Below are 144179 nucleotides of genomic sequence, written 5' to 3' on the forward strand. Positions count from 1 at the left end.
CCCCAGATGGTGAAAAGATGCCCTTGAGCACCTACCTGTCTTCATCTTCCAGACCTTGGGTTATGGTTTTCCTCCTTCCTAAGAGCAACTTCTCGTAAGAACCAAGAACCATGTACTACCATTCAGTATTTATAGGCTGAAAATCTTCCAGATGAAGAGTGGGATAAGACATGCTCTGAATCCATTTTCGAAGGGTAGAGAAAATCCTTTTAGCTCTTCCTGGACTACACAGAACATTTGATGAACATGCCTTTATCCCACATGGCAGGTAACCAGCTTAGTGTTAACTGCTCATGGCAGTGGGGCTGGAACTAGATGATCTTAAGGTCTTTTCCAACCCTAGCTATTTTTTGATTCTATGATACCAGATAGAGTAGTTTAGATGAAGAAAACAACCAATCATAACAACATATGGTTGCAAAACTCTGGACAATCACCATGCAACCTCTCCCCTCAAAGAGGAGCAACTCACTTGGGGATGCCTTTCAGGGAAGCCAGACTAGCAGCCAAGAAATACAGTCAGACCCAACCACTTCTGGCTCTCAATGCCACGGCAGTTGGAAGAGGAAACTGGATTAGACCCTTTTCTTTCAGTTGTGAAAGCCTGAGGAGTAGGAAGGAGGGGAAGACGGAGCCCAGACTTCTCTAGACTAACCCAGAGATACTGCTCTGTAATTCAGATGAAATTCAAATTGAATTTGTAATTCAAAGAAAAAACATCAGCTTAAACAAAAGAAAAAAAAAGAAACAGAAAAAAACACAAACCCACATGGAAAACCATTTATTTCATCTCTATTGTCTCCATGCAGAGCAGACCAATACAGATGAAGGGGGAAAAATGCATAAGAGCAGCTGAAAAAATAGAGCTAGAAAATACGATTCTCTCTGCATTCCCAAAAGTGACAAATGTGGTGGAGTGATGCTCCATTTCCTCCCAAGGCTCCCAATCCTCAGCCCTAAGGCTGATGTAGTGGAAAACTAAGGAGTCCCTCCCTCCCACAAGCCCTGTGCTATGCAGGAATCTTCCCAAGAACCGCAGACTGTCCAGGTCTGTTGTGGCAGCCAAGAAAAACAACTCGGAAATCCTTTCTTCAGTGTCATCCACTTCACATTCCTGAACGCTGAGCACTGACTGTGGTTTTCAATCCTGGCAAGGCTGGGTGCTGATGCAACACCACCAACTCATGGGCACTCACCTGGCGATGCCTCAACTTAAATGCCAGCCTCATCTTGGGAAACAGAGCCACGTCTTTCCATGCAAACCTCCTTCCTCCAGACCCTACTACAGGGTCCATTTAGCTCAGCTGGAGGGACACCCCCAAAGCTAAAACTATAGGGTTAGCATATTCCCCCAGTCCCTGCAGGCTAACCAGATTAATCCTTCCAGGAAAGCAGGAAGTGGATGCTACCTTCAGACTGGAGGGAGTAGTTGGCAAAGGAAGGCAACTTTTAAAAGAGGAGTAATAAAATTACACTAATCCTCCCTCACTGTTGCAGTGAAACAAGGTACTGGTATAAGCTCGGGGTAAGGAAAGGTGAAAGCATTTTAGACAGCAGCTTTTGGGCAGAGCACTGCGAGCATGAGCTCTCCAGCGCTCGCTGGAAACTAGGACAGGAGCTGTCATAAAAAAAGAACTGTGTCAACAGTTCAGGAATCGCTTCAGGAAGTAAATGCCTCTGCTGTGGGCAGCATACCTGCCTTGCTGCTCTGACCCAAATCGCCCTCTCAAGGCACGATCCCCCTTGATAAGACTCTGTGCAGACTGGAGGGCTGTGCTGATTTACAGGAGCTGTTTAAGGACAGAGCTGAGTTGGTGCAATTCCCATTTTGGCACCTGTTCTGTGTGCAATGACTCTGCTAGTTCAATTAGACCTGTTTTTAAATAGACTTAAGCAAAGATAAGCTCTGCAGAAGGGATGGTCTATTAATTGTGCACATCTCTGTGGCAACAAAACAGCCTGTGGAATGATGGCCTGGTCAACCCTGTGAGCTGGAATGCAGGAAAGCACTAGAAATGTCATTTATTTTTATTGGTCTCAAATTGCCCAAAAATTTATCCCAAGTGTCATACAATAGAAAACTCCTCTTAAAGCACACGTATTGTAACGCTTTCTCTCCTCCTTAGCACAAAGCTTTTTCTAGACCCATTTTTTTAGCACAAAGCTCTTCCAGACCCATTTTTAAAATCTTTTCCCCAGCAGTTTCACCCTTCCCAGTTCACCTCCCTTCAGCATTCTTCACTGCTGTGCCCCTTCCTTTAAGGGCTGTCAGTATTATTTCTTATCCATTCATTCCCAACATACTAACTCCACTGTGAGGTAAAAAGCCCAGAAATAGGCTACCATCTATATTTTTGGTGATAGCATGCTCTTAAATAGGCTACACTGAACAGAAGAAAAGCTATTGGCTGCTGACCAGGCTGTAGGGTTCAGCTATTGCCCCCGATGCCCAGACCTCTGCCATGTAGCATGCCAGGCAGGCCTAACATGCCACACTGCAAGAGAGCTCTGAAACTTGGTGTAGGGCAGATGGTGGGTGACAGCAAGCTCAGCCATGTTCAGCTAATGGTTATGAGAAGAGGGAGCTCAGTCACAACAGCTTCCTTCCAGCTGTAGGGGAGCTGGTAGCATGGCAACAGAAGAAACATTTACTGACCATTTTTCAGATAAACAGGCTGTGCTGGTATTGGAGTGGTTAGGGCTGAGGCAAGTAATCACAAAGCTGAGCCATTTAATTATAGTGACCTATCCTAAAGTGCCTCAAGCTTTTGGCTTGATTTTAACATAAACAAATACAAAACAGACCAAAGATGTGGACTGCTGAGGCTAAAACTACCTTTAGGAACAAGTGATATCAATGAAAAGCTGAAGATCAAGTTGGAAAAGGGTTCTTTCCCCTCTGTCTTGTAGCACCATGAACTCCTCATGGGGAGGGAGTTCTGGCTAAAGCTGTTGGTTTATTGTTGCTTTGCCATCTCTCTTCTGCCTCCAGCCCTTAAAAGTGGTAGGAAAAGTCCTTCCTCTTCATCAGCTACAGGAATGACCTCTGTTGTTTTCACACAAGAGCTTGGGAGGTGCTGTTCCATTAGACTGAACCAAACGAAACATTGTCCATTTGCTGTGGAGCAGTTTTCAGTTCATTTCTGCTCACTGCATCTTTTGCTCCATCAAAATAATAAAAAGGAGAAAATAAAAGGAAGCCCTGATGTGTGGATTTTAGCAGAACAGGGATAGGAGAGCCAGAGAATGAGGTCCTACACACCCAGAACTCTTTCTCACCTGCTTCTCATACTAGCAGCCAGATCTGCATACACACACACATAGGAAGTAACATTAGTGTTCCTTATTGCTTTGTAACAGCTCAGAGTCACTGTGGTGGCTCTGGGAGGCATCATGAGGTCTTCGCAGAGGTCACTCAGTTGTGAACGAGAGTAGCACCATGACTGTAATGCCTGTACACAGGAGCAGGATTTGCTGCAGGGAGTTCCTGGTAAAGAAACAGCAAAATTAGGAGGAGCCATTGACAGTCCCAGTAGGCAGCAGTGTAAAGGCTCACGAATGTTCTTTGCCCTTCCATATCTACAACAAGAACAACAGCTACATGAAGCCACTGACACAGCTGAGAAGACTCTTTCCCAGCACCTTAAGCAAAGCTGTCGTCTATAAACTGACGTGGTTTTGTTCTGCTCAGCTGGAAGGCCCAGATTCAAGTTTCAAAAATCAATCTAAGCTGTTCATGCAGCTACCCAGGTGTGTATTTCTGTCCTTTCTCTGGCAAGAGAGCCAGCACTTCTGCAGCATGTTCACAGGTACTTTAGGGACCTCATCCAGCTGACAACTAGTTATGAAAAATGGAAACAAAAGCTGATGAATTTTGCCCTTCTTTTAGCACCATCTCAGGTGTTATGCTGGACTGAAGTGACTGTGTACCCCCCGCCTCTGTGTACTCTGCCAACAGCTCTGCCAGCTGTTACCAAAGGTTACCAACCCAAAAGCAAGCTCCCAGCTTGTCATGAACATTCCTCCACTACCACTCCTCTGTGCCAGCGTATCTTAGAGTGCCTTTACTATGGTACAGCTGGATTTGGACCTACTAAAGCCTTAATCAGACCGCAAGAAACTGTGATAACACAGATAAGGGGAGGCCAGATACATCAGAATATATACCAGGTTAGAAGAGAGATGACTGAGGTGGGATACAGTAACAGACTACGAAATGCTGAATGATAAAGAGAACTACGATTTTCTACTCACACAGCAACATCTAATCAAAATTAATAAGCAAGAGGCTAAAAAACAATTAAGAAGCATCATATAACACTGTGCAGTCCAACTATGCAAACTTGCTGCCAAAGAGAGATCACAGAAGCCCAAAGTAATGGATAGGATCAAAAGGGGATGAAAGCATGTGAAGGGTAGGTTCATGTGTGGTTATCAGACACACACAGCTCTATGAGGCCCTAGTTCAGATAGCCCCTAAGTCAGTACAAGCCAGAAGCTAAGACAGACTGGGGAATGGGTCACCTTGCTGGATGTTTGTGAGTAAGCTGCTACATGCTGTGCCAGCACAGTCTTTGGCACTGACCCAGTTGAAGATTCTCATGTTTAATAGGGTCTCTGTAGTCCCATATAAAGGCAATACCACCCAGCACTGCAGCCTATCTAAATTCCAGCCTCACCCATGAGATTTGGAAAACTGGCACTCATGTGCTCCCAGAGCAGGCATGGGGAAGGACTGAAACCCCAATTCCCTGTCAGCAACAACTGCTGCAGCAGAACAGGAGGGAGCACTTACCAAGGATTCTTTTCCTCCAAGAGATCAGGCACAACATTTACCAAGGCAATATACAGAAATCCTCCAGAAGTGAAAGGGAGGATCCAGGCTACTGTTTCCCCTGCACAAATACAGAAAGCTTTGGTTATTACTGAGACAAAGCCATGGGAGAAAACACAGACGAGAAGGAAAAAAGACACACGGGGACTAAAGCATTCCTACAGAGGTCCCATCAGGGAGCCCTACCTGCTCCTTTTGGCGACTGAGCACATATTGCAAAACAGGCTCCTAGAATCCCTCCCAAAGCTGTGGAAAGCTGCATCTTGGCTGCACTCCAGCGGTCAAAGCCAGCCCGAAGTAGGATTGCAAAGTCTCCAACCTAAGAAAACCAAGAGCTGACAGTTAATGAATATAAATAGGAATGGCTGCCCTATCCCTGGAAGAGTTCAAAACCGGGCTGGACAGGGGTTGGAGCAACCTGGTCTAGTGGAAGGTGTCTCTGCCCATGGCAGGGGGTTGGAACTAGAGCATCCCTAAGGTCCCTTCCAACAGAAACCATCCCATGATTCTCAGTCACAAAGGTCATCCATAACAAGACCAGTGCTTCAAGACTGTTTCTAGTTTTCCATGTCACCAGTCTTCCAGAGGAAGCAGCTTTTAAAGGGACAAGAAAATGTTAACCAGACCCAGCCCTTCTCTTAGTAGATGAAACACCCCTTTAACCCCTCATGACAGCAGAATACAAAGCCCTCTCACCTCATGTGGGATTTCATGCAGGAGAATGGCCATTGTGGTTAGGAATCCAACCTGTAGCAGAGGAGAGAAGGTGATAAGGAAACAGCCCCCCAGCTCTGAGAGATGAGGCTTTCATCAGCATGTCAAGGCCCCTTTCTCCAAGTTAAGACTTGTTACAGTGCAAATGACTAACACGACCCAAATCAGAAGAAGCTCTCCATCAGAAGGGCTGCTTTTAACTTTAGTCTCTATTTCTCAGAAAATTTCCTTCCATTTCTCCAGAAAATAGGAGAAAACTCCACACATCTTTGGGATTTTTGCATGTTGTATCACATGTGAGAACACACCTCTCCAGTTTAGTACACAACTGGTGACAGAAACCTTACCTTTCTGCTAACCAGGAAGCTGGCTGCTACTGCCAGGCCATGTGTAAAGTTATCAATGGTGTTGGCCAGCAGATTGAGGTATCCGCTAATCTGCAAAGAGAAGGAAGAGCCCCTGATAAAGGAAGAGACATAACAAGATAAAAGAAAGCACATGGCTTAGACACAAGTTACATAGAGGCATGATCCCCTGGGAAAGGTCAGGACATGGTTCTTCTGGTGAAGATCTTAAGCTATGTCAGTGCTCAAGTATAAATTCAGTATTATGTTCATTTTGACAGTAAGCTAAGTTTTAGGGTAGGCAAGTATTGTCTGAGATGAGGATAATCATCTTATGCACATGACAGAGCTCTAGAAACAGAGACAGGAATGTGAGGAAAGCCAAAATACAAGAATGTGCCTGATTCCAAGTTGAAAACCTTGTAGGTAACCCTGACTAATTTACACAGGTGACTGGCTTCAGGTATGACCTGACCTTGCTTTCTAGTCACGTATCTGTTAAATACCTCCACTTTAAAAAGCTGGCAAGAACAATTCAACAGAACAAATGCTGCTGAAATGGCTTTTTATAACTAAACAAATCTTCAAACAACGTTCTAAAAAAGCTTGTGCTTGTGGGTTTGCTTTACCCTTAACAAAGAATAAAAAGAGAAGACAGTGATGACAGTCACCAAAAAAACACCTACTAGAGGGCTGGACAGCATGTCTCTGCATTTGCATACAAACACATTCTTAAAATTGTAAGTATAAAGCAGTTGCCATCCTCACAAGGCCGTCCCCATGTTGAGACTTCCCTATCATGCTATGGTCATCTCCAGAGAAATTCTGAGTGTTTGACCTGAAGTGATTTTCTGAGTGATTTGATCTGAAGCTCTTCTGCTCACAGGTTTCTGGGCCCTTTTTCCCCATCAGGTTTAACAAAAACTACTCTGTGTGGGTCTTGAGACACTGCAGTTTGAATTGTTATCAAATCAGGTGTTGGCCCATACATCAGACTCTCTCTGCACTGCAAGAACTAAGCTGGCATATACTAACTCCAGTTACATGGCAGCATCCAGTGAGTGGAGAGACTGTCTAGAAACTGTGTTATTGACCTCTTATTTCACCATAGCACAAGATGCCAAAGTTCAGCCAGGAAAAAACACAAGTGCCGATAGGTTTCATGAGCCCCTTCTGGTCTTCTGCTCTTCCTTGTCTCTATCAAACTCTGCTTGGGGCATCTTTTCTTCCTGCCATATGGGGCTTTCTGTCAAGTCTTTCTCTCCAACGCGCCACTTTTCTGCAGGGCACTTGTACTGCAGGATCTCAGGACATCTTTAGAAGCTGTAAACTTCACAAAACTGCATTGACAACTAAACTGATGACCAAATATGAAAACAAAGAACTAAGCAAAGAAGCCTACCTGCAAATCATGTTAAGTAAATAATGTAAGTAACGTCTCCACAATGGATGCTGAAGTTCCCTGCATGCTTTGGTAAGAAAGGGAACACAAAGGGATGCATGCAGGCAGACTCACAAACACAGCAGCTTTACTTCTCCCTCCTCATTTTAGTCAAATACGACTGTAATATTCCTGCTTTTCATGTTGCGAATTTATGTGATTGCTTTTTCCCCATAAGCTAGTAATAATTATTCACAGAAGTTTTACACAAAAATCTTTTCCCATACCACTGTCGAGGGAAAAAATAGACCTCATGATTAAAACATGATGACTTTTTTTTTTGTCAGTGGCTTGGGCAAAAGCTGTCACTGAAAGAAGCAAAGCCTTGGAGAGCTCAGAAATAAATTGGGTTGATGTGACAGTTATGAGTCTCTGACATTTACATTCTGTGAATCCCTAATAGGATGTTCTCATTGCTCATAAAGAGCACAGCCAGATGAAGTGTTTATGTTCATGCTTCAGAATTAATGTCACTGTGCAATAAAACACACTTCTACAAACCAGCAAGGACCTCATGTGCCATAGGAAAAAAGAAAGAATATGCAATGCAGAAGTACTGTACAATATTTTTACTTGCTAAGGGAATGAAGGCTGCAATGCAGGGCAGAACTGATCTATGTTTGGGTGCAAAGGAAGCCTCCCACCTGCAGTTTTCAAGCTAGGACAAATTATTACAGCAGCAGCCGTAGAGCAGAAGATCTAATATAAATGGACAAAGGATGACCAACAGCTTACTGGTCATTAAGCCCTGAAAGGCAACTATTTTTGTTTAAATATTATATTGCCTTTTTTGTTTCCTGAACACAAAAAAGGGGGTTATAGAGCAAACAGCAGAACCCAAGAAGCCTGGCGTGCCACAGCTTCTTTTATTTGTAAGCACCTACTTTGCTCACTTCCAGCAATGCTGTTCCCTGTCTGTCCCTTCCCCACCCTGCACTGCATGAGAGTCACTTCCCCAAACCACAGGGGCAGTGAGACCTACCTGCTGCTCTGCCAACCAGCGGGACCTACCAAGCAGCACCTAAGTTCTGCCCCAGTCTGTCAGTAGGACATTAGTTTGCATTCCTCCTCTACCACCATGCTGATTTTTATGGAGCTTGCAGGAATTTGATTACCCTCAAGACTTCTCTCCTCTCTTGAACTCGAGCAAAATTAATTATGGGTTCAAAAGTTATTGAAAATGAAGGGCAGAACAGATGGACAGACAGATGGAATGACTGCTTATGTTGTTGCCTAAGGAAACGGGCTAACAACGGAGGAAGATCTCGGTGGTTTTGGTAATTTCCGCCCTGCCAGAAAGGCTATTAAAATATTGAGGTGATATGCTCTGAAAGCACAAAGTTAAAACTGCATGTTAACTCGTTGGTTTCTGTTTCATGCACATTGATAAGAGCCAGTAGACTGAGAAGGGCTCTCCATGGTTATCTAGACCTTCTACATAACATAGCTGAAAGAATCTCATTCAATTTATGCACGAAGCCCATCGTTTCTTAAGCTATAGCATACTTTGTAGGAAGTGGCTTAAATCACAGCTTAATGCCCGCAAGCGACAAAGAATCTACTATGTCTCTAAAGTAAGCTGGTCCACTGGGAAGTTACCCTCAGTTACAGTTGTCTTTGATTTCTAGTCTGCTACTGTTTGGTATAGTTTTAACTACTGAAATTTAGTCATACCTCTTACATGGGTGTTAGTATCCTTTAAGTCAGCCCTGATCTGTTACATTTACAGAGCTAAAGTCTAAAGAAAGCCACTTCTTATCACATACAGCAAACCTAAAATAATTATTTCAGCTCCTTCCTGACCCCTTTAGTAGTATTTTGGATATTGTGAATAACACTACTGGAAAAAGACAGATAGCTGTTTCATTACTGCTATACAGAAAGAGGAACACTTGCCTCTTCTCTTAGATACTATTTCCTACTCACCCATCCTCCTGGTTATAGCATCATAATGGAAGAATGTGTTCAGTTTCCTACTGTGATTCTCATACCTTTTTCCAAGGCATTGACTTGCTAGAAACTGTCCCTCACTTGTAAGTATGATCTGCATTCTTTCTAATCTATTCCTTAATATTTGCATGGATCAAAACATGCTAAAAATCCAGCTCTTTTGGTAAGTTACTCTGTTTAGCCAATATCACTGACCTCATGCAGCCACAATGTGCCACTGATGTAGTAGAGGTTTTATAAACAATCACTTAGAAGAATCATAAACCACCAGTAAGCAAATGTAAGGGAGGCTGCATTAATCCAGTCTTTGATATTACACAATCACTGATTTTTAATGGAGCTAATATTAGCAAAGTTGATTTCATGCAGTACTAGTTTTATTAGAATGTGGGAGAAAGTTATGTTTTCTATTCATTTCTCAGCATCATTACCTTCATCAAACAATCTCACAACTGAATAAAAGGCAGGGAAAAAATGTTTGGTTGACAAGAATTTATCTTCCATAAAATCTTATCAATCAATATTAATTTCATTATATTTTTAAAATGAGGACCAATCCCTGAGCAATTGTATCCCCCATCAGTGTTTCCTTCTACTTGCAATCACTGGTAAACTAATCAACCTCCAAGTCTCTGGTTCCTTATATAGACCTTTCTAAAATCATGGCACGGTGTTTCATAACTCAGTAATACTGGTTTCTTTTTCTCTATCACCTCTAGAACACAGCACCCTGCAGCCTGTGCAGTGTCTGTATAGGTTATATGAATGTGACAGACTCAAAGATTCCCGGTGATCTCAGTGTATCTTCCACATCGTGTAGTTATGAAGAGCTATGAAGTTACAGCAAAATAGATTTAAAATAGAAAGACTGAGGAGCCTCTGACCAACCACATATCCAGGTCTGGGCTAGTTCATGCAACCATACTTTCTGTTCATAGTCACTCTCCTTCAATCCTGAGCATTTTTAATGGGCTTTCCAACTCAAATTATAGGCCCTACTTCACCAAAGCAGTCATTTATTCTCTCGCTTGTAATGTTCACCCAGACAAGGGTTTCCACAGTGCAAAGGTAGTACCATAAAACTGAAAGCAAAACCAAGCTAAAGGTTAGCCCAATGGCACAATACTCATTTTGAAGAGTACTCATTTATGAAGACAGGTTGAGGAAGTTGGGGCTGTTCAGCCTGGAGAAGAGAAGGCTGCGGGGAGACCTCATAGCAGCCTTCCAGTATCTGAAGGGGGCCTATAGGGATGCTGGGGAGGGACTCTTCATTAGGGACTGTAGTGATAGGACAAGGGGTAACAGGTTCAAACTTAAACAGGGGAAGTTTAGGTTGGATATAAGGAGGAAATTCTTTCCTGTTAGGGTGGTGAGGCACTGGAATGGGTTGCCCAGGGAGGTTGTGAATGCTCCATCCCTGGCAGTGTTCAAGACCAGGTTGGACGAGGCCTTGGGTGATATGATTTAGCGTAAGGTGTCCCTGCCCATGGCAGGGGGGTTGGAACTAGATCTTAAGGTCCTTTCTAACCCTAACGATTCTATGATTCTATGATTTTCCCTTCTCCACCTGCTAAGCTGATGCAAAGAAGTTAAGTTAGGAGAGAAATAAACCTAGGGAGAGGAAGGGAAGCACTAACTCTTTGCCAGTGACATTCAGTGCAAAGGAATTGATGGGAAATAAAGATTTGGAAGCAGAAGTGGACAAGAAGCTTTTTCTGACTGCAAATAAACTGGTAAGAGAAACAGAACTTCTAAGTTTTACAGTGGATAGCTTCAACTGTCAAAATGCTTCCAAAAGGTGCCTTAGAAGGAAACGTGCAGCTCACAATTGGTACAATGGAGGCAAGAGAGAAATCACAGCACAAAAAATTAAGCAAATAAAGATATAATGACTGTAAGACATAGAGTAACCAAATATGAAAGTACTGCACTTTGGGCTCAGGATTCAGCCAAAACACACAGTATCAGACATATGCCTTCACAAGAGGGATTTGCCTCTTTGGCATAAACTGCAGTGCAGATTTCTCCCAAATCCTCCATTTCCTTCCTGCTGTGACCCACACAGACACTTTGACAGGAAGTTAAGCACAACTCACTCAAGCGTGGAATTCCTCACTCAAGCACAGTTTTTTTCCACAGACAACTCCTGAATTTTAAAACAGGTGCCCCAATAACATAAGATGTGAAGGTGAGTTTGTGGGTCCCTTACCTTGATTCTGTTGTCTGTTGGACAGGACCAGCGAGAAGAGCCATTACACTGAGCTAAATCTGTTCCTGTTCTTTGGGACTGGCCTGCCACCTTTGGCACTGCGTAGCCACTTCCATTTGGAATCTTTCCAGTTGGTGCTTTGGAATCACAGACCTGAATCAGGGGAAAACAAGTTGTCACTCCCTTTTTGTCAGTGACAAATAAGCAGGACTCAGGGTCAGAAATCCAGTCTTCACCCTTAAGCCTTTTGTCCTTCCAATGCAAATCAGCAGCTTTGGCACTCTACGTTAATAACAACTGTCAGAAACGAGACAGATTTCAGAGCGCATTGTGACACCTGCACTGTGAGGCAAGAATAAAGACTTCCCAATCACACAGAGAAGGAAAGTAGAAAGAGAAGAGGAACTGGAATCACATCCCCTTGGCATAAGGCAGGTTCCTTTGGAAAGATGAGGGACTGAGCCTGACTCTTCTGCTGGAAGCTGCTGCCCAGAGAAATACACCTCCACCTGGGCAGGGGATGGAGCAAAAAGAGTTTTGGTCTCCCCAGTGTATCAGAGTAACTAAGTCAAGAGAATTACTCTATAGCTGGGATTTGTCAGCTTCCAAATAACAAAATGTTCCCTTCAGACATCAGTCTTTCTGTAAATGAAAAGATTAAGTTCCTTTCAGATATTAAAGTCTCATGTCAAGTCAAAGCAATGCCTAATTGCTCTTATGCAGTGACTGACCTGCAGTCTCACCTCTCAAAAGTCACGGCACAGGAAGGACTGAACAGTCTGCAGGAGCTGCTGTTAGGTGTTGTGCAGATGTCTGAGGACTGACTGTTTTCTCCTTCTGATACCTCTGCCTATACTGCCCCTTTGCAGCTGGGTGACCTTCCTCTGAACCATTACTTACTATTACCTGGCCAACCATAAACATGTTTTACCTACACAAATGCCTGGTCCAGGCCATGCCCAATACGGGCCATACCCATACTCATGGCAGTGAGGAAGGCTTCCAGAGAAGGCTGGTCTTTGTCCCGACTGAGGACCCAGAAGGTGAATGAGTCACGATGGCTCAGTGGAACATGCATCAGCAAGCTGTCATCCCTCAAACCTTGGCTGAGCAACAGTCTCATCTGCAAAGCGCTCCAGCTCCCAGTCCACATAACAAGGGAGCTCTCTTTCACACATACCACATCAAGAACAAAACCAGCCCTGAAGTGAGAAATCTCAGCTAAAACCACAAAACCAAAGCCCAGAGATAAACCCCCTTCTTCTAAAGCCCAGTGTCAAAAAAAGTGGCAAAAAGCAACCAAAGGGCATTGACAAGATACTCACAGCTCCAGAATCATTTGCTGTGCCTGTCAGATAGGGCAGATGAGGTGTTTAGTACAGTGCTCCAAACACAGCAGCACTCCCTCCCCTCCGGCTGCAAACTTACCACACCAGGGCACTCCTCTTCTTCCTCTAGGAAGATCTTCTCTAGCACCAGGAAGGTCAGGAAACCAATGATCACCCAGAGACCCAGTAGCTTCTGCTGCTGAAAGCTCTGCTCTTCTGCGGGACAAGAGAGAAATCTTCATGACACTATCAAGTGCACAGCATCTCCCACGTGTGAGCCCATCCTGCCCCAGACAGTTTAACCAGCACTTCCAAGACATAAACAACAATGGAAAGACCTCCTGTGAGGAATAATGAGCCAACATATCTCAAAGCAAATTAGTTTAACTTGCTCATTCTTGACCTAATAGATATCCTCATCTTGGAAACAGAGCGAGAGCCCCCTTTTGCTTCAATTGTGCAATCCAGAGCATTGCCTGACAACACTGGGAATTTCACTGAGCTCCAGAGGCAAGTGAAGGTTACATCAACAAAAATCCTGCAGCTGCAGCTATTGAACAGCAAGCCTTGACATGAAATCTGCCATTAGTGGAGCTACAGACCCACCTTCCCCTTTCTGCCACACCTGCACAAGTTATGAAGCCCAAAGCTATAAACTTTCGTTTCAATTACAGCCAAGCTTGTGAGATAATCACCCATTCAGCCTGGCTGCAGAAATGGAGACTGTACGGCAGTGGAAGAACAGAACGACTCTGTAATGGGGCTTACATGGGTCAAGGAAACCTTTATGCTTTGGGACAGCCTGGCAGAAGCAAACAAGCTAGAGCAGAAAAACAGAGTAATTTGGGAACCACTGTAGAAAGGGGGGGGAAAAAAGCACAGCAAGTTCTGCTGGCAGTGCTAGAGCCGAGGAAGAAAGGGACCAAAGGCCCAGCAGATTTGAAATCCCAGGACACAGGAGCAAGAAAGCCTGGGAAACCCGGCGTATCCTCATCCCCTCTCTCATGTTCTCAGTGGGGAAATGATTCCTCAGTGTCTCAACAGCTGGGATGCAGCAGCACTTGCCTTCTATGCCATTGGTTTGCTGAAGCGGACAGATACAATCATTACAGGTTTCAACAACCCTTCTGACGGGTGAAGGAGATACACAGACACCACAAGCTATGTCCCAGCCCAAACAGTGTTCAGCTCATTGGCAGACAGAGGTTTCCATCACCTGCATTTCCTTTTTTCTGCATTTCCATTTTCCTTTTTACCATGGTTTTGTAAACTATTTTCCATGAATTCTCCTTGAGCAAAGACTGGGAGGGCAACACATTTGGGCTTCCATAGATGGAAGTATCCAGTGGAGAGGCCCCAGTTAGTCCCAAGAAACAGGCTCCAGAAGCAACACTGTTATAGGGACAGATTTATAGACAAGATGGACCTGATGGGGCAGAACCTTGGGTGCACGTGTTCATGTACCAGACCACTCACACATTTATAACTTCCCATCAGGTTAAAGAAGCATCCCCTTTCTTTACAGTAAGGACCAAGGAAAACCAACAGAGATTTACAGGTGTCTAAAACAAGATAGGAAAAGTTGATAGACAAGAAATCCATCTCAAGGACAGAAACAAAAAGAAACCGTGGCCAATCTCAGAATTTTCAGAGGACTGCAGAGTACAAAGATGAAGTATCACATGTGTTTTCAAGATGGAATGTAGCAGTAGGCATAGCACAGACTGCTTCTAGGCACATAAAGCTTTCATACCTGTCGTTGTACTGCACGTGTAGGCCCAGGCTTCAGGAAGCAGGTGCAGAAACACATTCCCCAATAGCCCACCAATTGCAAAACTCAGCAACTGCTTCAAACGGTGTGATCCAGCTAAAAAAAAAACCAAACCAAACACTGATCACAACTCAGCAGGAGCCAAAACATCTCCAGCTGAGATTTTGCACAGAGGGACCTATATTAGAAGCATCTGCAAAGCAAGCTTTCAAAGGAGAGAGCACGGAACAAACAGCTGGAGTCCCTGCACCACTTGGCTAGGACATCACTGAGTGGGAGGTTCTGAACCAAGCAGGGTGCAAAACAAACAATACCCTTTGTACAAGCTTCGTCCTGGGCTTGCATTTGTCCAAGGACTCCCTATCAAATTTGTAGGTATGGACTAAAGCATCAGAAAAGGACTGTCTGTTTTAGAGGACAGTATTTCTGTGACAAGGTCCTGTTCATCACCGTGTCATTTAGTAACAACCCAGGACTTGTGGCTTCAGAAAGGCTAAGGCGTGTAGCAGGCTTACCTTCTGACCGCAGAGCAGCTCCTGTCTCAAACGGGATCACCAGCAAGGGGAAGACCCCACTCAGCCCCACCATGAACGAACCGATGAGGGAACAGATCCAGGCATCCAGGCGCTCGACGCTGAAAAGGTTCCCCAAGGATGGTGTCTCCTTCTCACACAGAGGACCAGAACTTGCAGCAGCATGACCTGCCGGGATCTGCTGAGCTTCACAGGCCACGATCAGGAACAAGGAGAGCGTCCCGTCAAGCAGAAGCTTTTGCTTTGTCATCGCTAAGAGGTCTCAGCCGGGCTGGCCAATCTCTAAAGAGAGCAGAGGAGAGCAGTCCTGACAGAGTCCTGGAGATTCCCTCCCAGCATCCCAGAGGAAAGGCCTTGGTCACACCATCCCCTCCCTCAGCATCCTAGCACAGGTAACAAACATCTGAAACTCTTTCTGATTTCAACACAGCACTAAAGAACAGAGAGGCTGCTTAGGTGTATGAAACTGCACATGAAACATCTTTTAAGTCTGGCTTTCAGCATCTCCCCTCAGTGAGCTGGAATAAGGACTTCCTTATGTGTCCTGAGGCTTCAGTGAAAGGTATTGTCCAGAGATGCTACCCAGGTAAATCTTCTCTTTGCCACGGAACAGCATCCATGTAACAAATGAGGATGCAAGGCAGGCAACCTAACAGAGGTCTGTGAAAGCACGAGTGGTGTAAAGATGGTGAACAGGGGTCAGTTATTCACCATCTCTTCAGTTGTTCAGTACTACCAGCCACCACGTGAAGCCAATGAGGCTTCAAACAAATGTGACTCTTCATCAGCACGTAGCTTGTGTGGTAGCTTCTCCAATGTGGAAAATTTTACATGGGCTACACAGAAACAGGACAAGTACTAAAGACAAATCTCTTGATTGCTTATGGTTAGACAGCTCACATCAGACTCAGGAAATACCCTTATCTGAAAGGAGCTGCATGAGTAGCTGGAAAATATCATATATACTTGTCCTATCTTTATTCTTTTGTGGAAGGGCATGGGTTAGATGGTCTCTTAGTCAAGACCAGCACAGCTGTTACTAAGAACTCTTCAGTCACAAGAAAACTGGAGAGAAGTGGGCATGTTAGAAGAGGTAAATAAGGATAATTACACTCTCACGGGCAATCAGGAAGGAAAAGCAAATGATGCAAAGGCTGAAATGCAAACACTCCTTCAGTCTCCAGAAGAAAGAATGAAATGTGACAAGCAAGATTAATTTGGAAATGGGAGAAAAGAGCAGGTTAGAAAAGAATGGCTTAAAAATGTTCACAGAACAGCTTTAGATTGAGAGGGAATAATGGCATTCACCTGAAGGCATGTAAGAAACCAGTCAAAGTAATCTCTGAAGCGTTAGTGACCATCTTTGAATAGGGAAGGCTACAGGAGGCTGGAGAGCATCATGCCTCACCTACCTTTATAAAAAGAAAAAAAAAGGTGGCAGAAGACTTAAGAAGTTACAGACCAGTAACTTCAATCCTCTGACAGACTCTTGATCAAGTTAAATGATCAGTTTGTAGTTACCTATAAGATAAGAAAGTAATAAAGGTAGCAAAGCATTAAGTAACAGCCAGACAGAAAGGGGGCTGACACTATCAGGACAAAATTCAAGGTGCTGGAACCAACCTAAGGGCTCACTGCAGCCCAAAAGGGCAGCATTGCCCCTTGTCCCCCGCTCCCTCATGAAGCATCAAAGCATCCCCTCCCCATGCTCACACCTGGCTCCATGAGCACAACAAACTAGCAGGAAAAAACTATGTATTTTTAAAGGCTTCAACTTTTCCCAGTTTCAGTCCCTGAACTAAATCACTGCAGGAGGAAGGCCCAGCTGCAGTGAGTAATCAAATATTAAAGGACAGGGCCCTGTGGCTCCTGTGGAGGAGAACAATGAGCTCCAAGCACAGTGAGCAGAGACATCAGGAGCAGGGAGGATGCAAAAAGGAACCACATTTGGTGGCAAGATAATGTCTGATCAAGTGCAAACTCTACTGACCCATACAAACCTCATCACTTTTCTTAACTGTTACTGTTTCACAAGGAAAAAATACTCTCAACATAGCAAGTTCATGGGTTTGTAGCATCTTGTTGCAGTGCTTTGATGTGGCTGCAGGAAACCAACTACATATAGCATACCATGAAACAAGCTCAGCAAAGATCATACAGTACAGTATACTAAGCGAGAGAAAAAACAGGAACACCAATGTGCCACCAAAAAATGCACACATGCATTACATCGATTCAGAAATTAATTCCAAGGCAGTACAGCAGGCAAATGACATCCTGGAACATGTTATTCTCCCTGCATTGTACGTGTGACGCAGAAGCAGTGATTCCATTCCACTCCACAGACGTGAGACTTCAGCCAACAGCCTTTACCCACCCTCACTTACTCCTCTTTATAAAATAGATGAAAAAGATCAGAGACACTGCAGTGGAAAGAAAAAATCCGAGTGTAAAAAGCATGACCTGGGAAAAACAACTGAAGGACATGGGTATGTTTAGTCTTAAAAAGATAACACTGAAGAGAACAGAATGGTCTGCATACAATAGAAATCACAAGAAAGGGGGAAAGTGCTCAACTCTTCCACGTTGTAGCATCAGCTCAAATAGTAAACGAGGTTCAGCCTGGATATGAAGAAACAAATTTACATGGTGCCAAAGTGGTGATACACTGAAACAGATTATCTGCGATACAGAACTTCCAGCACCCGGATGGATTTTGTTCCTTCTTTTGAGGAAAAGGGTAAATACCTGATGCAGATGCTATTTCATTGCAAAGACTAAATCCTTTCCTGAAGTCCCTCCAGCCCTACACCTATAATTTGATGTAGACTGGTGGGATCCTTGTTCCACTGGCAGGACCCTAGGAAAGGAGGCAGGTTTTCAGCTGTCAAGCACTATCAGTACAACCACTCCAGGCTCTGAGCACTGATAATGACTATGAGGAGAGCCCTATGAGCTGCCCTGTGCCCAGTGTCACCCTATGAATGTACTTGGGAAGCTGCCAGGCCCTCTCACTCCCCTTACAGGGATGCAGGCTACCCCCAAAGCTACGCAGACACACACAACTGTGGTAATAACTATGCCATAGAATCCTGCACTGGAAGCTCTTAAAATGTTACCTGTCCCCTACCATGGTACCTAATGGGTAGTTCTGTCCCAAGTACCAATGCAAGCTGAAGCTGTCAGCTACACAGGCATCTGTACAGGGAGGTGATGGGACTCTTCAAGCACATTACACCAGCCACAGCCTTCTCTCTGCTTACTCGCTGCTGCATAACAACCTGCAATTAGAGAATTTCCTGCTTTAAAAAAAGACAGGCACCCCTTCCAACTCCAGAGCAGGCCTGATGGACACCCTCTTCCTTTATGACTGTTTTAGACCTGGAAAATGACTGAGGACAGCTTCTTTGTAAGGAACAGAGAGAAAAGGATATTTAAAAATCAGGATTTATACAACCATGCCTGTGAAGAGGCAACAAACACACGCAGCAAAATGACTGCTCTCTGCAGCTTGGCAATGATGGGAAGTGGCACAAACTGGCCTCTTCCACAACCCTGTTGTCACAGCTTTTGAGACTCAGTCTGGAAAAGTAATCACTGCAATTGACTCAACAAGTCTGTTCCTTTCATCTCCTTCTCCACCCCCAGCCCACATCTGCCCCAGGGGACACCTGACAGGGTCTTTAAGACCAAAATCCTGGAGAGAGAGGCAGTAGCACACAGGACATGGGGCAAGCCCAGGGCTTCAAAACCAGGCTGCATACCTGGATCATGTCCTTCTCCCAGCAGTGAAACAGACCAGATTCCTCCAAAAAGGGGCAATAAATGAGCATAAAGGGGTAGAAAAACAATTCCCCCAATCACATTTGTGTTGGTCAACCTTCTGTGGCCCACAGGTTTGTCTTCTCCTGTTATTCAAGGGAAAACCAGTACATTTCTTGACACCTGTGCTGCCTGACTGTCATTACCTCATGGCTCAAGAACATTCTCATATCTCATGTAATAAATTCCTGATGCTCATAAAACATCTACAAGGAACTTGGGGCATCACCCAGGACACACTGATCTGATCTTTACACCCAGCTAATTATTTAGAGCATTATCCCAGCATTTGCTTTTTTCCTAATATATCGTAATCACTTGCTCAACAAAATGCACTTCTGATCTCTATAACCCCTTTGCTTCCCTATCACATTAGTACACACTCCTCATGAGATACTAACTTGACCTAACGGTTGTGAAGTCTCTCAATTCAAACCAGCTGCTCCTAAGACAAATATTTAAAAGGAAGAAAAGGAGCAGTTGGGATGTAGTCCTAGGACAAAAAAAGCTCAAGGGAGACAATAATACCCTGCCACTAAAGTGCAGAGGGTGGAAGAAGCCTTTACCTACGCCTGATTTTAGACAACAGCTTCTGGTTTAGGAACTCAGAGAAGGTCTGGAGAAATTTCTAGAGAAAGTACCTGCAGGTTCTCAAAGATGTCTGTGGTCACTGAGGCAGAGACACAGCCAGGTTTATAGAGATACATCCTTCTCAAGAAGAGTATAGGATCTATTTAAGGACATGCATAGGAGAGAAAACAGCCAGTGCATCATTTACTCGTTGGTTTTGACACCACCATTTGGGACCACAGCTCTCAGCCGGGTCAGATCACAAGCCTGGCACCATTAGGTTAGATTTAGGTTAGACATTAGGAAGAAATCCTTCCCTGTGAGGGTGCTGAGGCGCTGGCACAGGGTGCCCAGAGAAGCTGTGGCTGCCCCATCCCTGGCAGTGTTCAAGGACAGGTTGGACAAGGCTTGGAGCAACCTCCTCTAGTGGAAGGTGTCCCTGCCCCATGGCAGGGGGTTGGAACTGGATGAGCTTTAAGGTTCCTTCCAACCCAAACCATGCTTTGATTCTACAATTCAGGAGTCAGATCTGCTCAGCTCCTTCAGCAACAGCCTCAGCACTGGAATAACCATGAGGTCTTCCCAGCTCAGGAAAAACAAACAAATGAGATCTGCCATTTACACGCTCCTGTGTAGGGGCAGCCTGCACACCAAGGCAGAGGAGCTCCTGTCCTCCTCCCTGGTGGCTCTGTAGCAGGCAGTGCCTGAGAGAGCACGGACGAAGCTCAAAATGCCAAAGGAAAAACCTACTGGAAAAGAGAAAATAAAACATTGACACGACGACGATTCCTGCAGCCACCCACCTCCTCCCCTCCGAGACACTGCCTTTCCAGACCACACAGCTTCGTCAGTCTCAGCACAATTGCTCATTGCCACACAACGACATTTTAGATGTTGTTGGGGGGGGGAACATGAAAAAGAAAAGGCTTTTTTACAAGTGTTTTCCCTGGAAGCCTGATTTTACAGTTGCAAAAGAGCACTGCATGGAATGGAAAAAAGTTATTTTCCAGGGAGGAAGCATACTTTTCAGCCAAAAATTTCTCCACGAGCCACCTCCCTCCATTAGCCTTGTGGAGAGCTTTGTATTCCTCCTGGAAGCCCTGACCTCGGCTGAGGCACACGAGGTCTCCAGCTCCTCCCCGAGCATTCCTCCCTTAATCACTGCCCACCTTTAGGACCGCACTGCTCCGCTGGGACCCTTTCCCCTTTCCCTCGTCTCTCTCATCAAAACCACTCTGCAGAGACACTCGACTACTGGAAATCATGCACATCGCAGCGGGCACTGCCAAAGGCTGGAGATGCACAGGATTAAGAACGATGGGGTGTCCAGATCACAACAGAATACAGACCCCGCGCAAACCTAAGAGCTGGCAAGGCAGGCAGTTAAAACGCTGTTCAAACACTGTTCAAAAGTAGTTTGCGAGACAGCGACGCCTTCCCCATTCTTCCCAGCACGAAAGAGGGAAAATCTCCGATCGGGCAATGGCGTTCACCCCAGGGCTGGGTGGGATTTCTCCTCCCAACCCATCAACCGCGGCAGCCTGGGGCAGAGGCCCCAGCACACCCGGGCCCGGCTCCGGTCCGCAGGGGGTTAACGGCGGCCCCGCTCCTGTCACTGTTCCGACACCACGGCAGTGCTGAGGCCGTGATTTACCCCGGGCCGCTATTTCAGCCTCCCCCCAAGGCCCAGGTGCGGTCCCAGCGCCGAGACCCCCCCGCGATTTCCAAAGCAAACACTTCCCAAACTTTCTCCGCTGGGGGGCTGAGCTCCCGGCCCCGGCGCGCCTGCCGCGGAACCCACACGGCAAAGGCGGCTGCACCGGGGGGGAAGATGCCGGTCCCGGAGCCGAAGAGGAGCCGGGAGCGGGCGGCGGGGAGCCCGCGGCTCCCGGCAGGAGCAGCCAGGCCAGGCACCGCGCTTCTCAAACTTCCCCCGCGCTCGGCCGGGCCGAGCCCCACCGTTACGGGACTCTGCTCCCTGCGGGCACCGCTGCCGGCCCTGCTCACCCCGTCCCACCTCAGCCCGGGGCTGAGCTGCGCGGCCAAACCCGGCCCCCACCGTTCCCCCTTCCCCGCCGCAACAGCGGAGCGGAGGGCAGCCCGGTGACCCCCGGCTCCCGCTCCGCCAGCCCCCGTTACCGTGCCCCGGTCCGCCGCTGCCATCCAGCCGCGGCTCGGCGCGGGCCTACCCCGCCCGGCGGCCCCTCGGCTCCGCCCCCCCGCCCCGGCCGGCCACGTCGGTCCCGGCCTCCCCGGCACCAGCGTCGCCGCCCCGGCGGGGACCCGCTGCCGAACGCGCTTCCGGCCACCGCCGCCGGGGGGCGGGCGCCGGCCGCGCTTCCTGCCGGACCCCCCCTGCCGCCCGCTGCGCTCCCCAGCGGCACGGGGAGGGAGGAGCGGCCCGAGCCCCGCGGTGTCCCGGGGCTCCCGGCCCGCAGGAGTCACCTCCCTCACGCTCCGCAGTGAGATCCCCAGCAGGAGCATGCGGACAGCGGGACACAGACGCGCGCTGTGGGATCCCGGCCGCCCAGAACGCGCCTGTTTTCACTTTGCCCTTTTACTTCGATGTTGACTGCCTGGACCTGAATTGTGTGGCAGCCTGCGCTGAGGTTTAGCCTTCAGGTGTTTTTACATAGTGGAGCAACTCTTAAAACATACTCGCCTGCTCCTTACAGGTTCAGTACAACCTTCGTGATGACACGTGTGTAACCCCGGAGCTCCACAAGCACCAATATACTGTTAGTGGTGAAAAACATCCACGGTTCTGACAGAGGTTTGCGGAAACCTCGGACTAGGTCAGAGAAGAGCAGAGATTTACTTTACATCCAGGCTGAGCAAGGTTAGAGCTACCTGGTTTCCAGTACAGGCACTTTCCAAAACATACCGAAGGACTTCTTGGTTCCATCTCTTACCATTCTCCCTGCAACACAGAACTTGTTTCTCGCTCCAGTTTTCGGAATGAATCCTATTCCCCAGGGAGGCGCTGCTGATGCTGACGCTTTTTTCCTACGGTTTTGCCCTGGCCTCATTACATCATAACAATGTCATGCCCTGGAGCATGGGAATTCAGTCGGCTGCAGTCGCCTGCACTGGTTTAGCTGCTCTTTCTGCACTTGAGTAACAGGAACACAACCCTATCTACGACCACACTGCAAATGCAGCTAAAGAGAAGCTCTGCCTTTCTCCCTTGCAAGCAGAACATTTATATAGAACCTGAATTCTGAAAGGGAACTTTTAAAGAGAAAGTATTTTGTATTTCTGTTCTCAAATTGTAAGGGTCTTGTGTTCCACAGGGTCATATCCTGATTACCACGACTACAACAGGCTCCTCCTCAGGTATACCAAGCCACGCTGAGCATTTCAGACTGGTGCAATCAATGGTGGTAACACAGTCTCAGAGAAATCAGTGGGAGTTTGCTTCTGACTTCAGTGCTTCAGGGTTTCAAGTTTTATGGCATCCCACCATAAGCCAGCACAAGAAGAACTCATGATGTAATGGGCACTCAGCAGCTCATGTCCCCAGATGGCAGCTGCTAACGCACCAATGGAGCTTTCCCATAGCTGGTGGCTGCACAGTGAATTTGCAGTGGTAGTTGAGAGATCAGTATGGCAAGATCAAGAGTTCAGCAGGATGGATCCATGAGCCAGTAGTTAGATGACTGGAGCCTTCTCCCACAGAGCTGCTTCAGCTTGATTGCCCTCTGGAGGGTTCTGTATTCTTTACTGAATTATTTCCTCAACAGATCAGATTTAAAGGCAGACAGACAAAACCAGACACCACATATCCAGTTTGCTTTGACTTGCAACGGATGTTCTCGCCTCTCTAACATCTTTACTTGGGTATCTCCAGTGCTTACCCTTGCTTACAATCTTTGTGGTGCCTTGGGAGTTTCTTGCCAGAGTAATGGCAATGATGGAATGGAAGCAGCTCCCCAGAAGAAAATGTAAACCCATTAACACATTGTGGTTCAGTGGCACCCATGAAGACAGAGGTGGGTTCAGCCACAAAAGCCCAGAGATACCAGTGAAGTTTGGCACATTTTGGGATAAATAATTTGTTTACTGATAAAAAATTCACTCAAAATTATCAGCTAAGGAATGACAAATGCTGCAAACAGATTGATTTTGATCTTTAAATTGTTATTAGTATTTTTTAAAGTCCTACCTTGACAAAGTAGCAGCTATTGGCTGCATCTGCTCTCCGACAAATCTGTTCATAGCATTCAAGCTGAAGACAAAAGGATGGAATGAATGTGAAAGGATGAATGGGAAATGAGTTGTTCTCACTCGCTTGCGGCGCTCTGGAGGTCTCTCGAGTTCGTGGCTCTCAGAGCAGCAGAAGCTGCATTTCTGCAGCGGCACCGCCCGGGGGTGCCCCCCTCCCGCAAAACGCGATGCCCGGGCCCGGAGCTGCTCCCCCGTCTCTGCCGGGGCTGAGCTAAAGCGGGTGGCAGTGGGGAAACGGAACTTCACCAGCGGCAGGAGATACAGATTAACCCGATAGGTTAGATCTGATCTCTCTCACAGCTACTGGACACAAGCAGCTAAACCCACGGGTGACACTACGTGAGAGCTTGGTCTTGCCATCGCAGCTCCTGCTCAGCCTGATGCCTGGGCTCTGTGTGCAGTCAGGCGTGGGGAATGAGAATGGTACGGCTGCACCGGTGGTCGCCTCTCCCCACTGAGGCGAGGCAGGACGGGAACATCCCAAACTCAGGGATGGTGCCAAACCGTCTCCTGGTCACTGTGGAGCTGTGGGAGGCTTTCCCTTAGCCGGGCACAGCCTCAATGGGGTTTAAGCCCTGCGTGTCCATGAAAGCCTGTCGAACATCTGCTTTGGCGGAAGGAAGGGACCATTCCGAGCAGTCTGGCTCCCAAGCCACTGCAGGGGGAGCTGGACTCTTTCCTAAGAAGACATTTTGGCAGCTGAATTTCCACCATAGAACTTGTTAATAAAGGGATCAAGGTGGCTTATGGAATGGGATGGAATGGAATGGAAGTAAAATCATGCTTCCTCACACCTAATAGTGCTCTCTGCACTCCATCTCCAGGACATTCTTGAACATATTTCTTCTTGTTGTGCGGTCAGAAGCTTGCTTCTGAAAAAGGGATGGGACATGAATTGTGCCCTAAAAGTGCACTAACTCCAAAGGGAAGGTACCAGAACAAACTCTCTGGCGAGAGCACATAAAAACATCCCTGGAGGGCCCACATATGTAAGAGTAAATGTTAAGCACTGACAGGTAGAACACTGGCAAGCAGAGAAATAGGGGCAGGCAGAATGTGGATAGGATGGGAAGGTTTAAAAAAGTTCTTCCCAGTAAAGGTGGAAGAGATGTCCAGGGTTACTGGGGAGATTCTCAGAAGTTCAACTGGCCTTGACCTCAAACAACCTGATCTAATTGTGAAACTCTGAGCAGGAGAATGGACTAAGTGCCCCCAGGAGGTCCTTTCCAGCTTAATGTTTTCTATGAGCCCAGGATTCAGAAATAAACAGTACCAAGGGGTATCAAGTGAATCAGAGCGAGACCCCTCCAAGTGTTTGAAAGGAGCTACCCCAGCAGTAGGCACTTTTGCCTGCTGTGTGGTGGGAGCCGAATGCAGTAATGGTACTGCCTGGAAGTCCTGCTCTGACTCATCCCAGGACGCATTTCTGCAAGGCAAAGCAGAAAAGGAGAAGTGACTGCTGAGCCCTGAATGGGGGGGAGGGGAGCTGGCCCCATGGATGCTCAGAACAGGGAATTTTAGTCTTACTCATCATATTATTTTTATATTTGGGTTTTCAGATGTAAACCTCAGTGTTTCTGTCAGCATATTAACTCTGTGTGCACCACAAGTTTGTCTGCTAAGCCCCAGTGACTCCTTTATCCCTGCCTCCATGCACAACTTCCAGCTGTGAGCTTGGTCTGGCCCACTGCACTTCACCAGTGTTTGCAAGGAATAAATGGATTGTTTGGCGAGTGCTAGTTAATCTGGGCAGATTTCAGTGTCATGTTGGAGAAAGAAGATGGGCCTGGTTTGGGAAAGACATAGCCAGAGAGTAGGTATGGGCAGGTGAGTGAAATGTGGCAGATGAGCCATACAAGATATAGAGAAGTTAGAACTGAGATTCATCCTGAAGAGCTGCTCTACCTAATCTTACCAAATGTAAGCAGGAAAAGGAAGGGAAATCTATATGACTGTGTGCACAAGTAGTGCTAAAGGTCTAGGAGAATCTAAATCTCTAGCATGGGTTTGTTCTTTGCTGAGGTTTCAGACATAAACAATGAGGCCACAGTATTACCCAGAAAGCTGGGTATAAGTATTAGTGATGTGTTTGATATATGGTCTTTATCTTGTATCTAAATGTAGTTAATACTGGGTTCTGACCATGAAAGAGGGTTTTCTTATGTTCTTTAGTGCTCAGTAATGAAACCCCTGGCTTCTGTAACCTAACACATCTTCTTCATGTCTCCAGGATAGAGCCCAAACAATGGTTCCTGCCCTTCAGTTGTCAGAAGACAGGCTGCAGTTCAGTATGGATGTTTTGATGTCAGTGTTGCAGACATACAAATACTTTATAACCCACATTCACACTTTCATTCTCTGCACAGAGTGAGATCTACATCTGTCCCTCTTGAGATCATGTTCTGAACGCTGGTGCCAAGATTCACACTCTCGGCTACTGCAAGTAGTGAGACCTGTGCTGCCACTCACCCTTGAGTGCTTCAAGCTCCAGACTGCACAGTGCTGCAGACACTGGAAGTAGAGTAGCCGTCACTTGGCAGAGATGTAATATTAGTGTTTACACTCTAAGGCATGGTGTGCAGAAAGGGTTAAATAGAAGGGGTTAATGGAGTGCAAAACAATCTCCAAAACAGTAATACTGTGATTCAGAACAATGTCCCCCTCAAGCCAAAAAAGACAGAATTTAAGTTCTCCATCTTCTTAAAAGCAGGAGGATCCATTATTCATATTCACCACTCAAATTCTCAGTCCAGGTATTACAGCCTTGTCTAGTTTTCTTCTTATAAGAAGACCACAGCAGTGTAGAGCTCAGCAGTTTACAGTCTCCTTCCAGATCCAATGAATCTGTGCAGTCTCCGTTTGGGTAAAATACAAAGCTATTCAGTAGGTTGGTACAAACAGTTCTGTAAGAAGACTCGGGAGAACATCTTCTGTTCTGTTTCAGTCTGACATTCTGGAATGCTGTCTCAAAGACGGAAGAAATCTATGAGATCAGGGTTTTTCCACTTCTGTTTGTCTAAGGTGACAGAAGTTGTATACAGCTGGCACTAAAAAAAAGTGCAATTGATAGCAAAGTTCATCAGAGGTACTTCAAAGTAGGTGGGGGAAGCCCTTTTTTTTTCTTTTCTAGTTGACAAAGGAGCCCAGGACTGGAGCAATAGTGGGAGTGCCACAGGCAACACTGAAACCGAGTGGCAGACATTATTATGGGGGAGGAATCAGAACATGAATAGCAAAGAGAATTGCCACTGAAGCTCAACTAACATTCACTGTTAGCAGTAATCCCAGTTGTTGGTTAAATAGAGCAATTCACACGCAACACCCAAGATGAGCAATCCAGCACATAGCAATGGTTTCCTGGTGCTATGATCAATGATGAAAAGGTGCAGGCAGAAGTAAATTTAGTAGAGACATCAAGAGGACTGATTAGAAGAAAGAAAGATGCAGCCTGGGGCAAGAAAGTTTGTGTGGAGACCAACTCAAACTAAGTCTTAGGAGGAGAAAACTGGGATGCAGGCATAGCATCTCAAAGATGAGGTCTAGAAAGGTGATCTTAGTTGAATCTGTACAGTATCAGATGCAATAGCGATGGAGAAAGATAGGTGGGAGAAATTCTGAGGTAGAGTACAGCAGTGAGTACTGCCAAATCCTTTTATCGCCCCCCCCCCCCCCCCCAACTCTGCACTAAGTGTTTTGCATTTTATCTTTTGTTTTGTGTTCTCAGAAGCCACTATCAGAAATGCTTTGAATAGCACACAGCACATTTTTTCCAGCATGGGCATTTACTTACATTGAGCAAATACATCTGCTGGTTGGCAAAGCCAGTGGCCCCACATAGATCACAAATCCTGAGTTTGAAAGCTTATCTACCTCCCTCATTCCTTGCTATTGCCACAGACCTCTTCTCAGCAGTCTGGGGCTTTGCTCCCCTAATGCTGGGCTTCTCCTCCACATCTGCCCACCCCTGATAACACAGCTGAGGAGCCCAGAGGAAGTTATACAAGATGCTTTTGTCAACACTCCTTCCCCCACAGACCATCTCCCACCTCCTCTGTTACTGTTACTGTAAATCGACATCAGAGCTGCTGAATCATGATACAGGAGTCACAAAATGTTATTTATGCTGTAGAAACAAGGCCCCCTCCCTCTCATTGTTTCCTGCCTGTGTCAAAATGGAGTCACTGATTTTCTGTCCTAGCTCCTCTTGCACTGGCACTTCAGGTGAAGCAGGCTGAGTTCTCACCATTCAAGCTACAAGCACAACCAAGATTCTATTCTGACCTGCTAAAAGGCAGCCTTACTGAGCAGGCACCGTCTGGACAGTTCAAAAAGCCATTCGGAACCAATGTCTAAGAGATTTGCCTATAAGGTCAGAGCCCCAAGGGAAATTTTCAAGTGATAGAATGCACATTTAAAAAGTTGGCCTCCCACACACAGCACTTATTTGCACTGCAAAAATATTTTGTTAGGGTGCTTAGTTACAATGGGCTTTATTCCTAAACCTGTCAATGGAGCTGAACTATGGTTTGTAACTGGATTCCTAACAAACCAGAGTGTTAAGGAAAGAAAATGGTGCGGTACCTGGAAGGGTTGCATGGATTGACTATGATTAAAGGCAATGGGAATGACTTGGAAAGCATTAGGCAACATAGAAAAAGACAAGGAGGACACAGAAAAGAGAACAAAGAGACAGGAGGAGCCATGGTTGTAGTCAGGGAGACGCTGATGCCCAGAGACAAGAAGTTACAGAGAAATGAAATCTTAAAGATTTACAGGGTATGAGGGTGAGTGATGTCAAAGAGGAAGTCTGAGAGGCCTGGCGAAACACAAGGAAAGGGAGAGATTATAATCAAGCCATCCAGAAAACTTCATGATGATCAACATTTTCTTTGTCATAAGCATTTACAACTTTTATGTGCAGATAAATGCTTTTCAAAGCTGCATTTTCATAGCTTACTATGAGATTTAACCTTCCTACTCTAAACTAGTACATAGACTCCATATAGATTTGCTAAAGTATGCAGGGAAAGTTTCAGCCTTTGACTGTCTAAATAAATGTACCAGGAAAGCACACTTAGAGATCTCTTGCAGAAATCCGATTCAAAACTCTGCCATCACTTAGAGAAATCTAGGAAAATTCACAAATGAATCATAGAATGGTTTGGGTTGGAAAGGACCTTAAGATCATTTAGTTCCAACCCCCATGGGCAGGGACACCTCACACTAGACCATGTTACCCAAGGCTCTGTCCAACCTGGCCTTGAGCACCACCAGGGATGGAGCATTCACAACTTCTTTGGGCAACCTGTTCCAGTGCCTCACCACCCTCACAAGGAAGAACTTCTTTATATCTAACCTGAACTTCCCCTGTTTAAGTTTGAACCCATCATTCCTTGTCTTATTGCTACAATAGAACTGAAAAAAATGACTAATTTCATTCACAAACAAAAAGCAAGTTGTAATTTCTCTCACTTGAATGCTGTTCCTCTGCTGTTCTCTTCCAACTTCTTACTCTACAAGCAGCTTACAAACAGACAAATCTATCCTCAAAAAGAAAATATGAAAAAGCAATAAAGATTTTAGTTCTCTATTTCCTGGCAGTCTTCCCCAGTAACTATGACTCACCTTAAGATTATCAAAATACAGAATAACTTCAAAATAACAAACCAGCCAGGAGTTATGAAATAGTGATTGAAACCATTGATTTTGAACACATTACAGAATTGTTATGGTTGCTATTAGTACTGTAGCAGTAGGTGAGAACAACATTTGGATGAAATGAAACATGTGCAAGAACCTAATTTGAATTCAAAGGAAACAAGAGAATGACAGAACCTATAGGAGAAGTTACTGGAGAGAAAAGAAGACAAATTAAAAACCCAGCTGGTGGCTTGCATTAAACGTGTGATTTAGGTCATGTGAAAAGTTTCCTTTTTAACAGCAAATGACATCATCTCCCTTGCTCCGTTCAACTATTGTTTGGCTCATGGCACACTAAAACACAGGACAAAATTAAAAGTACTAACACTGTCATGACTAAGTTGTAAGTTAAAAACAGACTTTAAAACTCTGCTTACACTTCCCTGTCATGTCCTTTATGTTTCTCATGGTTTCAAACATATTCATCCCAATTCTATTAAGGAAAACATCCTGTTGTACCACTATTACATTAAGGTTTATATGCTATAATGTCATAGGCTATTCTCTCAACAGATCTCAAAAGGTTTTGCTCTTCTTTAGACACAGCATTTTACTTCAAACAGGGCACTGAACATGTACCCCCTCCATGACCAACAGGTAAAATAAAGGCATAAAGAGTGCAAGTGGCCAGGTAATGACTCAAGGAGCAAAAATCTAACCCAGTATCCCAGGTTACAAGCCAGACCCCAAACCACTGTGGACCATACACTTGTATGTTGAAGGCTGGGTTGGACAGAGTCTTGGGTGGCATGTCAAGTGTGAGGTGTCACTGCCCATACCAGGGGGGTTGGAACTAGATGATCTTAAGGTCCTTTCCAACCCAAACCATTCTATCATTCTATGATTCTATGTTGGAACTGGCAGTTCCATTTTCTCTATGAAATCCACCTTTCCACTGAAGTGATTTGGAGGTTACAGGTAACTGAAGTGACATTTTTGCAAGTACATGAGGATTGAAAGAGCACACCAGATGTAGTAGGATGGGAGCTCAAGACGTAGGTGATCAGAAAAAGGAGCACAGCAGTGTGGCTTTAACACAAGGACAGGTAAAGGCAAAGGAAAAATTTGGGAGTTTAGACTGTGATATTATTGGAAGCTGCAGATTAGTCACCTTTCATGTTGGGGAGGAGTTATTTATAGCTCTTTGTTTTCCACATGGTTTGCTGTGGGACTTTGACAGAAAACACATGGTCTTCTATGTTTGGCAATATGGGGAAGAGGATAGACTGGGCTTAAGAGCCAGGCAAGACTTCAGAGCTCTTATTTTGCCAATGCAATTAGTTTATCAGCTGTGGCTCTTTGAAAAACTTCCATTGAGTATCTTTAGTAATTTGTGACAGGATATAATAAAAGGTTTTAATTTGGGATAGAATATTCCTTGGCACGAAATGGCCATGAAATTAACTCAGTTACGCATGGAACATTTACTTTGGATTTAGTTCCTCAGGATTAATTTGACATTTGTCAGATTATCACCAGGAAATCAGGATGACCCAAGTACAGACTCCTCACCAAGTCTCTAAAATTCAAACTTGTGTTTATCAACTGTTTAATGCTCTCCATTCCTGAGGGACCGAGAGGATAAGCAGATGGTCTGCAAAGCAAAACTAATATTTGAGGCTTGATGCAAGATATTCATTTTGGCCAAGAGGCATGTACAGTCTTGCCTGCTGTTTATTTCCATCACTCAACAAACGGGCTGCAAAATAGCTGTTCCTGGTCTCATCATGTGCCTATCCTAGGATGGGCTTTGTTGAACTTGCTGTAGAACAATAAAGGAACGGTCATTATTTGGATAATACAGAGCAAAATGGTAGTTTGACAGGTCTTTCAACTACAGAGGTTAGGCCTATTTCTGCTACAAGTTCAGATTAGGATAGGTGAGACAGAGACTGATTATCTGAAAAGGCTTTTTCCCTGAGAGGTTATTTAAGCACAAAATCTTCAAGTCCCCCCCATCTGTCATGAAGGAGCTGCTTCTTCAAAGCCTGCTAAAAGGGGGCTGGCCCTGCTAACAGGCGAGGAGATGGTCTCAATGCACTAATGGTTCTTTCCATCCAAATTTCCTGTGTGTGTCACAGCTGCTGGTCTGTGCAGCTGTCTCTGGTTTGTGTTTTTTTTTGCCTACCCCATCTCATGTTTATAGATGGCTTATCATTTTATGCTGCAGATGAGGGTGATGAAGAGTAAGAAATACTACTCTGATTTCTGATCTCAAAGCCTTCCCTCAACAAATATCTCTCCTGTTTGTTTGTAATAGTAAATACCAACACATTCTTACTGAGACAGACTTTTACCCTCGGGCTTTAGGTTTTCTTTTTGCTCTCCAGGCACATATGGTCAGGGATTTATCCCTTGCCAAAGGCTTTAGAAGGCCTCACTCCTTGTGAACTCCAGTAAGCCTCACTCTTCCCTCTGTAGTGATGATTTACAGGAAATGCATAAAAGAGTACAATCAGTTTCCATATTTATTCAAGGGGTCCAACAAATTTCGAAGCAGATGTGGAACGATAAGACCTTTTAGTGATGGAGCCTTATGGAAGCTGCCACCAGCCTCTGGGTACAATGAATATATCCCCCTGGGGCATGGTGGGGGGCACTGGTTTTAGTCATGGCAGGTGCTATCACCCTCTGATTCCTTCAACTTTCTCTCATTTCATTCAGCAGTTCTGAGTCAAATTCCCTTCTCGTCACCTAGAGGTTGAGATAACGGCTTGAGACAAAAAGAAATGATTGATGAAAAGACCATCGCAGCCACTCCAACGCTCACACACTGTGGCAGGTAGTAGATTTGCACTGGTTTGTAAGAGCATTGCTCCATAATTTTCACTCCTCATGCTGCCCACCCATCTTGTGTTCATGTCATCCTCCTTTTCCCTTTTCATTCTTTGGGCAGATAGACCTCAGTTGCTGAGTGTTGCTTCAGTGTAAAATAACACATGGTGCTTGTGGTGTGGGAAGGAAGCTGGCTGTGAGAGATAAAGGTTGAGGTTTAGAGCAGACCGACTGTTACACTCTGGGGCTTTGCTGCTCTGTGTATAACCTTGGTGTGGCTGGGTGATACAAATCAGCACTACCTTTTCTGATAAAATCCATCTACCAGAGGCAAGCAGCAGCCATACCTCCACAGCTTTTTTGTAGTTCCAAAGGGGATGGGTCAAAGGTTAGTTTTCCATTATATTATTGAAAAAGAAAAGAGACCAACCAAGTTTGGCTGGGGCTCAGAGACTTATGAGAGAAACTGAAGGGGAAAAAAAAGATATCAGAGGACCTGCAAGAAACAAAAGCCTTGGGGGAAATTCCAAGATTGTCAAAGAAAAGAACAGTCACTGCAAATGTTTGTGCAAAACCATCATCTTCTCCTTCCGTCCCGCAAAGACTAGTGCAACTCACTTTGAAAGAGAAAGAAAGAATCAAGAGAACAAGCAGAACTTCACCCAGATACCCCAGGCAGCAAAGCCCCACTGCTTTACTTCACCCAAACCAGCAGGCAGGCAGAAATGCAAAATCATGCCATTTGTGACCTGCAGAAACAAAGCCTAATGTTTGCATGGGTGGGGAGACATAGAGTCAAACTTATCACCAACTGTAAAAAATGCCAAGTAGAAACATGCTGGTTGCTTTAGTTAGTTAATTAGTTAGTTATCCCTTCTCCTTCATGCAAGCCTTCATTATTTTAGGAAATGCAAATCCTAAATGAAGCCCAGCTTCATTGCACATAATCATAGAGACTGAGACTAATAGTTTCAAAGGCTAGAGACTAAGCATGATGGTTTTGGAAGATGCTGCACCAAAATCATTCTTTAACTCTTTAGAGCTAAATTGAAATTAAGACAGGAAGCTTTGAAAAAACAGAAAAGATCTCAGTTGATCTCCTCAAAGTGGCCCTTAACATATCTTAAGGGAAAATTCCTGATCTTCTGCAGTGTTAAGCAGTAAGGAAAGTTCTTACATTCCAGAGGGCTACGGAGTAAGCAAGTGTGGATTTACCAGGCAGATCTATGGCAGCTGCAGTCCCGCACTTTCCTATGTCTAGAGCAGAACATACATTGTCCAACCATTCTGCCATCTGATTCAGACTCAAGCTGCCTGCTCAAAGGGAAAAAAGTACTGTGAGCACAAGCACAATGTTAAACAAGGCTAAAACTGCTAAAACATTTCACAAAGAAGGGAAACAAAAATCTGCTCTTTCTCAGAGGTCAGCTCTATCCTGAACATAGCTCTGGCTCCGTCACTCACGTAATCCTGACATAAGGAAGTTATTCCCTCTAAGAAAATTGGGTGGAACAGAATGGAATTGGCATGTAGAAATCCTCTGTCATTTAAAAATACATAATTTGCATGTTTTAGATACTGATTTTATTCAAGCAAACCTAAAGTGTTTGCTTTAAGCAAAAGTAAAGCTAAATGACGTTTTTTTTTTCCTTAAGCTCTATTACATCAAGAAAAGCTGAAAGTATTTTACTGCACTGGTTTAACTTCAGAAGTATTACTGATCCTATAAAATACTTTAGAGATCATACACAACTCTGAAGAGGACTGGGCTATTTATTGGCAAAATATCTAGTAGTCTAAGTGCTCCAGCAACTGCAGTTGAAATCAGGAAAGCTCAGGGGCTATGAAAGGCAAATCTTAAGTGTGAAAGAGAAGAATATTCTGTTTCCCTTTTACACTGTAGAAACTGTAAACAGAGTCAGAGTTTGGATTCAATAAAATTATTCTTCAATTAATGCAATAAAAATATGTTTTGACCTAATGCAGAATTAAGAAACTTATGGACTGAAATATATGTTAGTCTGAAAGTGAGGAAACTGTGTTTTGCTCTTTCAGCCTTCCTTTCATTGTTCTCTTTCTGCATTGCTCCAATTCTTTGTCAGTTTTTTTCAGCTAAGAAAAAATAATCAAATAAACCTGACCCATATTTCACAAAATCAGTTCTAAAGAATTCTAGCTTAGCAAAATTAATGCGCAGAATAATTTTCAATTTTAAGAAAAAATCAGAAGAGATGGTTTTGAAATAAGAACCATATGTTATAGAATGGCTACTGGGAAAATGACCCCAGTAAATAAACCAGTAAGTGATCTTGCTCCCGGTGAAGGTCTATAAAGCTACGCATTTATGGGCTTTACCTGTGGCTTTCTGTGCTCTGGGTAACAAGAGCTGAAAGGAAAACTAGAGGAGCCAGGTCAGAGCCTGCTCAAGCAGAGTCATAGGCAGGAGGGATATCAGCAGCTTGGCACTTTGAAAGTGTTCTCTCTGAAAAAATAGTAAGAAATAATTGATTGAAGTGAAATCAAACTTAATTAACTTAGTAGGACAGGTTTCATTCTTCAAACCACTGATCCTGTCCATGTTTTAAAGTCTGTTTTCCATTTTCTAATCTGCACCCACATGATGGAGCTTAACAGAAGTTATACCTTTGTTCGGAGAGGGAGGGTTTTTCTAGTTTAAAGGGCAATTTTGTACCTACTTGACTTGAAAAAGGCTAATTCAAAATCCAGCCAATCAGTGCTTTCTCCACCGAGAGGCACGGAAAAAGTCTGACTACAAGACAGCTTCCTAAGCACCTAAAAGTCACCAGTCCTGAACACTTTCTGAGTTCATTTGCATAAAATGTACCCCTCTCCTTCTATTTCTTGCCTCACACATTACATTATTTTCATACTGCGTATTAGACCACTAATAAGGTACAAATTTCAGACAGCGTGATCTAGTCTAATAAGCACACAAAATTTAAGAGGACTGAAAACTCCTGGCTTCTGCACTCATATTCCTTGGCTCTGTGATTTAGTGCAATGAAAATCAATGATAATGTGTGATTTTTCAGCTCAGAACATAAATCTGTATCTGCAGAAGTTAGTAACACTCATTTTGGATAGGTCATAAGGAAAAAAATCAATCTCAATCAATGTTAAGCTAGAAACAGGCTGAGACAAATCATCAGATCTCTGGAAAATGTCTGGAAGCAAATTGTGATTTGTAGTCAAAGCTGAACAAAGTAAACGAGGAAGAACTGGTGGAATAGTTTGTTTCTGAATGTTTGGTTTCTAGGGTGGCTTTTCACAGTAACAGGCACGAAAAGGATCTCTGCCTTGCTCAGGACAAGTTATTTTTCACTTTCACATGGCCAGGAGATGGAGTCCCAGAAGTCCAACCTTAAGTACATGCGTAATATTCCAAAAGGGACAGAATTCAATGCAGACCTCAAATTTAAGTGAACTAGTGATTTTTTTATTATAACTGATTTTTTGTGGATGCAGAGTGCTGAGACATATCTTGGAGTTTAAGGATATGTTGATTTGGCCAAAAAAATATAATAAATCCTTAAGTCCTTCATGGAAAATCTGTGACAAGTGTGTGAACTGGAACATTTTACTAAAGCCAAACAGAATCAGGCATATATTTTGCCTAGTCTGTCACCAAGAGAAAAGCATAACTGTATCATAGTTTTCAGGAGAAAAGGCATGAACAGCACAGCAGTATTCTGTCCAGTAAAATTAATTATTTTTCATATATTTATAACTTTGAAAATAGGCAATAGACAGAATAACCAGTGGAAGAGAGAGATGTTAGATCAAAATTTGCCCAGGGAGGTTGTGAATGCTCAGTCCCTGTCAGTGATCAAGGCCACGTTGGACAAAGCCTTGGATGAGATGGTTTAGTGTGAGGTGTCCCTGCCCATGGCAGGGGGGTTGGAACTTGATCTTAAGGTCCTTTCCAACCCTAACTATTCTATGATTCTAAAATGAAGATAATATGGATGTGTTAATATTGGAACTGGTTCTGTTACTAATCTCTGTGCACACTTGAAATGAAAACATATTTCATGGCAGGAAAAAACCCCACAGTTACAAGCTTTAGAAAAATTCCAGTGTGTGCTGTTAGGAGAGCTAACGTAATGAGGGGAGTTACAAGGCAAACTGCAGTTGCTTGCTGAATGACTGGGCAAAACACAACCAATCTGTATATAATGAGTTCCTTCAAAAGGAAGTATTGTGAAGTTTTCATCTCAGATTAAATGTTTTCAAAGTAAACTGTGCTTAAAGCGTTCTAAGCTCCATTCTGACGCAATTTGGAGAACAGAAATCTGGATAAATTATACTGCCTATAGTAACAGCAGCAGGTAAAATGTTCATTTGATTTTTGGTAGAACTGCATTTCCATTCGCCATAGAGTAAGATCAATTGAACTGTGACAGAGAAAGAAAACACATAGAAGCTACTGCTGGGAGACAAAGAGATAAAGCATTTATCCACTCTGCTGAATAAGGTATTTGTCTGTAATCCAGGTCCAGGCAAGATCACTTAAAGATTCTATGTGAAATTTTGCTGCTCTACTTCCTAGGGATATTTGTTTAATGTTCTGATGGCATTGGCTTCAAACCTACATTCACTCCCTGTGTAGGACTTTCAGCACTCTTGTAGTATAGTTCTTAATATTCTCCATCTTCCTGTAATACTGAAGACCAGATTTCAGGAACCTGACTGCTTTTCCTGGTTTCGTTGGAGTTGTGGGAATAATTAACAACTCCTGGCTGAATCTAAAAAAAGGAAAAAAGAGAATTCATGTCACTCTAAATAATTTTTACCATTTTCTTACACAAATTGAAATCCTCCTAGATTTAAATATGAGTTGCAAGAAACATTTGTTTCAAGCCAAAATGACAGTTTTTCATGTCAAATCTTATTAACTTTTGAAACAAGAACAAATTCTGGCTTTGAAAAGCTTCAAGTCTTGACAAAACAATTCAGAGAATTTAAGAAGAATTTACAAGTAGTTTCTTTTCCAGGACCAGATCCTCAAATCTGCATTTAGTGGACAAATGAAACAGCAGAAAAATAATGCTTTAGCTCTAGTCTTGGTAGCTAATGTCATCTTCCTGCCTCGTTATGGTTGCATTTCTTTTGCATCAGCTTCTCTTATTCAAAAACCCTGCTTTATTTTAATTTAAAAGCCCCTACTAGACTTTTACTTGGCCATCATGCAGCACATAAACCTGCTTTTTGTTTTGATCCCTTCTGATTTTGCAGAGCAGCTTTTCAAGATGATTTTGGTACCCAAACACGACGAAACCCCGCAAAATTCAAACCCTTTTGCATGTTGTACCTCTCTGGTCTCTTTTGCTTGTTGTGGAACATCCTGTTCTTCACTTTCAGCCCTTTCCTATTTCTGTTCCACACACCCCCAAGGTAAGGTGTTTCCTACTTAGAGCAGTTCCTCCTGCTCCTCCTTTTATATGCAGAAGGCACCTCTGTTCTCTGAAATGCTATGGCACAGTCCTTTCTCTGCAACCATGAGAGCGAGAAGTATTTTTTCGTGTTTAGTAAGAAAAACATCCGAATCACCAGATACCCGTATAAATCTCCACCCTAAAAACACCCAGTTCTTCCATGTTGCCAAGGAAATGAGTACATAGTTAATCACAATGAACGAAACACAGTCCTCTCCACCTTCTCTATTTCTTTCAGCCTGTCAACCCTCCAGACAAGAAGCTTCTTACTGCATTTCTGTACAAATATGAGGAATGAAACAAAATAATTAGAAAAAGTCTCCATATTCTGGGTAAGAGCATCCTACTTTAGCAGATTTAAGCAACAGAGAAACATAGGACATGTTGGTGACTGAATTAGGTTATAGGCCAGAGAAACTGAAGCCAGGAATTGCACAGGCACCCAGAGGTCAGCAGATTTCTCATCTCTTTCTCTGTGTACCCTGCAGTGTTCTGTTAGCATTTTGCAATAGGCTCAGCAGCTAAGTTTTTGGGGTGGGTGTAAGAGCGCACCACTTCTGCGGTGGCCGTTGTGCTTCCTGTTTTCTCAAGGCTGATGGAGACGAGCTGGCGGGGCTGCTGATTTTGAAACAGGGGCAGCTGCATGATTGCCTTGTGAGAGCTCAGAATGAATCACCAGCTCATCCTTATAGAAAAATCCCGAAGCTTTCCAGAGCTGGAACTCTAACCCTGGTGGCATTGGGCTACCTGCTTGTGCATTGAGGAGAGGGTGGGGAATGCCCAGGACACCAAACAGTCAAAAATCAAAGAGTCAGACCACAAGAGATCATAAGATTAGTTCATAAATCATACAACTTTTGGAAAAGATTTTTTTTCTGTTCATTTGATTTCCATTCTTTGAAATACATCCCATAGTTATATGTTTTTATATATATATATATAGTCACATGAAAAATATGAAGTGTCATGAGACTTTTAATAAACCCATGAAACATTAACAGTGGATGGACAGGAAGGTTACTGAAACACAGAACTACCTTTACACACATTTTGATCAATAAACATTCAAACCATTAGAGGGTTCAAGGATACACTAAATTCAGTTTGTTGGTAAAAGAAGGGAGCTTTTTGGTGAAAGACAGGAAAGGAAGGGAAACTACATTAATAACATAAAAAACTTCTGATGTAGGATAAAAGATTAAGAGCAGGGGGTTGGAACTAGATGATCTTTAAAGTCCATTAGAATCCAAACCATTCTGATACACCTTGAATAAATCTATCCTCTTACAAATTTATCCAGTTATGTATCAAGTAAGACATTCCAGACCTGTTTACAAGTAACTACAATATAACCAGGATCAGTGTCCCTTATCAGGACACTCTCAAAACTGAAATGAGTATTTGAAGAACCAGCTTGCAAGAACAAATCAAGCCAACCAACCAAACCAAAGCAAAGCACCCAAATCCCCCTAAACAAACAAACAAACAAAATGCAGTTAAATTCATCCTGTACTTTGAGCTCCAGGCTCACACCAGCCCCTCGATTGTCTAGAAATTTGAGGCTAACACCTGTTAGCCTATGCTAATAAATATGCTTGAGAAACCTTGCATAGCCAAGGCAGTGCATATTTTACCACGCACTAAGCTCCCTGAATTAAATATTAGGCTTTCCTCTATGCTTTGTGTTGTCCATCACAGCAGTAGCCATTTTTGGCAAACTAACATGACTCTTTTTCAACCTGTTTCAGTTCAGACCCAAGCTCCCCACCCTGCTCCGGATAGTTTCATGATTAAAGCCTTAATTCATTAGTGCTGTCTTCAGTGCAGCCCAGGTCTATAGTTTGGAAACAAGAGCTATGCAAAAGGAAAGGAGATGGTGAGACAAGAGCCTAGAAAATCTCTCGTAAGGTTGAAAGGAGCAGTGGTTAAAGGAAGGAGTTGTAGGACCCTCCTGGGGAGATATGTGTGGTCAATTCCTAACATTTGGAGCCAGCTCAGAAAGGAACAGAGACTACTATTTAAACCAAATAGCTCTGTTACTCCTTGATCATTATAGTATGTCTCGTGCCTCAAAGCAATCCTATGTTCAACCCAACTGACCGTCAAATGTTTACATTGTGCTGGATGCATTTAACACACATACTAGAGAATGGTTTGGTATTTCACTACCTGTATGCTAATACCTCTGCTTTTAACCATCTGTTTGAATCCCATGCTACAGTGTCTAAAATACCCCCAAATATTTGCACATCATTTTCCACTTCCTGGACCTTCACACCCTCCTACTCTTGCATGGTCCCCCATAATCTTAGACTGTTTTTTACTTATATATTCAATATGGATGAATGTCCTTCTACTGTCTGAATTCTTATTATAGGCCTGCCCTGAGTTTTCACAGAGAAGTGAATACGAAAGAACTTGAGTTCCTCTCACCACACTGCATTTGTTTCACTTTCTCCACTTTTCACTCACTGATTTAATCTGCAGCTCTCTGAGCTCAAGTGTAGGGTTCCTGAATTCTGAGTTCGTAGGATGAAGACACTGGAGTTGCTGGAGGATGCAAGGAATGAGGACACACCATTAGATATCTTCCTGATCTGGCTCAGTGCCTCTGTATTTAAGAGTGCATTTCTTTACCCACATTCTTTACTGAAAATCTCATCAAGCCTGCTTAGCAGTATCTACTCAGGGGTTTGCACACAGAACACTAGAATAGGAAAGGAAAGGGCACATCCCACTATCCCTACCATACTGCTGAGCAAACTGTAAGAATCAGGCTACGGTGTATTTTAAGATAACTTACTGATTTTTCCTCCCTGGCTTCAGAAGCGGAATTACTGCAGTCTCCCCAGTCACATGCATCGTTGAGGGTCTGGCATGCAGCTCAGTTTGCAGCAGTAGGGAGCTAGCATGGTTCTTGTGGAGCAATTCTTTATAACCTCAACTGAGGTGTTCACAAACTGAAGCAGTGTAGACAGATGAGGCAGGTCTTGGAACCTGAGAGAAAATTCAGTGCCAAAAGATGTGGAATGTGGTAAAATGGATGTAGATGATGGTAAAAAAAGACAAAATCTACAGATATGTAATCTGTGGATTTACTAGTGTTCATCATTTTGGATGACACATTGAATGGTACTAACTTTCCCAAAATGTACAACAGTATTTGCTGGAGCTGAACTAACCCAGAGGATCAAATCTCATCACTTTGCACTTACTGATGTACAACAGCGGCTCCAAAGCTAATGCATGAGGAAGGAGGCCTTAGCAGACCTGTGTGATAAACCTGCCCAAACCTTTGGAACCACATACCATGAGTGACAGAGCCCATACTGACCAGAAAGGCAAGCTGCTATCTAGAAACTGACTACCCCAGACTGCTCCAGGTCCGTGGCTAACCATCAAGCCAACTGTCAGACTGCTAGGTGGGGGTGAGAGGGTTGCAGTGTTGTTATGAAAGTTGTTTATCCACTGATTATCAACAGCAAGAGCATACATGAAGTAACAGCAGGCTTCTGCAGGCAGAGCCTCTGAATTACATTATGGCAAGAGACGATGCACTGTGTCCATGCTTTGTGTTCCATCAGAAGCCCATGGATGAGTTAGAAAAATGCAGTCTTATTCCTTTCTTCCTCAAGGCTTGATAAATACAGATTGATCAAAACCAGCGTGGACAGCACTAGCAAAGTGTGGCATGTGAAAGTTCTCGCTTATGCTTATACAGTGTTGAGCAATCTGGGAGCTTATTCTTTTCCCTAGAGATAATAATAAGCAGAGTCCACTCCAGAGAGTCTTGTCCAGCTAGTCTGCAGTCTTGTCCTTTTATATAACACCGGTGTTTTCACTTCAGGTGGTCAGTGGTGTGGGCATGAATACAAGCTTGAGCTTGAAGCTATCAGATAATTCTGAAGTCTGTTAAAGAGGAAAAGTTGTGGTGACAGAATTGCCCAGAATTTAGCAAATTCATACCACTGCATAGAAGAATGTATGTGTGAGATGTTGCAGGGCTGGGCTGGATGACAGTTCAAGAAGTAGTTAAGAATTCAGGGCTCAATTCTCATTTTTCAGGTAACAGTTTTTTTCTGCTTAGGACCAAGACCACGTTATATCAAACCTACAAGTTGTTTTTTTAATTTGGATAAAATGTGTGGAATATAGATGAAGAACAAGAGCTTCTATTCCTATGTAAGAGGCCTATAGATACTACTGGTTTTGAGAAGATAAGTCCTTTTCTTCATCTTGTTTTCACTCTTGCTCTTCAGCTTCCTTTCCTAATCAAACTGGAAGAAAAGTAATATGCTCTCGATGCTCTAATAAGAAACTAGTAGAAAAAGCCACAAAACCTTCTTAGCCTGTGTGAAACCTCTTTGACACCCTTGTATATAGAACCTTCTATATATGAGCATAAGCGGGTATAGGAGACATACAACACAAGTCACTGTGGAATATGAAAAGAGTAGCAAAGCTCAGCAACAAACTGTTCCAAGGTGTGTTTTCTGATTGTCTTATGAACAGTTTTATATGTTTTGAAGAAACTAGACCCAGGAAAAAAAATGACTAAAAAAATACTTTGTGGAAATTCCTTACATTTCCAATCCAATCCAATCCAATAAACACACTCCCTTGAAATACATACACAAAATCTGGAGACGAGTCATCTATGGATTTATCACTATCTAGAGAAGGAGTGGCTCTGTTGTAAGAAAGGAAGCAAATTCCTCACCTGTTGAAGGCTGGTGAACATAGCTCATACTTCTGGTGCACATGTATGTGTGTGAGGTCTTAAATTTTTTGACCAATAATCGGTACTGAACAGGATGCGTGCCCTTTATACAGCTGGAAGAAAAATAAAGTAGTCCCTAGTCCTAATAGCCATATGTTCCATAACAAATACATCATCTCATTGGTAAAAGGCATATAACAAACGTGAAGGAAGAAAGTGGACTGAGGATCCATGCATTGAAAGATAGAAGGACCAAGAACTGCAGAATTACATAAAGACTAAACCCACTTCAGATGTTTTGTTCATACTGATTCCACGTGGATTCCCTAATGACAAATTAGCAATTTCTGCTGATAGAAAGATGACCACCAGAGCAATCATTACAGACTCTAGAAGTCTTCTGTGAAGCTAACATCTAATCTGACAGTCAGGTCACAGAGTAATGTAATGCAAATGCAATACATCCAAGACAGGCTGAGAAAACAGATTTAGCCTCAGTGGCACGTGCTTAAATGCTAAATTAAGAGAAAGGTCCTGCTGGCTGACAGGATCTGGGAGAAAATTGTTCTAGGATTGAGACAAATTCTCTGGGGGAGAGTTCTTTCAGTGTGCTATAAACTGTCACAAAACATGTCTGTCCTGAATAACATATTATTGTGCAGAGATCTTCAGACTGGTGCCTGGGGGAGGTATGGGACATACAGCGGCATGGCCAGACCCATGTCTGAGCTGAAGTTTTCTCTTAGTGCCTTACTGTGTAGGTATATCAGTTTGTCTGGGGGATGTTGAAGATGCTGCTATATTCTGGGGTGTGGATAATCCTACTGTGGCATTATCCTGAGTTAGAAGGCCCTCATTGTCTAAGGTGTGTGTTTAGCATCACAACACATAGGAATAAAGCTTAGGGAAAAATCCCCAATAGATTGTAAGATCACTGACATTTAAATTAGCAGCTACTTTAGTTACTCTTGTATTAGGCGTTATTGTCACTAGAGAACCCTTTAAGGAGGATCTGCCAAGAGTGATTATCTTGGGGCAACTTACCTTTTCGGAAGCAATAGCAACAAGAGTTGTTGATGAAAAGCTTACAAATAAACAGACTATCACAGATTTGGCAGGGTTTGACTCAGATCTTGCGGCTTGCAAATGGAGATGGTTCTCTATAAGAAAACAAACATCAATCAGACTTAAGAAGAATATAATGCCTTTTAAACTTACAGGGACTACAGCCTAACACATCTAGTTTCAAAAGTTAAGTCTTGATTGTTTCAAGAATGTAAAGAATAAATCCATCTGGGATGGATGAAGACTTTCAATGAAAAAAAAAGAATACCATTGAAAATGGTTTATATTTAATTTTTGTTGAAACAACATGACAATGATTTCCTGATTTGGATTTTTTTTTGTATTTCAGTCAATTTCTTTCATCAGTGATGTTCCCAACACCAAGTCAGATGTAGTCCTTTGGGGTTAAGGTGAAAACCTTGTCCTTGTTTCTTTGTAAGCACAGGTAGACCATTTGGTAATGAAGTGACTATGGAGGTGTCGAGCATCTGTTCATTACTCTTGTCTCAGGAATCAGAGGTTTATGAGTAACTGTAATAGGTGCATCCAGTTTTTATCTTCCTAAGAGCTGATTGGATCTGAAGAATAAATAGAAAGATTTTTAGGCAACTTTCTTTCCGTGGTAGCAGGAAGGCAGCTGGGAGTGATCCCAGGCTTGTGCAAAGTGCAAAAGAGCTAAGTGTATTTGTTGGATGGGAAGAGAGCTACCCAGGGTCTCCCTCCAAGCCTAGACATACTGCCATAAAGAAAAGCTTGGTCTCTTCTGACCTCATGTAAAATGGACACGGAAATGAAGTAGTTTTAGTGTTGCCTCCCTTGAAGGTTTGATGTTAATGTTCCAGCAACAAAAAAGAAACACAGAGCACTGCAAATCCCACTACCGATTCAATGCTGTTTGCTAAATATAAAGGGCTCTGTCACCAGAGCTGAAAACACCTTGGTATATACTGATATCTCAGGGACTACAAGCAAATGTGCTAATAGTTTGGTGCCAGAAAGTCAATGATAAAGGGAAAGAAATCATTATTATAAAGTTTGAGTCCTTAAACAACCCTTTGCAACTTTGCTCAGCATTCTAGCTGCCAGGGAGTCATGGGATCCACGTGTTGTGTATACTGCCTTTTGCCTCCCACTTACACAGGAGAGTTGGCTAAGTGTTGTGAACCATACTGCAACAATATTGGTTGATTGCAGATTACCCATGTCCTCAGTTTATCCTCAAGGATCATGCCCAATTCTTCTAGGTCATGCCAATGGCAGCCCTCTTCCTAGGACTAGCACAGCTACTGAAACAGGTTATGACATCTTTGTATGGTTTTCATTTTCATTCTTTGTGTTCAGATACAGAACAATGAAAATGCAGGGACTATGCCAGGTCCTTCCTTCACAGCACTTAACTATGCAGTGCAACACAAAATGCAGTTAACCTGCAGACCTCCTAAGGTTTTTCCCTCTGCAATGTTTTCTTATTCCTGAACTCTTGCAACTATCTCTACAAGAAGTTAATCCTGTCTCAGCTAAAACACACAAAATCAAATCTGTGATCCCAAAACAAAGGAGACTCTAATCCAACTAATTTTAATCATCACCCTTCCTTACATTATTCCTCTGCTGTCTGGGTTTAGTTTTCCAGTTCCTCTCCTTTTCATGCAGCGTATCTTCTGTCACCTGGCTTAGCACTTGTACTAAGATGCAAGATGTAACCTCACAGAAGGCTTGCTTTTTGGTTGGAGAACCTCTCATCAGCCAGATTTCCTTCCCAAAGTGAAAGGAGTCAGTCTGTGCCTCAGTGCCCAAATGAGCTCTTTAAGAGCACATTCCCATAGTCCTGACTCCTAATACATATGCAGTCAATAACACCTTAGATGATTTCCTGCTACTGGTGGTTTGAGGATGGGAAGCAGTCTTTTACTTTCCATAGGACAAGAAGAATAATCAATGAAATCCACAGCCTGAAGTGGATGGGAACATCAGAAAACAGTATCATGAGAACAGATCAGCATATCGTGCAAAGGAGGAGCAAAGTGGCAAAAGCTGTTCTAGTAAACTATTTACTGGCATGCTATTGAGCAATAGGTACGGTAACGTGTCTATTCATACTTACATACACAGATTCTCCCATGTATGCACACAGCCATAAAGAAGTCAGAATAGGGACGTGTTTTGCAGGTGGTGTTCAGAAAGGGATAAATATTGTAGGGCTCTCAGTTTGTAAAGTTATTGCTGTTCTTCACAGTGCTCTCAACAGCAACTTAAGAGCCAAATCTATTTAAAAACAGTAAATGCAGAGAAGTGAAGTTGCCTTTGGTTGTGCTGTTTTTCTCTTTCCCGTTGTAGCTTCCTCTTTCTCTTCACCAGCTCAGCACTGCTGGCAGCTTTTTATAAACCACGATTCCTACTGCTGTCAGCTTGTTTGGAAACTACATGGTGAGCTCAGTCCAGCAGCTACTGCTGTGGGTTTGTGTTTAATTGCAGACTGGATTTGCTTTAAATTCTGTACCTTCCACCATAATTTTCATTCCAAAACACTCAAAGAGCTCTACATATTCAAAAATATTCAGTACAAAGCTGAATTTTGCATAAATATGTACAGATATGTGGCATAAACTGAAAGTGTAAGTGCATTCCCATAAAGAGCAGTAAAGAACTGCACAATGCATATGGGAGTGATAGATTCTGGAATGTTAAACTGTGGCAGGGCAGTCAGTAATGCTGGGTTATTCTAGGCTGAGAGTAATTTGCACTGAGTGTGCAAAAAGGATGCTGTGACCAGAGCAATAGCTTTGAAGCAAAAAGAAGTATTCATAAGATCTTCATTTGTAGAGGAATCTTCCACAATACCTCAGATGTCTTGAACACCAGAGACAGGGTGGGTGGGCAAGTAGAGTGCTGTCCAGAAAGATTGTGATTACATGAATAATTAGAAATAAACCAGTGAAAAAGCTTTATCTAGCCATAACATCAAAGAGAGATCACTAGGAAAGTAGGCAGAAGAAACAACAGAGAGGAGCCGGAATGGAACTGAGGAGACACTCTAAGTTGACATAGTGATGATATAAACAGCACCAGCACTTCGTATGTCTTTGTCCTCTGCCTGCTGCTCCAAAGGGAAACTTTGCCATTGGTTTGGTGGAGAAACTAACTTGGAACAGACACATTATGTTTTTTCTCACCACAGATGACATCCTACAGGACTGGAGGATGATGGCAAGATCATGGCTGGAGGCAAATGGTACTTAGAAGAAAAGCCATGCAAAGAAAATAAAATCAGAGGTTCCTCTAGGTCATTGAGCTCAACAACTTGTTTACTTGCAGATCTCTAAAATGCTTCCATGTAGGTGCAAACATACATCAAGTTACAGGATCAGTGTAAACCCACTGATAACAGGGTTACTTTTTGTTATTATTCTCAAATCACTCAGAAGTACTCATTGGACTTACAGTGATCTGTAGACCATGAGTTGAAAAGTCACTAAATCATGACTGGAAAACATAGGTCTGAACATAGTACTTTTACTACTGAATTTAATTTCTGTATTACTGAATTAAATGAAAACATCATTAATAGCAGGAAGCAACTGCAAACAATGTAAAATTCAGTCACTTTTTAAAACATACAAGCAAGTACTTGAAGTTTAAATAAACAGCCAAGGATTTGTATGTAGGTGAGGTCTGTGACTGATGAGACAAAAAACCTGAGTAAGCCCAGGGAGTGGGAATAAGGTGGCTGGAGAAGAGTTGAAGCTCCATTTATCACTAGAACACATTTTATCAGCAGCTTTGCCTATATTCGTCCATGCTGTACGTGACTGCATGTAGTATTCCTAACAGAACTGTAACCCTCTCTGCCCATTATCAGTCATAACAAGACCCCCCTCAACAGACAAAGCCATTGGGAGAGTCTGTCCCTTTCTCAGCTGGCAGGAATCCTGCAATCTGGGGACAGAGACAGTTGAGTTATAAATACTCAGCCGTGGCTTAGTTTTGGTGTCTACTCCTCTGTCTCCTGCCATCTCCTACTGAGAAAAGAACCATTTCCCTTTTCTTAATGACCACTAAAATCATTTAGGGAATTTCCAGCACACCGTATACAGATTCTGATTCACTTTTACCCCAGAAAATGTTTAACTCCTTCTGGGAATTATTGTGAATTGATCCAGTCCTACAAACTAAGATATCTCAAGTTCCTTTTTCCCTTTCAACCATATATGAGCACTTAGCATCCAAAGTATTCTGCTCCTCTACACCTCTCTGTCACTGCAGTGAAATCTTCTTAGTCATGAGACCCTAGGCTCTCATACTTTCAACTGGGTCAGATATGTGGATGATTCTTCTCCTGAAATGGGAAGACAATTCTCTTTTTCCTATTTTCTAAGACACATACATACCACTTTGCTTACTATTTTGTAACATTCATGTTTCACTGCTACTACTAATACAATACGGTCAAAAAAAACCGTCTCTGTTTTCCTTCCCTTCTACCTCCTTCTTTTAGCAAAGCTATTCTTCTTGCTCTTGCTGTCACTTGGGTGTTGTCTCTGACATTACACCAACAATCCACACAAGCACATTGAGCAGCTTAACATGGAGCTACTTATCTGCATACTGCCAATTTTTTCTATCAGAAGAAAAGTGAAAGATGTCACTTCTTTACCAAACCCTGCAGATTTCAAGGCAAGAAAGCAAAAATGAACCCTAAAGAATATAACTGGATGTGGCATATCGTAAAGATGATCTAAGGTTACAAAAGGATGAAACATAATTAATTCAAGCACAATTTCTCTTAGCAGCAATTACTTCTGTAAGAAAAAACCTTCTATAGATAAGATATTCCAGTGTGTCATAAACACTTGTCTTAGTTGCACACATAAAGCTCTGACATGAGGCTCGCTTGCATGCTTCAGCTCTTATACAGCCAAACATCTACTGTGAGGATGTATAAAGAACATTGGCTTCTAGTGCTTCAGTTCCTCTGTTTATACAACATTCCAGACACAAAGTCCTTGTGAAAGTGGTGGCAGAGAACAGGAAGGGCAGCTGTAAACCCACCAGCTACCTAAAGATATGTTTACCTGTGAATAGTGGTTTTCTCTTTACAATTCTGAGACCTTACTAAGAGATATAATTCTACTAAGATGCAAGTCTGGAAAATATTATTTACATTAGGAGAGCAAGACTTCTTCTTAGCTGCACTCTCAGAAACAACTGCTGCCTTAATCATAGAATTATAGAATAGTTAGGGTTGGAAAGGACCTTAAGATCATCCAGTTCCAACCCCCTGCTGTGGGCAGGGACACCTCACACTAAACCATATCACCCAAGGCCTCGTCCAACCTGGTCTTGAACACTGCCAGGGATGGAGCATTCACAACCTCCCTGGACAACCTATTCCAGTGCCTCACCACCCTAACAGGAAAGAATTTCCTCCTTATATCCAATCTAAACTTCCCCTGTTTAAGTTTTAACCCGTTACCCCTTGTCCTGTCACTACAGTCCCTAATGAAGAGTCCCTCCCCAGCATCCCTATAGGCCCATACAGCAGACACAGCTTGGTGGAGGTCACTACAGAGCCAAGGGAAGAATCTTCTCTAAGGGTGGGTGCAGATTAACAATTTAGTTCAGATCATAAGTGCACTTCTAAAATTAATCTCATGATCCTCCCCACTTACTGTGCTTAAATTTGAACCACATAGCAGTATTAGAGCACATAAACTGGATTCTTTTCATATGAAACTGAAGGTGGGGCTCAGGACTAGCTGTAAGTGGGAATTCAGTCCATGGCATCAGACTAGAGACAGTCTGAAGTGACACCCCCTAAAAGAAAACCAGACTGGTTGTTGAGCCTTCATCGACAACCTTTTTCTCTACAGATAATGCTCTTCTGAAGTCATATCTCAGATGCAACTTATTCTTCTACCTTAATTTTCACTATTAAGGTATCTGATTGGGGTGGGGGGTGGGGTGGGGGTGGTATGAGTGGGAGACACCCACAACTAGGACTGTAGGTTGAAGGCACAAGTCTGTGAAGGGGTGGTAGACTATACTGCTTGCATCTTACTGGTGCTAATGGTAGATTGGATATAGACTTCAAGAATAGATGGTATTAGAGCACTTTTCCATGTCATTTGCTTGAAATGGTACGAGAGTTTGGATGACTACAAATGAGCAGGAATGTGTAAACTGAAAATCTGTTGCCTGCAGAATGCAGATCATTAAAAACTGGCATCAAATCTTACAGCTATTTGAAAATGCCTTAAAGCCAAACTAAGTTTTTCCCAGTAGATTATAAAATGTAGCTGAGATGTAAACAGATCTTGAAGCCAAATAAATTTCCAAAGGGACATTTTCTTCTTTGCTGAATTCAGCTTTATGGACAGCCTCAAAGCTACTAACAAAATGAGAAATAAGTGCTTTTATTTCTAAAAGTGGTTGTAGACCATAATGATTCTTAAAAATTCCATGAGGCTTTCTGGATTACTACTGACTCAAATTATTCCTCTTCATCCCAATGAAAATAGGTATCTTCATTCTGATATGGATTTAATCTAGTCTAAGCTTGAAAATCTTTGTCAATATAGCAAAGTTAGTTAAGATTATGATATTTTAATGACATTTCCCACTGGCAAAAGTCCTTATAGAGATGCTGTTACATAAAACTCAGGAAATCTTGAAAGCTGGACTGTCAAAAGCACTTTTTTTGCCACTAGGAACTTCATCAACTCTAGGTGGGGATGCCCACCTAGTGAGGAAGTCTTTGTTCAACTGTAGCCGTGGTAATAAACCTGTGGGTATCACAAGGGTGCATCAGTGACTGATAATGTATAACAGTGGAAAAGGGAGCACATATTTCAGTGAGGTCTGCATTCAGTCTGTTAAGGATCCTAAGGTGATGCTCCACATGAGAAAAAGTGGTAACAAATTCTTCTCAGCCAGTAGCTTCCAGCAGCCATTTCTGGGCTCTTACCCTCTCATTATGGAAAAATGTAACAAAGATGTCTCAACTCTTCAACTCAGTAGCCTACGTAACAAAGAGTTAAATGTAGAGGATTGTGCTCAAGAGCTCCAGACCCCCCATTTCCACAGCTGGAGAGACCCATAGGCTCTCTTAAGAGAAGAGGGCATGTCGTCTGAATGGATATTCAGTGTTAAAGGACAGTGTACGAGACCCATAAACCCTATTACCTGAGCATAAAACAAGTTCAATGGAAAACATAGCTCTGGGAAGAATATGGAACATATAAGGGAATCCTTGCTTAGAGTTCTTGTCTTACTGCTACAAGAAAACTCAGTAGCAGAACAGTAAACACCTGCTTCTGATTTAAAGACTTCAGGATGGGTGATGTTGTATGTGGTTTTAGCAGGGCGAAAAATTACCTTCTGAACACCAAACAAGGTTTGAGGTAGTGCGACCTCTCTGTGATGTGGCTGTGAGTTGAAACCCTTTTGCTTTGGTAGCTTGTGGTTAGAAGTAGCTTGAAGAATAAATGGGTAAAGGTAGGGGAAGAGCTGTTTCAATAAACTGCACACAGTGAGGTGATGCTTATACAGAAAATCTCACAGATTAATACGAATTTTAAACGTTTTCACACATATGAAAACGTTCACATCATATGCCTCTGGAAATCAGTTCTCTACTATACAATCATTTGATAACTTCCTCTGTTTTCAGCATGTAAGTCATCTAATAAGGTACTGCAATGTTCTGGGCCAGAAGCATCATCTCTAGTAGGCCTTCCTTTAGGAGTAAGAAGATTCTGTGATTACAAACATAGGGTAAACCACCCTATATGCAACAGTAAGAAAGTAATCTATGTTGAGTTTTAGCAAGATTGTTACTAGGAATGTTCCTATACAAATATGATACTGTAAACAAGCAATTTATTTCAGTTTTAGCATTTCTACTTATAGAAATAACTCTCCTTCTTAGGAAGCTTATTAAACTTCTGGACCTCCTGCTGGTGCTCAAGCTTTATGGTACATTCTTTGGTTCTAGCTCATCCTATAGAGAACCAATTTCATTCTTCATCTTGACAACCACGGTGCACTCATGATTACTCCCATGTTAAACCTGGTTGATAATGGTGGCAATCTAGCATTCCCTGAGTGCAGTAAGGCTGGTGCAATATATCTATCCTTATTAGGTAATTTCCTGTGCTAAGAGACAGTGCAGAAATATCCTCTAACATATGAAATATAGTTGCATTCCACTTTAATAGAAGCCTCTCTGTGTAAAACACTACGCTTTTAAACCTCCCGGTAGCTGCTCAAGCTATCTTTCAGTACGATGAATCAGAAACCGTATCTTCTTTGTTCTGAATAGCCTTTTTAATAGAGACACAATTTCCACAATTACTTTTATCACCTATCTAATACCCACTTTGAGATTTGTGTATGCTATTGTTCACTCCCTTGTCCTCTGTTTGCACTGAATTTTATCATCAGGACTGTACTTTGCTTCTCTCCTTTCCCCCAGGGTGGTTCTGATCACTACCAGGCTGGTATCCGAGAGGAGACTTGAGAGCCATCTCAACCACCAGAAGTGGACTGTTTAGCAGCTTGCTTATTTCTAGGTTAAAGTCAAGATTTCATGGTATGAATAAAATAAGAATGAAATGCTTATGTATCAACTGATGCTGGTGAGTTAATCTCCCATCATGTTCTTGATCTTACCCCATTGCCAATATGGTTTGCTTGCTGAGTTCCTTTAGGGTGAGGAATGAGAGGAGCTTGTGAGCAGCCTCTGGTTTTACCAGTGTACAAGGAAGTCTCTAGTGGCTGAAATTCCCCCTCACCCATACACCCAGGTGAGTGGTGAACAGGCTACTTTCAAAAGCAGAACCTGTGGCACATAGGCATAGATTGGAGGGGAACAGCCCAGACAAAGCAACTTCGCTTTTTCCAAGGCATTAGTATCTAACTGTGAAGCAAGAAGGCATTTTGCAGAATGAGAATGTTCTCCCTTTGTAGCAACACCCCATCCTCTACATTCTCCCCCACAGATCAATTACCCCTGCCAGAACCTCAGTATAAAAGGCATTTGTTCAATGCAGCCAAATGCAAGGAAAACAGTGGGATAAAGTCTGGGGAGAACACCACGTGAGAAGAGCTAACACAAAATCTCTACGAGAAATTTCAGCACCTCACTGTTTAGATACAACTCTACAAATCTTGCTCTCTACTGTTAAAGGCAGTCAGGATCTGAAAGATGTCAAGTCATTGCATGGGACATGTAATACATTCTCTGTTTCCCCACTCATTTTCTCCTTGCACGAGCTAGAAAAGAAAAGAGATCACAAAAAACAAAGGACTAAGTTTCTTTCACTAAATAATTTTGCTCTATTGCAAAGTTTATGAGGAAAGTCTCACGGGCTTAGTATCAGGATTTTTTTTGGAAACCTAGGACTGTATGTTTGAAACTATACACTTTTAACTTTCTGCTAAGTATTGCCACCCAATTCCAACACAGGACTATTATCAAAGCAAGTCTATGCCACTGCCCTGTCCTCACAGAAGCTGTCAGGACTGTCTCTTTATGGTACCTCTATTAAAACAGAGAGCAGCCCCATTGTTCTGGTTCATCTACAGTGGGAAACACAGAGTCTTCCCCAGAGCGCTGCACCCATGTGCTTGTTTATTGGTAGCAGGCCCAGGCTCTGGGTTGCTGATTATACAGTAAGCACCTGCCCATGGCTTAGGGCAGACTTCCTCTTCCAGCGCCGCAACTCTGCAATGAGATTTATGCAAACTGGCTCAAGGCTGTGATGTCACAGCCCCTGATAGACCCACGGGCTATCTCCCTTCTACAGACATTTAATAAAATCAGGAACTTCACACACAGCTCAGGAAGTTCACCTCAGAAACTATTAGGGCAAAGAATAAGAACTTGTTAGGGTCCTTCTCCTATCCCGAGATCCATCACAGCAAAAGGACTTCACAGAGTCCAAGGATCTCGCTTTATTTTTTCTTTTTTTCCTTTTTCGTTTTTGTTTGTTTCATGTGATTGCTTCAAGTCAGTTTTTCTGGATGTTTGAAAACTGAATTAAGAAAAATTCACTCCGAAGTTGGCTGAATGTTGCAAGCTTGCAAAATGGAAGGATTTCCCCTCATTCCCCCTGTGAGTATATGAGGTTTATTCCTAATATTGATCATTGGGATCAGTAGTGAAAGGCAAAGTAAACCAGGTTTATTATTTGAGAATATCTCTGGTTTGGTCTGTATTTGTAATGCCAGGAAGTTGGGTTTAGGTCAATATATACAGCCAGTGACAGCACTGCAATGAATGGGAAATTAACATTTCCTCCCAAAACTTGTATCTGATTTTTGATCTCCATTTGTTTTCACAGATTAAATGCATGGTATTGTTGTACAGTATGCACATAGCAAGTCAGTACAGCTTTTCCTTTAGTGCCAACTTTGTGACATAAGGCCGAGTCTTTCTTCAGATTGTAATTCTTAATAATCTGGAGTCTCTGACATAGCTTGTGTGTTTGACTATCTACCAGTCTGTGAGAGAAGAGTTGCTGAATGCTGATTTTACATATTGCAGATTTTAGGACTCTCTGCTCTTTGTAGTGGTGGCATCTAAGTCTGTAACTTACTATGAAAAACCATCACTTGCTATGAAAAACCAATAGTTGAATGAGAGTTAAAAATCCGCAGGGTTTAAGTGGGTCTTTCAATGTGCTCTCTAAGATACAAACTTTTCTGTGTGTTACGAGGCTGTGCTTATCCTTTCTTTAACTCTAAAACATTGTTACACTGCTGTAGTTTATTGTATGGTGAGTTTGGAAGTAGTTTATGAAGCACATAATGTCACTAACCTGTTCTTCAGAATCAAACCTGAATGGGAAATCTCTAAACAGACTGGGTAAAAGAGGCCCTAATTAGATTGTATGAAGTTTGTAGAAGCTGAAGAGATGTCAGATAAGGTGTTTTACTTGGCTTTTTATGTGGTAGGTAGACTACCTACAGTAATTGCTGTCTGTGTTCAGAAAACAGAAAAGGACAATGAAGATCCAAGAGTCCTTTTAACAAGACTTGTATCAAGTCTTCTTTTTGTCTTGCTAAGGACAAAAAGACATGTCCTTGCTAGGGCTAAGGACGTGTTTCCTTATCTTCCACCCAGAGAGATAGCCCCTTGAGTTCCTTTCATGTTTGGTATCCATGCTTGCTGAAAATATGTCTTCTTTTCGGGAGACCCTTTATTCGAGCAGTTCACCATCAGTGTCCCTGAAAGCTCACATCCATCCAAAGGGGGAGAAGACCCTAAAAATCTTTCCTCTTTTTTTTTCGCTTTAATTCACCGAATTGCCCAATGACTCTGCTGTAAACGCCTCAGGACAGAAAGCTGAAAAGAAACTGAGAAAATGAAAAAAGTACACAGCGATTTCTCAGTATGTTACGTGTTGGACTTAAAATAAATTTCAAAAGAAACCCAAACCTTGTCCTCAACTACCCCAGAAGCCAGCATCTCTGTTTAAAAAGAGTAAATAATTGTTAATTTTCTGTCCACTCATTCATTCATAGCCAAGTTTTCTGGACTCTCTTTTTTTCAGTATTGAATTCCGGTACACACATGGGATAAATGGAGTGAAAATTTAACACAGCCTGGCCCATAATTTGTGTTGCAGTTAATACTCTGGCTGGGATTCTGTTCAGATGAATGATACAACAGGCAATGAAAATACAATTGTGTCCTCCAGGAGCACTTGACAGGGCAATTTGTTCTTTATTTTTGTGATTAAAGTGTCCCATGATTAATCATTTGTGTTTCGTATTTTCAAAACTGTTTTAAGTGCACTTTGAGCACTGCAAGTTAGAGCCCCACACAGCTTTGTTCTAAATGTCTGTGCCTCCTGGGACTTTTTTAGAGGGGAGCCATAAGCCCGTTTCTAGACAGGGGGTTCTGTGAAGCAATACTTCCCTCCTCTGCCCCTCCTCTTTCAGTTGAGGGTGGTTCAGTAACTGCCTTTCTCTTGACTGTGTGAGGAAACTCTTATCCTCCATTTGGAAAACACTGCTGGTTTAAATGGTCTAAGAGTATTGCATCTTTCTCTGAAGATCAGGACTTTCATATGGAAAAGGTTTGCAAACTGGGCCCATGTTTTTCAGCGCATGACAGAATCTAATCGTGCTACAGAGCCAAAAATTATGAAGTCAAACAACTTTGCCTAAAAAGGGCCCCAGTTATATGTGAATCCCTAAGTAGCCACCTGTAGAAATCACAGCTTCAAATAGAAGTATATTCATATGAGAACAAAAATGCCTCACGGAAAGCTCTGTTCCACATAACTGCATTGGCAGCATGGTCCAGTGAGGCAGCCCCAGTGGGTGATTATGCTAATACCCTTACTCATCTTTTCTGAAATAGTTATACTGCAATTTTTTTCCAAGGAAATATGGTTAATCTGGGCCTTCAAACTTGTCTCAGCAGCACATCACTGGAAACTGTGTGGAGTAATTCTGAATCACATGCCAGTGAATAGTTATGTTAGGATAACAAAAAAAGATCAGCTTTTAGTGAATTTACAATCACCTGGAATCATCTGACAAAGTCTTGGTGAATAACAAGAATTTTCAAATTGCTATTCAGTTAAGTCCCCTGTATCTCTTTTAACCAATGTCAGCCAAACCTTCTCCAAGTGGTTTTGTGGCTTTTCCCTTGATTTTCAATGCAAAGAAGGAAGATGGTGGTAAATCTTCATTTACCAAAGTCTGCGACAGATAAAGCATTGTTTGTTGACCTTTTGCTTGAGGTTGGAATATGGTTTTAGATAATGTGCTGTACCTCATGGCATGTACAAAAGGAGATATCAACTTCAGACCGCAGCTATGAATACCAAAGCTTTCTCTCACTGTCTTAGATGAAAACAGTTGACAGAACAAATGGCCATTGATATCAGTTAAATATTAAGTTGTAACATAAGCCATTCTGTGTTTTTTGTCAGGGGAAACAAAACAGTTCAGTGTCATGGAAGTGCTACTAGTAAGATGATGAAATGGGTGTGTGGGTGGGGAGGTTCCAGAGGATGGGGCAAGTGGGCAAAGATTGGTACAAGAGGCAGCAGCAGCACATGGTGAAACCTATTCTCTCAAACTAGAGAAAAAGCTTTTAATAAAAAACAGAGAGATTAAAAACAGGTTCTTGGCAATAGTTTCTCTAATGAACAGAGGAAAATATCCCCTTTTCCCCTAGGATAGAGAAAATCAGAGACGGTACATTCTGTACCATCTCCTTTGGCCACCATCTGATTAAGTTCATGATACTTAAACTTTCAAACGTTTAATATACATCTTCCCACATTTGTTACTGTACCCCTGAAGCTCCAACAGCAAGATGGTAAAGTGGTGCCAATTCAAGCCCTTTGTGGGGATGGATTAGTCAGATTGCATGAGTTAGCAAAGATATACACGTACATATTCTATCACATGGGTCACTGAGCAGAAAACAAATTCAAGGAAGAAAATTCCCACAATGTATAGCAATGCGATTTGAAGTCCCAGACTTTTAAAACTGGGTATTAGAAAAATACAATGATCTATGTAGAAGCAGACTGGTTTTTAGATGTTGAGTGTCTGCAATCACTCCACAGTCAGCCAGGTCTGTAAATATTAAGGGAACCACTTTTTAACACACCTTCCTCTAGCTCTGCTTATTGAATACACCTTTGAACTTGTAAAACTACCTTTTGAATGTTAGAAATACTTCATTCTCAGCTCCAAAATTGTGAGAAACCATTGCCTGTTACAGTATATTGGACTGAAATTGAGGGGTTTGGAGTATCTTAGAGAAGAAGAGACAACAAAGGGAGAACACAACTAGGAAAAGTCAAATGTTCTTTCCCATGCCTCAAATATGTATTGTTTATCTGCTTTTGGACTGATGCTTGGCCTTCCTGCCAAGCTATACTTCTGTACAGAGTTTTTGTTGTAGCAGTGGAAATTTTATACATAGCAAATTAAGCTTAGATTGACAGGACACTAATTTCTTTGGAAATTTGCTTACTTTTGGCAGAATATTTATCAGAGACACAAGTTTTGATGCATTTAGATATAAAATTTTAATAATTTCAGATTCTAGTATTTTAGTTAAAAAGAAATGATTTCTATATAACTTTTTTAATCTCCATTTCTCCCAAATAGTATGATGTGCATTTTCCATTTGGACATTGAGGTCTCTCCTTTCTCAGAATATGAATGCTTTCCTTTGGGCTATCAAAACTTAACAATTCTGTTATGAAGGTTAAAAACTGCATACATTCTTTAGGTTGACGTGATTTATCAGAAAGCACATATTTATGGAAAGAAAATAGAAGAGTGGGGTGAATGAATTTGAAAAGATAATAAAGAGTAGACATTCCTGTCAGAACTTTATCCTGAAGAAAGCAAACCACAGTTGAAATACTTTTTCTTGTCAGAGATTGGATTCCACCACTGGTCTAAGGAATGGGGATGAGTGAATGCATATAAAACCAGTCATGGTTAGAAAGAACACAAAGAAAATTTGTAGAGAAACACCGGAAGCATCAGAGAGAATCCATGCTGTACTGTCTCCTTTGACCTTTGGGGAATAAGTTATACTTCCCATTAAATCTTTGTGTAGATGAAGGGCAAGTCTATTGGAATCTTATGGATTTGAAAAAGAAGACTGCACTTATGTCCTCTGGAGACCAGAAGTAAGATGAGTCCCTTCACTGGTATCCCTATAATTAAATGATGATTACTCCTTTTACTTAGTCTTGCCCTTATATTGTCTTTATTGTCCATTATTGTCTCCTCAGGAGTTTTCCAAAACAATTACCACCACCACCAATTATACTGGGGACAGCCAGGCAATGGATTTGCTCCTGAGGGTTTCAATATTCCACTGATCTGATGCCCATGAACACCTTAATCCCCTCAGAATGAGTCTCTCTTTTTCTTGATGCGATTTCATCCATTTCATCCTAGAAATCACAGCCCTAGAAAAGGACAATATTTAAATCCCCAAATTCCACCAGAATGAACTGAAGGAGTTAACTAGAATTTAACAGCAGAGTTAATAAGCAGTGGTAACTCTGATGTACTATTCACCAGAAGAAAAATCTTTTCCTCCTGCCAGCTGCTTATCTACCACCTCCATCTGGATTTTAATGGCAGCTGCTGCCTTAGGAGTCGGGCTCCCCAGTAGTCTAGAGGAGGAAGAAAAAGAGAAGCTCACTTGCATTTCTGGCATGCTGTCACCATAGCCTAAGCTTGCAAAATGCTGGTGTACCAATAATGAGAAAGATTTATGGAGGGGACATACAGATAGATATATGAACATATGAACATATAAACAGGTGAACATTAAAAATATGCCCATCATTTAAGTTACTGTATTGCTTTAAATATTTGTCCTTTTCTTTTGAAGTCAGTTATGCTGAAGTCAATATGGAATAAAAATGCTTCTATTAGTACCTACAAGAAATAATTTCCTTTCAGAACACAAAGCAGAGGGCTTTTGAGTTCTACATTACTGTTGAAACCATAAGAATTTGTTCAGATTGAACTTAACTGGACAAAAGCTTAGCAAAGTCCTGTGAAGGACATTTCCCTGCTCTAAAGCTTCTTTCTCAAAAAAGAAAAAAACAAACATCAAATGAAGCAGGAGAATTGTGCACAACTAATAATAAACAGACCACCATTATTGAAACAACATAAGATGCTAAAGAGCATTAACACTGGAGTACTAGGAGTGGGAAGGAAGACAAGCAGGAAAGTTACCCTATGTCACCTGTTTTAAGATAGGAAGGACTTTAATTCTACAGCTAAGCATTCAATAGGTCATGACTCAATATCTGCCCCACTCCTTAAGTCTTGTCTGTGCCTACCTAACAGCCCTGTGCAGCTGATTTGAACCAGCAAACATTTACAGTTCATCTTGGGGGAAAAAAAAGAGAAATAAAATGGTTTTATGCCCCTGTGAACATCTTTACTCTCCTACAAACTGCCACCATTTAATCAGACCTCCTAAAAACACTCAGAAAATCATCCTCAGGCAAGACAAGTTTCTACTTTCTCTTTTGTGCACAGGAGGAATAACAAATACCTGTCACTACCAAAGAGAAGGTTTCCTTGCTGTGCTGGTGTGATGGCATCCTGGCTTGTGGTTGATGTCCAAGACAGCTCTATAAGCAGTACCTAGAGAAGGCTGGAGGGTGGGATATCAAGAACTTGTTTAATATCACGGGACAAATTGTGCCACACAGATTGGGTCTAAGGAGATGGATTATTCATTTATTTTTTGCAAACTACTGTTTGGTGTCACACATTTTATTCCTGCTGATTCAAAAAGAACTTGAAGCCTCCCCCTTCTTTCCCTAGGCAATATTAAATATGTTGGCATCTCCCCTTCACTAACTATAAATAATTTTGAAGGGGTTTGTATCATCTTACAACTCTAAAAATTCTTCTTCTCTTTGCAGCCCTCTGAAGATATGGTACCCTATGAGTCAGACCTCTACAGACAGCCCCATGACTATTACCAATATCTCAACAGTGATGGAGACAGTCACGGTGGTAAGTTAAAAAAATATCTCCTTGGAGCATAAAGTCTCATGGGATACAACAGGAAAGACACTTTAGGACATTCAGGAGAAGAGCAAACACGTCGCTCTGATGTGTAATGTATAGGCTCAGAATTTCAGTTCATAAACCAACAGTATTTTATTCTGCTGAACTGCACTCTTCCAATCCAGAACTGCAACATGGTTTCTCTGAAAGAGAATTTTAGAAAGCACTGAACGATGCAGGTTGCTTCTAGGACATTGCCAGGAAGGTGGAATCTCATGATCTCTATCCTGCATTATCTTCACTGTGGCTTTGCTTACCCCTGCAGATCAAAAGTACTCTGCATGATTCAGAGCCCTCTCATGGCCTGGGTTTGTTATACTGTATTTCTTTTCTTGTGTTCCCATCTCCAATTGCTGTTTGACATAGGCCCTAGAACACTCTATTTGTGCCTTTATTTTAATTATATTTCTTTGGTATTTGGCCTTTTTCAACTCCTTTTTCAACTCCATGTATTTCTGTCTTTCTTTTGATCTCTTTTGCATGCTGCCACACCTAGCTTTAACTTTCACTCTTCCTCCAGTGCACCCAAGTACTTCCCCTCTCTAAATCTACGTAAAATTTCCTTGTAGAAGTAAACCTGGCTTAATATAAAAATACTGTATGATTATTTATTGCTTCAATTTATGTCAGTGATTTCAAAGCTTTCTTGTCTTTATATTTTCATGTTATCTGTGCACTGGACTCTAAATCATTGCAGACAGGAGAATCTTGCTTGGTGAATTTTGTCTCCTGTGCAATACAATAAATAGTCCAACAACACCGCCCTCGAAATATCAGAGTCAACATTGACTCAGGACGGAAAAGCACCGTTCTACTGTATCATTTGTGACAGTCCCTTCAGATCCTGGAGTTTCCCTAAAAGACTCCCACTGATCAAGCAACTAGACCCATCACTGCTTAATTTAAGAGATCTAACAGCTCCACAGCATAGCACTGCTTTATCTGTGGAAACAAAAGTTACCTTGAGGGAGAGCAAGTTACAGAATACGATTGTTCTGAGCATTTAGCTGAAAAAGATTCCTACCTAAATTTGTTCTCTACATTGCCTTTAAGAAAAACCTGGAGACAAAGAATTAATTCAGTTGTTACAAGTTATCTCATGGCATCTGTCAAGTCAAATTAATCAAACCCAGCAAATTCCACGTGGAAATTCAGGGTTTTTACATGATAACGTGTACCTGTTTACACACCCATAAAATGAGGATAATGTTTATTATCTCAAAAGGCAATTGTGACAATTAAACAATGACTGTAAAAGATGTAGGAAAAAGCACTGGAAAATAACTTTTCTGTCACTAAACCTAGGTTACATCAAGCAACAACATCACTTTATCTTTCATAATCTTATTGTCGCACCTGGTTTAGTACCCATTTCTTCTGTTGGAAGGCTGTTCCTAAGCTAAACTGCTCAGATCATTTTGTTAACCATTATGTTAATGATCATTATGTTAATGTTAAAATCATTATGTGAATGATCTGATCATTTTTATTCATCATAATGAACACAACAAAAACTTGCAATTGCCTCTTTGGGTTATGTCCTAAGTAGTACTTGAACACCCACTTTGAACAGAAATTTGACTCTGCCTAAACTTGTGTTGCACTTGTCCTAAAGACCCAAAACCTTGTTGTTCAATGGTTTAGCTCCTACAGCAAGTGGTTATGAAAGAGGCAACTTAATCCCAGCCTGCACATTTCAATCAAATCTTTGTTTATGAAAGCACATGTAATGTAGTTGGTTGTGTCTGAATGTCTAATACAGCCTCTGCATTCCTGAATTGCTCACAGTCCAAAAGACCAATGAACAACCAAAGAATACAAATGAGAATGAAAAACACAAATTAGCATGTCTTGCTTCTTTCCTATTAACATTGACAAACTCAACTTTGGCTTTCATTTTGTTAATGTGGCAGAAGTAGTGGGTCTTGAGGAGAGCCATGGAGAAGAGCAGGAAAGGGACATCATAAACTACTTTGAGAAGTATGTACTAAATGTTCAGAACAATGTGGGTAAAAGCACAATGACTGAAAAATGGTGGGGAAAAAGAATAAATAAGGTGCAGCAGTGGGACCAGTGAAGTGAAAGGGCTGAGAATATGTTCAGAGAGGATAAAAGAATAAGTTACTAGGACAGAATTGTGAGAGAGAAGTTCAGTTTGGGGTACAGTGTGATCACTGGCAATAAATTAAACATAATTTTGCAGGTCTACTCAATACCAGTATGGACTTCAAAGAAAAGCTACCAGGTAAAGTAAATACATACTACAAATGGAATAATACTTCTGACTTTGCTGACAAGGGACTGCTAACAGAATAGAAGGTCTTGCTTAAGTGTCAGACTACCTCTCTCTCACTGCTAGCAAGTTAATTTTTTGACAGGAAGATGGCAAGATCTGAAGATGTGCGCTACATGCATTACTGCCGCTTTTCTAGAACACAATGCTGAAGGCAAATCTAACTCCATGTTTACCTGAGTAGGCAGTGAAGTACACACTATAGCGTGTCATTAATTTAATTTGTAGATCATTGCAAATAAGTGAACAGTGAATTTAACAAGCAAAACCACACCATAAACATATCCACATGTTCATCATAACATGCATTAGTTGCATTTATTTTGTATGCTGTAGTTTAACCATTTTGTAAATACTGTAATAAACATAGAAACACAGCCAAGGAGGACAGAAACTACAAGTGATCAGGTATTAGTCCATCACCCCACCCTAAGCCTGTATGCTAGTAAGTCTGTAAATGTAATACAACCTGTTTTGTAACACTAACGCAATCTTAGTAATTACAAAATTCCACTGCAGCTTTGTCTCTAAGTTATTACTAAACTTCATGGGTTTAGTAAAAATCACTTTTTGTGAAGCTGAATGCTGATGCTTGTTCACTTTGTTGCTGGCCTCATGGAACAGATTTCATGATCTGGGATTTTATTTTCATCCCACCATGGTAATATGATCATTTAAGAATCCCAGCTTTGACATTTTCAGGATTTTAGCCCACATAGAAGTGGAGGAAAGTCCAAACATGTGAACCTTAGTCTCAAATGCTATATGGAAAATAGAAAGAACTCCAAACTTCACTTAAAAATCCCCTCACTTCGAAGCCAATTCTCATGCTTTGCTGACTCAGAATTTGAATATTTTGGCATTGTTAAAATCATGACGTTTGTGAAGTGAGAAGTAAGGAAAGCCTACTGTCATTACAAACAAGACTGCTGCACTGTCTAGGAGCACAGCATTTCACTAAACAGAAAATAATCTGTAGGGAATCTAGACATTAAATTTCCAGCGTCCCTCAGTTTTCCCAGGTTTTCTCAGATGAGTGAAACACAGTGAGAACATCAAAGCTGTGCAACAGGGCACTGTGTAAGAAACCCTCTCCTAGTTCTAATGCGTTGGAAAATCTGTACAGCCAGAGCAGAACCACTCAGAGATATTAGCTCAGACCTCACAAGTACAACCATGTCAACAAGTTGTCTCCTTGGTCCGGGCAGAGTGCTGTGCTGACAGAGCTGTCACGTTTCCGGTTCAAGAGCTGGCTCATGAATTTCTGCATAGTTTTGTGCTGTGTGGTGCAGAGCTAGCTTATTACTCCACTTTCATTATAAATACCTTTCTTAAGCCTGTTTCACATTCTAATTGCTGGTTCTAACATTATTCATCTATTAAAACAGGAGCAAAGCAATTCATATCGGTCAAAAGATGACTGAGAAAGTTCAGTCATGTTTTCTCACTTGTAGAATGAAAATCTACCTCTGTGGTAAATACTAACACAATGCCAATAGGTCCACTGTTGCTTCCCAACAGGTTAACATCCTCCCTGCTATGGGAGGGAGCTCAGAGTTCATGATTGTCCTTCCTCTAACCTTTCACTACATACAAGACCAAAACAAACACCATCTCCATGTCTCTATAAGAGAGAATTTATTTCACATCCTCTTTCACTTCATATGAAATTTCTCATAATGACTCCATTGTGTAGCTATATCTTGGCTTTTAATGAAATTTGCCTTTACCCAAAGAATAGACACTTTCCATTTCTAGAATTTTTCTCTCCTTTCTTTTTAATTCCTTTCACCTTAACATTTTTGAGAGAACAGAATGGCTATTGTGCTGCTGACATAACAAAGAACATAGAATAAGTAGCTGCTGCTAACTCTAATAACTGCAGTCACAGACATTTAGAGGGGTTTTATGTTTTCATGAGCAATAATATAGCCAGGCTGGTTAACTACAGAGGGGCTTGTGGAGACAGAATTTTCTCTTTTGATGTAACTAAACCAATATTGTTTTTCCTAAGCATCACTGTAAAATTACAGGCAATTTAGAAAGAAATAAGGGCTTTAACTCCTGTCACAGCTTGAATATTTGAGCATAAGTTTGTGTTGAAGTAATTGCCAATTAGATTTATTTTGTAATGCATTAGTATTATGTGATTGCTGTTAAGTCCCTAAATGCTGTGCTATTAGTACTATGCTATTGTAGTATTTTAACAGCTGCACCTAGTTCCATGAAAAGGGAATTTGGTAATGACTAAGCTAAATAGCACAGTGATTAACATGAATATGCATATATAGTGTTTTATTTACCAAGAAAGAGTTTAAAAGAACACTTCTGCAGGCAGCAGGAACCTTGCCATAGGCTTCAAAAATTGGAGTATAAAAACATAGAATCATAGAATGATTTAGGTTGGAAGAGACCTTAAAGATCATCCAGTTCCAACCCCCTGCCATGGGCAGGGACACCTTCCACTAGAGCAGGTTGCTCAAAACCCCATCCATGAGTACTAATAAAAAGATACTTCAGAAGAATCAGAAGTAGACACTCAGAGCACACACAGATACTCATGGCTATGCGTGTGGGAAGGGCAGTGGGTTCTTTCTTGATCACATAGTTACTGCCAGTAAGACATTCCACAGCTGAAGACCTGCCATTGACAGCCTCAGAGACTTCTGCCTGGGCTTTGTCATACTCACAGTTGTGCATTGATCTCTCTGACTGTACCAGATTATGAAAGGCAAGGGGTCTTTGGAGGAAGGAGCAGAGCCAGAATGAGAGATAGATTACTCCTGCAATGTGTTCTCAACAATTTATTATACAGGGTTGTCCATAGTATACGGGGCCTCAGTGGTTGGCTCTACTTGAAGAAATCTGCAGTAATTTAGCTCAGAAAAAAACAAGTTAGTGTGGCTCAGTCTTCCACTTAAACAAAACAGTTTCAGACTGAAAGTGCCCAAGGCCTCCTACAGGACACAGCTTTAGATGACCTTTGGATTCAAACATACACACTCTGCCATTTCCTGGGTTGGGGCAGATCTGAATGTAAAAGTACTGGGGTACTTTGCACCCATAAACCCTACTGTTTTACCAGAGAAAAAAAAATTTTTGTCTAGCAGTACGACATGAAGAAGTGCATTGTAATTATAATTTTGGGCTATAAAATCCATACCTAGCCACAAAAAGCACTATAGAACAAAGCAAAGACAAAGTAATGCAGCAGCTCCCTATGTGCTTTTATAAGTACCTTTCCATCCCTTTCACATGCAGTAACATGACTTATCCATGAATCAGAAAAGCAGGAAGGACAAAAAAGTAAGCACTGAGGAAAATGGTCTGATAGAGCCTCCAAATAAGCTTCTACAGGCCTGAGCCCTAAAGCCAGCTAAAAGAGCTTACAAATTCTTAGGTACCAATTACATATCAACTATGTTTGGTATAAGCATATCACCGAGTTCTCTCAAAAGGAAGCCACATTCAAAGTCGCTATGCCAGATTTCAAATCCTCAATGGAATTAGAGGTAATTGTTTGAAACATAAGTTGGGAAGGATGAGGAGACTGAATCTGAGAGAAAGAATGAAGCTTGTATTTAAGAAAAAATGCTCACAGCGCATTAGTATCCAGATAATGCCATACACAGTAACACCATATTGCAGAATTGGACAATTGGTTCCTCTACAAACTCAGTACAACTACACGTAGAATCATAGAATAGTTTGGGTTGGAAAGGACCTTGAGATCATCCAGTTCCAACCCCCCTGCCATGGGCAGGGACACCTCACACTAAACCATGTCACCCAAGGCCTCGTCCAACCTGGTCTTGAACACTGCCAGAGATAGAACATTCACAACCTCCCTGGGAAACCTATTCCAGTGCCTCACCACCCTAATAGGAAAGAACTTCTTCCTTATATCCAATCTAAATTTCCCCTATTTAAGTTTGAACCTGTTACCCCTTGTCCTGTCACTACAGTCCCTAATGAAGAGTCCCTCCCCAGCATCCCTATAGGCCCCCTTCAGATACCGGAAGGCTGCTATGAGGTGTCCAGCAGGCTTCTCTTCTCCAGGCTGAACACTTGGTATAATGTGTTCAGTTCTGTCCATCACATTATCAGAAGGATGGCAAGAGCTGGGAGCTTGGAGAAGAGAACAAGTATGATTGGGGGGGGTGAATAGACTGATTTATATTGAAAGACTGAGAGCTAAGTACATGCAGCAGGGTGAAGCGATAATTAGGAGTAGATTGTAAGACAAAATGATAACAAGCTGAAAATATTTGAAGGGTATAACAGAAATGATTTCTAGTAACACAAGGAAAGACAACTTGGAACAGTAAAATGTAAATTAGAACTGTTACACTGAATATCATAAAGAAATTTTGGCCATGCATAACATGATGCATTAAAAATTAAACTGTGAAAGATTAATTTCTAGCACAGTCAGAGCAGAAGACGTGAGGTTGACTTTGATTTTACAAAACAGAGTGCACGCAAATATGTACGTAATGATGCATGCAGCTGCTGTAAGAGAGAAACAGGATTTGCAATGCTTCACATTCCCTCCAGCAGGTTTTAAATTTTGAGCAGCAAATACGAAATTCTAAAACTGTTGGAGGCTTATTATTGAACTTAAAAACCCAGAGATTGAAACCTGAAGATGATAGGGAATTTAAATTTAAACATAAATAAATCAGAAAACAGGAAAGTCATTATCTGAGTATTTTTTTATGTATTTGAAAAAAATTATCACAGACATTTCCTACATACTGAAGAGATAAAAAAGGTAGAGAAAGAGTCTGTGTCAGAATTTAGCCTCACTGTAAGCAGTGTACACCGGAGTGATGCAACAGTTTATTCTCTTGTATTAGTACTGAAAAACGTGTGACATTTCAACACGTGCTTAGAGGAACGATCTCACAAAGTGCTGTGGCTCTACTGTAGCATTCCTACTTTTTTCTAGCCAAGTAAAATAAGGACTAAAGATAATTGCAGAGAAGTCTGTACATTTGCTGCATCTCCTCATTTCTCATGCCATGAGAAAGAGTACAATGAGACTATGGCAGTATGTAAACCAGTAGAATTTGTGACCTCAAGAAGGAAAATGTAAGTCTGCTATGCTTTCTTCTTGGGAAAGGTGTCAGCATTAATATCTTTCAATCTTTCACATTTTATCCTAAATTATCATTCAAATCCACCTCTCCATCTAAAAGTATTCTACTTGTTAAAATGGCCAGCCACAAGCATTTATGAGATTAGGAAAAGAAGGGATCTATGTAGATTGTCACTAGAGACAGACAAGTCAGCAAGAATGGTGTGGAGAGGGTGGAAAGCACAAGAACAGGGGAAGGAACTGATACCAGACAGGTAAATGCCATGCTTCTTAATCTTATAATGTAGACCATCTATTGTTATTCCTTTAGATCATTACTGGGAATACCATCCACACCACATGCACAGTGAGTTTGAGACCTTTGGAGACAATCACTTCACAGAACTGCAGAGTGTACAGCCGCCCCAGCTGCAGCAGCTGTACAGGCACATGGAAATCGAACAAATGCATGTCTTGGATTCTACAATCCCAACCACACACATCGGACTCAACCACCAGGTATGGTTATCAGCCCTTCCTCAGAATTTAGGATGGTCATTAAGGGTCAAGAAAATAACCCATCAGGGAATGCATACTCTTATGTGAAATAGATTTTGTCCTCAACATAAAAAGGACATGGAACTGTTGGAACAAGTCCAGAGGAGGCCACGAGGATGATCAGGGGGCTGGAGCACCTCCCATATGAAGAGAGGCTGAGGAAGTTGGGGCTGTTCAGCCTGGAGAAGAGAAAGCTGTGTGGAGACCTTATAGCAGCTTTCCAGTATCTGAAGGGGGCCTATAGGGATGCTGGGGAGGGACTCTTCATTAGGGACTGTAGTGATAGGACAAGGGGTAACGGGTTAAAACTTAAACAGGGGACGTTTAGATTGGATATAAGGAAGAAGTTCTTTACTGTAAGGGTGGTGAGGCACTGGAATGGGTTGCCCAAGGAAGTTGTGAATGCTCCATCCTTGGCAGTGTTCAAGGCCAGGTTAGGCAGGGCTTGGGTGAAATGGTTTAGTGGGAGGAGCCCCTGCCCATGGCAGGGGGGTTGGAACTGGATGATCTTAAGGTCCTTTCCAACTCGAACTGTTCTATGATTCTATGATTGCTGAAATCAATTACATAAGTTCTTACCACACAAGCACTTGATATAAAACTCTTCATTCTCAGGACAAATGTGGCTTAAGCACTCCTTTTATCTGGATAACAAGGAGTCAAGTTCCTCAAACTGTGCCTAAAACGATCATTGCCTTCTCTGGAGGTTTTTGAAATGTCAAAATTTTATTTCATTTAGAATTAAAATCAACTGTTCTGAAATTCTGAAGAGGACCTGGACCTGAGAATCTGTGTATTATCATAGCAAGGGTATCCATGGCTACTAGGAAGGATTCTGAGCCTCAAAGTAGTAGGAAAGTTTTAAGTATTACCAAGCAACCCCTACAATTTTATATGACCTGTACAAGAAATGCTAATACAGATAGGTCACTGGTAATTTTACCACAGTGAAAAAGGCTAAGGACAATCTGCTTCTGTTTTGCCTGAAAATAAAGAAGTCACAAGCCAAACCACATTGTCTTGCTGAGATTTTACATGAAGCCAGTCATTTCCCTGTAAAAAAGATACTCCATTTTGCAGTAAAGGTAGTCACCAGAGTGCCTATGAATCCTCATATAAACCTGAAATTATGAGGGTTTCCATGAATGCTGCAAAGATGCTAAGCGAAGTGGGTGTGGAGATCACTTTTTAACTTGATCCTGCAAGAATATGCCCAAAGTCATTACGAGGAGTGATAAGGAAGCTAGGTGATCTTGTGCTAAGGAGTACCCCAAGACAGGCAGCTATATACAGTGTGGTGAATACAAGACAGAGCAGGACTGAGGCCAGAGAGAAAAGTGTTTGCTGGTTACAGTGCTGCATATAATGGTGCCATTGCTGAAGTTTTGTGAGGGAAACTGCATGCATGGACTTGTCATTTTGAGCTTTTTATGTTCAAAGCAAACTGAAATTATCTATTAATCAAAAACAAAGAAAATATTGAGTGAATAAGTTAACGCTGTCAACAGGAAACTGACTGACTGCAAGCCATCAAACTTGCCACCTATTACTCAGAAAAAAATCAGGAATAGAACAGAAGATGTAGAAACAAACAAAGAATTAGGAACAGAAAGTTACAAATATAAAAAATGCTTCATGGAACAGCAGTCTGTGGGAAGCTTCAAGTTGTTTCAGTTGCTCACTGCAACTGCTAACACATAGTGACCAACCGTTACCTCCAACCAAAGGCGAAGAATAAACAAGAGCCCTTTATAGATGTCTTTGGAAGTACCACCAGAAACCTAGAGCATGCTTCTGCTTGTCCCACTTCACTCTACTCAGTTATCACCCTTCATTTCAGGACAAAAGGCAGACAATTTATATTGTTGCCACTTTCAATAAAGAGCATTATGCTTTCTCTGCCTCAACCAGTACCAAACTGCAGAAGATAATAGGTAAAATTCACCGCTACCCTCCTTGTCTTTACCAGTTGAGGATCTTTGGCTTTTTACTTTAACTTACAGTGGCTCACGCAAGTGGTATTTGGCATGCTCTGAGGTTCAGACTTAGTCTCAGCCACAGTCCTAGGCAACAGATACTATTAGTCAAGGCACTTTCAAAGAAGCAGAAGCAGGAAGCAAGCTTTAATCCTCCACTGAATTTGCCAGTTACTAACTGCACCCATCTTGTCATGCAATATCAGAGTTACAGTGAATAAAGGAAGAACTTGAAACGATATTTCTCTAATTATCTGCTGATAATTTCGTATTATTTTGTGAAATCAAATTTGAGGCTCAAGCTGTTCTTGGACAAGATTTCTTTAAAAAGTTGTGTAAGCCTGTCAGCAGGTGATCTCCCACATAATAAATTGAGAAAGGAAAAATCAGTCTGAAGGAAGAATGAAAGAAAAGGTGGAAAACTGTAAAGAGCTTTAGAAAGAGGAAAATCACAAATGGATACCACAGACCCTGAGACGACACCAGGATACAGAAAATAGCTAGCAGGTTCTTTAAGCTTTCTCCATCCAGAGCCGCATTAGTAACCTGGCTCTTTCAAACTCACTATCAGGTCCTCCGTAGCATAGCTGCATGACACTATGTATTGACCTGAGCTGAGTTTTAGGCACAAAGCAAGTGTAAGCAAAACTACAGGCAGAGAAAGTAGGCACAGTGTGGGGGAAGCTTACACAACTCCCCAGCTTGGCCTCTGCAACTCCCTTTGCTGGTGAGACACCATTCCCCCTCCTTCCTGCACAGCACTCTGCCACTGTCTCCTTCCAGCCCCAGACAAGTGGTTTCCTTACTCCCAACACCACCCCATGATGCGCTCTAGGTGCCCACAACCATTTTCTCCGCAGGGGCACCAAACTCACTGTAAGACATTATCCCACCTTCTCATTCTCCTTGCCCCATGGCACTGTCTCTCCCTTCCTTCCTACCCCTGGGGCTGCAGCTTTCTTAACTGTAAAAAGCTAAAGGTGATTCTGCGGTGAGGGCTGAAGTTTCGCTCTTGGGGATCTGACAGGAAGCTTGCACACACTCTTACCCAATCCTGGCCTTCCTGCCAGATCGCCTCCAGCCAATGTGCCAACTCATTAACCGCCAGCCGCTGCACCCCAAAACCAGCCCGTGGCCCACACTCCTTATTGGGACATTTCCAGCTGGTGCAAAACTCATCTGAAGAGCACCATTCTGCAAGGCCAGACATGGGGTGGGTGGTGTGACTCATAGACACCCGCTCCCCGCTTCAGTGCATAAGGTCCCCTGGGAAGAGAGTCAGGTTCAAGACATCCTTTCTTGGTTGAGGGAAGGAAGAGTGGTTCAAAAGGAGCTCACCTTCCAGAGCTATCGATCTGGCCCACATAATGAAACCCACCTTCTATATGCCGCTGGGTTTCAAGGGTGTTGTTTGGTTTTCTTTTAATGTAGGAATTGGGTTCTTGCTCCCTGTACCTCAGACTGATCTGTTTCTCGTTCTTAAATAAGAAGCTCCAATAGTTCATGGCAATGGAGCTGGTAAAGGGTCTGGAGAATAAGTTTTATGAGGAGTGGCTGAGGGAACTGGGGTTGTTTGGTCTGAAGAAGAGAAGGCTCGGAGGGGACCTTATTGTTTTCTACAACTGCCTGACAGGAGGTTGTAGTGAGGTGGGGGTCAGTCTCTTCTCCCAAGACAAGAGGCAGTGGCCTCAAGATGCACCAGGGGAGGTTTAGGACACATATTAGGAACAAATTCTCCCCAAAAGGTGCTCAGGCATTGGAACAGGCTGCCCAAGGCAGTGGTGGAATCGTCCTCCCTGGAGTGTTGATGAGGCCCTTAGTGACATGGGTTAGTGGTGGCCTTGCCTGTGCTGGGGAATGGTTGGACTTGATGACCTTTAAGGTCTTTTCCAACCTGGCTGATTCTATGATTCTATGATTCGAACTGGTCACAATCCTTAACAAACCAGACTAGAACTGAGAATTTACAAAGCAGAGGTATATTCCACACTGTCCTGACAAGATCTCTATAAAAGGGCAAGACAATTTAGCACAAAAACTTGTTTGCTAGCTTTGCAGATGAGAAATCCCCATTAACAGGGTATTTTCAGATAGCCATTTCGGAAAACAGAATGTGAGCCAATGTGATGTATCCTTTACCCTAGTGCTAAGGCTATTCGCCTCCTCACAGGGGAAATTCAGGACAGGAAGCTGACAGACCCATGTAACCTCATCTCCAGAGCTGGATGCAGTCCTGTGGGGATTCAGTGATGTTGGAAGGTACTATGCCTGAGAAATGGAGAGGACAACAGAGACAAAACCAGTCAAAGCAGCCATGCAAGGGCAGAACTGTTCAGCTCTTTCAAACTTAAAAGAGCAGTTCCAGAAGGTCTGTGTAAGGAAAAAAGTTGTTCTCAAAAGCAGTTTTACACTGAGGATAGGCAACAGGGATCAGAAACTCATTAGGAAGAATGCCAGCTTTGGGGATGTTTGGAGGAAGAGGGGCAATATCACTTACATAGGATATATAACATAGGGGAAAGTTCTGACTTTCAAAACTTTATTCCTTTTTCCCTCATGTAAAGATGCATCTTTGTACATGTAGAAGTGTTGACTGTTAGGTGGAAGAGTTTCTTATTGCATAGTATTTATTATAAATGTTAACAATTACATCACTCACTATTACCCTAAACAATCTCATGTATCTCTTACTTTCTCCTCCCTTTTCTCTGTAACTTTTTCCATGCCCCACTCTGTCACTACCTCCTGCCTCTACTACTCTTTTCTCCCAAAGATGTCCTATTTGCCTCGGATGTGCCTACAGTACTCCTCTCCACTGCAGCCCAGTTCTGATGAAGAGGACATAGAGAGGCAGAGCCCTCCACTGGAAGTATCAGATGGGGAGACTGATGGTGTGGACCCTGGGCCTGGAATTATGCATGGAGAAACAGGTCAGTGAAGACAGAGGGACTTGCATCAAGCTATGTGCTGAGCAGCTGTTATGTTACTGTGATGATAGCAAATAAAACTGCAGAACTGCTGTAATAGTATTTTATCCCACTGCCAAAACTTCATGTTCTCTGATTCCTTGCACTCTCCAGTCCTGAAAATCTTTTATGACCATAACTGTGTCTATATCTCAAACCCCATTTATTCATGTACTCTCACTTCCTTCTTCTGCCTTGCCTATTCAAGCTTCTGGAATGGATAATGGCTTTTGCCATTTATACTGCAATTTTCATTAACAGATGGGAAATCCAAGGGAAGAAGGTCAAGGAACTGATCTTTAAAAACATTTAGCTCTGTTTGTTCAGTTCCTGAAAGTCAGGCTCTGTATAACCTGGCCAAATTAGCTTCAGATGGTTTCAAGTTAGGAATGCTTTTCAGGTGACTTCAAATTATCCTGGCCTTTTGAATTCCTAATTCTTCTTTCTTTTGCCCGGTACATCAAGCTACATTATGCTCTCACACCTAAAACACTGTCTATTGTTATAAACGTTGCAAGCAGAAGCAGTTACATGACTAGCTAACTAAAAGTTAAAGCTAGCTATCTAGCTAAAACAGTCATATGAATTACGTACTTCTGCTGTTTCAGCAGGAGCTACATGCTAATCCTGGTGCTCCACTGCCTTTCTTCTTTGACTCTTACACAGGCAGCAAGAAGAAGATACGTCTGTATCAGTTCCTTCTGGACCTTCTTCGCAGTGGAGACATGAAGGACAGCATCTGGTGGGTGGACAAGGAAAAAGGTACTTTCCAGTTCTCCTCCAAACACAAAGAAGCATTGGCACATCGCTGGGGCATCCAGAAAGGCAACCGCAAGAAAATGACCTACCAGAAGATGGCACGGGCTTTGAGAAACTACGGCAAGACAGGGGAGGTGAAGAAGGTCAAGAAGAAGCTGACCTACCAGTTTAGTGGAGAGGTGATGGGAAGGGGGGTCACTGATAGGAAGCATTATCCTCACTGAGGCCATGGGACCCTAAGCAAGAAACATATTAAGACCTCCTGGCTGGATACCAGCAGAGGAGATGGACGCATCTTTTTCTTTGCTTCCTGTGCCCCCTCCTCTGCCTTTAAATGGCCTTTACCGTCAGATGTTTCTGGTACGAATTTCCTTCTTCGGAATCTGAGAATCCTAAACATGACAGAATTCTTTGCTTCCATCCTACAAGTTGGACAGAGTCGGGAAATTTAAACCATGTACAAATATATTATTGTCAGGATTTTTTTGTTGTTGTTTGATTGTATTGTAACTGAAGAATACAGCTGATGAAGTTTTGCCTTCAAAGGTGGTGCTGTGTCATTCCAGTGACACTGCATTAGCTTACAGCTTTCAAACTAGCATTAACACAGGCTCTGCCTCAGCTCTCACAGCTAGAGAGAAGTTTGCAGATCTTGGAATGATACTCGTTCTTTTAAATAGTAATAACATGTACATATTTAATAAAATTTGATATAATGAAGTTGTGGTGTTTGCATAATAAATGGTTGCTTCACAAACAGATGTCACGTGCATTCAGTTATGCAGATACAGTTTGTGTGTGGTACCTGAATGAAAAGCACACTGGATTATAGGGTTTTATCCGTCTGTCACTACTTCTTAATTTACTTAGAAACACCTTCAATGTAGTCAAACTAATTAACAAAGGTAACAGGTGAGATACATTATTATGAAAGAGACTGCAATGATGAAGTCCATTTTAAAATACATATATCATCACTATTTTTTCCTGTGCAAATGAGCCCTGCCAGTTCAATAATATCTCTTCACTTATACCAAGAATGGCATTTATAGCTCTATCCGGTTCAGAACATAACAATTAACCATATTCTTCTGTGGTTTCACTCATTTTCCTGCTCCTGCTCTTTTCCTTTTGCTTGCTTACCTCCACGGTGGTATCTTGAGTTTACTTATGAGCCTTTCTGGGAAATAAGTTGTATTTAATCATGTCTTTGCAGAATTCTAGCACAAAAGATTGTCAAGCTTTTGACTGTGGATTTTAATCCCTACTGTAAAACAATTAATAGTAACCAATAACAATTCCATTACACTCAATATGCAAAATAAAAGAACATTCAACTCCTGAGATACCACAGTAAAGTTTCCCAGTATACCTAAACACAGAAAAGTCAACCAACACTGAGAAAATTAGCATTTTAATTTTTAACATCATTTAATACATCTCAGTTGTGTTCAAGCACTCAGAAATCAGAAAATATCACTATGATTCTTGAAAAACAGAGGAGGTGCAATGAGATCGGTCTAGAATGAAGGGAAGAGTTTTCTTTAACAATATTGAAGTTAGGAAGAACACATAAAATATAACAATTTGGAAGTCGTAGCTCAGTAATGTAACTAACTTGAAGCCTTTCAGAGCTTGCTCCTCACTGAAATCAGAAATAGTTGAAAGTGATGAGCTTCTTACGGACGTGAGTTCTCGAAATGACATCTAAATGCAGTCAGTTTTGTGTACATAACAATCACTGTGGAAGTGAAAAGGCTGGTGACATCACTGGGCCACAGTGTCTGTTGGAGCCAAACATTAAAAATCACAATGTACTTCTCAGTTCATGAACACCTTAAATACACCAATCAATGCGAGAAATCAACTGAAGGTTAAAAGCGGGGGAAGGAGTCAGAACTTTCTCTATCCAACACAAGAATAAGAAATAAAAATCATCTTTCAGTTTCATAAAAAACCCTGCAACCCAACTTTTCTTTAGTGTTCTTTGAGGACCATGTATACTTTCCAAGTCAAATGTTTTATTCAATTAAGGATAGGCTATGCCAAAGCTATAAAACAATTTAAGAAGACATTTTATTTCTGTAAGAACTTACTTCCTATAGGACACAATGTCATACTCACTAAAGTTAGCTCACATAAACGACATCTGCATCCATGCTGCAATTGTAGGATGGAAACTGAAGGTACTGAAGTTAGCTCTCCGAAGCCTGGAACAACACTCAACACTGACATCATTAGGGTTTCCTCAGTGCTGAGCTAGAAACTAAGGACTCTTCTGCTTGGTACTGAAGATGACTCTCCACCACTGACTTGTTACTAGAAAGAGATATTTGCCTTCAGAGAATCATAGAATCATAGAATAATTTGCGTTGGAAGGGACTTTCAAAGGTCATCTAGTCCAACCCCCCTGCAATGAGCAGGGACACCTTCTACTAGATCAGGTTGCCCAGAACCACATCCAGCTTGGCCTGGATGTCTACATGGATGGCGCATCCACCACCTCTCTGGGTAAGACTTAAAGAGTTGATATTCAAGAAAACTAGAGGATTAATTCCTCTCTTCATAAAAATATCTTTATCATAAACACAGCTTGAAAAGCAGAACTGATCATTCTCACTATAATTTGGAGGAGAAGGATCATTTCCTCTTACAGGAAAGCTATGATGACTGAAAAGAGCTAACTGGTGAGCTACTTGTGGAGATGTTTAGGATTTTCAAGCTTGTCAAAAAGCCTTCTTACATCTCAGAGACCTAGTTTTCCATTTGCTTCTATAGAAAACAATTAAATGTTAGAGAAATAACACTAAATTAAAATAAACAAACAGAAACAATAAGAACCTTTACATGATTTGTGCAGTGTGCATTACTATAAAATATTATTATAAAGCAGCTACTTGCACTTGAATTGAAGAATTTGCATTTTACACTGGTTTTGGCCAGAAGTCACATGGAAATGGAAACAGAAGAATCTGAGGAAAACTATTTCTGGAGATGGTATTATTTATAATTAAAATGTTTCTAAAAATACTATTGAATATACTTTAATGAGCAGGATTAAAGTTTTCTTTATCTCCAAAGTTGAATTCTTTTTCTCTTCCTCTTGTTAATGCTTTGAAATACTGTTTCTAAAAATATTCACTCCCCATCTGTTTCTGGTTACGTTTTTCATCTGTGGCATAAAGAGTCTGAATAATCATGTGTTGCAGCTGTGAAGGAGGCCAAACGATGATGCTTCTCCACCATAATACCCTTTGTATCCCATTCAATCAAACTGGTCAGGATAACAGGCTGTCTAATCAAGCTGAATTATTGCCATTAAGTTTCACATGCAAACAGAAGCTTTTTGGCTGTTTTAGAGAAAAATGCCAAATTTCATGTGACAAAATCACTGGTTCAGGGAGATTTAGAAGGAAGCATTCTTTTATCTTTTCTTCTTCTCTTTTATGGTCAAGTACCAGACAGGGAGACATGCTGGGAAAAGGTAAGTCAGGGCATTAGCTGGAGAGGTAACCCGTTAGTACCACAAGTTTATTGCAACATTTTGTGTCCAATTGCTGTTGGAGATCCTCAGTCCTCTTTCAAAACAAACATTCATGCTACAGCCAGATAGTCAACTTACATATGACCTTTGCAGCATGCTTCAAAAAACAAAACCAAGCACCTTTATTAGCTGCTGACTAGTTCCTGAACAATTTTTGTGGAATTTTTATTCAGAAATCTAATGTGGAGCTAAACCTAAAATACTGAACTCCCTACAGCATTTTAGATCCCCAGCCATACATCACAGGTACAGAAGGTTAAAAAGTTGCCCTGGCTGTACAGAGGGACAATCTGCTGATAATAATTTGCAGAGATCACACATATTTTTTAATTCTGCCCCATCAAAGAGAGTTTTAGACATTCTTAGATCTGAGCTGCTACTCACCTACATCAGACTGATCTGCAGTTAAAAGTGCTATCATTTGGTTTTGCCTGACTATCTGCCTTTACAAAATCCCCCAAACTTCCTGGAAAATACATATATGTATTCTAATAGATTTACTGGCAGGGTTTTTTGTTTCTGTCTTCATTAAATTTTATGTCCATAGCCTCATCTTGCGGTCTACACACTGCCAGTCTCATAGCCTGTGGCTTCATTTTTGAACACAGCAGGGCTTATACTCTGTGCTTTGCCAGGTTTTTTTGCCCCAGTAAACCTGCCTCAGTTTACCTTTTCTGTTTGTATCCCTTAATCTCTTTTCCTTTCTTAATTTTTCTCTGTTTTTTTGTTCCTAATTAAAATCTCTGTACAACAAAAGTCACTTCATAATCAAACTTAATTCAAGATACAATGCCAACTTCAGAATGGGTACATCATGTGACAGTTCAGTTTTAATGTCACTCTACTTTTGTTTATACTCTACCTGCACAACGTAAATTCATAGCAGAGCCTTTATCGCTGATGACAATACAATAAGTGTTTTTTCTTTGAGAAAGCCCAGAACAGTATCTTCTCCATGGAATGCCATCCAGAGGGACCTCGACACGCTTGTGAGGTGGGCTGATGCCAACCTCATGAAGTTTAACCATGCCAAGTGCAAGGTCCTACACCTGGGTCAGAGCAATCCGAGGCACAGCTACAGGTTGGGCAAAGAAGAGATTCAGAGCAGCCCTGTGGAGAAGGACTTGGGGGTGTTGGTTGATGAGAAAATGAACATGAGCCGGCTTCAGTGTGCGCTTGCAGCCCAGAAAGCCAACCATATCCTGGGCTGCATCAAAAGGAGTGTGACCAGCAGGTCGAAGGAGGTGATCCTGCCCCTTTACTCTGCGCTCATGAGATCTCACCTGGAGTACTGTGTGCAGTTCTGGTGTCTTCAACATAAAAAGGACATGGAACTGTTGGAACAAGTCCAGAGGAGGCCACGAGGATGATCAGGGACTGGAGCACCTCCTGTATGAAGACAGGCTGAGGAAGTTGGGGCTGTTCAGCCTGGAGAAGAGAAGGCTGCGTGGAGACCTCATAGCAGCCTTCCAGTATCTGAAAGGGGACCTATGGGGATGCTGGGGAGGGACTCTTCATTAGGGACTGTAGTGACAGGACAAGGGGTAACGGGTTAAAACTTAAACAGGGGAAGTTTAGATTGGCTATAAGGAGGAAATTCTTTCCTGTGAGGGTGGTGAGGCACTGGAACGGGTTGCCCAGGGAGGTTGTGAATGCTCCATCCCTGGCAGTGTTCAAGACCAGGTTGGACGAAGCCTTGGGTGATATGATTTAGCGTAAGGTGTCCCTGCCCATGGCAGGGGGGTTAGAACTAGATGATCTTAAGGTCCTTTCTAACCCTAACTATTCTATGATTCTATGAATCCCACTCTTATGTATTTAAAATGTGTGTATTTCTGTTAGAAAAGACTATGATATGACACAGGCTACAGCAACTCTGGGTACCAGTTCCAAGAGTTTGCATTTATTTCTAACTTACTTTGTGTGCTAACTTGCTGTCTCTCCGCCTTTCTTTATTCTAAGCAATACTCAAACCAGATTTACATAATTTCACATAACCATATACCTAAAACAATAAAAATGCAAAGCTTTTAACAAAACTACTGAAAGGAACCCACTAATCTCATCCTACAGTCAAGTAGACAAACAGCTTTGCTCCTTGAAACAACTGTAATGTAGTTAAAACTTCACCAAGTTTCACCTAACAAATTTAGATGTTGCAGTTCAGTTGGCTCAGTTGAACTTGTGGTATGAGGGAGGTCTGTACATAACCCAAGGCACCAGAGCCCTATCCCAAGAGCTGGAGAATGTGAACTTTTCCAAAGAACATGAAAACAGCAGCAGGCTGCAGGTATTTCTCATTTTCTCACTGTAACTCATCTGTGTCTGCTTTAGTCCCATTTATTTCTCTCACAATACCTCACATCACCACACATGATCACAGAGTAACTTTGGTTGGAAGGGACCTTCAGAGGTCACTTCATCCAAGCCCCTACTCATAGCAGGCCAATTAGATCAGTTTTCTCAGGACAAGGTTTCCTTCCATTCTCTCTTTCTTTCCATTCTCTCCACTCATACAGCCACATCCCCCTTCTTCATGCCTTCAGTTCCCCACAGTGTTACTTTTTACTACTGGGGAGCCAAAGCAGTACGTGAGAATAAGCAGAGTAGTCTACGAGCAAGAAGGGAATGAGGATGTGGTAGGGCAGATAAGGTTTAGCAGGAGGTGGTGGAGGAGAAGGAAGGGTGGGAGGAGATGCTGGGGAGACCAAGGTTATGCAGAGGATTGGGGAAGCGGCTTTGTGGTAGGAAGGAATGCAGTTTCTGTGCTTTAAGAGCTCCCCCTGAGCTTTTGTTTTAACTCCCCAGCAGCAGAGCAGCACTGTTCTTCATATGAGAAGCCTTTTGACCACTAACACCTTTGTGCAGAACGCTCTGATGCCTCTGCCTTATGCAAAGTGAAGAATGTTTGGGTGCTGAGCTGGGCATTTGCATAAGCAAATCAGTTTGGGTTTCTTTTAGATAGAACTCATTTTCTACAGTTTGAGTGTTTGCTTTTAGAAACCTAATACTAGAATTCTTCTTTAGACATTCCCTCTTCCATGTTTTCCAACACACCAACACTCTGCTCCTTTCCCAGTCAGCCCCAGTTATCCACTTCAAGCTCTTTGTTCAGCTGTTCTCCATCTCTAGACCCAGCCACCAGTTGCCTCCATATTTAGTAGATCCCAGTTGCTTTATTCTCTATGTCAGTTTTCAATATTTTCCTGGCTGATCTTATTTCTTTCTCTCAGACCAATTTTTCTCACATGTGCCTCAAGTGAGCTTCTCTTTACGCTTAAGATTCTCAGTTCCAATATATTTGTCCAGCCATTTATAGTTTTCCCATCCCACATCCTCTTACAGTTTCAGTCTTATCACCTATTGACTCCCAGTTCTCTACCCTCCCTCCCATTTCAACCAGAGCTCCCCACTGTTGTCCTTTGAGGATCTATTTCTATCCCCTCTCACAAACTCTACCGTCAGGTTTCTTCTCCCACTGTACCCTTGAATCACATGTTATTATTTCCTTGTCCCACTCTACTTGGTGTGTTCCCTTCTCTCTCTGAAGGTCCAATTCTCTGCCCCCCATAGCTCTACCCTCCATTTTGTATGGACCTGAAGGAGACGCTATGAGCACAGAACATACATGCTGTTTACTCTTAGTCCAAGTGTATGGATTCAGCCCAAACCCCACAGTAGCCTAGAGATAAATGCAGAGAAAATTCTGCTGACCCCTACACCAGACTCAACTGACACAGTGAAAACTTCCTGAGAGGATAAAATCCAGAATGTTCTCACTGAGCATGTGTAGACCGCATTTTTTTCCTATAGTCTAGAATATGGAGCAACTCAGGTTGGGTATCCTGAAGCCAGTTAAAAGTAAAGCAGGTTGACTGTCAAATATCCAGAAAGATCTCCAATATGGGGTGTAAAGTGTAGGGGTATAAAATGTCTGTGCAGAGAGAAGCTCAAATAAGCAGGATCAGTGTTACCCAAATCTCATAAGTCCTTGAAAACTCGAGTTCTGCCAATGAGGTCAAGTGCCTTTACGCCATACACCCCTGAGTTCTGTGTTCCAAAAGCACAAATGAAACAGTCTTTGGGGTTTCATGGTATGCAGCACTTCAGTGAATGACTCCTACTGGGCCCATACTCTGCACTGAGCCAGCTCCGCTACCCACCAGCAAACTTGCAGCCCATGGAACTGAGAGTGAATTATACTGCCTTGTCCTCAGAAACTGCCGAATCGTAGAGGTGATACTTTCACAAAACAAAATGAAGAGGCAGAGACACAAATAAACAAAGACAGAGACAAGAAATCAAATGGTACAACAGAAACTAAAAGCAAAAAAAAGCAAAAAGTAGAAAAGTAATATATAGATTTTCCACCTGGATAGCTAAATTTGGGCAAAGTCGTAACCACCTAAAATATAGCCTTTTAATAGAAGTCAGAGAGCCATATCAGAAGGAGGTGCTGTTAAGTTTGTCTATAAATAACAAGATCCTCAGGGTTTTCTGCATAAATCATGCTGCAGCTATCCAAAATCAGGAAGATAGATGACATGCCTCTCACTGCAGGGCACCTATTACTGTCATTTTTGAACCTGACTTTGAACTTCATTATGAAAGCCACTGTACAGGGCACAGAACAATTTAAGACTTGCAAGCTAATTTCTCTGAGAGGGAAGGACTCACTTTCCCCTCTCATTCACTTCTTTAGCAACGCTGCAGAGAGATTTATTACATGTTGTTTCACTGTGCTTGTGTATCAGTTCCATTTGAATATCGGATGAAAGTTCAGACACTTTCTATACAGTTGTGTAGTGTTGTGCTGCATTGGTAAGTAGGTGTCACAATCCTACACATCTATTTTGGGTCAGTGTAGCCCTCACTATCATATATTTCATTTGCATAGCAGTTTTGTTATTAAAAGTGCCTAACTAAATAAATAAATTATATGTAGAAAATGCTAGAACAAACTTTACTATTACAACAATGCTGCCACCTGGTAACTGGAGGTGTAATAGCAGAGAAAACATTCATCTTGTTCTGCCTCCATCATACAGATAGATTTAAAATGGTATTTTAAATCACAAAAGGCGCAAAGTTATAACTGGTATAGGGTCATTTCCCTACACCAGATTAAATTCTCGTGGCTCTGTTTCATTGTGGGGAAGCAATAACTCACACCCTCCCCGGATTAAACTTGATTTTGAATCCTGGAAAGTATCTATGGAGAATAACCAGCTAAGGGACTGGCTCACTGCAGTGCTTGAATTAAATATGCCTGATTTTGAGCACATAAGTACTCATGTTAAGTCCATGTTTAAAGTTATCCATGTTCTCCGGTAGATTGCTGAATTAAAACTATACCACTAAATGTTTAAAGAAAAAATCAAACTGACAGTGAGAAAGATATGGAATCCAGAAAATGAAATCCTGAGAAAAGAGATCCAAGGACCATAAGATGGCAGGTATTTTCATGAAAAGGAAAATGCTATGACCACGTTAAATAAGGATTATTTATGGAAGCAGAGAAAAAAACCCACATATAAAGGCTGGGAAACAAAATGCATTGGGAAAAGGTTCCCAGGCACTTATGATAATCCATAAATCTAAAATAGTTTCTAAGTATCTTTGAGAAATAAACAGAAGAGAATGCAAAACAGAATACTCTTATTTACATGTTCCCAGCAGGCACTGCTGAGATGAACTCTTGCATGCTGTACTCCCTCCATTAATAAAGAAATACAGAGTATATTGTCTAACTTTCCTCTCTAATAGACAGTGCAATCTCATCTTCTTATATATTTTTAGTGACCTATTATTCTATCATAGCAGATGTTGTGAATTAGCATAAACTCCTTTTAAATTCCCTAGGAAATGATGTCTCATGAACAGTTACTGGGCTACTACCCTCAAACAACATCCTTAAAATTCAGTCTAATGAATGATGGTATATCCTTTGAATGGCAACATGGTTTAGATAATCCCATAAATTTCCAGATAAATCATGCAGTGGCAGAATGAACTCCCCATTTACTCTGGAAGCAAGCAGGACTCTTCCATCATTGTACAAGTGACCTCTTACAGACACATCATTGTCAGACATATGGCTGACAACTTTACAGGCAAATACCTGACAATAAGAAAGAGGCAAGTAAAGGAAAATGCTTCCATATGTAATGCTGGGTTTAAAAGTGGTTTAATGTAGATTTACACAGCTGTGGCTTTTGTCCTAAAAAAAACTGGAGGTGCTGTGACAAAGGCAAAGAAACAAACAACATTCGGACACTGAATAGGAATTTCTGTTCTTTGAGAACAAGAGGATATTAAAATTTGAAATTGGAAACTGCAGAATCAATAATAGAAGTCCTTTTCTTACAATGTGTATGTCAACGGTGGAATCACCATTATTGGAAGGTACTGAGTCCAAGGAGTTAATGCCATTTTAGAAAGAAATGAGTATGTGTCCTGGGTTCAGCAGTAGCAGTCATTTTTTCTCCTTCTTAGTAGCTGGTGCAGCGCTGTGGTTTTGACTTTAGGCCTGGGAACAGCGCTGATGACATCGATGTTTTTAGTTACTGCTCATATGTTTAGACTGACCAAGGACTTTGTGAGCCTCATGCTCTGCCAGGGAGGAGGGAAAGCCAGGAGGAAGCAGAGACAGGACACCTGACCCAAACTGACCAAAGAGGTATTCCATACCACAGCACGTCATGCACAGGATGTAACCGAGAGTTACCCAGAAGCGGGTGGACTGCTGGGTTGGATAAGGTATCAGTCAGTGCTCGGTCGGGCTGGGTGGGGGTGAGGTATCAGTTAGCGGGTCTTGAGGTGTTGTATTCTCTTCCCTTGTTATTTCCTTTATCATTATTATCATTGGTTGTAGCAGTAGTGATTTGTGTTATACCTTAGTTACTAAACTGTTCTTATCCCAGCCCGTGGGAGTTATATTCTTTTCATTCTCCTCCCCATCCCTCCAGGAGTGGGGGGAGGAAGGGGAGGAGTGAGTAAATGAGTTGCGTGGCTGGGTTTAAACCACGACAGTATGTAAAAGTGAATTGATAATACCAAGAGTTCCAAGGACTTCAAAGAAATATTTAGGATGTACTTAAGCCATTACCTATTAGCATCCAGAGTAAGTTCTGTGTTAGACAGGTATTGTCATATACTGAATTATCCCAAGGTTCTCAGTTCTTGCTTTGAAGCCCTTCTACTTGACACTCTCAGAGGACAAATACAAGCTTGGAGTACAGGATAAATACCACATGCATAAAAACCTCCCAACACAGCATATAGGCTTTGAGTAAGCATATTCGCTAAAAGATGAGGGAGGGAGGATGAAGTAGCAAAACTCAGTTCTGGGAGCAAAATGATTCCTGAAGAGGATCAAGATATTATGATGGCATTTAAAAGAGGTTCATTTGTTAAAATACTGCAGAAGTGACGTCTAGTCATAGAAATATTGAATGGTTTGGGTTGGAAAGGACCTTAAGATCATCTAGTTCCAATCCCCTGCCATGGGCAGGGACACTTCATACTAGACCATGTTGCCCATTATTTCAATGACACATATTAGAGAGGCAAGTAAGCTGAGAAGTGTGGCTCGGATCACAGTCCACCTCTGGATAGTCTGCACACATTGTCTTTTTTTCCTCTGTGGTAGCTCTGCCTTCTGTGGCCTCTACTGTCAAGGGTTGCAGGGAGAGAACTCTTCCCAGAAGGCACATGGATGTAGTTCTAACAGTGTTTTGGATCTGCTCTGGAAAGAAGAGGGAATTAATGGCAGCTCTCTAACAGGAATAAATGTTGAAGAAGGGAATAATGATCTTCACTAGATGAGTGCCAGATTTTTCATACTGTGGGATTCAAGCCCTTTGAAAGAGTTCAAGCCGAAGCAAGTAGCTGAGATTTCCTGACTCCTAGCGAAATGCCCCAGATACAGGAAAGTAGGTCAAAAACATACCAGGCTAACCTGTGCTCCGCTAGAAACAGAGGCGACAGAAAATGTACATAGATCACATCCGGCCCATCTTTCTCACTCACCTGAAAAATAGAAACATAGAATCATAGAATAGTTAGGATTGGAAAGGACCTTAAGATCATCCAGTTCCAACCCCCCTGCCGTGGGCAGGGACACCTTATGCTAAATCATATCACCCAAGGCCTCGTCCAACCTGGTCTTGAACACTGCCAGGGATGGAGCATTCACAACCTTCCTGGGCAACCCATTCCACTGCCTCACCACCCTCACAGGAAAGAATTTCCTCCTTATATCCAATCTAAACTTCCCCTGTTTAAGCTTTAACCCGTTACCCCTTGTCCTATCACTACATTCTCTAATGAAGAGTCCCTCTCCAGCATCCCTATAGGCCCCCTTTCAGATACTGGAAGGCTGCTATGAGGTCTCCACGCAGCCTTCTCTTCTCCAGGCTGAACAGCCCCAACTTCCTCAGCCTGTCTTCATACGGGAGGTGCTCCAGTCCTCTGATCATCCTCGTGGCCTCCTCTGGACTTGTTCCAACAGTTCCATGTCCTTTTTATGTTGAGGACACCAGAACTGCACACAATACTCCAGGTGAGGTCTCACAAGAGCAGAGTAAAGGGGCAGGATCACCTCCTTCGACCTGCTGGTCACACTCCTTTTGATGCAGCCCAGGATACGGTTGGGTTTCTGGGCTGCAAGCGCACACTGAAGCCGGCTCATGTTCATTTTCTCATCAACCAACACCCCCAAGTCCTTCTCCACAGGGCTGCTCTGAATCTCTTCTCTGCCCAACCTGTAGCTGTGCCTGGGATTGCCCCGACCCAGGTTTAGGGGAGAGGAATATAGAGGAAGTATTTGGGCCTAAATCAGGAGAGGTAACAGCAGTCGTTCTTGCATGTTCACATTTGTCCTATCAGTCTACCCAAAGAGTCAGACGTGAAAGAGGACACAAAGTATAGTAACTGATGGGCTGTGTGCACATTTGTCTATTCTGAGTTCCCTGCCAAAAGCAGAAATCCTTTAGATAGAGTTTTTTACAGGCTAGTAAAACTGGAAAACCTGAAAACTACATTGGTTTTAGAAGGGTTTTTCAATACTAGTGGTAGCTAAAATGTGCTAAGTGGTAGCATACAGAGTTGCTCTGATAAAGCTCAAAACTCAAAATGAGGCAGACAAAAGTGGCATGAAATGGATATACCACCGGGTCAATAAAGGGAGGAATGTCCACACTTACTTTTTTGACATATGCTAAATGTATGAAGAAATAAGGAGCAATGACTGGAGCATGAAATGGAAATATCAATGTAACTTTCTCCTGAGATTTCCCCCAGGTCTTTTCTATATAATGAAGTAGAATTAAAACTTTTGGAGGTATCAAATAGAACCTCAGAACCATTTTTTTAAATGGTATCTAAAACCAAAAATAGAAAGACTTGCTAATTTTCACTAACTACATGCTGAGGTTCAAGTGGGTGGATGGGGAGGGAGGACTGAAACTATTTAAACAATGTCATGCTTCTTAGTTGTGACTGCAAATGTCAGTAATGTGTAAGTGTCTGAAAAAGAAAGCTCTCTCCTGAAGGTTCACATCAGTTCTGCAGAGTCTTCAGTAGAAGAGAGCAAAAAAGAAACAAGAAAAAAGCATTTTGAGGGCTGCTCAAAATCTGATCTAATTATAATAACAAAGACTGAAACAGGTTGCAAGAATGCAAGCAGATTCATCATCAGAGTAAGTACAGAACCAACATGCAGGAGATGTAACTATCAGATCTACTCAGTGAATGTGCTGTACACACGGCAGTGTAGGAATTCTTAATGCAAACCATTATGTGAAGCTGGAAAATGTACAGTACATGTGTGCAACATCATACTGTGCTCTGGTTTATACCAGCAGCCCAGTGGTAGCCAGACTTGGGTGGTTTGAGCTCTCTGGCTCCTGGAACTTGGCTATATTTATCACAGCTGATGTAGCCTGTCAAGTGTGTTGATAAGGTGCCGTAGTTGACAACAGTGGGAGATCAAAGGGGAGGAGCAGGATGGGGGCTTCCACCAAGTGTTTCTTTAGGGGGTCTCAAAAGCCCTGCACTCTCATTCCTGTTTAACTTGGACCCTGCTTTCTAGATACACCTGGGAGCTTCTTCAGAAACAAAGTGAAGATGCCAGAGCCTGCAAAGAAAACAGGTAAGGATCAGAACTGACAGACAAAACCTAACAAAGCTCGACAGGAAAAAAATATGAGTAGCTTTTCTACACCAGAGAAATGAGATGGCTTAGTGAAAAAAGAAAAATAGAGAGGAAAAAGATTGTTATTTTATGAGGTTATAAATGCAAGGGATGCTGAGTGATCTCGCAGAGAAGTCAGCAACTACCTTGGTAACCCTTAGCCACAGAATTTTCTCAGGAGACTGTGAATGAGGAAAGAATAGAGATGAAATGCAGTTAATTCTCAGATTCTTTGCATTTCTCATTTCCTTTCCTGGTCACCTTTAGGACTTTGAAAACAGCTTGTACTGTCTCTGCTGGTCAGTTAGGCAGCATAAGCCTCTCCTGCTTCTGTTTGGTTTGTTTGGAATATTTTCCCTGATAATTTTGAGGAAGTGTTATTAGCAAATTGTTTTTGTATTTGTTGTTAGTGAAATCCTTGTGAAAATGAAATCAAATGGCACCTGTTCAGAGTTTATTCCTTCTAGTTCTTCCAGCCAATGACAGTAGAGCTCTAGGGAGAAAAGGAGATATTGTACTGTAAAGAATATATGTGTACTTCTTTTCATTCACCCTCGTCCATCCTTTCCCCTTGAGCCACAAGATAACCAACCGTTTTCAGAGAGCCAAGGTCACAGAGCCCAGTGCAAGTCCTGCCCCGCAAGAAAAACATCAGGAAAGCATTTCAGATTTAGTTCTAATTTAACATTGAGAAATAAGGGATCACTTATAGCCTGCTCACACAGGGAAGAAGGGGAGGACTAGTTTGGGGTATAAGATGCAATGAATCTATCTGTCTTAGGAGAAGGAAGAGAGCCTGGAAAGTAGAGGTAGGGACAGCTGAGGTCAGGATTCCTGTGTGTGGGTAGAGGAAGCTGTCTCAGGAGCACTTTGTGTGCACAGCTAAGCTGGGAAAAAAACTTGTCAGAAGCTGACGTTACAATTGCTTGCCAAGTGCATACATATCCATTGCACAGGGCTGCAGAAAATTGTACTACATCTGGGATTCTTCACTTTTAGAGCTCTCAGTCCACTGATGCCAGTGCACTCTCAGAATCACTGTTACCTGATTGCACAGTACAAGGTGCATGCTTTTTTAACAACATGCAGTTTCCAGAGTTAATAATAACTGCTTATACTTACAGTTTGTGAACAGTCTCCTGTTGGACTAGTCAATGGGAAAGTCTCCCATGGTCACAACAAAAGAAGAACTTGTTAAGAACTTTCATTTTGGCCAAAATATTTGGAATCAGCCACTGCCAGAAGCAGAGCACAAATCCAGCCCTTATCTCCCATTAAGAACTGCAAAGCACTAAAGCACAATTAACTCCAACAAGATTCTTACTATTTCTTCTAGATGATAACTCTAAAGCAACAGTGGTGTCACCAAGCCTTCAATTTTATCACATCTTAAAGCTGCAATTTCTGAAATCAGGTGGAAATAGAATCGTATATAAAAAAGAATAGCAGACTTTATCACAGTAGAGAAAACCTTGAAAATATAAGCTGTAAAAGTTCAATGGTCACCACCAAAATAAGACATTCATAATCATATTTAATTTTGAAGTCACATGATTTTCGAGATTTATTGAAATGTCTAATGCTTGTGATTGACAATGCTGGCAAAAAAAGAAATATGACAAGTAGGCAAAATTTGACAGTATGATCACTGAGGCATTGGGCCTTGATTTGTAATGGTTTAGCTGCCTTTAAGTTGATATTTTTAGCCTCTGTGGATGAAAGGCAAGTGCTCTGTTTGTGAAGATGCCCGCCTATGCTAGCTAATGATGAAGAGAAATCCTATTCCAGTTTATTTCCCCAGAGAAATCTAATAGGTGTCTAATATCATTGGTCCTACACAATCCCTACAAACAAAGCAGCCCAAACACTGTGATTATCACAGCAGGGGGAGGAAAAGCTCTTATCACCCACTCTGATGGAGAAAGAATCAGTCATATGTCCCATAACTTCTAGAGGGGCTCTACTCATTCTCCTAAGAGACATTAATCCCTTTGGTTTTCTATTTCATGTTGTTTATACAGTTCAAGCCATTTCAAGATGGGAAAATGTTGAGTGCAATCACAGGAGGACTGAATAATCATCTGGTGATTCATACTTGGACAAATTACAATTCCTGTTGTCACATATGATACAGTTAGAATACTGAAGAACCTTAAGAGATCTTTTGTCTCTGTTACTGAAATGTAGGCATCTGGTGTATAGATAAAGGAGACTGTTTCATGCCAGAGAATGATCAGACAGATTCTGCCTATATCTGCTGTTTTAACAAACCTTTTAACATGTTAAAACCAAAACAAATCACAAAACATAAACCAGTGAAGTAGATTTTCCAACAGACATTCTTTTACTTTAAACTGTCCAACTAAAACACTTCAGGATGAGGCACTGCCCTATTTATTTACAGAATACCAAAGGAACCAAAGTCGTAGCTTTCCCCTCTCCAAGAGCAACTGGACCTGCAGCAATTTAGCATCAGAGCAAGCAATTAAGCATTGAAAAGCATCACTTGTTGCAGAAACTTTATGTTCTTCTCCCTTTGATTTAAACATTTTGTAGTTGATCTCTGTTCAAAGCTTTTTGGAAAAGCCAAAAGCCAAAGCTTTTTGGAAAGCTTTGATAGCTTCTTTTTTGTTGTGAAAATTCAGAAAGGTTAAAAAAAGCCCCAACCATTTCCCTAACAATATTTTGTGACATTAAGAGGAAACAGCTGACCTTTTAAACACCGAATTTAGTAGATAAATGGGACTTAATGGGAAACGAGTGCATTGCTATATCTGGAAAAGGAGAAGTCTGGTATTACTCACCTTCTCTGAAAATCAGACAATTTTTATTCACATATTTTACAGACTGAGAGGTCTAGATTTTGCAGTTCAGATTAGGAAATTTATCACTGGTCTATAAATAACCTGGCTTGTAAATACACAGAGGCTTTTGGCATTAATAATAATCAATGTTGCATAATGCAGAGTAAACTGTACAATTTCAGTTTCAATATAAACTCATCATTTTGTATTAGCAAGCACCTAGCACAGTAAAGCACTGCTCCATGATAATTTCTATGCATTATAGTAATGCCAATATAAATAGTAATAATTCATGTAGATATCTTTTCCTCTTTTGTTAGTTAAGATTCAGAGCAAACTGAACACTATCATTCCATTTTACAGAAAGTGTGATGGATGCAGAGAGGTGGCCCTGCTTAGTGAAACTATTCCTTGCCTGTTGCTCATGTTACAGGACTTTACAATCTCAGCTGCTGAAGTAGGCAAGGAATGATAAGATTGAGCAGTTCAATAGCTTTTGGATCATGGAATGATTAAGCTTGTAATTGCAAGAAGCCACTTAGGTCCTGACCAAGGAATGCACAGCATCTTTATATAGTTCCTCAGCAAGGAATTTACAAGCTGTGTTACTGAAGTCTGCTTATCCACAGTCTGGCTCTTAACTCAATGGCAGAGCAAATGGTATAAAAGGAAAATTAGATGCCAAGTGTACATATTAAATCAAAGATAAATTTTCAAAATGTAGCCTTAACAAATTAAGGAATTCCAATGGATAATACTACTTTTGTAACATTAAATACATTGACCGGTACTTATTTTAATACCAAATACACAGAATGAGCAGTAAGATACCTCAGCATTGTAAGAGAAAACCTGAGTGTGTTTTCTAATTATACCCATTACAGATTTCTGCTGCAGCTTGTAGCATGTGCATTCAACCAGATGATACATTAGATTTTGCTAAAACATTTATACCTTTACCAGTTTTCATTTCAGAAAGGCAGAAATACCATCTGAAAGCCTTTATCTAACACACACTCTCCCTAACTACTTATCTCCCTCTCCTCATTGTACACATCACAAATAATGAATGCTGAAGAGCTGAAGTCAGAGCCACCACTCTGGAAAGCAGGATGAAGTAAAAAAAAAAAAAAAACAAACCAAAGAAAACCAACCAGCCAAACAAAAAAAAACCAACAAGAAGATTTCTTTCTATCATTTCATTGAGTTAAAATCATTCTTGGGGAATCTACACTTCATCCTCACTTTAATTTCACAAAGTTCACACATACTTTGAAATTCAGTGGGTTTAGGAATAGGTTTTCACCTAATGCTAGTGATTCTTAACAAGCCATGTGATTAAAAGAATGGAGCTATTAATTAAAATTATCCCAGTTATTTCAGGATTATTTTAATATACTCTCCATCTCCATGTTTTCTGCCAATAATCAAATAGGAATGTCTCTGCCGGCTTCTAATTTTTATTCTTATTAGGATAAAATGATACTAAGTAGCTATTACTAATGATTTGATGCTGTACAAAGGCAACAGAAAGCAGGCTCTGCCTCAAAACACTTACAAAATAAAGGGCCAGCATATAGGTAGCTCGAGGAGAGAGCAAAGGAAATAACGATTAGTACGATAGTGACCTGAGTAGTAGCTTAGCTGTCTTCTAGAGTTTTGTATAGGAGAATATGAACAAGTTTTGAAGCAGAATAGTGAACTAGGTTGCTGGTGGATGTTAGAAAGAGATTGCTTCAAAGCAGGTCAGAAAGTAAGGGAGAAAACATGAAAGTGCTATCACGATGATTTAATAAATGGTGGCAGTAGGAAGCCAGAACACTACTTTTGTTATTTTATTTAGGAGAAAAGTGAAGGAAAATACTATTTTTAGAACTTAAATAATTTCATTCTAGTTTAATTTGGCCAAAAGCAAATGTGTTTTATATTTTTTCATCCTCCTGTTTGAAAGACTTTATTAATCAATCACTATCAAAATGCAATCTGATCATGGATCTCAGAACAGAGCTTTCTGTTGAAGCTGTAGCTCATGCAATATACATAACTGTACAGCTGATGTGTACATTGTCAGGTGTTACAAGACTTTTAAAGGATGGGTGCTGCAAGCAAGTTGTGGTAGCAGCAGCATTAGCCACCACAAAGTTTTCTGCAAGACTGCAGACCGCATGCAGCCTGCTTCCTGTTCTGCCTGGGGTAGAAACTTGCTGGTTTACATTGCTCAGAAATTATATGAAGTTCTTTGCATTACAGAAGCTAGAAGTCATTAGGAATGTCAGGGATCTCAGAAGTGAAGTGTTGAAAAGTGCCTCCAGCCCCATTTTCTTTCATTAGCTCCACATAACTCTTCTCTCCCCATGTTAAACTCTCCACAGCAATTCCAATTCCATCCTCACAAAACACACACACACACAGAGAATACTTCTCACGCTCCCTCCCTTCAATAATTCCTGTCATCATCAGCACTGGTAACTCATTCTCCAGAATTGCTATAGAATGTTAGTACTAATGTCACCTTCCTCTCCCTTTGTGCTGGGTGGCTTAGAATTTACTGGAAAGCAGAGAGTTGTCAAAGTGGGTGGCAGAGGACATGGCCTACTCAGTCATCAGGTGTCTCAGCCCAATGGCATGTTCAACAGGGAATCTGGATAAACGTGTGATAGTGCCTGACAGGCACAAGAGCTACAAGACATTCCACAACATCACATGAAAGGTGTCGCAGTCACTGGGTTTTCCACAGCCTGATGGTGGTGGTCGTATCAAAGAGTGTTTTGAGTATGGGATGTATATATGGAACCCAGAGGGGAGTATCTGGGTAGAAGCCAAATGTTGAAGTGCGAGATTGCCAAATGGGTAGTGTGTTTCTGATAAAAGCAGGCAAAAGTGAGGTTTTCATATAGACAAGAAGTTTAGAATGGTAGTGTTTAGAAACATTCCAAATGAAGAAATGGCTGGATTAGTTGGAGTAACTGCACAAGAAACAAAACCAAGTTTTTGCTGCTGGTGAACTTGGATTTATGTGTTACTTAAAGTAGCAGCCACAATGAAGGAAAGTGGGAATACCTGACCTCTCACTTCTCTTTCTTCTATTAAGCAGCTCATTTTTCCTGCAGAAGGAAGATTGATGGCATTCTCTTCACATGCTTGTTCAGCAAACTCTCTCCTGCAGCAATGAAATTTCCTGTAAAATCTCCAGCTGTACATTGCTACTCTTCCTTTACAAATATAGAGAGTGAAAGACGAAAGGGAACACAGATGGACTCAGACACACACTGCATTGGACACTGTCACTCACTGACTCTGAACCTCGAGTGCAGGAAAATGACTCTTAAGAGTGCCTTTTCCCTGTGAAAAAGTGGGTTCTTAACGATTGCTCTAGCAGACCTTTGTTCCCATGGGGAGGATTTTGGGGCTTTCCCATTTTACGCATTAGAAGTATTCAAAATAATTTTGAGTTGGAACTGAAATTAGTCTTTTGGCAGGAAAGGGAGAGAGGAAAGATAAAAAAGACAAGAAGACCTACTTGCAACTTCTACATATGTATTTAGATTTCCCAAAATTCAGAAATAGTAGGTGGTGGTGGAGATTTCTCACTGTGCACGTAGTTCTGGTCAACAATCTGTTTCTGTTGAGTCATCTAAAGTAAATGTAAGAAACTTTGCAGTGTGTGCAGCAGATCAGAGAGTTACTTCCAAGTACGCATGTCTTGAAACCCTGCCATTTGTAGGCTGGAATCTTTACAGGCCACATTGCTGTTAAGTAATTAATATATTTATAGATTCTTTTGTGCTAAAATGGAAGAGCAATGATGATAGCACTCGGAGACAAAAAGCATGCTTCTTTGCTGCTTTATCTCTAGCGTCATAGGGAAAGGAGCCAGGCAGTAGGTATTTCAAGAGTGGGTTCCAGAAGAGACCTGGCTCCCCACTGTGCAGTATCCTGGCCACCTTTTGAATTGTGTGCATCAAACCTAATGTCTGCAATAACTCTTCTGCAGTTATACATGATACACTGCATCAAAGTATACCCTGCTGAGGTGCAATACTATATTAAAAGATGTGCAACTCATAACAGGCCCTGGAGCATTACACTGTAGTAGGGAGCAGTACAGTATACACTGCAAATGTGTATATGCAAAATGCATTTACATTTTGTGCATTGCATATACAATGAAAATGCAAATCCACTGAGGTCAATTAATTTATGCAGTCTGAAGACATGCTACAGGAATAGAGAGTTTGTGCAATGATCAGATGGTATTATTAGCAATATAATATTTATACTAGCTAAAGCACCTTCTTGAACATAAAGTTCAGAACCAAAAGTTTAAAGCTAATTATAACCATTGTTGTGGTGTTTGGAAGAGTTCTTGTTGCTGCCCAAGTAGGAGAGACATAGATAATTTGCCACAGAGGTAACATGTATAATTAAATCTGAATAGAATTACTAATAGTTTATAAAAGCCTGGTTAAGGAGGTGTAAGCCAATAAAAAGATGACAAAATGGTGCATGAAAAACATCCAGTGTATGAATCAGAATTTAATTGCTGGTATTTTTATACATGACCATAGATTATGGCAATTCGTGAAAAGAGAACAGATATCAGAAAGACCAGAACATCAGCATAAAATAAAAAACTTGATTAAAGTTGAAGAAATCTAAATAAATAAATCACAGTAAAGAAATTAATAAAATCAGTTACCTTATTGAAATCTAATCTTGAGAAAGATTAGGCTATTAATGGACAACCTCACAATTTATTGCTTGCTTTCCAAAGTCCTATCTGTTGAGCTACTTTGATTACATATGACCTAAACCATCATGTGCTTTATGCTTGCTCACCTTAGATGTTAATAATTTCATTCATTCTTATTATAAGCCTTATAAGTGGTTCTTGACACATAGAGAAAATATTTTGATTGACCTTGTAAGTAATTAGAAAACTAGTTGTTGTAGAGTTCTGTGTAGGCCAGTAGTTTAACTTCTAATGCTGGATTAAACATTTGAATGCAAACCACAGTTCATATTATTTAGCTGGTATAAACTTACAAAGGCCATCACGGGAATGTGCACTAAAATATTGAACAGTCAAAACAGAAAGATTAAAGATGAACCATTCATTCATTGTGCTATATTAGGTCACACGTTACTGCATAAATGGCAATATTGTCAGAGAAACAGATCCTGGTCCTCTTTAACAACTGTATTAAGCAACTGTTAGGACCGAATTAATATTTCTAAATAAAACTGCATGGCAATCATTGTAAACAGTTTGATACATAAGAATACACATCATTCCATGTTGTTGTAGATCAAAACATTCATTCATGAAAAATCAGAGTTCATTTTAAGGGGAAAGAATGAGGAAGATGGACAGGGAGGTAAGTTTGCTATCCATTTTATTTCATGACAATATGGTGAAGATGTGACATCTCAGATACAGAACCCGATAAAGACAATTCACAACTTCTCTGTAGAAAGTGTTGTAATGTATATCTTACATGGGCAGATGGGAGAGCAAGGAGACAGCTGTTGCAGCCACAGCAGCTGACTACACCAGATAGGTCACAACTGCAAACCAGACCTCTGTGAGCCCTCTCTCTTTTTTTAGTGTCTGCATTTACCAAGAAGCCGAAGACAACAGAGGTGACAGCCGGAAGCACAGCTGTGTTTGAAGCAGAGACAGAAAAAGCTGCCGTCAAGGTGAAGTGGCAGCGAGCTGGCACAGAAATTACCGAAAGTGAGAAATATGTCATTAAAGCAGATGGAAACAAGCATTCCCTGACGATCAATAATGTAGGAAAAGAAGATGATGTGACATATGCTGTAATAGCTGGAAGTTCCAAAGTTAAATTTGAACTCAAGGTCAAGGAACCAGGTACGGTGTTTCCTAAGCAATTCTAATTTCATCAGTATTTTCAGTTCCACATGCAACCTTTATGAATGAGGCCTATGGGAATTAGCCTGTCCTAACACTGTCAATTTTCTCTACCAGCGATACATATGTTTCACTCAATTATTTGATGCTATTCATTGACATTAAGCTGAGGAATACATTTCCTGTGGCTAAACCACCCATTTCCAGATATCGGAAGTCCACACAGTGGAGACCACTGAGGAAATCTCAATGTATGTCTAGAATTCTGTCAAGCTTTTCAACTTAACCACTGAGAACTAAAGCAAAGCTACTCTAACCTAACCTGCCCTAAACTAAGATGCTTACACCTTAGGCCTGGCATTTCCATTTTTTTTTTAATTTATTTAAATACAAAAATTGTATTATTACAAGTTATGCTGCAATGTTTTAGGAGCTCATACATTCCACAAAACTGTCTCAAAATCACCTGCTAATAAAAACACGTATTTCAAGAGGGACTTGAATGCAAAGAGTAAGTTTTGTATTATTTGTATATCCCCTACAATTGCTATTTATGCGTTAAAGGAGCAGTTCAATGGGAAATTTGAAAAGCTTCCCCAGACTTTTCCTGGGAAAAAACTATAAAGAGCCAAATTCCCTGGAATTTCCTCATAAAAAATGTCTGAAGATGCTGAGGATAGAAAAATCATTCATTTTTTGCAATATTTTGACCTTCTCAATTCCTTTTTTGCCCCTCCAAAGTGGTCCCCGTTTACCACTTCTGGTATTGTAAGTTTCCATCCTTATTCTGGTGACAAGCCTTACTGAAAAGATATTGGTGAATATTTAACAGGAGATAAGACACCTTGTTCCAGATGAAAAGACACTGCATGACAGGCTAAATCCTAATATGGATTAGGACAATTTAACAGCTGCCAGAACTTATAAAAGTATCATCTTACTGACTGTCTCATCCTAAAAATAAATGGGTACATATTATACTAGTTATATGTTCCTCATTGCCCTGCAGGTAAGTTCCAGGTAGATCCTGCTAATGGCAAACAGCCTACAAATAATGGAATTACTGAATTTGGAAGTGTAATCCTCACCTATAAACAATACACCTCTGACAAGCACACATTCATGATGGAGATAGTAAGATACCAAAGGAGAGATAAGTTTCTTATATACACTATATGTTGATACCTCAAAATAAGCCTTTTGTAAACAGCTACACATCCCAGCTATGGGAGCATCTACATTACATTTGTTAAAATAATGTTTAGTTCTCTGCAGAAAAAATCAAGTTGAAATTTATTTGCCCAAGATCCAATGGGATACCTTCTAACAATAAAAGTGGGATAATTTGACACGTAAGTATTGAAATAATACCAATTTAAAATCACATTCCTTTCTTTCAAGACACAAATACAGTTTAGGTAAAAGGCACACATTTTCTGAGAGTGTGGTTGGCTCATGTTCACATGTTCACTGATACTGTCTTGTTTTTCAGACATTACTAAGATTATATTGTTAAAGAGTTACTGGATCTTCCATTATTATTTTCACACACAAAAATAACTGGAAAAATGGAAATTGTCCCCTAACCTGTCCAGACACAGCCACCTCCCTTTGTGACAGAGGTGCCACTCAAATCAGTCATCACATGGCACAACAGGACCTGAAATCCCTGGGGAAAAACACATTGTAAATAGCTGGGAAAGTGCATGTGGGACTTCAGAGGTAGGTGAGGCCCTTTGGAAGTGGCTCCACTACCTATGGAAAAAAATAATCTTGCTGCAACTGATCTGTTTCAAGAAGTTCTACCTCCCTCCATGGCCCCAGGTGCTCACTCCTACTCCCTTTTCATACATTTCTATGTTCTCCATTGTGCCAAATGCATTTGTCTGAATTTGTCTGGGAGGTCATGTTTTAATTGAGAGGCCAGAAACTTCCATGAGCCAGGGGAGGAAACGATAGATGAATTTATGAAGTACTTTCTCCATATTAATTACTAGGAGTGTCTGGAGCTTTTCTCCACGCTGCACACAGCAGTAGCATCTGGAACATTGCATTCCAACAGCAGTAAAACAAAATCTCATGAAGAAGCAAATTGTTTACAGAAAGAATAATTCCATCATTTTACATTACTTTTTCTATCTAGACCACTGAAGTTAACATCAAATAATAGTGTTACTGATCAGCAGAATTTCTACGCATCAAAACCATAGAATGTAAAAATCCAGGCATCAGTTCTTTCCAAGCTCAGCAAAAGGAAGACCCTCATCCAGCTTCAGTAGGCCTCTTCTGCTTCCAGCACATCCTCTCACTTCTAGAAAGACACAGCTAATTTCTCTGCATTTCCTAACACATATTTAAAGCTGCTTTTGTACAAGATTTCTTCAGAAAGGAAGTAGAGTCACGATTTTCTTTAATCTTGGCTTACATTCATTTCCAGAGAAGAGTGAGACAGTTGCTCCTGTTGAAGCTGCTCCAGCCCCAGCTGCCTCAGAGCCACCTGCGCCACCAGTAGAAAGCAGCCAGAACACAGAAGGTAATAGAGAACTAATGCTGCTACCAAGGCTGGTTTGTTAACAGAAGGGAAGAGCAGAAATAGGGAATCCTTAGGGTCAGTGAGGAAGAGAGAGTAGCTGAAAGCAGACCACTAGTGATGAATGACAGACAATAAAGAATAAGGAATCTCAAAGACAGAGGAAACATATTGAGATATTTTGAAGACAAGAAATTCACTACGTAGGCTGAAACAGAAGCTGATGCAGAAAGGTCCAACTTGTAATTCTGATGTTTATTTCAGTTACACCTACCGGGACTCAACCAGAAGAGCCTCTGGACCCTATTGGGCTCTTTGTGACACGACCCCAGGATGGAGAAGTTACTGTTGGTGAGTAAAAAATGTGAGTCAAGTTATGTGTGTAAATTGTACCTGTTGCTTGACTATTTAGGTTTCCACGTACAGGATGGCAGCAGTGATATAACAGATAAATTAAACACTCTTCGTAATCTTATTTTCACCCACTTCCCTTACAAGGTGGAAACATCACATTCACTGCCAAAGTGGCAGGTGAGAGCCTGCTGAAGAAACCATCAGTGAAATGGTTCAAAGGAAAGTGGGTGGACCTGGGAAGCAAAGTGGGGAAACATCTCCAGCTACATGACAGCTATGATCGAAATAACAAGGTACAGCTGGCAGAGTAAGGTTCTCAGTCTTCTAGATCCTAATCTGGTGAAAATATAAGCAAATGTAGGAATGGTTTGATATTAAGGTACCCAAAGGTGTACACAATGCTATATTTACGCACAGAAGTCTATGTTTTGACTATGCAGACAAGAGACAAGCACTACATACAGACTTTTGCATACCTTATCGATGGTGAAATGAGAAAATGGATGGAGGACACAGGGAGCAAGTTTTGCACTACCTACTGCAGGATTCCCTTCATCTTCCTCTCAAGTAGTATATACTTGTTATATTTAAGAGAAAACTATATATCAGACAGATATTTAAGTATGGACTATCTTGGTTTTAATAGAGCAAGCACTTAGCTACTAGTGTTGGAATTTGTTGTTTTCCTGCATTGTCTAGATTACTTTAAATAGCTGAGTAAGATCCATTTTTGCCACAAGTGTGTTCAAAGATACACAAACAGGAATACAAGAGAGTCTGTACCATGACTTCTCATCCTGTGTGGTATATGAAACACTACTACCCTCTCCTGGATGGAATGGAACAGACTTGCTTACATTAGCCACTCCTTTTGCTGAGTTTTCAAGCGTACGGTATAGACGGTGGAGGCTGTATTTGTTTAATGAAAGCTCTATTCCTGTTTACAATATGACTGCACACACCAGTACACAAGCATAGTTTGCTAATACAGCATTGTATCCTCTGAAAGACCTGTACTGATAATACTCTTTAACTATCCCTACTAAACTGAGGGGGTATTTGTAATTTATATGATAATAATGATTTACACACTCAAGAAGTTCTTAATTCTAAAAGGACACAGAAGCATATTTCACCTGTCATCTGTTTCTCTCCATGACTTAATATGCTGTATTCTCTCTCTATTTCACCATTTCATTTGTGAGCTCATTAATTCTATCATTGGTGCCTGTTCCAGGTGTACACCTTTGAATTGGAAATCATAGAAGCAAACATGACTTTTGCAGGAGGGTACAGATGTGAGGTGTCTACCAAGGACAAGTTTGATAGTTCTAATTTCAACCTGACAGTCAATGGTAAGATGAATTCCTGCCACCTTGTTCCTTCCTTTCATTTTTTTTTCCTTTGTGTATGCCCACCACCAATTATTTCTGGTACATCATAGCTACTAGACACCATAGACCTGAAGAGCTACACGTACACTTACAGAAGCCCACAGATGAGAACTGGGATGGGTTGGCAGCGATACAGAGCATTAGAAGTAACACTGATGTCACTCAAGCCAGAACCATGATGCTTTTAAAGAAAGCAAACAGAAAGATGCAAATCAGCCCAACTTTTCTCTGGCTTTATTCCAGTCTCAGATCCATTCTCTTATGATCTTTAATTCCATTAGAATAATAGAGAGCACCATTCTATTTTGGCAAAAGTTCAGTACTAAAAATGGGTACTTGGAAAAAAAAAAAGAGGAAAATGAAAGATTTAAACATGTGACACTATTACTAATTCCTTTCTTCGCAATAAATTCAAGTCCTGCAGAAGCACCCTGAGATGTAAAATTGTTGTAAGATTAAATGACTTATTTTACATAATACAGGGTGCCACCTTCACAATTGCTCGACTGAAAAGCTTATCAGCAATTGAAAGGGAAGGACATTTTAACAGTGATTTCCCCCTGGTGTGGAAGACTTTACATAAAAGAGTATAAACATGGACCACCTGAAAGAGCTGAATGTTCAGTTTTTCACCAGTTGGCTGTAGGAATCATGACTTAGGAGCTGTGACTGAGAACAGTTTTTCTCCCAGTAGTTGCAGGACACCTATTCGGATCAAGAGAAGTTTAGAACAGGTCACTAAAGTTCTCCCTGTCCAGCATCCTTGCTGGAGTTTCTGTACATACCTAAATATTTCCAGGGATCTATTTTTGCTTTCAGAGTACGGATTATAATTTATTATTAGTAATAATATTCAGTTGATACGCAGTGGTTTTCTCATTAGTGTTTTAATACCCTGTGAAGCCAGTATTGAAACTAATATTTACCAGCAGGAGAACTGACAAAGAAGAGATAAGACAGTTCATCATGTTGCAGGTTATTATAAAGCATGCAACATGAGCTAAGCTACATACGGAACACTGGATGTTGAAAGCTAATTACTGTTTGAAGATGATGCTTCAATCTTTCAATATGTAGTTGATCACAGTTTACAACATAAGACCTTTAGAAAATAAAAAACAGATCTGCAAAGGGAAAGCTTTAGAAATAGCACTGTATTTCTGCATTATTTTGACTTTCCCATTCTTATTCATCACTTTTTGTCACATCAGAAGCACCGATACCTGGAGACTTGGATATTCGTACTGCCTTCCGACGCACGTGAGTGTGTACAGTGGAAACTCATGTAGATCAGATTATATTTCCATGTAGCATTCATTACTTTCTTAGGCAAAGCTAATTAAAAGCACAAAGATAGGGATGTCTACTAAGAAGATATTTCTACTATTAAAATATTACAGAACTTCTAGAAATCATCTAATAGAGTTTAGACTTTGTATTAGCATAACAATCATACGTGTCTTCAATTATTCAGTTGATAGTGTGTAGAATCCTACCAAGAACTTTAGCACTTTATTTTTCAGACCTGTAAAGAGCACTTCAGATGTAGGCCAATAGAGAAGAAAAGATTCTGTGTGGTGCATAGTCTTGATGTGGTCTGGCTTGAGGAACTACATATACCTTAATACAAACATTTGCTAAACAGAAGTGAGGTTTGATGGGAGGTCTGTGAGCAGCATATCACTGATAATATTAATATAAGCCTTTTGAATGTGTTTGTTTTCATGTTCTATAATTATATTAATTTAATTAAGTCAATGATACTATGCCTGTGTAAAAATTCAGATACATGCAGGTCTTAGATATTAAAGACTGCAAGGTATTGAACTGGTGCTGAAAAGGTTGTTCTCCCTCATCTATCATACTGTCTGGATTGATAAATGACTTAATGGAATAACGTTGCCTTCTATTAGCAAAAAAAAAAAAGGCACAACTGGTTGGGTTCTTATTCAGACAATAACCACGTGGTTTTTTCACTGTTGAGTATTTCTTCTCCCTTTGTGTGATTCAGTTTCTCATTTTGTTTTTATGTATCTTTGCAAAATTACTAGACCAAGAATATTCCAACAGAAAACTATTTCTCTAACACAGGACACAAATCATCTATGGCAACTTCTTAAGTTTTTCCCTAGAAGTTCTATTTTTTAATGAATTTTTAGTTTAGTTTTGTTTTCATTTTTAACATTATATTGCAAAGAGCTAAAAAAAGACTCACAGAATTTATCTACAGTCAAATCCATCTACAGGAGGCTGACAAGCCTTGCTGTGATGCCTATTAAACAGAGGACAATCGGTGCATAGCTGCATTGAGTTATTTCACTGCAGTGAAATAAGGCTTCAAGTTTCTCTTCTTGGTAGCACAGCATTTAGAATCAGTTCAGAGGGAGTGCAGTGTGAGCAGCTTCAGGCTGTTCAGATTTTCAGTTTCTGCTGTAAGAATGGAGCCAGATTTTGAAGTGACCTGTTTAAATCTGAAGCTTTCTCTTTGATACCTTCACTCAGGAGCCTAGCAGGAGGGGGGAGACGGATGACTTCAGCCTTCCTCAGGTAGCCACTGTCTGTGTCAGCAGACAAATTCCAGTCTAACAATGAACTGTCTCTCTCTGCTTAGGAAAAGAAATAAAATAAGCGGAAAAAAAGGAAAACAAAACAGCAGCTTAAATTCCAAATAAATAATTGTTTATGGTGTGTAGTCTTTCTAAGTCAAATCCATACAAATAACTAGTAACGTGAGTATAAATAATGAAAAGAGTAGTTTGATAGTCTCAAGAGAGGCAGATTCATCTACAGAAAATGCATGTGTTTGAAAAGTGGCATCTTCTCACCACTGTTACAAGAAAAAGTAACTTCAAATTACATGCATGTCTGCCCCTGATGTTTTACATGTTTTCCTCTCTACTGACCACATCCTGACGGAGACTGCCGCTGCTCACAGAAATGTGATGAAAATCTATTGTTTCCTAGCACACTTTTTACCCAAGTATCATTTAATTTCCCAGCCTATCCTTTTTGATCCCAGTGTCTTCTACCATAACAAAAATAGGAACTCTGAGATTAGACTTAACTCTGTGCATGTTAAAGGAATTATTAGGGCCTTATTCTTCAGAAAACCTAAACATTGATTGCTAGGCTTTCCTGAAAATCTAATATAACTACCACCTGGGAAACAATAGGTGACTAGTTATTCTCCCAGCTGTAGATTCTGATTTCCTGAGTACTTAATCAGAAGAATCCCCTTCAAAAACTGGTATTATACTAATGATTCTCATGTACATTTTATGCCTGCAAACACTGAAAATCTTCTAAAAGTAGGGAACAAAGTGGCCAAAATACACTTTTCCATTTGAGCATCATACCCAGAAAATGATCCTTTGCAGCACTGTACTACTTTGAGAGTAATAACAGAAGTAAAGATGGCTTTTTTCTTAATAAAAAGAGCTCTTCTCACAACATATTCAAAATTATGCTCATTCAAGATCGTTACTTTTCTCACTAATATTGCATTGTCAAGCAGCACAAGAAGTTTGGCATTTGTTTCTCTTCCACTTAATAACAATACTGTTAAAATGCCCATAATTTTCCTGTTGAGGCTATTATGTTTTGAAATATTTGTTCCTCCAATATTGAATTTTCGTGACATTCTGGTTTACACTTCTACAGACAGATTTTCTCTGAAGCACCTAGCATCATATATTGGTATAGACAACAGCATGGGCTACCATCACCACCAGCACAACTAAAAAGAATCATTTCTGTGTATAAAACAATAATTAAATGTACGTTGTTGCTGCTGGACAAATATGTATGCTGTAAGACAGCATCAGCAGATTTTCATACTCAAGACAACAGAAATGCCAAGGAGCAGTTGAATACTGATGATGGGAGACAGAGACAAAGAAAATCCATTTTGACTTTCTGAACTTTGTCTGAATACAGAAAAGACCTTTTTTTCCCCTAAATTGAATAATCAATAGTCATGAAATTCAGTGTAACTCCCAGCACTTTTATATGAAATCCCTGAAGTGAATTTTTAGCAATTAAACCCCCCAAAAAAAGTGATTTTAGTGACCTTACTCTAAGTTTTCAGAGTAGATTTATACTTCAAATGCTCAGAAGCACAGCTAAAAGGCATTTGATTTGGAACACCAAAAAAAACATTGTGCATTCCATCTGAGTTCACCATATGTAACAGACAAAATTACACATCAAAAAACTCCTGCTTGTTGCTTCTTGTTCCCACAAACCAACTCATCACACCATTGCTTGTCATGTTGCTTGCTGGGTAACTGCATACTGAACCTCATCTCAGAATCAAAGTCAGAGCACAGAATTCGTCCTTTAACTCTCCCAAGCATCAATGATGTGACACTTTTCTGTGCAATAAATTCTGAAATCACAAAGATCCTTAGGAAACAATTACAGCTGGGATAATACTAGAAAAATCCCCACATTATTTGAGATTGGAAGAAGTCCCAGAGAACTGTTGGTTAAATACTGCCCACACTGTAAATAATATTCACATTTCTGATATGACAGCTTTCCAAAAGCACTAATGAGTCCAAAGAAAAGCTTCTGAAACATCTTTATGGTAAACACGTTCCAGATCAATATGACCACCAAGCTAATACTATGTACAACTTTATCCATAATCAGCACAGAAAAAATACAAACTCATTAAATATATTTCCTAAGCCTATATGAAGACCAATACAGACAAAGAGCCTAATTGTCACCTCCCATGTCAGTTCATGTTCTGAGTCATTCTAAATCCATCTCCTAGTACCCTACAAAAATATATCACCTACATCATGCTGCAGTCTCACAAGGTATTCCCATCTCCTTTTGAAACTAATTGTGGCTTTCTGTTACTATACAGCACGGAGGGTCATGAAGATGGAGAGTTTAATTTTAGCGCCCTACTGAAAAAGAGGTGAGTAAAAATCCATGGACTTAAAGAATTAAAACAACCAGTTTCTGTTGAACTCTGAAAACACAAAATCTAGATTAAGTGAAATTTTCATAAATTCAGAATCCCTGAAGTTTTCCTGAAGCAGCTCTAACTGGAAAAAGAATGACAGAAACTTATGGCAAATTCCCCAAATACTCAGCATTTGATGCATTTCTGCTTGGTTTATAAGACTGATTTTTCCCAAGACAGAAAAGGCTGGGACTAAGACAATTACATGCTTCCACCAGAGCTTTTCATTACAAAAAGCCCCAAAATGCAACAACAATTTACAATACCTGTCTATAAGAATTTATTATAGACAGGTGTTTATTATATATAGGCAGCTATATACATTATAATAGGAATATACATATATATATATATATATATTATAAGAAGATTTTTCTGTCCTAAATTTCCACAATACTTTTCATCAGAGAGCTGGGAGGACAAGCCATTTTATTAGATATCTGTTAGTATTACATTACAAAACTATATTTTCTATAGCTTTTTATTACATGTATGCAAATATATTCTATGTTGCATAAATATTATATAAATATTTTTATATCAATATTCTTCCAATTCTATTTTTTATTTCTTGCTTTTACTGACATTTTTTGGTGGAATTTCCTCTCTCATTCTCATCCTTCATTGTAATATCTGTTTTCATAACCTGCCTACTTCTGTTTTTCTCTTTTTCCCACCATCTTAACCTGGATATTTTGGATTCTTCTGTTGCCAACAGAGAGTAAGATTTCTATTTTATTTTATCACAAACGCATGGGTCAGGCTGAATATATGAATATATATTTGTCTGAAATAATGCATGCATCTTCATCTTTCTTAGGTGTAGAGCATGATAAAATTAAGATAGCATATAAGAAAATGATCAGCAATTCCTGAGACAGATGCTTTTAAACAGTTAATAGAAGTTAAGGGCAGACTACTGAATACAAATCAATGTGCTTCTCTGAATGTCCTTTCATTTTCACCATCACTTTCTTTTATAAGCAGTTTTCAATTGCCCTTGATTTCCCAGATTTTCTCAATAACCTGCTGCTTTAAATTCCTCTAGTCATAGAAATTAGAATCAGAAAAATCATTTGCATGATATACCTGCTGGTGCCTATCAAACATGTGCTGAAGTTTTGTTCCATCCTTCCTGAAACATGTTAATGAAGGTATTACCAAAGTCACTTACTTCATAAATGTACAGGCGTCTCCCTTACAAACCATTTCAATCCATTCCAAGTGAAGTTTCCATTGCTCATTATCATCCCATTACTCCAAACCTGGCTCTCTTCACTGCCCGTGGCCACTCACTGTCTTTCTAGCTCCTGAAGTTTCTATAAACGCTTGCCACTAGACTCCTGTTTTGCAAATGTAACTTATACCATTTAAGTTTTCACAATCAACTGCTTGGGTGAATGTTGTTGGGTATCTGTGTCCAGTTTTTGCTCAGCTATTAGTATTACTGTTTATAAAAAGGGGTTTATCTCCACAAAGAGTACAGGATCATGTATACATTTGGAGTAGCTTGGTTACAAAAGGCAATAACTCAATAGCCTGATGTTTCAGTCAAGTTAACTCACACAAATTTCAGTGGGGCTACAACATGACATAGATGTACAAAGTCCTGTATTATGCAGTATGTAACCTATCCGGCTTGAAGGGAATTCTGGCTTTGCAGTAACACTACAACCAGAATTCTCAAACCAGACAAGACAGAAAGTCCACTTATCAAACTTTCTATAGCTGACACTGATATCCAAGTTTCTTGTTTCACCATGAGCCCCAGGGAAGTCTGAAACAAAACCTGCATTTGAATTTTATTGTAAGTCTAAAGTAGGGAAACCCTGCTATGAGACCTTCTACTGCATTCCCTTTCTGCTTTCATAATTAGTTTTGAGCAGTGGTTGGACTCTTAAAGGAGTAAAAATTTCTAGTATTTCTAGAAATGTTCAGTTTGTGGATTTAACTATTCATTATTTGTTAGACTAGAAATTCAATTCATTAGAAGAAGCTTATAAATGTCACTGCGTTCTACCGCTGGTTTTGACCTTTCTTGACTTATGAATCTCTGTTTAGTGAATTTAAGCATGCTGATGATTCACTGCTCCAGGTGTTTTTCACAGCCACTTTAGAACTAATTTGTGGATCCTTCAGGCTTTGCACACCACAGCTTGAAGACCACTCCTTTGTTAATAAGAACCTATAGGCAAAAAAACCTCATAATGGAATGCAACTAAAAACAGAATAGTTTGTTAAAATAGAATAGAAAAGGGGACCTCATGCTGAGGAACTCTCAAGAGCTATACAGATTCAAATAGAATCGAAGAGTATTCTTTTGGCACTTCTGCTTTGTCACACCTAATGTACAAGTGCCGCTCAATCCAGAGGTAATGAACATTCCCACTAGAATAAAAAGAGCTTCATTTAATATTGTATCTCCTATCATTGTAATTTAATTAACTAGTGTTGACATACAGATGTCATGGGCCAAGGAGAGGTCATTGGGAAGAGGAAGGGAACAGCTGTCACAGAACTATTAAATGGATAGTGAGCAGAGACCTTGAAGGAGGTGACAGCTGACAGGGTCCAATCAGTTGACAGTAATGGGATAGGAAGGAACCATCTCTGGGATGTACAAAACTATTTTTAACCCCTCCACATATGTTTAAAACATATCAGCTGCATATTCCATTTACAGCAGGTTCACTGAGCTGCATCTTAATGCCCACAAGTGCATAGTTAACCTATGAGGTGATCACTCTGAATAAGGATCCCAATATCAAGGAGAGTAACGTAAGGGTGGGAGAAAATTCAAGAGTCTAGGTCTATTACTTTTCATATACTGCTTAGTTCCTGCTGGAAGAGTACAGCCTAAATGTACAAACTCTTGTGTGTCTTTATGGGAACAAAGAGAAAGCTTGAACAAATACAAAATGGTGAAAAGGAGTATTGGGGTGGAGAAACCTTTGCTCAGAAGCAGAGAAAGCCGTTTTTTCCTTGTTTTTTCACAACTCAAACACTATACAAATTACAACCTTTAACTTTTAGTACAACTTTACATGCAGCTTACAAACCTTTCCCTGTAATTAAAAAATATTAGTAATTCCAAGGAAGGTAATATACTCATGCTTAGGACGAAATTTCTCATGTTTCAGCTTGCATACACAATTTTTCTCATGATGTATTTAAACAAAACTCACAAAAAGTATTTTTGAAAACTCTGAATAATCCTACCTGCAAATTTTCAGGCAAAGGGGTGAATAGAGATGAGCATAGAAGCAGGCAGATAGACAGAGACACCACCAGAATTCATACCCTGCCTGTTAAGTTTTTCTTATTTCCTATGAATTTAGGTTTCCTTTTGAGATAGTTTGTGCCACAGAACATTAATTGTACTAGTACAAAGAACTCAGCACATTAGAAATATTATATACTCCTAGATTTATGTACTTGGATATCTATTTCAATTTACATGTGTTTAGAAATATTTGAAAGTTGCTCATTGATATGATCAGGAGAACTTGCCCCAAAATGACTCATGTTAAAAACATATCTTGGTCTATTTGGCAAATCAGTCAATTGTTCTGCTTCTGCTAAACAAAACTAAAAATCATCTATAGCAGCCCCAGAGTAAATGATATATAGAGAAGAGGAACCCTGATTAAATTTGTGGGTGATGTTTACTCACTATTGTGACAAAACAAATACCCAGTAGGCTGTACTTACTACAAGAAGTCCAAACCTCAGATACACCTATCAATCCAATGAGCGCTACTGAAGGCTTAGTGAGTGATAAACCCCTCCGAAGATATAAGATATCACATGCCATATTTCAGCTCAAACTCTCTAAGTTGAAATCCTCATCTCTTGCTTCCTTTCCTCTTCAAGAGCTACAGATGCTCTGGAAATCCCAGGTCTGGGCTGCAGTACTTTAATAAACATTGTGCTCACATTATGAGCAAGCCTTTTTGGCCTGACAATAAAACGAGCACCAGAAGTGTTTGGTTATCTCTTCTGTCTAGACTGACTATAGTCATGATTTTTCAGACCAATGGGACTGTTATCTTTCTAGAAAATTGTGGGGGAAAAAATAAAATGGAAATATGCCCAATAATCCTTAATTTTTCTCTGCATTACCTACTTGTCTTCTTATTGGGTTTACAACTGAACATGGCTTCATTATAAGGGTGGGTTCTGCTTCACTGAAATCTGCTTGGTCCTGGGGATACCAGAAAACAACAGCCACAGGAAGTTCCTTTTCCTAAAGAAATTTTTAAATTACATCTTTTATCCTTTCTCTATTTACCAAAACGGAAACTACGACAGGCAACAACTCCATGATGACCTATGTGTGCCCTGTAAGGTGGTTAGCCATAATTCTGGGATAACGTCTGGAATAACCAGACATGCTAACACTTATAAATTGCATAGAGGAACTATACAAAGTGTGGGAGCGAGTTTGGTTTCAACAGGGGACAGCCTTTTTCTTAAGCTTTTTTCAGAGCTTTTGCATGAGCTCCTTCATCTCCCTGTTACTGAAGCACAAGCATGTTCTGCTAAAGATGAACATGACATTCATGGCTTTTTTGTATTAACACATGATGTCTTCTTTCTTGCCCATCGGGATGCTGTATGTGTTTCCAAACGATTCTCTGTGTCATTCTGGAGTACAGCAGCTTCTTGCGCACAGTAAATCGGTAAGGTTACAGCAACTTCTTTTTCTATTTATGACCTTATACATTAAGAATACCATGACAGAAAAAATGCCTTCCCAAAGCCAGGCAACCAAATTTTCATTTTGCTTTGCTAAACCAAACATTAATTCTTCCACAATTGCAAGTTCTTTGGTTAAACTATAAGTAGTCCATTGTAAATATTGTCTTGTTAGCCATTACTCACCAATCTATGTGTCTTCATGTTTTATAGTTTCCACAGACAGCAACTATATTTACAATAGATAAGTATTTTAATAACCTCAAATTCATTTTAGTGAACAGAAAAAAGGCCCTGAGTAGAAAAGGGTTTGTCTCTTATTAACATAAACCAACTGCCTTGTTTCTAAGGCGTTCTCAGGATGTCAGTTCAGTTCCTTGCTTTGACACGTTCTGTATATGACCACACCAGGAAAACAAATCTTCACGTGTTTCCATTACTCGTCATTAAAGGGAAGTTAATATTTGCCTTGGCTAATAGAAAGTAAACTGTTCAGGTCAGTAATTGGATTTTAATCACTATATATAAATAGCGGTAAAACTAGTTTTATTTCATCATTTTGGGTAACAATATAGGAAAAGTTAGACTACTACATTTTTAATGAAGAAATGGCTTCATCAAGCCAATACATAGCTCACCAAGCCTATAGGTGTTTTTAAATCCTCTCAATAGTGGCATTCAGATCCTCTAATCCCTTTCTGCAGAGGTGAAGGAAAATCTGAATCCCAATCTGATGTTGATGTCTGGGAAATCCTGAGGAAAGCTCCTCCTTCTGAATACGAGAAAATTGCTTTTCAGTATGGGATCACAGATTTGCGTGGGATGCTGAAACGCCTCAAACGCATAAAGAAGGAAGAGAAAAAAAGTACAGGTTGGCAAGCTGTATTTATTCCAAATAAGTATGTTCTTACCTTCTTCAAATATTAACATCAGCTAATAGCAGCCATGAGAAAAGCACAAGGAATAGGATTTTCCTATTCCAATTGTTACACAGTTTTACATATGAAATGCTGATTCCTAAAGATTAAAGCGATCTCCAAAACTCTGAGCTACCTTCCTCTGAAACTCTGGATGTCCTGAACCTGTTCATTTTAACTAGTTTCTTCTGCCCTACACCTAATTTTTCCCTGAACAGAAAGCAACAAAACCCCCACCCCTAAAACTCGTCAGTATGTCAGGTATCAGTGGTCCACTTAAAGAATTTAATTTCCATTGGGATGATATATTTGGAATTCTTGAGCCTTTTCTAGACTTGTGAAGTATTAATTGCCTAATTTTAACTAATTTGTTTTAAAAATATGAAACAGAGAAGGCAAACTGCCATTCACGAGTGAGAAGATCAGTATCATTTTCCTACATGGGTAGACAAAGCTGTAACTCTGTGTAGGATGTGTTGGAGTACATATTCACATCTGATACAGACTATTCTACTGTGCGTATTTTAGTTTGTATCACGTACTTTTCATCCTATATTAAGGAAAACAGAAAATAGAACAAGAGGATCAACAGACAGGAATGGTAAAAATGCAAACAGGTATGCAGAAAGCAGGGAAGGTTTAAGATGATGTTAAACCATAGGAAAGGGAATAGAGAATTACTTCCCTGATAGAGAATGCAAAAAACAAATGTTAAGTATAAGAATGAATAAGATATATAGTTTTTTAATCATTCTTTGTCATAGCATTCCTCAAGAAACTGGATCCAGCTTACCAGGTGGATAAAGGGCAAAAGATCAAATTAATGGTCGAAGTTGCCAATCCAGATGCTGATGTGAAATGGCTGAAGAATGGACAGGAGATCCAAGTGAGCGGCAGGTAAACCAGAAACATGGGAAATCCCCAAGAGAAGGAGCTACAGCTTGGACAAAGTGGGAAAACCAGCTTTTCTTGGAAAGAAAGGATTGTAGGGGGGAGAAATGGGAGCTGAGAAAGAATCTACATTATGCTTTGTCTTAGGGACTGTTTGCTTGTCTCACTGCTTTTTCTTTTCTTCTCCCTCTGCTCTGTATATCTACACATAAAACTGGATGCTTCCATCTACCTACATAGCAAGTAAGTCCTCAGATTATATTCTGATCTTCATGTGCATATCCAGGGTTCACAATTACTTTCACATGATATGGGGTATACTTCAGTGCAGCTTGTTTGTCAACCCAGTTTCCAGTGATTTTGTGCTGAAGCCATGACAAAGCACTTTTAGCGGTCGCCAGGTTTGTTGTATTGCTAGATGTTAGAAAAGCATGTGGCACCATTCACAGGAGTTTGTACTTCTCACATTTGTATGAAGATTTCTCCATAATTTCCTATGCTATAGTTTTTCAAGCACTACTGCTGTCCACTGCATCAGGACAGGGATATAAGGATTGAGTCTTAAACCTTGCCACAGATGCCAGAAAAAGAAGGAATCTTTTCCTCTGCCAGGCAGGGGAAGACAATGTCTGGGTTGAAAGGAGTTAGACTCTGATAATTATTCAGATTCTCTTTTCAGATATATTTTTGAGTCTGTTGGGAATAAGAGAATACTGACCATAAACCACTGCTCTCTGGCTGATGATGCAGCATACGAATGTGTAGTAGGGGACGAGAAGAGCTTCACGGAATTGTTTGTAAAAGGTGAGCAATGAACTTTAAATTACTGTTACCTTCTCTACTCTCAGATCGGTTAATCTCATAGAAAAGGAAATTCTCACAAATGAACAAATTCTGACATTTCTTGAAGTATATATTTTTCTTACAGTTGAATGAAGGAAAATTATTCCTATAGATGCAACTAAGAAAGCACAGAAAAACAGCCCAGTGATGATTACCATTAATTCTCATTTGGGAAGTGATTTACTTCTCCTGAACAATAGGGCCAGAAAGTTACTTTAAAATTTGATTCCACTCAATAAAAACTATATGGGCAGCTGAAGTAGTACAAGAAACTAATGCTTCTGGTTTAGAATTTTAGACTATATATGAAACTTGATTAATTCTGTGTTTGTATTCTGCCTCATGAAGCAAAACCCAAAAGGTCATTTGGTAAAATTGATAATGTGATCTGGCACAGTAAATCCGAATTTTCAGCATAGAGAGCATCACCATGGGGCTCTTCCTGTACAGTACAGAGTGCTGAAATCTACCTCTGGTTTTCAGTCTTCTAGAATACTGTTTTAATAAAAGTATCTTCATTTTCAGAACCTCCAATCCTGATCACTCACCCACTAGAGGACCAAATGGTGATGGTTGGAGAGAGGGTGGAGTTTGAATGTGAAGTGTCTGAAGAAGGAGCTACTGTGAAATGGTAAGAGAATAGAAAAGGGGAAAAAACCCCCAGACAACATGAAACCATCTCACTTCATTGGACATTCTAGGACCAGTGTTTGTGTACTAGAGTTGTGAATAGAAAGGAAGAAGGCATTCTATATAACTGCTTTCAGAAAAAGAGTGATCCTTCTCCTATATGTCAAACATTGAGGAGGAAATGAGAGGCCAAAAATAAAATAAAAGGTATAGATATTTTATAGGGTGTCTAGAATTTCTTGTGCAGTGTTTACAAGGTGCTGCCGAGCTGTTGGCTTTAAGCTGCTCTAAACACTTGACAGTAATGTCTAACTATTGGCCAGACTAATCAGATCTGTATTGTGATGAGTCTGCTGAACATTATGGGATCTTCCAGTCTTCTCAACCACAGTGAGGTGTGATGTTTGGTTCTCTTAAAAAGCACTTTTTCTTAGGTAAAAAAAGTGTCGCTTGAGACACAGAAAGAAGGTCATTGACTTATTTTAACATAACTGTTGCAGTGATCCTGTAAAAGCAATCATTATGCATATGCAGCAAGTAGGATTAAGATGACAAACATTTAGACCATAGAGTCCATTTTATTGGACATTCCAGCCAAGCGGAAGCTGGGTTCATGTTGCTTGGGCAGACACAGCAGGCAGTGCTCACATACCAGGTCTTACTCACACTGTTCTCACTTCATTCTCTACCAGATGAAATTTTCTTGTGCTTGTTAACAGCTTCAGGCATGTGGTTATCAACTGTTCCCACAATGCCCATTACATTCCTGGAAAGTGCCAAACACTCATCTGCTCTCCCAAAGGAAGGAACTGAAAATTTAAATAGAGCTCAAGAGCTAGTACAGCATATGCATTACACCATTAAAGCCACATGCACAGGCACACACATGCTATTGTTCAGGAACTGCTTAAAGATGCCTGGTTACAAGAGATGGGGACAATCAGATCTGTTCCTCTCAGAGCATAGTGCAGCTGCCACACTTTGATCCTTTGCCTTTGAACAACTCCCATACATCATACAGGGCTGCTATCTGTGGGCTGGGCATTTGGTGCGACAAGGCCAAACCAGCAGCTGTCTCAGCCTGAAATGCAGCAAGTGGCCAGAGAAACTCTTCAAATGATAGCAACAGAAAACTGAGCACTTAGACATTTACGCTGTATTTTACTGGGTTCATTACGTGAGACAGTCAATGCTCTTGCAACAAAGGGAGTATTTTGGACAATGGAGGACAATCTCCAAGGAAAACATGAAACACAGTATGGAGAAAGAGTTTCAGTTTTGGCTCATCAGGGAAATGCTCAATAGTTTAAGCCAAGTAGCAGACATTAACTCAAGGCACCTGTTATAGCACCCTTTAAACCTGGGATATGAAATCACAAGCACATGAACAAAAGCAATTATGTGACTTGCACAAGACAACGGTCACAACCTCTTAGGCATGGCCATCAGACTACGACTTGGAGAACTCATTATGTGGGTCTCTTCACAGTAATCAGCAAACAATGTTCTTTTGATCACCTGGAAAGGTCTCACATTATTATTATGCATTACTATGGAATAGCTATTTTTAAAATTCAGGTGCTTTTGGAAATAATCCTTGAAGAAGTTTTGACGTGATTTTTCCCATCTCTGAATGCTGGATGTATCATCTGATCAATTCCAAAAGAAAACAAACTCTAGTAATGTAACAGCAACAATAAATCTCTGCATCCCCATTATCCCATAGTACCTACATCAGCCTTATCTCAGAAGACATTAGCCAGTTTGTCCTTGGAATCTAAACGGGAAATAGGAAAGCGTTTCCAGTCACTGAGTGGCAAAGTTGAGAATGGATATTTGGTCTTGCAGATGTTCTTGGTATAGACTAAACTATGGCTAACCTACCTATTATTGCACTAGTTGTGCTTCAAGTCTGAGGCTGGACCAGATGACCTACCGTGGTCCTTAAACCAACAGTTTATGGTTCTATAAAATCATAGAATCATAGAATAGTTAGGGTTAGAAAGGACCTTAAGATCGTCTAGTTCCAACCCCCCTGCCATGGGCAGAGACACTTTACACTAAATCATATCACCCAAGGCCTCGTCCAACCTGGCCTTGAACACTGCCAGGGATGGAGCATTCACAACTTCCCTGGGCAGCCCATTCCAGTGCCTCACCACCCTAACAGGAAAGAATTTCCTTCTTATATCCAACCTAAACTTCCCCTGTTTAAGTTTTAACCCATCACCCCTTGTCCTATCACTACAGTCTCTAATGAAGAGTCCCTCTCCAGCATCCCCATAGGCCCCCTTCAGATACTGGAAGGCTGCTATGAGGTCTCCACGCTGCCTTCTCTTCTCCAGGCTGAACAGCCCCAACTTTCTCAGCCTGTCTTCATACGGGAGGTGCTCCAGTCCCCTGATCATCCTCATGGACCTTCTCTGGACTTGGTCCAACAGTTCCATATCCTTTTTATGTTGAGGACACCAGAACTGCACACAATACTCCAGGTGAGGTCTCACAAGAGCAGAGTCTTCCAGTTACACTTTGATACCAACCGATTCTTCTACCTCATTGCTCCAGTCACCAAAGGAAGGCCTCTAATATAACCTTATATGAGGGTTTTCACTTTTCACTCAAGTATTATTTTAAGCTAAATGATATCTGGGAGTTGGAGTTTTTTTGAGGTTTACAGTTTTATCACTCCACTATTTGTCGGGACAACCTTCTGCAAACACTCTACTCACACACAGCATCAGCAATGTGGTAGTCAGTAAAATAAACACAAGTTACATGTACTATTCCATTCCCAGGGACTTAAGACACTAGTCATTGTAAATAGCCTACTTTCATTATTTAGACAACATTTAAAGAAATCTCTTTGTTAACAATGGCTGAACATTGAGATATTCTTCATGAGCCATATGTCAAAATTCCTCACTAAAAAAGAAATGAAGAAGTTCAGCTTTGGACCACTAACCACAGCGCAACTGCCTGGTTTTGCCAGAGCAGCATGCTGAACTTGTAGATCACAGTCTGTTCTCAGAAGCTCAGCAAAGGTTTACTCATTGCTTCGTAGCACTTGTTCCAGAACTAATCTGCATGAATGAGACTATCAGCCTTAGGAGAACATCTTGCATGTGGTCTCAGACTCTTGCCACTCAGCAATCAGAGGAAACACTATCCTGACATAACACTAAGCATTCTGTTTCACATGGCTGGTAAAGGCATCTTCTGTTTCCTCCCTTCTTTACATTGTGCTGTGATCTGGAAGGGAGAAAACACTGTTTTTCCAAAACCAAAGATAAGATCCAAAAACCTGTGCTGTAAAGTACAGTTAGGAAGGAGTAACCTATAGGTATCTTGAAATGCAGTTGCAGCAGATACATCTAAGTTTCAAGTCAGATGATTCCTCTCTCTGCTTAAAGTTTAGACCTTGTGATTGACTTCAGCAAAATAACTGAGGCAAAAGGTTTTCTTGCATATACCTACCTAGAAATTAGAGCTCTATTATTTTAAGGAGTCCTTAAATAACATTTCAATTTGCTATCCTGTAGGCATATTTCTTAGGCTAAATAGTCATTGGTAATGAATAAGGGAAATTACACAAGATAGAAAAGTCCTATTCTATTGAAAGCATAACATTGTTTCTGGGTTTTTTTCTGGTTGTTTTTTTTTTACCATGCGAGTAAGTAGCAAAGAGAAAAACATTTTCATTTGCAAACTGCAGCAGTATTCAAGTAATATCATATAAATCTATTCAAATAATAATGAAAACTATAAAATACTACAAAAGGAATATGCTGAAGAAACTAGCAGTTATTTTCTTGCAGCCTGTTCATGTTGTTTAGGATTAACAACAGGAAATCTTGAGTATTTTTGTGTGACCTTGACTGAGCAGCATGAATCCTCTCTACTCATTTCCCTTTGTGACTATTGGAAATGACAATAATTAAATTTCCTCCCAGGCTGGATGGTGAAGCTTAATTTAGTAATGTCTTAAATTAACTGGGACATCCTTCAATGTAAAGGGCTACAAAATCCAAAATACATCTTTGTTTCAATTCAAGCTAAAATTTTCTTAATTTACTGATGCCCACAAACCATGGATTTATAACTATTATAATTTACATCAGGAAAATTAAGACTTCAAAGTCATTTCCCATCAAGTCCCATTTACATTATGGCAATTTATAAAATAGCAAATTCCCTGCTGTTGAAGTGTCTTCATCCCTGTATCTTCTACAGCATTTAATATACTTTCATAATTATCTATAATAAATAAATCTATGCATAAATACTAATAATTAAGTAAATCCTGTGAGTAAACCCTCTTGAACCAGAAGTCAAATACCTAGTGTAAATTAATGGTCAAGCTAGTAGCATTTCTGGTTCCAATAGCATTTTGCTAACTTGAAATGTTACAAAGATTTAATTTACCGTGTGTCTTCCAATCTCTAGTAATATTGAGCTGGCTCTTACTCTCTTCCAGCCAGCCATTGAAAAATAACTCAGTACTATTTGTGGCATTGCAGGGAAAAGGATGGAGTTGAGCTGACACGAGAAGAAACGTTCAAATATCGATTCAAGAAAGATGGCAAAAAGCAGTATCTAATTATTAATGAGTCAACCAAAGAAGACAGTGGACACTACACAGTGAAGACCAATGGTGGGGTATCAGTTGCTGAACTAATTGTACAAGGTAGGCACCAAATTAAAACAGGCTAAGGTAACCTTCTCCAGGATAGTGCATAGGGGTAGCATAATCCCTATGCCAAGGAAAAAGAACACTTAATAAGGGCCATAAGGTTTGATGATAAAGGGCATCAAGGATGTAACAGATACTCTGATAATCACAGGTGCTTATCTATCAGCCCTGTTTAAGAACTGCATGCTGTGGCTTTCCCTTCATATATCACTCTTCCACACACAGGTTGTTCAGCCTTAGCTTTTTCTACTAAGTAAAACCACACCAAGCATTTACATACAGCGCTATTGGGATTTGCTAATGTACGTATCTATTATTCTCCTAATATCAGAGAAAAAGCTGGAAGTTTATCAGAGCATTGCAGACCTGACAGTGAAGGCACGTGACCAGGCAGTCTTCAAGTGTGAAGTTTCTGATGAAAATGTGAAAGGAATCTGGCTAAAAAACGGAAAGGAAGTGGTTCCAAATGAAAGGATAAAGATCTCCCACATTGGCAGGTTAGTCTTGTTTCAGAAAGCAGTTATATGCTTGGGTATTGCATTACATTCTACAGAAACCAGCATCTCAGGGGATAGGAATATAAAACAAGACCCTGTCTTGGGTCCAGCTAAAAGGAAAAAGTTTGAAACTTTTACATATGCAATCAACATATATTCACAGATTGCTTTTGTATGCATGCAGTCTTCCTTGTTAGTATATTTTGCATGTATGGCATCAGTGGTACAGCAGCAGAATTCAGTCTCATTTTTATTAGGATTTCATGTTTTCTTGGTATTCAAGCAATGCAGAAAACACATTGTCGGTAACTTTAAAATTAGCAGTAGTACTCAGACAGATAAAGATAGCACATATGTATAAACCTCCTCAGAAAAACTAGTGTTCATATTAACACACAGATGTGCAATCCTGTGCTCAAGTTTCTTAGCAGTCTGATTACTACTGGAAATGGAAAGCAAGCTTGAAAAGATACATAAGCATTGCATGCTAGGTAGTCTTCCTTGGTACTCCCTTCTATATTCTGTTTTGAATTTACAATATACAGGGGTGGAGCACTGATTTTTAGCTTGCTTTTCAAGAATTTATCGTAGCCACAATCTGCTCAAATGAAACTATTCGGCAGTATTACAGCTGCCCTTGTAAAGGACTGGACTAAAGCAGAGAAACAGCTTCTTCTGTTCACACTAGACTATATACCTTGACAAGAAAACATGCTGCATGGATTTGCTTGAATACTGAAAATAGAGAAGTCCTGGTGATTGCTGATTTGATGTTAGGACAAGGGGACAAGAAGTAGTAACGTCTGTTAACAAGACTGCACCTTGTCTCTTGAGATGATAACCCTATTTCTCGTGGAGAGGTAAAGGAATGCAATATATCTGTTCATGTTTCCAGAATCCATAAGCTAACTATTGAGGACGTAACACCAGACGATGAGGCTGATTATTCCTTCATCCCTCAGGGATTTGCTTACAACCTTTCTGCCAAGCTTCAGTTTTTGGGTAAGTTATCTTAGGATATGCAATTGAAATTCCAGAGGTATAAAAAGATGGCATTAATCATGGTTATAGCAGGAAAGAGTATGCAGTCTCCTTCCTGATACCTCAATATAGGCACATTTCATTTCCCTGTTAATTTGTGTCATCATCATCATTGTTTTACTGAGCCTGTTTTTGAGTTTATTGCATTAATCTGTATATGTCTTATGAGGTTTTAATGATGAAAAGTTTTAGAATTACATTGTGAGAGCAGATTCTGTGCAAATTCTGTTTTCTGATCTATTTCTCCTTTCTCTCTCCTCTTTCTTTCCCAGAGGTCAAGATAGATTTTGTACCAAGAGAAGGTAAGAACAGAAGCTGTTATTTACATTAAAGTAAATAAGTTTTCAGTAGCAAGGGAAGCAGTGTTCTTTTTCATTTTTAATTTAATTTATGAATATTCACTATTTTATTTCTTCATACAGAGCACTCAAACTAAAATTTAAAACTTCTTTTCTTTGCCTTTGCTATAGAACCTCCTAAAATCCACCTTGACTGCCTGGGCCAATCCCCTGACACTATTATTGTGGTGGCTGGGAACAAATTGCGATTGGATGTTCCCATATCAGGAGATCCAACACCCACTGTCATCTGGCAGAAAGTAAACAAGGTAGTGTGGAACCTGACACAATGGCTGAGGCAAGCAGGTCATAACAGGAAATCCATTTTCTTTCTTAAATGTTACTCTGATTTGCAATTCTTAGTTACATTTTCATCTTCCCTTTAAATACCTGCAATGCAGCTCTTTGGGATTTTGCTGGTTTTGTGAGAGTCACCCTGAACTGTTCTTTTCCTAAACTGTTGCCTCATTTTCTATTCCAAAAGAAGGTCTTAGTATGTGTGAGTTGATATATGTCCATGCAAACAGGTTATGTGTTTAGTCTCTTTCTACCTCAGAGAAAAAGAAGTAAATGACAAGCCATTCCCACCACCTTCACCTGATAGGATGGACATGTTCCAGAGTTGGCAGCTTTTTTTTTAATCTTGCTCCGGAATTCTACAGTCTGTGAAGAAAACGTCTTCTTAGTAGACCACTGGGATAAAACTGTATTTGGTATGATGAAAATTAAGGACACTTGCTATTTGCCTTATCAAACCAATTACAAAACATCAAAGAGAGAACTTAGACGCTAGACACAAAATGTTAAGTGGGCTTCTTTTCTGGCTGTCTCAGAACATCCCCACCCCTCACCATCTGTGGGCTCTTAAGCTGTAACTAGCACAAAACACAGAAATACTTTGCATAATATTCCACAGCATCATTACACTTTCCATATGTGTAGATACAGACAAAATAATATTGCCAATTATATTAATTTTCCTAGTAAGACTTAGGTATTTTTTCTGCAATTCAGTGTTATTATGGAAATATAAGAGCCGTTTGTCTCTATTTTAGGAACAAAGAAAAATTGACTTTCTCATACACAAGTTTCTTTGATGAAATGATGACTGGGTATCAGACAACACCTATGCCGTGGTATTTTTAAGGCATGAGGTCTCAACATCTACATCTGACTTAGAAAGAAGTAATCAGGTTTTTTTGTAGTTACAAGATGAGTAACCAGTATCACAAGACACAAACAGATTTACAATCAGTTACAGTTCTATAGCAGCAAAGTCGTGCATCTTTGTTAAGCTCCAAATTTGGTTTTGCTTATTTATTCTTCCCTTAATTCACTGAAGTCTGATACATCTATTTCCATTTCTACTTTTGACTTCTGTATAAGTTGATTTCCTTCCCAGGTCTGCTTGCTGCCTTCACTTTGCTCTTCACTTTTCTCACAGTTCCATCTTCAACCCCTGTAACAAACATATGGATTCTCCTCTGTCTTGCAGAAACGGCTTTACTGCTGTGCTCAGAAAGCTTAGCTGACTTTCTCTGGTTTCTTTGCTTATCTAGAAGACCGACCTTATTCGAAGCAATGAGGATTCCATGACTCCCTCAGAAAATGGCAGTGACTTAAATACTGATGGTAAGGTAAGTTCTTCATTATCCATGCAGAGATACAAATATGCTTAGTGTTTTCCAGATAAAAGGTAATATTCAGAAGGAAATAAAATTAAGTTCAGTAGATATTAAACTGGGGAAGCAAAGAGAACATCAGGCCCAACATCCTGCTTCACAATGGCAAGTACTAAACATTTTGAATGCCCACAAGAGATCTGGGAAGCAATTTTTGACTAAAATGCTGATTGAGGAAATCTCTTTCTAATCACCATCACATGGTGGCTGGATTACAAAGAATCAAAGCAGTATTTTGAAAATTCTTTTTAATACATTTATAAATGTTTTTTCCTTTTCTTTCTTACCCACTAACCCGTAAACTTCAATAATAACTAGAGAAAAAAAAGGACAGAAATCTTACAGGGCACAGGGAAAGATGACAATGGGTAAAGAAGGTGGACTATGTATGTACAGAAGTGAAAGAGGATCCATAGAATTTTCCAACGAGTTTCCTTTTTGTCATGATTAACTTATTTTGATATAGTAAAAAAGAAAAATTTGCATTTACTATGTAACAATAAATTTTTCTCAGGTTTTGGTTTCTGGAGGCACTATTCAGGCACATACACTTTCTAATGGTTCCTGTTCCAAGTCTAAAGATACATGGACACATGAAGAAAAGAGCATGTTATAAATGTACAGCAAAGTTGCGATCATTATGTTTAGACCTCAGCTCAAAGTAGAAAGTTACCCCTCTTGTATGGGGTATATGACACTCTTGGTGTCATATTATATGTTATATATGACACTCTTGAGTGACAGAAATCACCCTAAGGACATTAACAAGAAACATGGTAAAGCTTTTAGAGAGCAGTTGTTCAAATCCATGTTATCTGGTGCCAAATGGAGGTACTGTTGATCAGGAATATTTGCTCAACAATTTGGAAGCCTTCTCAAATTTGCACAGTACCTAACTGTTATCCATGAAACTCTTTACACTGGTAATAGCAGATATCCCAAGTAGGAATTTGTGGAAGTACTTAAAGTAACTTCTTTGAAACATAACCTGAGGGGTATGAGTAACTAGCAATTAATCTTAACAATGTGCAGACTTTCAGAACCAATTTTCCCAATGTTATTTATGTGAGATATTTAGTCTAAACTTCCTTTCTTCTATGTATAAATAGAACTTTAAAAGCTTCATTGCTTTTCAGTAATTTTTATTTTATTCAACGATTTGAAGATTTTCTCCAGCTTACCTACAGGCTCATCAGGCTGCCCTGACACAACTTACAATGACTTTATCTGTTCCTTTCACTGCCCACAGCTTCTGTTTGAATCTGAAGGCAGAGTTCGTGTGGAGATGCATGAAGACCACTGTGTGTTCATTATTGAAGGGGCAGAAAAGGAAGATGAGGGAGTATACAGAGTTATAGTTAAGAATCCAGTGGGAGAAGATAAGGCTGATATCACAGTCAAAGTTATTGGTAAGTGAAGGAAGGAAACAGCCATGAAAGCATCTTAAGCTCACTGAAACTCACCCTTCTCTAAATCTGAGTCAAGTTATGACTTTAGGTTTAGAAAAATTGAAAAGGGTCATGAAGGAAGATATACTATCAATCACAAAAGTTAGCAGATGTAATTTGCGCAGGTAGTTGTCTTCTGTGTGAAAAGGTGAGACAACAGCTCCCAGTAGAAATCCATGTACTTTCTTTTTATATATTTCAAGTTTCAGGTGATCCTGTCATTTTACAAATGACATTCTGTTCTACATATATTTCATGCTTGTCTAAGAAAATCTTCTCATCGTTTTGTTGTGGTTTATGTTTTTAAGCAAAGATGACTTCATTCTATAAGCAGTAAATGGAATAAAGAGACATAACGTACCTAATATAAACAGATTGTCACTGTGAGTCACAGAAGAGCTGAGGGGAATACAGTTTTCAGTCAGTGATTTTTATAACATTTTTCACAATATTTAACTTTTTTTTATACTCTTCCACACATATGACAGAATGTCAGGTTATGAGCAAACTTAGAAATGATAAAAGAAAGTTGTTTTCACTTACAGCTCTGAAATGTAGAATCATTGCTTAGATGAATTCTGTCTCTTTTCATCTTTTATAAATACTAACTCATAGGAGGATCACAGAATGGCTTGGGGTGGAAAGGACCTTAAAGATGATCCGGTTCCAACCCCCTGTCGTGGGCCAGGACACCTACCACACCAGATTGCTCAAAGCCTCTTTCAATCTGGCCTTGAGCATTGCCAGAGATGGGGCATTTAGCTCTTCTTTGAGCAACCTCAGCACTCACAGTAAAGAACTTCTTGTATCTAACCTGCACTTCCCCTGTTTAAGTTTAAACCAATTTCCTCCTGTCCTATCACTACAATCCCTGACGAAGAGTCCCGCTCCACTATTCTTGTAGGCCCCCTTCAGCTATTCAAAAGATATTTACTATTAATATCTCCAAAATACAAAAAGACATGCACAATTGTATTCGATATAAAGTTTATTCTAGAGATAATAGGAAGCCCTGGAGCAAGCTTTTTTTTTTTTTTTTTTTTTTTTTTTACAGAATTACCTTGTTACTTTTCATTTTTTTCAAAATTATGGCTGGGAAGAACAAGGGAGCTGAATAATCCATGGTGTTTATAGGAAAAATAACCTGACAGAAAAGAATCAAAGATCAGGATGCACTTTAGCTTAAGAAACTACATCCTCAATTATATCTACTGTTGCTGTCTGATAAAAAATGTATTGATACAATAAAGAAGAAAAGGTTGAAGAGAAATATATCATTGACTTCTATATATAGAAATTGAAACAGTAACAACTCTTATTCATTCTCACACTTTCTTCAGATGTTCCTGACCCTCCAGAAGCTCCCAAGATCAGCAACATTGGAGAAGATTACTGTACTGTGCAATGGCAACCCCCTAAATATGATGGTGGGCAACCAGTACTTGGTAAGAAGTGATAAAATACAAAGTCCCAGCCTTGCCTAGGTTTTTTTTGCTACTGCTTTAAAATGGCACAGAAGCAGTCTCTATGTTTATTCACTCTAGGAAGGCTGTTCCTCAGAAACTAAGTACTCTGATATATCAAATCTTCCAACTGGTCTGGATTCTAGCCCTTTAATTTAAGGCAGAGAGTGCCCCCTACCCTGCTGTTTGAAAGAGAAATGAGCAACTCATTCAGCAAATGAGTTACCAAAGCACAAGGAGGCAATATGAAAAATAAGCTAAACATTCCCATTCAGAACTGCAATTTTAGGTCAGTATCCAGGCCTTTGGACATACTGAGATTAGCCATCAGCTCCAGTTGCCTGCAGTCTCAAACACTCTTACAATATATGTTTCTTTTAGAAAACAACTTCATAATTCAACTTTATATACAACCACACACCACAGGTTACAAAACACTTTTCAATCATCTTAATGACCTTAAAATCTGTGCTAAAAAATAGAAAAATGTCAGCATGTGATCCAGGAAACGCACAGAAGCCATCAAGAACATCACCAATCCTATTTTAAGCTCTCAGCAAAGCATGGTGGGGTTTAGATCAAAATCCCCATAATCCTCAGAAGGAAAAAAAATGCAGAGTTGACCAATTTTAGGGGAAAATTCCTCTGGACTCCAAAAGTAGCAACTTGTTTAATAAGGATCACTGGATTTTGAGTTTCTTTAAAAAATAAAAATACATCAAAAGCCCCATGGACTGCCAAGGGGAAAATAAGGCTAGAAATGTTCTAAAATTCTTTTAAGTCACTGCATAGTGTCTGGCAGAGAGGAGTCTGGATTTGCTTTTGGATAATTGGCCTTCATTCACTTCCACAAGAACAGTCTAATTCAATTCAACAGAAGTTGTCTGTGCAGCAATAAACAAAACAATATTGGGCCAGTCCTTTCTGGTTTCATCTCAGTTGACAGGAATAAGTCAATTTAAACTATTTTGTGCAAAGTTATATACCAATAGCTGTCCCATTACCACAGCCAAAGACACACACACCCCATCCACTGTTGTAGAGTTTTCAGGGCAAATACTTTTGGAAATTCTTCATTTTGTTTTCACAAAAGAAATTATTTGTCAATAATACGTCAATTTGTCAATAATATGTCAATATGTCAATTATATATCAAAAGAACTATTTTGTCAATGTTCCATTATTAACCCTTTTGCCCTACGTGAAGAGATTTCAGGACTGTGCTACTAACAGAGCTAGAATAAAACAACTGTGTATGTGTGGGGTGGGAAGCAGCCAAGATGCAGCACTATCCATTCAAACAAAGCTTTAAATCAAGTTTAAAAGGCAGGGAAAAAGACATATGCATTCTTATCTGTCTCCATATTGTTACAGATGGCATTGTAGGCAGTCTGCTAAAGTCTTTATTAGCTTTATCCAATAAATATAGAAAAGAAATTCACACCCCATTTTCCCTGTTATGTCAGCCTTTCATGATGTCTTGTGTAATTTTTGTATTACTAAAGCATTATCTTTATCTATCAAACATTCTGTGGATTTGGGGAAATAATCTGCTTTACCAAATGTCACCAGCAGTACTAGTATTGCTTTTTTGCCTCCTTTTTACTTTTTTTTTTTTTTGTCTGAAATTGCAATTCTGTTGTGGCCCAGGGAAGAAGTGTCTCAGTTCCGGCAGGAAACACTGCATATCTAAAGCAGCAGAAAACCAGAAACTGAGTTGCTGAAAGTTCTCTCTGTCTCACAGACACCAATGAAGAGAGGAAAAAAGCAGGGATGTGTCAAAGGAACCATAGGTTATTTGCTTCAACATTCAACCCCGTTTAAAAGCTACTGAAAACAAGCATGCAGGAGTAAATTTATACATAAGAAGTGATGATATAACCTGTCAGCTCACAGGTACTTCCACCACTCATTTCCCAAAATAGTCTGTAGACACCCCTCCTCTTGTAAGTCAGTGTAGACAGGGAAGGCTGCTGATGCACGGTGGCTGTGCCTACATCACATCAGCAAACATGCCTATCATTCTCCAATGACCCATTAGAAGCTGAAAGGGTGAATCATACTTCGCAGGTATACCGAAGGAATATGTTTAGGTTTGATAGCCACAAACTTTGTGAGCAGCAGGGATTGAATCACTGATCTACACAGCTCAATTCTTAAGTCTTTACAACATGTTTGCTATAGATTTATACTGTTGTAGCTGACCCTTGTTATGGACATTTCCTCTGTAGACTACAGGGAGAAACAGACATACAGTACATACAAATACCATGCAAATATATGGTATGTGTGAATCACTACTCAGTGTGTTTTCTGATTATTCACTCCGCAGTTAAAAGATTAACAGATTTTAAACCTAAATTTATTTGAAAGAAGTCTATGTGCAACACAGTCTATATGTCACATCCAGACATGCTACGTGCAACACAGAGATGCTGAGAAATCTAATATAGCCAGATGGAAAGAAAAAGTTGATAATTCCTCTGTAGCAGGTCACTGGAAAATAATCTATACAAATGTTTCCAGTATGATACAGAACTACAGATATATATATCTAGGGACATATACTAAAGTATATATATGATATATACTAGGAATCATAGATTCATTTCCCAGTTTTGGGAAGTGAGAAGTTTGTCTTCTAAACTGATAACCCAGCCTGGCATATCATTCTGAAAAAGAGCATGGTAGTGTGGGGAAGTCTGTGGATGTTGAGAGGGAAGGGTGATACACAAAGACCTGGATTCTGTGCACACCAGACTACATCTAAGCTATGCTACAGATTTGTTCTGCAGTGCACCCAGCTCTCTTGGTTCTCTGTAATCATACATGTTCACTTTCCTTCCCAAGGGAATCAGAGCAAGAAAAACACCGCATGGCCAGGACTCACTTTGCTAGAGGGCTGAAGCAGAGCTGGGATCTGCTCTGTCTGGGAAGCACTTTTCTATTTCATAGAATCACAGAATGGTTTGGATTGGAAAAGACCTTAAAGCTCATCCAGTTCCACCCTCCTGCCATGGGCAGGGACATCTCCCACTAGACCAGGTTGCTCCAAGCCCCGTCCAACCTGGCCTTGAATGACTTGGCCACAGACACGAAGATCTAACAAACCAAGAAACAAAAACAGAACTGTCAAACTTTTCTTCCAACCGATCTTTTGCTTTGGGATTTATGCTGTTAGCCAAGATTAGCGAATTGCAGCAGAATGTAAGAAATTAAATTTTTAACTCTATGTCTCATAGAGTTAAAGGCATTTTCATTTAAAGGCAATTTTTCCTCCAGTGGAAGGGCTTTACATTGAACTGCTGTATCTCACACATTTCTTTGCCATTAAGAGTGACTATGGCTTCTTGCCAGAAAGTATTTACCAATTAAACCAGCTCTGATAGTATCCCTATTTTGCATACATCTAAATACCTTAATAGTATATTAAAGTATACCTGTATAGAATGCAAAATGTGCTTAAAGCCTAATATCAGAATGATTCTAAATTGCTTCTACTCTGAAAAGTAGAATTGTTCAGGTAAGAATGTCAGATAAAACGGAAACACTACAAGAGGAAAGTGCAGGGAAAAACCAAGATTTCACACAATTCAGTTAGACATTATAATTCTGAATCACATTTGGCTCTTTCATGCCATTGGAAAAATATAAATCAAATTTAGAAAGGTGATTTTCTTGATTTTCTTTCTTCCTGCATGTGAGAGCAATTACTTTACATTATAAAAGCTGTTCTTTCCAGGATATATTTTAGAAAGAAAGAAGAAGAAGAGCTACCGATGGATGAGGCTGAACTTTGACCTTTTAAAAGACCTAACCTATGAAGCCAAGCGAATGATTGAAGGAGTCATTTATGAGATGCGGGTTTATGCTGTGAATTCTATCGGCATGTCCCGGCCAAGTCCTGCCTCCCAGCCCTTCATGCCAATCGGTGAGTTTTACCCCACTCTCTACTATTTCTACACCAAAACCAAGACAGGACAATTTTCTCCTTTTCAACTGCCTTTATACCTAAAAAAAAAAAAAGTGTTACGAAAGAGGGTATCACCCATCGCTATATTCTACATTTAATCAACCTTTTCCTTTGTGATTTTCCTCTTCTCTGTTTCTCATTCCTGTTCCTGAGAAGCACAGAGGTTCCAGTTTCATGAAACTGCTGATGAATTTATAGTTGTTATAATTAGAGGTGTGAGTGTCAAGCTGGATCTGGAGAAGAGAACTAATTGACAGAAATTTCCCTGTCGCTCTCAGCTTCTCCCATTCCCTTATGGGTGCAAATATCACAGTATCCCACCCAGTACTCCCTTAATCCCGGCCCTCTTCACAGCTAAAAGGATAGCTGATTAAGAAAATATTTGAGGAATGATTTTCTATAAATAATCCTTCCCAACACTGCAGTGCAGTGTCTCCTGCAGTCCCTGAGCAAGAAGCAAACTAAGAGAGTCCTCAGGAAGCTTGCCTGCTAAAACCTTGAGAGAGAAGACCCACAAAAATACAAATAGCTGGAGGTTAAAATGACCAGAGTTGCTAAATCTGCGAATATCAGTGAAGGGGGACATCCTACTGAAGGAGATAACGTAAAAGCAGATGATACACTGAAAGGGTCAGAAGGAAAGGATGAACTGCAAGAAGGGTCTCTTGATTCTGGATTTCAAACACACAACGACTGGTCTGGAAAGGGAGAGGGCAATCAAAACTCATCAAGTGGAGCCACTGAAACAAAAGGTCCACAGTTTTCATGGGATAAGCAGAGTTTTATTGATTAAGGATAAAGTTCACGCTTACTGCTTCAGAGAAGAGGTTTGGGGTTTTGATCGTGTCCTTTGTGGTTGTGTATGTTCCCAACTGCCTTTGCCTCCTGTGTGCTGTTCACAGTCCTTGCTGCTATTTGAATATGAAAAGTTTTGACACAGCTACAGAAAGGAAACTGGGTGATACTTTTTTAATTTTACAATAACTTTGGAAACTAAGATCAATTTCAACCTGTTGCACAATTTATAAATCTGTCATTAACTCACTTTATATAGAAAATATTTCTAATATTTATATCTGTTGTGTATATTTAAAAGATGTTCAGTTTATAATCCTTATACAGTCTGCCAAACTTACATTTCCTGAACATGATTGCTTTTATGCCATGTATACCACATTTTATGTTCCAGCACTCTGAATGTTATTGTATAAAAGTTATCTTTGTTTGCTTTTTGGAGTCAATGGTTTCACAGGAACATTTGTGTATTTGGGATTCTCCAGTAAGGACCTTTCTCCATTGTTTTTGAAGCAATTAACAACAGTCATGCTTAAGGCGACTGAATTTAGCTGGTAGTCCAAATTCTGAATTGTGCGTTTAAAAAGAGCCGCAACACTCCTATTCTGTAAAGATAAGATATAGCTATAGGTAACTGAACTGAAAAGTTTTCAGCCCTGGAGAATTTTTCTCCAGGTTGTCTCTGTTCCAAATGTACAAATCAGAAGTAGTGTTCCTGTTAGCACACAGGCATAACTTGGGGTTATTTTCTCCACTGTTAGAGGAAAATGAGTGAAGTCAATTTTAGTCACTAATGAATTTGGTCTTCTGACTATGCGCTTCTGTGAATTTTGTCTGATGACAACAGGGTGTAAGTACAGAATACAGACTGTAAGCAATTTTTATTTCTAGACTTTTTGGCAGAATTCTGCTGGCAATATGACTCCCTTCTACAGCGCTTCTTTTTTCACTGCTTTTACTCATAAGGGAGAATACATGAATAGGAACTACTATCTTAACCCCTTATTCCCCTCTCTGTTATAGGAATCTTATGCTCCACTTCTCTTACATGATCATCTGTTACATGTTTAAACTGCTATATTTATTTTATTTACACAGATAGCACTGTGTAATTCAGATGCTGATCATTCCTGTAGCCTTTGAATTCTCACTTGTTACAGTGCTATTTCTCAGAATTTACTTCTATGTATTTCCTTATAGCTCCTCCAAGTGAACCAACCCACTTTACAGTGGAAGATGTTTCTGACAGCACTGTCACTTTGAAGTGGAGACCCCCTGAGCGAATTGGAGCAGGGGGATTAGATGGATATATTGTGGAATACCGCAAAGATGGATGTAAGTAAGCACGAGTTCTAGGCAGCAGCACCTGATCGTTATTACAACTGCAATAACTTCACTGCAATATCCCAATAAATTAACCATATCCAGTATAATTGAATTCGACCTCTAATCTATGACTAACACCATCACCAGAGTCACCACATGACTGTAAAACCACAAAAGTCACCTCAACCATAACATCATCCTCACAATCATCATAAAATTGAACACAGAAAAGTACCACAAAGCAAACCCTAAACAAACAAAACACAAGCAGTGCTGTTCCAGTCACTACTATATTTTGTAGCATCCAGAAATTGCATACTCCTTAAAACCAATTTAATAACAAGACTGTAACAACATAAGTCAAACTTCCAAGTTAACTGTTCCCTCATTTCATTTAATACTTGTTATCTGATAATAAGGAGTATAATTGCACCTGCCCTGGTTTCAGCTGGGATAGAATTAATTTTCTTCCTAGTAGCTGGTGTAGTGCTGTGTTTTGTCTGAGAATAACGCTGATAACACACCAGTGTTTCAGATGTTGCTAAGTATCGCTTACCCTGATGAAGGACTTTTCAGTCTCGCATGCTCTGTCACAAGAAGCTGGAAGGGAGCACAGCCAGGATGGCTGACCCAAGCTAGCCAAAGGGATATTCCATACCATAGAATGTCTAGCTCAGTATACGAACTGTGGGAGGGAGCTGGCCAGAAGGAGCCATTTGCTGCTGGGCAGCACCATATCTACAACACCAAATTTACTGTGATGTTACAACATAATATATCAATCATAGAAATCAAACAACAAATTTATCACTTCAATCATGAAATTTAGTCTGACATAAAGCTCAACTGCCATATAATCTAAAGTTGAGGTTTACAGGGTGTAATTTATCCAGAAATAGTTTACAGTCTTTAATGAGGCAGCATCATGCAATTACTGGAATCCCTACAACATCTTCACAGAACAATGATTTTACAGTTATTCTTCTGTGCCATCAGAATAACTAAGGAAGCCCCAAGTATCCTGTTCTACAGTACCAACTGAGAAGTTAATAATAAATTCTAACAGTTATGTGCTCTGGTTGTTTTCAGTACATGTGGCTCTCACCAATTCCTTTGGACACCCACAGGAGATACACTTATTCCAAGAAAAAAATTAAGACTTCAGTTTCTTGCTAAAAATACTTCAAAATTCTCTCTCCCCTAATGAAAATAAATTTAGAGAAAACCCATAGCTCTAAGCTTTATATAGCAGAATGCCAAAGGAGATAGCCAAAGATTATTCCCTTATCTTTAGCTATTTTGAATAACAAAGCGCATACATTCCTTAACTTCACATGTAAAGGTATCTTCTAGATCCAGAGTTCTCTTTCCAGGTTAGTTTATTCCGTCTTAATGTAGTATTGCATGTTAAATCCATTTTACCCCAACATAAATTTACTTCCAATTGTAGACAAGGCATCTGTTTGGAAAATAATTATTAGAGTGTGTAAATCCTATACTTGCAGCTACAGAATGGATGCCAGCTCTTCCTGGCCTAACTGAGCGCACATCTGCACTGATTAAAGACCTGGTCACAGGGGACAAACTTCATTTCCGTATAAAGGCTGTAAATGTGGCCGGTGAGAGTGGAGCAGCAATAATCAAAGATCCTGTTACTGTTCAAGAGATCCTGCGTGAGTATCTGGACTGAATAAATCTTATTCATCTATTTCCTTGGGTCAAAATTCTGCTTTCTGAGAATAACACCCAAATAGCTCTTTCACTTTGACTTCTGATTCTGAGAACTTGCTATACTGCCCAGGTCTTATATTTCTAAAGCATAGCTCTTAAAGCAAAATTCTACTTCTTTCAAAATCTGGACATTTCACCACTTGTAATGCCAATGTCAGCATTTAAGAGACATTTTCTTAATATATAGCTCTCTGCTGGAAAAGCGGTTTTATTACTGCAAAATGACAGCACTGGCTTCAGCAAGAGATCTATTGAAATAGAAGCAGTCATCTGCAATTGTCCTGGGTTATTAATTAACACCCTGTGTATCACCCAACAGCAGCAGATTGGAATTCATTTGACTGGAGTCCAAAAAATATCACAAGCTGCTAACAGTAGAATACTCAAACCTTGACTCGCACCAAGTGTCTGCCAGAGTCTCACCGACGGTAGAATGACTGTAAATGAAATGAAGTTGTAATTTATCTCAAAACCAAATGAACATGAAGGCAGATACTCCAAGTGTATGTTAAGAAATTCTTTCTGCAAATGACTAGGAAAAGAATAAGAAACACATGGAGAACAAAGAAAGCTTTCCAGTGAGGCAAGGCAAAGCAGGGTCTAGATGAAAATATGTGCACTGAGTTCCTCTTAGTGAAAAATAGGCTGTTACAATGAGACTCCACTCCTTCCACATCAACAAAGGACCAAATGACTGTAGAAAGGTGAAGGAAATCCACAGATTGCTCTACTTTCTAAGTCCATAAACGTCTGCAAATGCAATTTACAAAGAGCTGCAGTATCAATACAGCAATAGATTAACCATAGTCTATAATCACTTTTTTCTCCCACACACCCTTTGTGCCATCCTTTCTAATGAACTGATAAAGTTGTCCAAAGAAACAAAGTCCAGATAAAAAGATCACATCCAATGGAAGTCACCTGTGTTTTAAGTAATATTTCAAATTATCAAAAGCTTTTGTGTTTAATGTACTAACGCTTAACTGCAGAGCGCCCCAAAATCTGGTTGCCACGTCATCTCAGGCAGACTCTGGTGAAGAAAGTGGGTGAGACAATCAATATTGTGATCCCTTTTCAGGTATGTATTGGTTTCTATTTATTTCTCAGTTCTTACCTGAAGTAGTTTCATAAAATCACAGAATGGTTTAGGTTGGAAGGGACCTCAAATATCATCTAGTTCCAACCCCCCTTGCCATAGTTTCCCTTACGCAAGTTCCCATTTCTTCACTACTTCAGCCGTATTATAAGTATGGCTGATTTAAAAAATCCTCTCCAATATTAAAGAAATCTAACAAAAAACATCACTCTTCCTTCAGTCATGATTCCCTTCATAATCCCTCCTTTTGGGGAAGAGGAGAAAGGAAGTGCTGTAAGTAAGTGCAAGCCTCTTCCCGGCTATTGACCATAGGATGCATCTTAAAGACAGAGTACACAAAAGCATAGCAATTCAACTCTTCTGGAGCCAACATACCTGTGTGCCTGCTCATTTCTGAAAGTCTTACTATAAAAATTAAGACTTTGTACCTCAACAAAGTATCAGAATTGGCCCTATATGGACTCTGTGTGTACAGAAAGAATATTTTGAATATTAAAGTACATGAGGTCAAGGTGCGCAAAGCACACCATGCCAAGGGTTATCGAGAGTGCACTGTAACTATACATGCTGTGATGGCATGCACAAGGCTGACCTAACCAGTTATTCTGTCTTTGCATTTTGTACTGTATATATATATTCAGCTGTATAAGCAACTATAATGACTATTTGTAAAAGACCACATACATTTTTTCAGATGCAAGACTAATATCAATCCAGTGCAAGAATTAGCATGGGAAAGGAAAAGTTTTTCTCAGCCACAGGAAAAGAAATTGCAAATTGCAGATGCTGGCTCTGACAGATATCTCCTTGGTAATAATAAACATATCATTTAATCTCATCCTCATTTTTATTGAGGAATCTAAAAGTATTGAAGAAACTAAAATTTATCCACTGTTCAGGTTTGACATTTTCAAAAATGTAATGACTTCTTAGTGAAGAGCTTTGAAATCCTCATGTAAAAGGTGATCATAGAATCATATAATAGTCAGGGTTGGAAAGGACCTTAAGATCATCAAGTTCCAACCCCCCTGCCATGGGCAGGGACACCTCACACTAAACCATATCACCCAAGGCCTCGTCCAACCTGGCCTTGAACACAACCTCCCTGGGCAACCTATTCCAGTGCCTCACCACCCTAACAGGAAAGAATTTCCTCCTTAGATCCAGTCTATGGATTGGAGAGATACAGATGAAGATATGGATGGAGATATGCAAAACATTTCAGCAAGGGAGATATATATGCACACATTACCTGTAGTCTTTTGTTTGGACAGTGCCATCAGGAAAACAAACAAACAAAAAAATCTATATAAGAGCAAAATCTATATAAAATACATCTTCTGCCCTGTGGTGCCTGGGTTGCATGAAAAGTTACTTTTCCACAAAGATATATCTAATCAGTAAACAACTGCAAACCAATACATGGAGCAACTGCCTTGAATTGCATAACTGCACTACCTTGACATAACCACATGCTTACTGTCTTCTTTAATGTTTATCTCCGAAATGACTACAATGGCCCCTTCATTGAGGTCTAGCCACATGCGAAATTCAAAATCTGATATTCCCAAGTTGTGAAAGTCTTAAAAAAATTAAATAAACAGGTATTCTTGTGGTTTTGATGTCCGAGTTGAAGAAAATTTGCACAATATTGACATGCTGTCCCATAAGCAGAGGAACTGATAGAGTTTTGTGCTTTATAGATTTGTGCCTTATTTCCCCTTGCACTGGTTTTGGCTAGGCTAGAAATAGTTTTCTTCATAGACCCATAGAGTGGTTTGAGGTGGAAAGGCCCTTAAGGTCATCTAGTTCCAACCCCATGTCATGGGCAGGGACATCTCACACTAGGCCATGTCACCCACAGCTCTGTCCAACCTGGCCTTGAATATCCCTGCCAGGGATGAAGCATTTATCACTTCTTTGGGCACTGTTCCAGTGCCTCACCACCCTCACAGTAAAGAACTTCTCCCTTATATCTAACCTGAACTTTAAGTTTGAACCCATCAACCCTTGTCCTATCACTACAGTTCCTGATGAAGAGTCTCTCTCCAGCACAGCAGCTAATACAAGGCTACATTTTGGATTCATGCTGGAAACGGTGTTGATAGTTTAGGAACCATTTAGTTATTACTGAGCAGTGCTTACGTAACAAAGACTTTTCTGCTTCTCACCCCACCAGCAATGGGGTGCTTAGTTGCCAGCTGGGGTTAAAACAACACCCCCATATCATCTTCCCATCATAACCAGCCACCTCTTCTGATTAGAGCAGCTGCATTGCAATATTCCCAAAGATTTGCCTTACTCCCCTAGGTAACATGTCCTCAGTTCTCCAGGCTGGAGAAAGTACATACAGTAATTAATCCAGAGCTTCCCTTATCCTGCCTGATCATTCACTTGTTGCCAAGCAAAATGGATGAAGACCAAGTCTTCCCTGGCTTTCCCTCAGTGGAAACTTTCTCTCTAACTGAAGTTTCGGTATTTCACCCTGTTGTCAGTTTCTCAAAACTATACTAAGCTAATCTGACATCAGAGTAGCTGACTGACAGACAAATCATGTGATGGCATAAACTCTTGTCTCCTAAAAGGGAATTTGTCACAGTGTGGAATTCCAGCTACAGCGACAATTCTTAATACTGCGAAAGCTACTTAAAATATGCAAAGCTGATGAGCTTCCCCCTCAAAAAAGCAAAGGGAACATTTCACTTCACATTTTGAAACAGGTTAAATCACTGACCATTTCTTGAAGAAAAAGACTCAGTAGATATAAATATGATCTTCAAATTATAAAAAGAATATAGGAGAAATTACATAAACATGGGAATTACTGTGAAGCCTGAGCTTGGGAACACAAGCAGGCAGCACGTTAACTAAAGTGTAAGTCAGTATCTCTCCCTATTCAGTGTCTGTGCAACCCTGACAGTGACATCTGAGGTCACTACTTTGTCATTTAATGCTAAATTCTATTTCATGCCTTGTCAAGGCATCCTGGGGCAAATGCTATTTGCAAATCTTTAGATTAAAGTGTACAGAAAAGAACAAGTACAACATTATCACTAACCCCTTTTCTATTGAGTACATTAAGCAGGTGGGACATTCTGCTGAAATGAAGGGAATCAGCACACTCTTGTTTCAAAATTAACTACGTGGAGACATGATTGATGGGATATTCTGTGCTATTAGGGGATAAAATTCACAGTATTGCTAAGAAGTCATCTTGCCAATCATGTTTGTTTGAATATAAATATGTAAAAGCATTTCAATTCATTCTTCCCCTCCAATAAGCTCCCTGAACTTTTTCTGATGTGCTATTTACCCACTGTCAATCACTGTTCTCTCTCAGATTACCTATTACACATTGCAGAAATCCAATCCTATTAGATATGTATTAGGAACATGCTTTCTATCTGTTTATGCTTTTCACAGTCTATAAATATATGAAAACCAACACTATGAACACTTGCAACCTTTCACTGGCACTCACTGCACCTCAAAAAAGGAGGTGCTGTGACTGAACATATCTGATCAACCACACCAGAACACTAGCAGTACGAAAGCTTGATTTGTCATCAAGATACATCTTACAGTAAAGATAATGCTATGGTTTCTCATGCTCATTTTTGCCAAGATATTTAGGGCCAGTTCTTTGACTCACCTCATTACTCAATCCATCAAGAATTATTAAATCTTGTAATCAGTCTGAAAACCTATTTGGAAAGTAAGATAGAGTCAATTCTTGTCAAGTTCACCAATAAATAGACATGGGTATGGGAAAAATCCAAACCACCTCAGAACACCAAAACACATCCTTTTCCTTGTTCAAGAAATTCTACTATACCTTCTAGCTGAAGAAGGCAAGACATGTCTTCCTCTAACAGGTATTTGTACAGGTTGTATGATATGGGATCAGGCTGAAGGTACACAAACTGGACAAAATAATTTGGTATATAATATTTCAGAGCTACAGGCCTGAGGTGACTGTACTTCTTGGCAAAAAGCAGTAAGAAAATTAGTTACCAGATGGGGGAAATGGAAGATCCAACCCCACTGCTCATTCAGGGTTTATTAACAGCCCTGATGTAAAATCAATTACAATACAACTGATGACTTCAATGCCAGAGAAAAGAACATCTATTAAAGAAAAGCTTTCCTAGGTGTTTTATAAGTCCTTTAAGTGTTCTTTTGGCCTGACTCTAATAAGAAAAGTTTTTTTTCCAATACCACAGAAAAATAAAATTATACTCCACAGACTTACTGAGCAAATACCAGACAAACCTGAAACAAAAGTGCAGCAAAGCACAATGATTTCTTTTTATTCTTCCTACCTTTAGGCACCTAAACCATGAGTCTGAGTATGCTCATTTCCCCCTGTAGGAAATAGTCTTACAAGGCATGTTACAGACACCCAGTGAGCTAAGGAGCCTTCTAGAGGGTTTTCTCTGATGCTTACTGGAGGTGGAGGGCAGTATATGTTCTTAGACTTGAGTTCTAGGGCAGCCTGGCTGCTGGCTTGGATGGTCTCATTTCCTCTCCCCACCCATTTGAGCTACTCCTGGCATTCACCTAACCCTGTGTTCCACTGTTTCACCATGTTAATCTGGCAGAAACTTAAAAAAAAACCTCCAAGTTATTTTCTGCTAGATTAACTATTAATACAGTTGAGAAATACGATATGGCCCTTTTCTGCTCTCTTGGGATTCTTGGTTGGACCTGTACTGCAGAAGTAGTACTCAAACAGCATTTGGAGAACTATTATCTAACAGTTTTCCTGGAAATGGCTGAATGACAGGGATGTAAACCACAGATGTAATCATCTTCCATGGGTATAGCAACACTGACTGCTTAGGTTGACAGTCACCAAAACAATTTTTGTAATGCAGAAGGAAAGAAGGAATTACACAGTAAGTTTCACATCCAAAGACTTCAAGATTATAACAATTTCTTTAAAGATCTTTAAAAAACCTGGGGATAGAGAATCAAATGCTTTAAGAAAGGGAGAAGGGAAAGAAAGCTAATAAACTCCTCAGACACTAAAGAAGTCTGTTACTTAATAATAACCAAAGCAAGCCAGATCAGCTGCTGGCTTCACCCATCCTGGTAAAGAGACCAGACCAGCATGAGAATATTGTTCTGGATTTGTTCTCAACACAACTTCAGTCTCTTCTCTAACTAAATTAGTATTTTGAGAGTTTACAATCTCAACTCCAGAAATTAAGTTAGGCTTTCTAGACTTAGAGATCACTAAAGAACAGGAAAAAAAAAAAAAAAAAGGAAAATTGAAAGCTATGATAGCCTACAAAAAATAATTATTACTTCTTTTTTTTTTCTTTTCAGGGTAAACCAAGACCCAAAATCATTTGGTTGAAAGATGGTCAACCTCTAGACTCCAAAGATGTGGGAATTCGGAACAGCAACACGGATACAATCCTTTTTATCAGAAAGGCAGAGCTTCATCACTCAGGAGCATATGAAATCACTCTTCAGATAGAAAACATGGCTGATAAAGTTGCAATAGCAATACAAATCATAGGTAAGAACCTGACAACATCAAGATATCTAAAACAAAATAGCGGCCAATCAGAAACAATCCAAAGATCCAGCTGCCTCAGAATCCCTTCACCAGCAATGGTTAATAACAGATGACCAGAACAAAGCTCAGAGCAGGGCCAAGTGGACCACCTCATTTTCCCACTGTATTTTCCCAGCTTGGAATTATTTCTGTCCTAGAGACTTTTGGAGGGAGGGGGATTACCTGTGTGTTCCACAGCTCTTCAGAGATTTGTTTTTTAGTATACCTCTACTGTTCTGAGAATCAGAAATGACAGGACACAGTCCTGTGAATTTGGAACATTCAGGTTTAATGCTTTACTCTGTTAAGACTGTCTAGTTAGCTCGAGGTTTAGTGGAGGCTTATTTTCAATTATACAATTTCTAGTCTTTCCTCGAGTCATTTTAAAGGGATTCAAGGCCAGATTTTCAGTAACTTCCCTTGGGATTTTGTGAGATATATTGTGAGATCATCTCTACTCAGATTTCATTAATGTTGAGCCAGCAGTCTCCTATTTCTCCTTATCACAGCTCTATTTAACATTCTCCATAACTGTTTTTATTTCTCCTTCCCCACATTTTCACACTGTCATCCCAAATTTCCTCCAGTGTATCAATACATTTTTAGAACATGTATTGTGGCACAAAAAGATTATTAAAACATAACCCTTGATGCTTTGGAATTAAAAACATAACACTGTATCCTGCTCCATGTTTTATAAAGTAATGTTGGCAGAAGGGGTATGCAGTGGTGCCAACAGCAGACAAGAAAGGAGTAACAAACTGGAGCAAATATGTCTTAATGTCACCAGCTGCTGCTGCTCAAGAGGATGCTGCAGTTCTGCTACCACAAAACAAGTAAATAGCAGCTAAAGTAGAGTAATCCCAAAGGACTCAGGTAAAGGGGAGTAGGGCACCCTACACACCAAGCACCTTTCTGAAACTGGCTGCTGACTCTAGATTCTAGCACACCGCTCTGACAGCATTGTATCAAAGATCTTTCACCCACTGTTTGGTACTGTAGAGAGGCATAAAAGCACATGCATATGCCATTGTCAGAGTTATTTCCTATATAAAATGAATGGCTAAAAAAAGCAACTAATCTTATCACAGAGATTAATACAAGTCAGAGTTGGAGGGTAGGTATTAAACTTCTTACTTCTTGGGCAGCTTGCTCAACTAAAAGGGAACAAATCAGTTTTGTTTAAAACGCCTGTCCAAAAAAGAGAAAGCGTTTGTCACATACACAAACACTACTGCAAACAAGGCATCCATTTAGCAAATTTGTCTCTCTCTACCTTTTGTGAGACTTTCCTTTAAAAAGCCTTACAAGTTGGGGATATTCTCAAATCCCAGCCTTCCTTAGCTGAGAGGAATATATACACATATATTTTATTTTATAATATAAATACTTTGTTATTTATATTATTCTCAGTGTACCTAAATGGCTAAGAAATTGCACTGAGGTAACACAGCAAGTAGGAAAACTGTAGTTAAAGATTTATTCACATCCATCCAAACAACACAAACTTCTTATGCCATTTTAAGGAGGAATTTGTCTCGTTCCTGCTACTAATTCTACTGCGTTGCCTATTTCTCAGTAGTTTTCACAAGAGTACTCAGAAGAGTATTAAGAGGGCATTTGAAAATGTCCCAACTTTCCTGTTTACAGCTTCAACTTCACATAAATGAAGTGCATTGCTATGGAACAATTACAGATTGCTATCAAGCTGTACTTTTTCCCTTCATGGGAGGAAATGACAAAGTTCTTAGATCTTGAACCAAAAGCTAAGTTTGTTTCTTTCTTTTCATGTCCCCCCTGCAGACAAGCCTGGTCCTCCACATGATGTAAAGCTTGTAGATGTTTGGGGATTTAATGCAGCCCTGGAGTGGTCACCTCCACAAGATGATGGCAATGCACAGATCTCGGGCTACACAGTTCAGAAAGCTGACAAAAAGACAATGGTAAGAAATAGCACTGAGTCAGTGACTTTGTGTGGAGTTTAAACAGCTGCCTGCTCTGCGAACGCAGAGACTTGAGGAAAAGAGCTGAATTCATGACCCATTTGCATGTTCAAGGTGCCCTATGGCAGAACCTCAAAGAATAAAATCTAGAAAGAAGTAAAAGGCTAAGTATAGAAATGTATAGAAATGCCCAGTAGAGAATATTTTAAAAAGAGTCTTGGCCTTCCTGTTTCTGGTGGTGGCCGGACAGACAGCTCTACTCAGAAGGTAGAATTATAAATTTTTTTATTTGGAATTCTATTTTTCATACATGCAGGGAAAAGCTGAAGGGGAGGGAGGAAGACTTAGACTTGAATTCAGATGTTCAAATACAAGGGTATATACTGGGAGAGGTATGTATGACAGTCAAACTGGGAAATCTCTCTCATGGAAGTCCCCATCAAGTAGTCACCTTCTGAGGACACATCTTGTATCAGGTTTCCCAGATACAAATAGGGCTAAAATGTAAAGAGTTGTGGGTTTTTTCTCTAAAAATGCAAGTATCCATTGATAGATGTGCACATCTATCATACCTAGTAAGAAAACAGATCAGTCGATCTTCATGGGTAGCAACACAACATTACTTTCACAGGTTAGTGTTAAATACCTGTCTTTTCCCTGTAGCAAGAAGGATCTGTTTGTACCAAAACTAGCACCATGTCTGACCTCTCATATCATCTTTCTAAACAGTGTAGTCTTGTTACAGGAATGGTATACGGTGTTTGATCACTATCGTCGCACAAACTGTGTAGTGTCAGACCTGATTATGGGAAATGAGTATTTTTTTCGAATCTTCAGTGAAAATCTGTGTGGACTGAGTGAAACTGCTGCAACCACCAAAAAGCCTGCCTATATTCAAAAAACAGGTAACACATTCTTTAAAACAGAGATCACAAAAGCTGCTAAGTACCAGGAGTAATGCACTGGTAAATGGAAAATACAGTATTACTAGACAGACCACTGGAGATATTGTCATTACATAGTAACTAGCACTCAGAAAGTATTTTAGCATCAAGAGCCTTTATCTAGGCAGATCTCCTGTACTAACATGAACATCTGTTCAAAAATAGAAGACTGTGTGATTAAATACATTATTTTCTTAAAATAATACAACTGGGGGGGGTATATTTACATTCTAGGATTATAAGTTTAAGACTTCCCCTGCAGCCGTACGGCTTTCATATTTGTAACAGAAGCTGAAACCCCAAGACTGCCAGGAGTTTTTACTTCAACTAAAGCATTAAACATTAGATGTGTTTTAAAATGAAGTGAATTTAAAGATTTGTGATATAAAAGCCATAGCTTTGATGCTTCTTTAAATCATACAGGCAAATTGAGAGGCTGTACACAGGTCAACAGAACTGATAACACAGTTCTTAACACAGTTCTTACTAGTTTGTTTCTTTGAATTGCAGGCACCACTTATAAGCCACCTACTTACAAAGAACACGACTTCTCCGAACCTCCTAAATTCACTCACCCTTTAGTAAACCGTTCAGTGATTGCAGGATACAACACCACACTCAGCTGTGCTGTAAGAGGAATCCCCAAGGTACAGATTACATCAACTGTCACTGATATTGTTGCAACAAGCCAAGATGCTGCCTTAGAATTCATGCCAGTTCAGTGTGACCAGAGTACAACATGACTGTGTTAAGAAAAAGGCTTTTTATCTTCCCCCTCATTCAGGCTTAACCAGAATGCCTGGTGCAAGCATTTGGGGGGCTGTGCACAGAACCAGTGGGCAATACAGTAAAGGAGACAGAGGAAAGGACAGTCATTGCTTACGGTAACATCAAACCATTGAAAATGCACCACGTGGACATAAAATCTACTCATTAAACAACAACAAAAAAGTATCTGACAATGTATATTCTCTTCAGTCTTGCAAGAAAACAGCAACTAATGTAATCTCCTCTTCCACTGACACAAATAATGTGTACAAACACCAGTATGTCAGTACATCCATAGAACTTTTTGAGAGTCTCAGCTATTTTACAAGACTATCTAGAATAAGACCTGCTGTCATGCGAGGTTTTGGGGTTTTTGTTGTCCCCCGTCCCCCCCAGTCTCACAGGAATATTTTCTCAGTCTAAATGTATTTGTTGAAGTCTCTTTGAAGAGAACAAAAAGATGTACATTTTTGTTAGTCGGGAACAAGCAGAAAAAACTGTATCAGATAAGAGCTAAATTTAGGTTTCTCAAAAAAGGGAAATATGCTTTTTGTCTGCAGTGAAGGACTTTACCATATTATGACATAATCTTGTCATAAATATAAATCAGTACAGTCACAAAAAATGCAATATTCCTTTTCCCTTCCCCTTCTGGCTGCTTATTTCCAGCTCCTCTCCCTTTCTCATGCCTGCACAAGGATCTGATAGCTACATAGAAAAGCATGTAAGGTAAATATTCAATGTTTAAATTACACACCCCCCCAGACTACCCCTCCAAACAAGATAGTTTTAATGCAACCATTTGCTGCAGTTCACTGGATTCTGAAAGAGCTCCGGGCAAAACTCAAATATAAAAAGGCAGCATACCCAAGTAAATAGCTGCAAAAGAACAAGAACATTATAAAAGAAATACCAGCAACTCCAGGCAAAATCCATCCTCCAGTAGCTACCCCAGCTAAGATTAATCATGAAATGACAGTGTTAGTAATGATATTCCCTATTGGTTAACTGACCTTTCTGTGCATCTGTATCCACTTCATCCCGTTTCCATGGTTTTAAGATTCTAAGAAAACTGCATATTTCACAGCTGTTAAATACAGCAGTCGCAGGCTTTTGAATCTGAGCACACTGGTTCTTCCTTCCACACTACTCTGAAGCACACAAATGCATCCTTCAGTACATTTAATGCTCTTAAAGCAGCTTTTCCAGATACATTTCTGAACTTGCATTGCCCAAATTAACCTTAACAGAAAGTTTCTGTACCTAAGGCACAACACTATAACAGGTCTTCTCCACAGAGAGTGGCTTCTATTGGTAGAGTTTTCCAGTTCTGAACAACCATAGATTATCAAGCATATCTCGGATATGATCTGCATGGCATGAAAAAGTTAAGTTACTACTTCAATCAGAGCCAATATTCATGCCCTGGTAGCAGTGTTGAAATAAAAGACATATACCAGAAACATCAAGAAGCTATAGAAAAAGCAACAAATATGTTGAGGCAGGAAAATCTCCAGCTGGTATCTTTAAGGAAAATTAAG

The 144179-nt window shown here is 40.4% G+C and overlaps 3 protein-coding genes across 11 annotated transcripts in view; 2 read left to right on the forward strand and 1 right to left on the reverse strand.

The window, feature by feature from the left end:
* Positions 1 to 765: 765 nt before the first annotated feature.
* On the reverse strand, positions 766 to 43508 carry SLC39A13 (solute carrier family 39 member 13). 8 transcript variants are annotated; one of them, XM_061462199.1, is made up of 13 exons: positions 43439 to 43508; positions 36832 to 36984; positions 34574 to 34700; positions 33434 to 33532; positions 15107 to 15406; positions 14574 to 14687; positions 12921 to 13036; positions 11493 to 11645; positions 5896 to 5985; positions 5531 to 5581; positions 5021 to 5153; positions 4796 to 4895; positions 766 to 3487 (listed from the first exon to the last, which is right to left on the reverse strand). In XM_061462199.1, the coding sequence occupies exons 5-13, from the start codon at positions 15372 to 15374 to the stop codon at positions 3412 to 3414; spliced, it is 1101 nt and encodes a 366-aa protein (XP_061318183.1). In that variant the 5' UTR covers positions 15375 to 15406; positions 33434 to 33532; positions 34574 to 34700; positions 36832 to 36984; positions 43439 to 43508; the 3' UTR covers positions 766 to 3411. The 8 variants fall into 8 exon arrangements, with proteins under 8 accessions (XP_061318183.1, XP_061318181.1, XP_061318182.1 ...); XM_061462197.1 differs by lacking the exon at positions 43439 to 43508 and adding an exon at positions 42395 to 42604; XM_061462198.1 differs by lacking the exon at positions 43439 to 43508 and adding an exon at positions 40147 to 40224.
* Positions 43509 to 53252: 9744 nt separating this feature from the next.
* SPI1 (Spi-1 proto-oncogene) lies at positions 53253 to 74404 on the forward strand. 2 transcript variants are annotated; one of them, XM_061462208.1, is made up of 6 exons: positions 53253 to 53573; positions 59905 to 59998; positions 62256 to 62297; positions 67757 to 67944; positions 72733 to 72889; positions 73592 to 74404. In XM_061462208.1, exons 1-6 carry the CDS (start codon positions 53529 to 53531, stop codon positions 73906 to 73908), a joined length of 843 nt encoding a protein of 280 aa, XP_061318192.1. In that variant the 5' UTR covers positions 53253 to 53528; the 3' UTR covers positions 73909 to 74404. The 2 variants fall into 2 exon arrangements, with proteins under 2 accessions (XP_061318192.1, XP_061318193.1); XM_061462209.1 differs by lacking the exon at positions 62256 to 62297.
* A 12802-nt stretch (positions 74405 to 87206) lies between these two features.
* MYBPC3 (myosin binding protein C3) overlaps positions 87207 to 144179 on the forward strand; it is a 59688-nt gene continuing 2715 nt past the window's right edge. Inside the window, exons 1-32 of the mRNA XM_061462218.1 lie at positions 87207 to 87381; positions 95836 to 96102; positions 98540 to 98635; positions 98897 to 98983; positions 99131 to 99279; positions 100224 to 100341; positions 101592 to 101640; positions 102883 to 102927; positions 105257 to 105310; positions 106077 to 106079; positions 110017 to 110040; positions 110761 to 110927; positions 111738 to 111870; positions 112105 to 112107; positions 112544 to 112668; positions 113233 to 113338; positions 117855 to 118021; positions 118359 to 118524; positions 119420 to 119526; positions 119838 to 119867; positions 120036 to 120172; positions 121463 to 121540; positions 122835 to 122994; positions 124374 to 124478; positions 128239 to 128427; positions 130465 to 130599; positions 132096 to 132263; positions 133311 to 133399; positions 138749 to 138944; positions 140787 to 140926; positions 141672 to 141831; positions 142381 to 142517. Of these exons, the coding sequence (XP_061318202.1) occupies positions 87357 to 87381; positions 95836 to 96102; positions 98540 to 98635; positions 98897 to 98983; positions 99131 to 99279; positions 100224 to 100341; positions 101592 to 101640; positions 102883 to 102927; positions 105257 to 105310; positions 106077 to 106079; positions 110017 to 110040; positions 110761 to 110927; positions 111738 to 111870; positions 112105 to 112107; positions 112544 to 112668; positions 113233 to 113338; positions 117855 to 118021; positions 118359 to 118524; positions 119420 to 119526; positions 119838 to 119867; positions 120036 to 120172; positions 121463 to 121540; positions 122835 to 122994; positions 124374 to 124478; positions 128239 to 128427; positions 130465 to 130599; positions 132096 to 132263; positions 133311 to 133399; positions 138749 to 138944; positions 140787 to 140926; positions 141672 to 141831; positions 142381 to 142517 (3615 nt within the window). The 5' untranslated portion in view covers positions 87207 to 87356. The remainder of the gene's footprint in view (positions 87382 to 95835; positions 96103 to 98539; positions 98636 to 98896; positions 98984 to 99130; positions 99280 to 100223; positions 100342 to 101591; positions 101641 to 102882; positions 102928 to 105256; positions 105311 to 106076; positions 106080 to 110016; positions 110041 to 110760; positions 110928 to 111737; positions 111871 to 112104; positions 112108 to 112543; positions 112669 to 113232; positions 113339 to 117854; positions 118022 to 118358; positions 118525 to 119419; positions 119527 to 119837; positions 119868 to 120035; positions 120173 to 121462; positions 121541 to 122834; positions 122995 to 124373; positions 124479 to 128238; positions 128428 to 130464; positions 130600 to 132095; positions 132264 to 133310; positions 133400 to 138748; positions 138945 to 140786; positions 140927 to 141671; positions 141832 to 142380; positions 142518 to 144179) is intronic.

The sequence above is a fragment of the Pezoporus flaviventris genome, unplaced genomic scaffold (assembly GCF_033815535.1).
Source record: "Pezoporus flaviventris isolate CSIRO_AGI_PZ_B2104156 unplaced genomic scaffold, CSIRO_AGI_Pfla_v1 ptg000035l, whole genome shotgun sequence".
Taxonomy (NCBI): Eukaryota; Metazoa; Chordata; class Aves; order Psittaciformes; family Psittacidae; genus Pezoporus; species Pezoporus flaviventris.

Bases quoted from the DNA above. Each gene is read 5' to 3' on its own strand.
- SPI1 (XM_061462208.1), top strand. From the start codon at position 53,529: ATGTTGCAAGCTTGCAAAATGGAAGGATTTCCCCTCATTCCCCCT. The intron at 59,999-62,255 runs GTAAGTTAAAAA...ATAATTTTGCAG, and splicing joins TGATGGAGACAGTCACGGTG to GTCTACTCAATACCAGTATG. The intron at 67,945-72,732 runs GTATGGTTATCA...TTTCTCCCAAAG, and splicing joins ACATCGGACTCAACCACCAG to ATGTCCTATTTGCCTCGGAT.
- SLC39A13 (XM_061462199.1), bottom strand. From the start codon at position 15,374: ATGACAAAGCAAAAGCTTCTGCTTGACGGGACGCTCTCCTTGTTCCTG. The intron at 14,688-15,106 runs GTAAGCCTGCTA...TTTTTTTTTTAG, and splicing joins AGCTGCTCTGCGGTCAGAAG to CTGGATCACACCGTTTGAAG. The intron at 5,986-11,492 runs GTAAGGGACCCA...TTCTCTTTGCAG, and splicing joins CAACAGACAACAGAATCAAG to ATTAGCGGATACCTCAATCT.